Below are 144,179 nucleotides of genomic sequence, written 5' to 3'. Positions count from 1 at the left end.
TCTTGTTCAGCAGCGACCCAATCCTGACCATTTTGGGCCCCTTTTTGCCATTTTGGGGCCCAATTTCGGTCCTGAATGGCCAGGATTGGGTCCAAAACAGCCAGGATAGGTGATGTCAGGGGGTGTGGCACATGCAAATCAGTTATGCTAATGACACATTTCCGGTGATAGCAAGGGGTGTGGCATATGCTAATGAGTTACGCTGATGAGTTATGCTAATGAGTTCCTCCCGCTCTTTTTCTACGAAATGACCCCTGGTGAAAGGTACTTGGAGGCAAACAGGTTAACCTATAAACCCGGAAGCCCCACAGCTGTAATTCAGTAGGCAGCCATTAGATCTCAACCTCAGTTCCTCATCTGCAATATGAGCATAATCACACTGTGGTCATCTTCGGAGGCCCTGCTTTGGGCGCCCCTGCCTTCTGAGATTAAGGAGGTGGCAAACTAGGAGTGAGCCTTCTCGGTAGCGGCATGGCACCGAAACTTTAAACTTCTCCCCAAGGAGATTCACCTGTCCCCTTCTGTTTCCGTCTTCCATCAGTGGATGAAACCTTTTTTGTTTCACTTGTGACCCCTCCTCCCTCTGGGTTGCCAGCTTCAAGTTGAGAAATTCCTGGAGATTTTGGGGGTGGAGCCTGGGGAACAGCAGGGTTTGGAGATGAGAGGGGCTCCAGTGGGTATAATATCCACCCTCCAAAGCAGCCGTTGTCTCCAGGGGAACTGATCTTTGTGGCCTGAAGATCAGTTCTCATGCCGGAAGGGTGGCAACTCTACCTCTCTCCAATGTTGTTTTTACCTTTTGTTTTAAGACCTTTTTTTAAACTGTTTTAATGATGTATTTGTGTTTTGGATCCAGTGTTTTTTAAGATGAGATTTTAATGTGTGTGTTTTAATTTGTTGGCTTCCTTGGTGTTCCTATGAATGCAGAAAGGCGTGGGGGTGGGGTAAAAATCTTGTAAACAAACAAACAAACTGTTCAAAGCTTTGTGACCCGGCACTTGATTATCTAAAACCCTCAATTAGACTGGCATTGCCAAGAGGGCAAGCTTTTCCCTTTCAGCCACCATATACTGGCGGTTTCAACCACATACGTACCCCATTCCTGCCTCACTAGCCAGCCAGCTTAATGCCTCCAGCCATTGGTGGGCTTCCAACAGCTGGCACTGCCAACTGAACTCGCCCTTGGGTACCTCCTTCTATTTTAGCCTGCCTAAAGTTCTGTCAGAGGGTCCTGGACAGGTGCCCCCTTTGTCTGCTTGCTGTGTAGGATGGGAGGAGAAGGCTGGACAGAGGAAAAAGCACATTTATTTAACCAGCAACCTCCATTCCCCATCAGTGCCAGATAACAAAGCCTTGATTGTACTAAATTACTTTATAACGGCCAGAACCCCCTCCCCCTTCCATTGTGCTTGGATCTAAATTTGGCTGGGAGCTCCCTTCCTGAAGCTGCCACTGATGAATACATCAAGGTTAGGGTTGCTAGCTCCAGGTTAGGGTTGCTAGCTTCCTACTAGTTTATGGAGTCCCAGTTTTATGTGTTTTAATAGGTTCTGGGCCCAGCTTTAATAAAAGCATTGCCAGATCAGCACAACTATTGCACAGACAGGCAACAGAATGATTGTAGCCCCTCTTCGGATATTCGTTGCTAAATGTGCATACAAGGGAGAAGGAATGAACTCGCTGAACCCTTCCCTATGTTTGTGCATTCAGCTGAGTTTGCAGCGAGCCTCTACATGAGTAAATATGCAGGTCTTCCCTGTGATCTGGTAGTGGAGAGCGCTCTCAAGTCAGAGCTGACTTATGGCGACGCCTGGTGGGGTTTTCACGGCAAGAGACTAATAGAGGTCGTTTGCCATTGCCTACCTCTGCTGCCCTGGTCTTCATTGGAGGTCTCCCATCCAATTACTAACCCAGGCCGACCCTGCTTAGCTTCTGAGATCTGACAAGATCAGGCATACCTGGGCTATCCAGGTCAGGGTTGTGATGTACAATCTTTTTTTTTTTTACCCATTTGAACATTCACAGTTCAAACATGGGTGATTTGTCGAACATTTGACTGTGCTTATTGCAACCGAGGAACAGATCATGAGCCAAGCTAGGAGGTGATCAAGCATCCTCACATTGATCTAACGATGGTTCCCTATTTGTGATGGTGGGTGGGTGGGATATGTCTCATTTTAAAATATGAATCCCCTACTTTTCCAAATTCCGTGAGACTTGCATCAAGTAAAAGTATGACAAAATCCTGAAAAATAAAAATGGTGCTTGCTTCCATCTGGTGTCGGGAAAGAAGGGAACAAGGTAACTTCAGACGGAGGGGCCAAGATTTTAAAAGTTTGGAAAACACTGCCTGGGTGTGTATCATTTCATGACTGCAAAATCATGTGTGTCTTGCATGGGGTGGTGGCGCAGAAATTGTTCTGTTGTCACTGATCAAACGCCACAAACAAAACTTTCTTACAGGGTCAGTTCGCGCATTCAGCCGCGGAGCCAAGTGAGAAATCAGCGCATGCGTGAACCTGCCCCGAGGCAATCAGACCGGGGTTCATAGGGAAACTGTCAAACATTCCAAAGGCAAAATGGTCACTGGAGGCTTAAGCTGATGAAACTCATGTTCTCGTCATCAGAGTTCAAACTCCGTTTCTATGGCAACCATCCAGAAGTCAATAGACCACATCTTCAGCCCTCTGAGCTGTTTATACTCTGTGTATCTCCGTAGCTGGGCTCAGATCGAGTTTTCCGTTTAGTAAAATGCCACAAGAGTGAGGCATTTTGTGCTACGGAATCATTGGTAACAAGCAAGACCTGCCAGCAAAGTATTTAATAATGAGAGTGAGTTGTTGAAGTGTCTGGTCACCAAGGGATAATTCCCATCTGGCCCGGCGTGCCCCCGAAGCAGCAACATATTAATCAGAATCTTGTCTGGTCAAATGTATTTGCATTTCTTTCTCACTTGCAATTATTCCCCAAATTATGTTATGAAAGGAACTCGCCCGTAGGTAATTCGAGCGTGTGGTTTGCGGAGACAATATGACGTCCCTATTAGCACCGGAGAAGCAGGGATGTCACGAAATGACTGCTGAGTTTCAGTTGACCCCAGAATGCTGGCTTTGGCCCACAGAGAGATGATGACCCCAATATTCTATCTTTACCCCTAGTTTCCTGCACCTGCCAAAAGGATATGACATACAAATGCTGGCCTTAAGAAGACTGCACAATGTCACCTAGAAGCCGAGGCAGACATTCCCTGCTCGACTGAAACTGGGTGCACACATAAATGCATCTCTCAAGTGTACATCTCAAGCTTGGTGTGGTGGTTAAGAGCAGCAGGACTCTAATCTGGAGAACCGGGTTTGATTCCCCACTCCTCCACTTGAAGCCAGCTGGGTGACCTTGGGTCAGTCACAGCTCTCTCAGAGTTCTCTCAGCCCCACCCACCTCACAGGGTGTTTTGTTGTAGGGATATTTATTTATTTTATTTATTTAGGTCATTTATAGTCCACCTTTCTCACTGAGACTCAAGGTGGATTACATCGTGTGAGCTTAGTACAATCAATAGCAAGGACAAGGGCAGGCATTTCCGTACAGTGTCAAGGGCATTTCCATAAATAATGCCATAGGATTTTACAAAGATACAGCATTAGTAAGGATCCAATACAAAGTTGAAGAATTGCTGAAACAGAATATAATCCGTTCTAGGACTGACATTAGATAACATGAAGCACAAGTAGTATATAGGATTACATATTCAAAGCAAGATATAATATGCAGGTCAACATAGTGGTGAAGTCTACGGTCCCTAACTCACTAGCAAAGCATCTGAAACCCCCTCCCTACAATACTTCCCTCGTATCTGAGTAAAAAGCCTTTTTGAATAATTCGGTTTTGCATTGTTTGCAGAAAGCTAAAAGCGTGGGAGTTCTCCTGACCTCCTCAGGCAGGCTGTTCCACAGGGTAGGGGCCACCACAGAGAAAGCCCATGTGCGGCCTGCTGTTGATTTTGCCCATGTGCAGGCCGGCACCTGCAAGAGACCCTGTTCAGATGAGCGAAGCTGCCGTGGAGGGACATAAGGAGGATAACAACAACATACTTTGTAAACCGCTCTGAGTGGGTGTTATCTTGAAGGGCAATATATAAATCTAATATTATTATTATTATTATAAATGTTTGAGATTGATACTTTAAAACAGAATGTGTAACTGCAAGGAACACCCATTTTCGAATAAAAATGTCAGCGTGTTTGCTTGAGAGGGAGTCAGGGTGGACTGTGGCCCCTGCCAACTAAGTGTACATTTAGTGAGAAACGTGGGGCTATGAACTTAAGAACTTCAGAGGAGCTCAGCTCGGCTGGACCAAAAGTCCATGTAGCCCACCATTCTGTGTCCATCATAGCCAGCCTGGTGCCACCAGGAAGCTCATAGGCACAGTATGAAGATTGTCACTCTCTCCTATTGTTCCTGATTTGGGGGTTCGGACATATACTGTATCTGACCACTACATTTGAACTTGAACTGATATCTGCTTGACCTGGAGCTTGTGATAGGGATGAATTTGAAATTGAAGGGAAGGGGGAAAACCTCTCCCCATTACAAGCTGGGACCAGATCCCTCTGAATTTGAGCCTAAGCTTGTCATGGGGTCTATACCTTCTGCTAGCCTGTGTGATGGATGAAGGCAGATCGGGCAAGACATTTATGAGGACTGATCAGCTTTGAGGTGAAACCAAGGCTGGGGAAAACCTTATCTGGCCGGATAGGCTTAGTTTGACTGCCTAGCCAATCCAGAAAGAGAGAGAGAGAAAAGGAGTGAGCAGGAAGCATGTCAAAAGCTCAAAGTATAAGTGTCATAGGACTAGAGCTGGGATAAACTGGCAGTGCAAATTCAGAGAAGGGTCAATTGAGAGAGACAGAGACAGAGACAGAGACAGAGACAGAGACAGAGACAGAGACAGAGACAGATTCCAAGATAGAATCTGAGCTGGAGAGCCTTACTGAAGATAGCTGCTCACACCTAGGATTGATCAGAAAACATTGAACTAAGCTACAAGAGACAAATTACACAAGGAGGAGCACATGAAGAGAGTTGCAATGTTAGCTGGGAAGCTGAGTTTTAAAAGAGATCAGAAGGCTTTGTCAATTTCCCCTCTCTACAGAGCCAGGGAGATCTCTGCTCAGAGGGTTTGTTTATTTCCTCTTGGCCTCTTAGAAGGGGAGGTGAAATTGACAGAGCCTTCGGGTGGAGCCTTGTCGAAATCTAGGAGGTCCCCGAATCGATCTCCCTTGACCATTTAGGCCTACTACCTGCAGCCCAGAGGATTCCCAGTTCAGTTTCTGCGATCTGGATCAAGAGGTCATGAACCGCGATGTCTCATTGTGTGATATAACTGCTTATCTCAATTTTGTGTATCTAGGAAATCAAGTCATCGTTGCAGTTCTCTTAGGTGTAATGTAGGGTTGCCTAGCCTGGCAACTGGCAGAACGTGTGTGTGTGTGTGTGTGTGTGTGCACATGATGTTGCCGACATTGCTACATCACTTCCAGGTGCAACCCGGAAGTGGCAAAGGGTAGCTCTTGGAATTGCCACATTCTGATGACTCCTACAGCTACCCTTCGTCACTTCCAAGTTGTACCTGGAAGTGATGTAGTGGCATTGGCAACATCACTTTTTAAAAAAATAAATATCCAGCCACCATTCAGAGGAGCAGATGGCAACACAGCTAACCAGCAGGAGGCCTTCCACCATAGCGGGAGGCCTGGTAAGCTGAGCATAACAACCACTGCGGAGGTAGCCTCAGATGAAGGCAGGCGAGATAAAACTCTTCTGGAATGATACCATTTTGCCCTGTTTACTTGCTGTTAAACGCAGCAGGGTAGTAAAAGGATGAATTTGGGAAAGAGTGACCTTGGAGAAAGGACCAAAGGCTCAGCGATGCTGCTTTCATCTCTGTCTGCTTCCGTAAGAAGCCTCGCCGATGATTTCTGTGAAATCTTCAGAGGTACCTAATGGCTTTATTGATCACGCTGCTGGGAAAGATGCACTTTGGTGTTTCTGTCTGCATCGGCTAAGCTCAGTGCTCCGTTAATGAGACCAAGTTGGTGTTCGTCTGGCTGCAAGAATGTGGAGGAGGACATGCCAGAGGATGGATTTCAAGGGACCTGCAAGGACATCGCTTTCACGGGCTGAGTGGGTGTGACGTTCTCACCTCTGCCCTGAAAAGCAGCTCATTGTCTAGAGACAGAATTCTTCCTACCTTAACTACACATGGTAACTAGGGTTGCCAGGTCTAGGTTGGGAAATTCCTGGAGATTTGAGGGGTGGAGCCTGGAGAGGGCGGGTTTTGGGGAGGGGCCTCAGTGGAGTATAATACCATAGAATATACCCTCCAAAGCAGCTATTTTCTCCAGGGGGACAGATATCTGTCACCTGGAGAGCCATTGTAATTCTGGGAGATCTCCAGTCACCACCTGGAGGCTGGCAGCCCTGCTGGTGACTTATGATGGGCAGGGCCTTGGTGTACTGTGGGGCATAGACTTTCTTCTGTGATGGAGTGAATTGTTGTTCCTTTTTCATGGCTCTTGTACAAGAAAAAGGGCTGGGAGGGGAGTCAAGGTTGGCTGGCCGTCTGCCTCTGTTTTTGAAACTGGTTTCACAAATGAGCAGAGTAGGGCATGTATGCTTCTCTGTCTCTTTAGACTGTCGCTTTTAAAAAAAAATAGCCTGCCTTTCTCAGTGAGACAGGAGACGGATTACACGGTACAAGTTTGTATGAACAACCGATAGGACATTCAGTGAACACAATAGGGTATGAGTGGAAGAAATTTGAAAACAAGCATAAATCTCAACACAGAGATGAAACATTGCTGAAACAAAGCATACATGATTAAATGTGACTTCTTTAAAAACAAAGAAACTAGCCAGTAGGAGCATATCTATATCAACAGACAATAGCCAGTTGAATAGTCTACAGTCCCGGTCCCTTTACCAAGGCATCTCTCTGAGCCAATTTGTACAGCATAGCTCTATTACCTGGGTAAAAAAGCCCTCGTGGATAATTCAGTTTTGCATAGTTCGCAGAAAGCCAGGAGAGCAGGAGCTTTCCCGAATTCCTCAAGTAGGCCTTTCCATAAGGTGGGGGCCACTACAGAGAAAGTCTGTGTACAGGCAGCTGTTGATTTTGGCCAACTGCTGGGTGGTATCTGCAGAAGGCCCTGTTCAGATGAGTGAAACTGCTGTGGCAGAGCACTGGAGGAGAGGCAGATCTGCAGATATGATCTGAAACCAGTAACTGATGGGTAGCCAGTGGAGTGACTGCAGAATGGATATGTTCTGCACCTGCTGAGTCTCTGAGTTGGCTTTGAGGGGAGACCTATGTAGAGTGCTTTACAGTAGTCTAGTCTCAGTGTTACCATGGTATGGATCCAGGTGGCTCAATCAGCTGCGTTAAGTTCTTAGACAAATTTAGGAATACATTTTTTCCTTTTATGTTTTGAATTCTAAGTAGAGAAGTATAATCAGTGTGACTGTAGTTGTTAGAGGCTAAAAGCCAGTATGGCATAGGGCTTAGAGTGTCTAAGGACACTCTGGTTCAAACCCCACTCTTCCAAGGAAGCTCACTGGATGGCCTTGGGCCAGCTGCATACGCTTAGCCTAACCTACTTCACAAGGTTGTTGTGAAGATAAAATGGAGATAAAATGGAGAATACCGAATATGTTCACCAGGGGTTCCAAACTGGATGTCAAATATGGTTGCATAAGAACTGAAAGTCAATCCACAGTAAATGTTGAACACGCATCAGGATGAATGCCACTGACTGAAGAACGCCACCAATAGCGCAGGCACAAAAGCAGCCCGTAAACTTGAAATTTCGCTGATTTGAAATGACACGTGGTCCATCTCTTATGAGCCCAGGAGACATGCAATCCAATAAACTGTGAATGTGCACAAATAAGAACTGCCTAACCAGCAGCCCTGCTGAATGCTATGGAGATACAAAACCAGTCGACAGGGCTGTGTGCAGCCTTAGTATTTTAAGCAGTTCTGAGAGAAATATGACCTATGTGGAAACCTGAACTGTGTGTTTGTGAAAAAATGCTCAGTCAGGGAAAATCAGTCAGACTGTGTGCGCCTGAGAAAAGGTCTTACTTGTAACTGAGAGAGAAATTAATATCAAAAGCAGGCAAGCTGTGCGCAGCCTGAGCTTGTTTATGTTGTCTAAGAGAAATATAACCTGTGTGGAAACCTGAACTGTGTGTTTGTGAAAGAACATTCAGTCAGGGAAAAGCAGGCAAACTGTGTGTGTGCCTGAGAAAAAGTTTGTGTAATTGAGTGAGAAGTTGACATCTGAAGCAGGCAAACTGTGTGTGAAGCCCGAGAGAATATCTGTGTGGCTGTGTCTACGAAGGGAAACTTTAAGAACCAATAACACTCTTTGAAACCATCAAGCTTAAGAAATAATACGAAACCGATACTCTTCTTATAAAAATAAAAAAATCAGAACTACCTAACCAGCAGCCGTGCTGAATGCTATGAAGATACAAAACCAGTCGCTAGGGCTGGCCCAAGGTTTTTTGGAGCCCAAGACAAACTACGATACCCCTCCCCCCCATTAAATAGAGAGAAAAGTGAAATGCCTGAATGTTTTACTTACTGGGCATTCAAAATGAACAATGAAAAAATAAAATTAGACAAGCTCTTCAAAAGCTTTCATGTTCTGTCATGGCAGCTATTGTAGACCAAAGTCAAAGGATAAGGAGATCCTAGAAGACCGTGGATCCCAAGCCAGTTACTGCCAATGCTTAGCAGTTCAGGGCTGATTTCCTAAGAACTGACTATTATCATTCATGACTAATTCGCCTCTCTTTTTAAACTGTCTCTGCCAACCGTTCCACCTCAGGCAATTTTTTAAAAAAATGAATTTGACAGATAAATACATTAAATAAATGGAATGATGAATCCTTTTGTGCTACGTATTCTATTTTTCACCTTGCCAGTCAAAAAATATTTTAGTTGTGTAAGAGAATGCTAAATAGAAATGGTTGAAGATTTTCTGTTCTTTGGCTCAGTCATCAACCAAAAGGGAGACCGCAACCAAGAAATCAGGAGACTGAAACTTGCAGTCTCTCTACATGAGACATCTGACATGTGAAGAATGTGTGTTAGGAGACATGATGTTAGCGCAAAGGGTAGTTTAAAAAGAAAGAGCTGGTGGCAGGGCAAAGGCTTTGCCCATTTCCATTCCTCACTGTCTTTCTAGTTGCTATCCCACACAGTTTTAGACTGGAGAGGTGAAACTGACAGAGTCGAAGGAGAAGATGAAATTAACAAACCCTCTGAGGGGCAATCTCTGCCGGCTCTGTCTTTTTAAACTACACTTCCTGGCACAGTTGTGGACTGGAGAGATGAAATTGACAGAACCTTCAGGGAGGCAAAGAAAAAATTAACAAATCCTCTGAGGAGCTATCTCCTCCAGCTGTCTTTTAAAACTACGCTTCCTAGCTAACATTGTGTCTCCCTACACTTGATGAACATGTGCCAAGGATTCTCGTATAGAGAGACTCTTGGAAGAGAAGCCCTGAGGGAACTGGAAAAAGATCCTTAAAGATAAGGATGTGGCACTGGGGATCAAGATGAAGATCATAGAATCATAGAGTTGGAAGGGGCCATACAGACCATCTAGTCCAACCCCCTGCCCAGTGCAGCATCAGCCTAGAGCATCTCTGACAAATATTCATCCAGCCTCTTCTTGAAAACTGCCAGTGAGGGGGAGCTCACCACCTCCCTAGGCAGCTGATTCCACTTTTGAACTACTCTAGTTCAGATAATTCATACTATGATATTCCCCATTATTATGTATGGATGTGAAAGTTAGACAACGAAGAAAGCTGACAGGAAGAAAATTGATTCGTTTAAAATGTGGTGCTGGAGGAGAGTTTTATGGATACCACGGATGGCCAAAAAGACAAGTAAGTGGGTTCTAGATCAAATTAAGCCTGATTGCTTTTGGATGTTGATAATTCATAAAGTTGCCATAAGTCAGAAGCAATTTGACAGCACATAACACCGACAAACTATGACTCCCCCGTATTAAATAGAGAGAAAGGCGATAAGTCCAGAGGGAACATTCTTCTTATTGGGCCCTCAAAATGAACAATGTAAGAACAGATATCTTCAGAAGCTCTCCAGGTTCCATCGGGGCAGCTACAGAAGACCAAAGTCAACAGATACGGAGATTCAAGAAGCCAGTTAACCCCAAGCAGTTAATGCCAACGCTTAGCATTTCAAGGCTGATTTCCTAAGAATTATTATCAATCATGCTAATTCACCTCTCCTTTTAAAGTTTCTAGGCAAACTATTCCACCTCAGGAAAAAAATTTGGTATATAATAATAAATCTATATATACAAAGACAAGTGTCCTGACTGACTCATCAATGCCCAGCCCAAACCGCTGGACCTGGAAACATGAAATTTGGGGAGAACATTCCTTTCATGATGTAAACACCCACCAAGAAGGGATTTTAAGAAATGTGCCCCCTAAGGGGGTAAAAAGAGGTTGAATATGTTTTCCCAAAGGGATACAGCTTCCCTGAGGGGCTGGCAGGCTGCTGCCTGCTTGTGCCCCCGCCCACTGCCAGCTTGGCCACTCTTCCCTGATTGGGCCAGCCTTTCAAGGTCATTTGCATATGCAGGCTGATTGGGGCTCACAACATTCCACACTTCATTCCCCTGCCCCCCAGAGACGGTTGGAACAAAGAGGTCATTTGTGTATGTGGCCTGATCGGTCCTCACCCGCCACATTCTAAACAGTATGCAGTTGCTACTGGGAGTCATTGAATGTGTCCTGAGGTAAAATGCACCTCCCAGTTAAATACTGTAGCAAAGCACGGGTATCAAGCTAGTATATTAAATAAATGAAATAAATCATTTTGTGCTACACATCCCATTTTATACATTGCCAGTTAAGAAATACTAGTTTTGTAAGGAAATGCTAAAGAATCTGGTTAGGATGCTAAGGAACTTCCAGAAGACCAAGCAATTGTTAGTTTTTTTAAAAAAAGAAGGAACCACAGATTTGGCAAGTTAAGGAAGTTGGTGGAAAGCCCTGCTTGGTCTGGAGTTCCTCCAAGGGAAATTTCAAGATATTATAAGGGTAAAAAGCCTTGTTGGGTCAGATCTACATCTGTCTATTCACCCAGCAGCCAGATGCTTCTAGCCATGACCAGGCAAGGCATGGAAGCAACAGCCTCCGTTTCTTGTTTCTTTCCCCAACTGGTATCCTGATGTAAAATTAAGGTTGCCAGCCTCCTGATGGGGCCCAGAGTTCTCCTGGTTTTACAGCGGATCTTCAGACAACAGAGATCACTTTTGCTGGAGGAAATGGATCCTTCAGAGGACATCACATTCCTCCTGAGCCCCCTCCCTTCCTCAAATTTCACCCTTCCCAGGCACTGCCCCCAAATATCCAGGAATTTCCACAGCCAGATTTGGCAACCCTACGTAAACTATCTGCCTTCATGGAGACTTGGGCAGCTAACTATCCTAGATAGGACTGTTCTCTCTGGGGATACAGAAATATGTCCTCTTTCATTTCTTTTTGCTTTCATATGCTGATTTTCTGAGTCTTTTTTTTTGCCAAGTTTTTGTTGCTGGCGGGTAGTCCTCTGCACAAGGAATGTCTCTGTTGTTGCCCCCACCATGTGAACTAACTCTCAAAAAATTCTAGAGGTCTCCATTTTTATAGAAAACATGTAAAATTACTTGACCTGAAACCACTTTCTTGTGAGTCCAACAGACCAGGGTTAATTCCAGGTTTTATCATTACTCCAGAAAAGAGTAATGATAATAACATTTGATTTATATACCGCCATTCAGGACAACTTAATGCCACACTCAGAGCAGTTTACAAAATGTGTCATTATTATCCCCACAACAATCACCCTGTAAGATGGGTGGAGCAGAGAGAGCTCTGGAAGAGCTGTGACTGACTCAAGGTCACCCAGCTGGCTTCAAACGGAGGAGTGAGGAATCAAACCTGCCCCTGCTTAGCTTCTGAGATCTGATGCGATCAGGCCCGCTTGAGCTATCCACATCAGGGCACATAGATAGATAGATAGATAGATAGATAGATAGATAGATAGATAGATAGATAGATAGATAGATAGATAGATAGATAGATAGATAGATAGATAGATAGATAGATAGATAGATAGATAGATAGATAGATAGATAGATAGATAGATAGAGCGTTGATACCATTTTTTCACCATTGATGTACTCCTGATGCAACAATAAAAGGCATAAATTTAAAAGAAAGAATTCAGCATGAGAGAATCAAAACTGGAATGAAAATAATCACCAATAGGTTCCATTCAGAAGTGCTAATGGAACGGGGATTTTCGAGTTGAAAATCGGGGCTCAGAAATTCAATAGTGTCCACAGTCATCCTTGGATTTGATTGATCATATTAGATGAACTTAACAAAAATTGCAGATCTTTGCTGATACTTTCTGTGTTTCAGTTTCGTTCTGAAGAGATTACCAAGAGATTACCGAATGCTTGCAGCTTCCTCGTGCTATTTCTGACGTCACCTGGAGGCAGGCAGCGATGATTCCGTTTTCGTGGCACCATGAAAACGGAATCATCACTCCCTGCCTCTGGGTGACACCAGAAATAGCACGAGGAAGCTGCGAGCATTCGGTGTCGCACTATTTTAAAGATGTGGGGAAACAGCCTGTAAGTTTCCTGATCCAGTTTTTATATATGTGTCTGCTGAATGAAATTGTCTCAAACGGCAGGCCTATATTTGCAAGATGTTTGCACCAGCATCCGCATCAACAACGAAACCCAGCAGGCTTCCCTGTAACTCACCGCAGTTTACTTTCTTTCAACAGTGCTAACCGACCGTATCAGACACTTGATAGCACCCACTGGCAGCTTGCTCTTCCTACAGTACCATCTCTACCAGAAACGAGCCCAGTCCATGAAGACAACCCCCAGCAGCTTGCCTTCTGCTCTACCAGCCGCACACAGCAGATTAGACAAATTAAACCCACATGTTTCCAGTTCTTTTATGATTATGCACCCTTCATCTTCAGAAGATGGTTAATTACACTTTAAGCAGCAGAAGAACCCTTGCATATCTGTCTGTTAATAAAAATTCTCACCGGGGGTTTAAATCTAACATGCATTCACAGGTCTGGCTAATGACATTTAAAAAAAAAAAATTAAAGGAATCATGCAGAAAATTTGCCCAACAGTTAGCAGCATCTTCATACGGGAGACCGCCAGGAGTTTTTAATTTTCCTTGTAACGGCTAAAATGCTGAAGGCATGCTGGGGTGGTTAAACGGATGCACATCGTGATAAACGAATGTGCATCGTAATGTCACCGTGATGTAGCATTAGTCAGATCTTAATTTGGACCCGGAGACAGGGCCTAAGCATCATTCCCAAAAAATTGTAACAAACTTCCTTCTGGCCTCTTTGTTCCAAGTGCTTTTCTATACATACAAACTCATGAGCCATGGGGGAAAACTATTTTAGTTCTGAAATATTATTTTATTATTTCAATTTATAGTCTATAAGTAGACTATAAGCACAACTCTGCTTGGAAGTCACATGTTATTCAGTGGGGTTTACTCCCCGAATTGGGATTTTAGCCAATATTATAGTAATGGTTTTGCAGGCCTCTCTAATCAACCAGGTCCCATAAAAGTTTTTCCTAATCCCCCCAACTCCATGCTTTGACGGCTGGCTCATTGAAAAGTGTTCAGATATGCATGGGAGGGAGATAGCTGGGACTATGTATGTTCTGGGTCACCACCCAAAAAACCAAAAGGATTTTACCTTGATTTAGCTTCTCGATATTTGTGTTTCTTTATCCAGTTTCTATACCTTGCAGATGCAAAGACAGGTACAAGAGTGTCTTGTCAACCACTCGTGGATGTTCGTTACATTCAAACATTTCAGCTCATGCCCTAATTGTTATTCCTTTCTCTTCCATTTGAAGCCAGCTGGGTGACCTTGGGTCAGTCAGACTCTTTCAGAGCTCTCTCAGTCCTGCCTACCTCACAGGGTGATTGTTGTGGAGATAATAATAACACACTTTGTAAACTGCTCTGAGTATGGCATTAAGTTGTCCTGAACAGCGGTATATAAATTGCATGTTGTTGTTTATAGTGAGCTAGGAGCTGATTGGTGACCTGTTCAGATGTGTCCGAATGAATTTTGATCTATTTGCATAATTTATCATTGCTTTCACGAACAATTAGATTTACTTACCAGTATTGCCCCTTACCATCCACCTGCTACTGCTGCCACCACCATTAATTTTTAAACAGACACATAGTAAAGTCGGGGAGATTTTGAGTTGAGACTTACTACTTAGTTTCTTTGGGTGCCTTCAGTGTTTGCCCATGAAGCTAGCGAGTCTTGAAATCAGTTCTTGCTATCACTTCCCAACGTTTGCTTGCTGTATGGATGCAAAACACACCACATGTAATTTAATCAGTCCCAAATTATCAGTAAGAGATCAACGCTCTATTTTTTATATATCGTTCATCTAAATAGTCCTTTGTTAATAGCTGCTCGTCTGCTTAAATCAGCAGCCCTGTGCACACATGGAGTTTAAAAAAACAACAACTTGATGCACACCGGTTCAGCAAGTATTCTGCATGCTTGCTGCCAACTAATGGGGCTGTGTGATTGGCTCTTTGAAACATCGAACTCATTTGCCAAGAAATCCACAGCATCCCTAGTTTTACTTAGAATGGGAGATATTGGCAAAGTGGGCTGAAATTAACAACAAAAACAACATTCGATTTATATGCCGACCTTCAGGACAACTTAACACCCACTCAGAGCAGTTTATGAAGTATGTTATTATTATCTCCTGGAACAGCTTCTGGAATCTCTTCAGATTTTCTTTGGGGACCTTCAGAAAGACTCTGGGTTTCCCCAAGTATTCTCTGCAATGAGCTATGACTCATGAAAGCTCATATTGAAATAAACATTTTTATTATTTAAGGTGCCACTGAACTTTTATTTTATTATATATCACATGACATTGGACTTCTATAACCAGAATTCCTAATTTTTTTTAACGCTAAAAGAGGACTTTCTCTCTGTGTAGCAGGCGTTAATAGCCATAGAACTGAGGGAGGGTTAGTCGTTTTAACCCCAGTAGGGAAAAAAGACCGTTTCAATATGGATACCTGTCTTTTTGCTAAAAGTAGCCTAAGGGGCAGTTTTGACTGGAGAATTCACTTGGGGAAGCAGTAAAGCCAACCTTTCCAGTTCCTTGACTCTGATCCATATTGATCTCCCCTGGCCAAAAATCATGGCAGAAATGATGTATAGTTTGACCACGAGGAAGCTTAGTAAATCTGAGCTAATTATGAGCTGAACTGGACGGAAATCCCCCACTATTCATTTTCAGAAAGGATATGAACAGGGCTTTTTTTCAGCAGGAACGCGGTGGAACGGAGTTCTGGCACCTCTTGAAAATGGTCACAATGGCTGGTGGCCCCGCCCCTGAGCTCCAGACAGAGGGGAGTTGAGATTGCCCTCTGAGCCTGGCGTGGAGGGCAATCTAAACTCCCCTCTGTCTGGAGATTAGGGGGCAGGGCCACCAGCCATGTTACCATTTTTGCCAAGGGCAATTTAGATTTTAAAAAACTCCCCCCTTGTTCCAGCTGACTCAAAGTGACGTCACTGTGCGGTCCTGAGTTCCATCACTGAGTTCCACCACCTCTTTTCCCAGAAAAAAAGCCCTGGATATGAAAGAAGAGAAGGAAAGCTTTTCCTTAGGTAAGTATTTTGTAAGAGTTCCATACCTTTCCCCATCTCTTTCCTGGCACAAGAGGAAACATGTCTGAAAGGGCAGAACAATCAAGAGATTAAAGCCCTTTTGCAAATTAAAAGTGGTACATGAATAGTAATAATATCACACTGTGATAAATCTCTCTGTCCCCACATGTAAGAGACAATTTGAGGAAGCAAGGAGTAAATTAGAATCAGTCGATATTTTGCCAGCTTCGTCAAAACACTATGGGCCAAACTACAAGTGACGCGTGACACAGGTTGGACACTTGTCAGCTTCCCTCAAGTTTTGGCGGGAAATGTAGGCAGCTTGGCGGAATGTTGGACAAGTGACAGTTGAAAAGTCCATGGGACAGCAGTCGGAGAGCCAAGCTGCAAGACCAGGATGCCTACATTTCCTATCAAAACTTGAGGGAAGCTGACAAGTGTCCAACCTGTGTCAGGCGTCACTTGTAGCTTGGCCCTCACTCAAGGCTTTAATGGCGAGGAGGCATCCCTTAAATAGCAAACGTCTTTCACTTCCCTGCAGGCTGCCATTCCTTTTGTGGAAGGGGAAAAAAACCCTCCTCTAGATGAAGATAGCCAAGAGCTCGTCTGTTTCCTCTGTTGGAGAAACCAAAGGTGGCTCTTAGCAACCTTAGCTATCAACAGTCTTTGTGCAATGGCTTAGATCCAGTGATATGAAAGGGTAAACAGAAACAGACCTAGCGCAAGATCTTCTACAACACCTAGCACTTTCTTCCCAATATCTTATAGCGCCAAGAAACTGATTGCGCAATGTTTTGAGTAAGAGGTGAAAATGGTCCAGGACACGCTGTGAGTGCAAGGAGTCTAACATCAGTTTGTCATCACACTGCGGCTAGCACAGGGAGAAATTGTCAGGTGGATGCAAGACATGGTGCATACTATGTGACATGCACGCCTCTGTCTTGTTGTCAGATCATCCAGCTCATTAACTTCGAAAACCCTCAGAAGAAGAGCTGGATCCCGGGAGAGCCAGTTTGGTGTAGTGGTTAAGAGCGTGGGACTCTAATCTGGAGAGCCGGGTTTGAGTCCCCACTCCTCCGCTTGAAGCCAGCTGGGTGACCTTGGGTCAGTCACAGCTTCTAGGAGCTCTCTCAGCCCCACCCACCTCACAAGGTGTTTTGTTGTGGGCAGGGCTTTTTTTCTGGGAAAAGAGGTGGTGGAACTCAGGACTGCACAATGACGTCACTTTGGGTCAGCTGGAACAAGGGCGGGGGGTGGTTTAAAGTTTAAATTGCCCTCGGCGAAAATGGTCACATGGCCCGTGGTCCCATCCCCTGATCTCCAGGCAGAGGGGAGTTTAGATTGCCCTCCACGCCAGGCATGGAAGGCAATCTAAACTCCCCTCTGTCTGGAAATCAGGGGGCGGGGCCACTGGCCATGTGACCATTTTCAAGAGGTGCCAGAACTCCATTCCACCGCATCCCAGCTGAAAAAAAAACCCTGCTTGAAGGGATAATAATAACATACTTTGTAAACCGCTCTGAGTGGGCATTAAGTTGTCCTGAAGGGAGGTATATAAATCAAATGTTGTTGTTGTTGTTGTTATAGACTTGCTCTCTACAGCATTTCATTATTTAGTTGCTTTAAAACTGGAAAGCACTTTGCAAACAGGGTTTTATACATATAACAAGGAAATAGCTTACCTTGAGGCAAGCGGCACACACTGTCTGTAGCAGAATATTCAGACCCCCCCTAGATTTCTCTCTTGCAACCCTGTGCATCAAAATTTTGTAACTGTGCAGTGCCTAGAAGGGACACTAGGTGGCGACAAATCCCTAATATAGGCCAACAAGTAGGTTATGGCCAGAAGGGATGTCTATCTTGTTTCATTTCCTTCTGTGTTTTGTAAGTCTTTTTCATTTCATCCAGTTTTGTTGCTGGAATCTGAGATTAGTTTGATTCTCGCTTGCCATTTCTGTAACATGTTTACGCCATTTCACACCATTTTTATCTCTGGAAAAGAGCAAAAGTCTAGTAGCACCTATAAGATTAACAAAATTTATTTCATTATTGTTTATTGTATGTTGATTTTAGAATTGTTGTTTTCTTGTTTTTATTGATTTTAACCTGTTCACCACCCAGAGCCCCTGAGGATGGGCAGTTTATAAATTGAAATACAATAATATAATAATAATTAAAAAATTAGTGGTAGGTATGAGTTTTCGTGAGCCACAGCTTACTTCTTCAGATACAGCTAGAACGTGAGTCCATCTGTCCTTATATCTTGGAGAGTGGAGTGATTACAGAAGCCAAATGATAATAGCCTGTGAATGACAATGGCAGGTGTGATTGGATAGGGTGGGGTATGCTGAGGGGTGGTGGGTGTGGAGAAATCAGCATTGGGAATGAGACAGGAAGCCAAGGTCTCAATTCAGTCCAGGTGGATGCATTGTCTTGAGCCTCGTTATCAGTTGCAATTCAGCAGTCTCTCTTTCTAATCTCCCTTTGAAATTCCTCTCCAGGAGAACTGCTACTTTTAGGTCAGCAACTGAACGTCTTGGAAGGTTTTCTGTCACTGAAATCCCCGGTCCTATAGAATATCTTTGGGTGAAAGACTCATACCCTCTCAGCTTATTACACTGAGGATCAGAAATGCTTTGTGGTATAGTACTTACGAGTACTAGGCCAGGATTGGAAAGACCCTTGTTCAGATTTAGCACGCTGCCAAGAAGTTGACTTTTTGGTCAGTCCTTCCCTCTCAGCCTGAGCTACCTTGCAGGATTGTTGTGTGGGTAAAATGGTGAGGGAAAGAGATCCTTAGAGGAAGGCCAGTTTTAAAATAAGATAACTGAACAACAATGTTGCTTTATTTATCCATTTGGAGGAGAGGTCCATCAGTGGTCCAACAATTTATCCAATGGGAGGAGAGCCAGTTTGATGTAGTGGTTAAGAGCAACAAGACTCTAAACTGGAGAACCAGGTTGGATTCCCCACTCCTCTACTTGGGCCAGTCACAGTTCTCTGGAGCTCTCTCAGCCCCACCCACCTCACAGGGTTTGTTGTGGGAATAATAATGACATACTTTGTAAACCGCTCTGAGTGGGTGTTAAGTCATCCTGAAGGGTGGTATATACATCGAATGTTGTTGTTGTTGTTGTTCCCAGGAGATTTGGGAATTTTTCCTCCTGGAGCATACTCACCCATCATTTGATGTCAGCAGAAATCCTGCCTTAAAAGAGAAAAAACATATCAAAGCAACATGTATTGAATATCAACAGATGATCGATACTTACTTGAAAGGGACATTGTGGAAATTGACTCATAATACGATTTCTCCAAAGACTCTGGTTGTGATATGAACAAACCATTGTCCAATTGTAGTAGAAGGACACTACATTATTATATATGCTTTGACCAAAATATTGCTATACTCAGTTTGACCTATAAATTGTATTCATTGATACTGCGAAAGTCTTTATTATTGTATTAGTGGTCTCTTAGAAATTTCCTCCTTTGTTTAGCGTGTATTGGGGACCACTTTCCCTCATTGTAATTAAGTGGGGATAATAATAACACAGGTTGTTGTGGGTTTTCCGGGCTGTGTTGCCGTGGTCTTGGCATTGTAGTTCCTGACGTTTCGCCAGCAGCTGTGGCTGGCATCTTCAGAGGTGTAGCACCAAAAGACAGAGATCTCTCAGTGTCACAGTGTGACACAGTGTCTCAGATCTCTCAGTGTGACACTGAGAGATCTCTGTCTTTTGGTGCTACACCTCTGAAGATGCCAGCCACAGCTGCTGGCGAAACTTCAGGAACTACAATGCCAAGACCACGGCAATACAGCCCGGAAAACCCACAACAACCATCGTTCTCCGGCCATGAAAGCCTTCGACAATACATCAATAATAACATACTTTGTAAACTGCTCTGAGTGGGCGTTAAGTTGTCCTGGAGGGCGGTATACAAATTTAATGTTATTGTTGTTGTTATTAATGGCTGCTAGCCCTGGTGACTGAAGGACCCTTCCATCTACTGTGGTACCAAATCTCTGAAAATGTTCTCCGCCTTTATGCCCTGTTTGTTTGGCCCTCCAGGGCAACTAGTTGGCGGCTGTGTGAAACAGGATGCCGAACTAGATGGACTACGAGTCTGATCCAGCAGCGCTCTTCGGTTCTTATGCATTGCTAAATTCATCTGTATCCCAGATGTGCGAAGGCGTCCAGCTTCAACATCCCAGCTTGGGTTACTGCACTTGCCTTAATACAGCTGAGAGTATAATGTAGCCTGGTAGCTGAGCAGATATGGCAAGATAGCTGAGTAAATACGGCAGCAAAAGAGTTGATGAAGGACGAGTGGCAGATAAAGGCATCGGGAAAGCAGAAACCACATCAACAGGTGTGAGACATGGGTTGGCCCTGCCTGGCTTGTCTTAAAGTCAGGCGGACTTCCTTTTGTTCCACTCGGTGATGGATATTCCTTTTGATGCCCCTTCCAACGGCAGGCTTTGTTATGTGCAAACTTGCTTTTCTTAAGGCTTGTAACTGTCTTGCTGTTAACCACATAAAACAAGTCTCTTCATTGTCAGCATCTGGCGGTTCTTAAATGGATCCCTTCCAGCCGTAAACATGGGAGATATCTGCTGCCCCGTTGCATCAACCTGACTGCTGCGAATAGAGCTTAAACCCTCTGTGGATACCTGGCCATAGGACATCCTTAATAAAATGAAGGGCAGTATATAAATTGAACGTTGTTCTTGTTCTTGTTGATGTTGTTGTTGTTTTTGTTATTTTTATTACCTTCCCTCCAACGATCCCAGTGTAGGGTTACTAACTTCCATGCTGGGCCTGGGGATATCCTAGAACTGCAACTGATCTTCAGACTAAATAGATCAGTCCCCCTGGAGAAAATGGCTGCCTTGGAAGGTGTACTCTATAGCATTATATCCTGCTGAGGTCCCTCCCCTCCCCAAACCGTGCCTTATCCACTTTTCCTAGCATTATTGACATTTCCAGAGAACCTTGTCTTCTCATGATGTCACCAAAGTACAACAGCCTTAGTTTTGTCATTTTAGCTTCTAAGGAGAATTCAGGCTTGATTTAATCTAGTATCCACTTATTTGTCTTTTTGGCTGTCCATGATATCTGCAAAGCTCTCCTCCAGTACCACATTTCAAATGAATCAGTTTTCTTCCTGTCAGTTTTCTTCACTGTCCAACTTTCACATCCATACATACTAATGGGGAATATACCATAGCTTGGGTTATCTTGATCTTGGTTTCCAGAGAGTCATCTTTATCTTTAAGGATCTTCTCTAGCTCCCTCACAGCTTCTCTTCCGAGTCTCAGTCTTTTTTCTGAGTTCTTCATTGCAGTTGCCCTTTTGGTTGATGGTTGAGCCAAGGAATAAGAAAATCTTGAACAGTTTCAATTTCCTCATTGCATAATTTTACCAACCTCTATTATGTTCCTCATCTCTTGCCTAATGTATAAAATTCTAGACTCTTCAGGCTTTATATTGTTGAAGGCTTTCACGGCTGGAGAATGATGGTTGTTGTGGATTTTCCGGGCTGTATCACCGTGGTCTTGGCATTGTAGTTCCTAACGTTTCGCCAGCAGCTGTGACTGGCATCTTCAGAGGGGTAGCACCAAAAGACAGAGATCTCTCAGTGTCAAACTCAGTGTCAAACTGTACAACAACAACAACAACAACAACAACAACAACAACAACAAAGCCTTTATTGGCATGTCTCAAGTTATCAGTACAGGCAGTAAACAAATATAAAGGTAACAAGGGTAATTTGAGTATAAGCATTTAGACATTTTTCAATCGATCCTTGATAACCAGACTTAAAAATAGGGCTACCTTTTCAGTTATTTCGAATGATGAGTCATTCAAAAGATGGTACACTATCAAGGCCTCTGAATGACCCAGCATATTAAATAAAATTGGGAGATTCTAAGAGATTAGAACCTATATCAGTGTACGGGGAACAACAGAGTAGGATATGAGGAACCGACTCAACTGATTTGAATTACAAGCACAGAGTCTTGCAAAATATGTGATCTTATTATATCTGCCATACGTAACTGCAGAAGGGATAGCATTGCACCTAGCGAGTGTTTTGTAGCATGTGTTGTAGTTTATTTATGACATTTTAAGAAATAATTTTTCTTTCTTTCTTGACTCATGAAATCAGTGTGATCTTTGTGCACTACGGTTGCTAACTCGGGTTTAGAAAGAGATTTGTAGGTAGACCCAGAGAATGGGAAAGACCACAGCATATATAATGCCAGAAAGTCCATCCACCAAAGCAGCCATTTTCTCCAGAGGAACTGAACTCTGTGATCTGCAGATCAGGAGATCTTCAGGCCCCACCCGGATTCAGCAACCCTCGTGTGCATCCATATTACAAATTGGTACCAGGTTCAGAGTAATGCTATCTGGGCCCTTCTTCTTCCTTCAGGTTTCTTCAGATGGACAGCCACTTCCAGGTCTGGGGGGTTGGCCTCAGGGCTCATTTTGAGGGGGAACGCATAGGAACGCAGTTCTGGTAGTTCCCCAAAGAGGTCACATGTCAGGTGGCCCTGTCCACCTGACTCTTGGCCATTTTGGACCCGTTTCGGCCTGGATTGGGGCTGAAATGACCCAGATCATGCCTCTGATGGGTGGTGGATCACTCTCCCATTCAGCAGCAGCCGGATCCTGACCATTTTGGGCTCCTTTTTGGCCATTTTCAGCCCCTTTATGCCATTTTGGGCCCAATTGTGGCCCTGAATGGCCAGGATTGGGTCCAAAAAAGCCAGGATAGGTGATGTCAGGGGGTGTGGCATATGCAAATCAGTTATGCTAATGACACATTTCTGGTGATGTCAGGGGGTGTGGCATATGCTAATGAGTTATGCTAATGAGTTTCTCCAGCTCTTTTTCTACGAAATGACCCCTGGTTGGCCTTACTTGCTTAATAGATGGTAAACCCCCAGACTCCTCCATTAATGATACTACTGAATTTACCAAATGACTCTATAGGATCATATAATGTCACACTCACATTCTACCATCACAAAGAAGATTCAAAAACTAAATGGAACCTAGGTCAATGGGTCCAGATTTAAAGCTCCAGTTCTAAGCACATTTACTAGGGAGTAAACCCCATTCAGCTCGGTCGGCTTTATTTTTGAGTTGACATGCTTCATATTACATTGCGTGCTCTTGTTATGTTAAAGTAACAGAATGCAGCTCTCCAACAAAAGACAGGGAATTGAACTCCCGTCAGAAGAAGTGCTTCAGCAACAATTCTCCTCACAGACATTCGTGAATGCTGTAATTTATTGATTCAGTCAACAGTTTGTCCTGAATAGATAAGTTTCCTCTCTTATTATGCTGTGTTTTCATTCCCTCCAACCTGCCTAACTTCAAGCGTATTAGCCTTTGACAGCTTAAAAATGGCATGAGGTGGGCGGTCGTGGCTGCTCACCTTTCTGACATTAATTTCTCTCGAGACTTTCTGGTTTTTGAAGCTGCGATGGTTAGGAAGCTTCATCTTCTCAGCCAGTGGAATAAGGAAATATTGATCATTTCTCTAAGGTATTTCGATCTTCCATGTCTCTCTCAACTATTGAAGGCTTCATTTTTAAAAATATCTCTCCTGTAGTAGCCAAGTGAAATCCGATGATGTATCATTCAGCATGCTTGAAAAACTATCTGTCTGCTCCTTATTATGTAATCCACTCCCCTATATGCCAATAAATATGGCTCAAGCGTAGTTGACTGGAAGGAAATTAACTCAGGATATTGTGTCAATATACTTTAGAATGGTTTGAATGGCAGCTGTGCCCTCTTAGAAAGGAGGCAAGATTTCATCAGAGGAGAGACCCAGATTGTACAGAGATTAAAAAGCGGGTCTAGAGTCTAGGAAACCAGGTTTGATTCCCCACTCTGCTATGAAAGCTCGCCGGGTGATCTGAGGCCAGCCATCCCCTTTCTTTTTTTTTATTAAAAGTTTTATATAATTAAAAACAAACCTAAGAAAACTACAGTTACAACAAACATATCCTCCTGAAATTCCACCCTCCCCAGGCACCAACCCCCAAAACTAACAGCATTTGCCAGGGCAAGTCTGGGAATTAGAACTACCAACCTCCAGATCTGCCTGGAGATTTCCTAAAATTGCAACTGAACCTCCAGATGACAAGCATCAGTTCCTCTGGGGAAAATGGCTGCTTTGGGCAGTAGACTCTATGACATCACACCCTTGCTGAATTCTCCTCAAACCCTGCCCTTCCCAGGCCCCACCCCCAAACTCCAGGAATTTTTCAATCCAAAGCTGGCAACCGACGGGGAACTCTACGAGTGGAGGCATCTAATTGGGGAGTAGAGCAATCAAAGCAGATCTGGGGCTATAATTAGGTGCAGAAGGATAGTTCTGTGAATCTGCTGTGGCAAAATAAAACAAAAATCCAGTGGCACCTTAAAGACTAAAGATTAAGCTCTTCCTCTGACTGGATCTTCAGTCCTAGGAACTTATCTCTAGCAGAAGAATTTGCCTCGACTGAGCTCATTTTATTCATTGAGGTATTTTTAGCTTGTTTTTCTCCCCCAAGTGGACCCAAAATAGCTTACAAAACAATACTAAAATACAGTTTAAAGACATAATTTTAAAAAAATAAGATATAATTCTAGTAAGCAAGAAAAAAAGAGAATTCTCTAGACCACATTCTGGTGAGCTGATGCTGAAGCAACTGTGAGGCGTGGGCCAAGAACCCTTGTATCCATGCCTGAGGCCATGCCCAGGCTGAGGCACTTGCAACAGGGAGGAAATAGATGCCAAAGAGAAGTTCCCAAGATTTTCTCCCTTTTCCTCTCTGTACCTGCTGCTGCTGTAGACTCCCTGATGGGCCCAAATCTGTGCTGTGGCATGGAAACTTGATGGGCATCCTTGGGCCCTGCCAGCCTAACCTCCCTCACCGGGTTGTTGTGAGGTTAAAATGAAAGGGGTCCGACTCCTCACTGAGGAAAAAGGTCTGGGAATAAAGAAAAGAAGAAGAAAAAGAAATCATGCCTGCTTGTTTTCCTGTTTGGAGATGACTGCAGATGGCCAGAAGGGAAAGCTCTGCCCCTCCCTGCTTCATGGCTAGCTCCCGCCTCCCTATGGCTGCCAACCTCCAGGCACACTTTATATGGGGTGTGCAATAGCATATATATTTAATAGCACTTTAGCACTAGCACTTTATATAATGTAATTATTGAATATTTGAGGGTCTGTTGTCTTGTAACACTTGTAAGAATTATTACTTCAATAGTGGGTTTGAGTACTTGAAAGACGTTTTTTGGTATACTAAGAAGTTCTACTGTGGATTTAAAATGTTTTGTGAATTATGATTAAAATACCTTATATATGTACATAAATTGATATATTATTATCATTATTATCATCATCATTATTATTATCATTATTATTATCATTATTATCATTGTTATCATTGTTGTTGTTGTTGTTGTTGTTATAGTCTGCCCTCCCCACGAACAGGCTCAGGGCGGATGACAACATACAGATAAAAACACATTAATAAAACGGTACATCGAATAATAGTAAAAGCCAGATTTAGCAGCATAAAAACAAGCTCTGCACCGTGGTCTTAATATCCCAGGGCGGGATTCACTCCACTCTTCCCTGCCAACCATAAGGGGAAGAGAGGGGTGAAGACGTGAGTTGGGGCAGATGACTCATATAGCCCCCCACTAATAGGAGACAGGCAAGGAGGCCTCATATAGCCCCCCACTAATAGGGGACAGGCAGAAGGGTTTATAGTACTATTGATACAGTAGTCAAATTAGTAGGTTTACGTGGGATTTTTTGCTTTTGGAATCTCCAGGTGGGGCCCGGAGACCTCCCAGGATTACAACTGATCTCATAGAATCACAGAGTTGGAAGGGTCAATAGAGACCATCTAGTCCAACCCCCTGCCCAGTGCAGGATCAGCCTAAAGCATCCCTGACAAATATTCATCCAGCCTCTTCTTGAAAACTGCCAGTGAGGGGGAGCTCACCACCTCCCTAGGCAGCTGATTCCACCTTTGAACTACTCTGACCATGAAAAAGTTCTTCCTAATATCCAGCCGGTACCTTTGTGCATGTAATTTAAGCCCATTGCTTCGCGTCCTACTCTCTGCTACCAACTGGAACAGCTCCTTGCCCTCCTCCAAATGACAGCCTTTCAAATACTTAAAGAGATCCATTCTCCTGGAGGAAATAGCTGCACTGGAGAGTGCACTTTATGGCATTATCCCACCTCCCTTTCCTTCCCCAATCCCACCATCTCCAGGTTCCAACACCATTTCTTCAAGAGCAAAAAGAGTCCAGTAGCACCTTTAAGACTAACCAATTTTATTTTATTGTAGCATAAGCTTTCGAGAATCAAGTTCTCTTCATCAGATGCCTGATCCGAACAGTTCGGATCAGGCATCTGATGAAGAGAACTTGATTCTCGAAAGCTTATGCTACAATAAAATAAAATTGGTTAGTCTTAAAGGTGCTACTGGACTCTTTTTGATTTTGCTACTACAGACTAACACGGCTAACTCCTCTGGATCTATTTCTTCAAGAGTTTCCAAACCCAGAGATGGGAACTGTGCCCTCCCTGCCCTTTCTGACAAGTAGCATGATAGCAAACACAAAAACTCCCTCTACCCACCGGCATTCCTGGCTTCGCGCAATATTCGATCACTGTTAAAACAGGCGTTCCTTTGACAATATTCAACTAGTTTGATCGACAGGCAGACCAACCCAAGCGTGCTAACTCACATGCAGGTGGGGTCATCAATCCACAGGTAGGAGCTAGCATTTCCCCAGAATTACAAATGATCTCATTTACAGTTCCATTGGAGGACATGGCATCACAGACCTCCCGTCTGTTGGCAAGAGTAGCAAATAACACAGTGGTAGTTACACAGTACTGATTAAAGGAGAAAAGAGTTTATTTAGGAACTACGTATCAGATAGCAAAGGAGGAGAGATAGAGATCCTGTCTGACTACGTAGTAGAGAGAGTGTCTGAGAGAGGAGAGAGAAGAAGGAGGATATTGCCCTGTTTAGCCCAATAGGCAACAAGACAAAGAAATGACCTTTAGGAGACAAGAGAATTGCTGTTCTCACTAGAGATGGGCACGAACCAAAATACGGACCAAAATTAAGCATGAACCAAGCCAGTTCATGGTTCGTGAACTGTGGTTCATCAGATCCCATTTCTGACGAACCACCATGAACTTTAGGCTGGCTCATTTGGTTCGTTTTTGGTTCGTGACTGCAGACAGCCTGGTGCCAATCCATCAGTTTCCTAGGCAACAGGGGATCTACTTCCTGCAGACCTTCTGCTGACCCAGAAGTGACCTTCTTCTGACTTGGAAGTGACGGTTTTCTGACCTGGATGTGACGTTTCCACGAACCAAACGAACCAGTTTGCGAACCAGGGGCAGGTGCGTGAAAGTTTGTGGTTTGTGATTCGGGAAATTTGACGAACCACGAACCGCATGGTTCGGTTTTTTTCCGGTTCATGCCCATCTCTAGTCCTCACTGTCCTGTCTAACTGATCCTTGATGCCCTGTGTATGGAAGGATCTTCTCTTCTTCCTTCCTGTACACCAGACATTGCTCTTTCCAGCACCCTCTCCAAACTCGGCTGTTCCCAGGATCTACCCCAAAATCTCCAGGAATTTCCCATTCCTCTCTACTTCTTGATGCAGTAGTCACTGAGGTATGAACAAGCTTGTAAGAACCATTCTTTGACGCCTCTTTCTGCCGTGATGCTTCCATTTCACATCTCTGCAGAAACAGGACTGGGTTTAGAAAACCTTTCCAGGCATGAAGTAAGATATAAGTTTTACTCTTTTTTTAAGACAGATAAATGCTCCAGTTTGAACTTTCTAGTCTGTGGCCCACGTAAGGATGATATTAATCAAACTAATGATATCCAGTTATCTAGTAGAATCAATAATGGAAGGCGATATAGAATCCCACGATAAATGGATACTGTCGGTATCTCTCACCCACTGGGGCTGCAATATAAATGATCGCCCCGTCCCCCAGTCACATACTTCCCCCCCTTCAGCTACGAAGGGAAATGGTATAAATGGTTTCTCGCTGCCCTTCAAGGGTGAAGAAGCTTTTTATATGAACGTTACTAGGTTACCTGTTCTGTGTTACTGATTCGGTTTCGGCTAGCCCCCCCCCCCGAGATACCATGCTCATTAAATGTTTTTTAAAGGCCATTTCAATATTTGATGTTTTTAAAAAAGCTACTGGGAGAATTTTTATAAAAGCAGGTTCAAATGAAACAAAGTCATTTATACTGTCCAGTTGGATTTAATGCTAGTAGTTACAATTAATTATTTTTTTCTTTAATTGTTTTCTGTGCAGGAGATTCCCCCCCTCCTTGCATTAGTAGAAGGGTCTCTCACCTTTTACAATTAGTCAAACTATGTTAAAATTCAGAGGAAGAGACCAACAACAAGCCTATGAAATCTCATTTGCATTGCTGAATATATACAATTTATCATTATGCCCTAAACTGGATAGCACAGGAGAGCCTGATCTTGTCAGCTCTCAGAAGCTAAGCAGGGTCAGCCTTGGTTAGTAATTGGATGGGAGACCTCTAATGAAGACCAGAGTGGCAGAGGCAGGCAATGGCAAACCACCTCTGATAGACTCTTGCCATGAAAACCCCACCCCGGGTATGTGTGTGTGTGTCACCATAAGTCAACTATGACTTGAGGGCAGGATTTCATTCATTTCATCATTACTGATAACTGATATTTTGATTACTAATCTACAAAGTTTCTGCATCCCAAACACTGGCTATTGTGAGTTCTTTATTAGGCAGTGGCACACAAGAGGTTTTACACTCAGAAATAAAGAGCACACTGTGCAACTGTTTAAGTATACTGGCACAGATATGCACATGGTTCGGAATCTCCAGTTTATCCTCACAACAACTCTGTGAGGTAGGTTAGGCAGAGAGTGTGTTTGTGGTGCAAGGTCACCCAGCCAGCTTCCATGGAAAAATAAAGATTTTCTATGAGTAAATAAAGATTTGAACCTAGGCCTCTCATATCCTACTCTGACACTCTAACCATTACACTATGCTGCCTAAATGGCATATCAAGAAGCTTTGTTCACATTTAGAAGCCACTTCTGCAGGCTTTTCTTGAATAAATTGTTTCATAGAATACATGAGCATGTGAAGCCAGCCAATCAGGGTTATGATGACACAGGGCAAGATTATTGTGGTTGGCTAGGAAATGTTGAAAAAAACCACCACAATTGCTGTGAAGAGGTGTGAGAATACGCATGCATATACCTGAACTGAACTTCTCTTGCCTTTCCATTTATCTAAATATTGTGTCACACAGGTGTGATGAGGGTAAGAACACAAGCCATGAATCCACAAGACACCTCTTTTGTCAAGAGAACAAACCTTTTTGTCAAGAGAACAAACCTTTAACCGTAAGAATTTGGAGATTGCAGAGGAACTACAATTCCCATGAGGCAGTATGAGAATGAGAATGTATAAATTCCTCTACATCTGAACAGTTCAGATCCATTTCGCATTAATGCGTACTGAGTCAGGCTGCCCTAAGAGATACAAAAATACCTGATATCCGTAAGTTTCTATGAAAACTCTGTGATTTTCTTTTAACTTTTAGAATGCTGCGAACCGCGGTGGAGGAGAAAGCCTCCTGCTCCTAAAGCTTATGCGCCATTTTCTCCACCAGCCAAGCTGACTGACCTCTTCCCTTTGCTGCCCTTGGAGTAGGGTGGGAAAATCACACACATTCCAGAGGAGAAACTACTGGTTTTTAGCCGATTTTGATCTTGAAGAATAGTGTGGGGGGAAATGGGGCTGAGCTAATTGATAAAAGAGAGTGCTGGCTTCCTAAGAGCAAGGGAGCTTGGGGCATACAGGGCCGATATATCTGCTGAGGACTAGCTTGGAGCTAGGGTTGCCTGGTGTCCGGTTTTCACCCAGACAGTCCGGTATTTTCTTGGGCTGTTTGGGGAAAATGGAATAAAAATACTGGACATGTAAAAGTCCGGTATTTTTGTGCATGGGAGGAATGGCAGGTCCTTCTTCTGTTAGTCATCTGGCAACCCTATTGACCTGCCTTTCCCTCTGAAAGGCCAACTTCTTGTAGCATTTGGCTCACACCCTCACATCCATCCCAAAAACAGGGGGAGAAGGAGGAGGATTTAAAATCTTCCTGTCCCAGTCATGAAAGACTCTGCCTCACTGCTGCCTCCCATGCATGCACCACACGTGAGACAATGAGGCTCCTTTCTTAGGCTTCTACCTGGAGCCTTAGCAACTGTTCCTAAAATAAAAATGAGACATTCACTGGGAAAATCTTGCCCTGTGTTATAACCTTGATTGGCTGGCTTGACATGCTCACATGAGCTCCGCCTCCTTTTTATTCTTCGAACTCTTCAGTTGAAATTCTCCCAGAGGCGGCCTTTGGAACTACCTCTGCCTCGGGGCATTGTTCCGTCAGCACTAACCAACACGGTGATGAGCTACTGAATTTCTTGTGACCATTAATTTATTATAAGATGAAAGCCTGGGAAGATGTTGGATACGAAACGGGAATGTGACTTGAAAATATGCTGGCAAAACTCTTTTTTTTTTTTGAAAATTTTTTTATTGGGTTAGGATCAATTATTTTCACATTACAATCAATTCTCCCATTTCCCAATTTCTAACCCCCTCCCTTTCCCCCCCTTTTTGTTGACTTCCAACAGTTTTCCAACCCTTTGTCCCTTTTCCCTTACTCCTTTTATATTCCTCTATCTAACAGATATATATTCTCCCTTTATTCTAAGCAATAATTCTTTAACTATTTTTGATACTCTGTACCCTAACTTTGAGTCCCTTTTTCCATGTTGGATAAACAATTTATCCCCTTTTTCATAATTTCAAATATTTCTATAGATCATAAACCATATAAACCATACATTCATATAAGTCAACCAATTTAACTTATGGTCTATGTGTTACTCATTCTACATATCTTCTTCTTTCTGCTTTAGTTATATTTAATTACATTACTGTTTTTATTCCCCTTCAATTATAAATCTATATAACTATCATCATATAATATCAATCAATTTGACTCATATATATCTTCAGATAAACTTATTCAGTTTGGTACATTATACAAATTTTACCAAAAATAATATTAATTAGTCAGACCTTATGATTAACCCTTATAGTTAATTATTTTCTATCAATATTCTATATATTATTCTACATATAATCTAATGACATAACTGCTTAGAAATTTTCATTTACCTCTTCGCCCCCCCGGTAAAGTCACCCCCCTCTGCATTTTATTGTATTTCAATAGTTCTCAAACTGCCACAGTTCACCTCCCACCTCCCATTTCTTCACCAGATATTGTTTCAGCTTCTCCCAGTCTGTGTTGAACTGTCCTGGGTCAAGGTTTCTCAATTTTCTTGTCATTTTGTCCATTTCCGCCATATACAGCAATTTGTAAATCCAGTCTTCAATAGTTGGCACTTCTTGTACTTTCCATTTTTGCGCATACAAAAGTCTAGCTGCTGCTGTCATGTAAAATAACAATGTCCTGTGTTGAGCTGGAATGCCCTCCATTCCCAAGTTCAGTAGCAGGAGTTCTGGGTTCTTATTAATTTGAAATTGTAAAATCTCACTTATTACTCTTATTATTTCCCCCCAGTACTGCCTAGCTACCTCACACGTCCACCACATGTGATACAGGGAACCCTCATGTTTTTTACATTTCCAGCATTTGTTAGAGGTGTTCAAATTACCTAGCGCAATCTTCTTTGGTGTCATGTACCAACGATAAATCATTTTGTAAATGTTCTCTTTGATATTAATACACGTCGTAGTCTTCATTGTAGTCTTCCACAAGTATTCCCATGCCTCCATTGTTATTTCTTTATTGAAATTTATGGCCCACTTCACCATTTGTACTTTGACTGTTTCATCTTCAGTATACCATTTCAACAGTACTTGGTATACCTTAGAAATTTCCTTCTTGTCATCTTTTAAAAGTGTCTGCTCTAGTTCCGAATTCTCTGTTCTTATGCCTCCCTTTGCAGAGTCCGAATTGTAGAGATCTCTGATCTGTCTGTACTGAAACCAGTCATAATTTGGTGATAACTCGTCCTGTGTCTTTATTTTAAGTTTAGAAGATTCTATTCGGGTTATCTCCTTGTAAGTTAAACACTGTTGCTCAGTATCGACAGCTCTCGGATCTATTACCTCACACGGAACCACCCACAGGGGGGTTCCTTCTTGTAAGTAGTCTCTGTACTTCTTCCAGGTTGCATATAGGCTTCTCCGTATATAATGATGTAAGAACATCGAATTCGCTTTTACTTTGTCATACCATAGATATGCATGCCATCCAAATATTTTTTTATATCCCTCTAGGGCCAATAATTTCTTATTCTTCAGCATCATCCAATCTTTCAACCACACTAGGCAGATTGTGTCGTGGTAAAGTCTTAGATTGGGCAGTTGCATTCCGCCTCTTTCTTTTGCATCTTGTAGAACTTTCATTTTCACTCGAGGCTTCTTGCCTGCCCAGACAAAATCTGATATTTTCCTCTGCCATTTTTCAAACTGCTTAGAGTCCCGAATAATTGGTATTGTCTGTAGCAAAAACATTACTCTTGGTAACACATTCATCTTAACTGCTGCAATTCTTCCCAACCATGACAAATTCAATCTATTCCATTTAATCAGATCTCGCTCTATCTGAGTCCATAATTTTTCATAGTTATTTTTGAATAGATCTATGTTCTTAGCCGTCAGTTCAATTCCCAAATATTTCACCTTACTTGTTACTTCGCAATCTGTTATTTCCATTAGCAATTGTTGTTTTTGCTTAGTCATATTTTTACATAATATCTTTGACTTCTTTTTATTAATATAAAAACCTGCCAAATCTCCAAACTCCTTGATCTTGTCTATCACTTTTGGCATATTCTCCATTGGGTCCTCTACAATTAACATTATGTCGTCTGCAAATGCTCTGACCTTATAAGAAAAGTCCTTTATTTTTATTCCCCGAATTTCTTCGTCTTGTCGTATTTGTATCATCAGGATCTCCAATACCAAAATGAATAGCAGCGGAGACAACGGGCAACCTTGTCTTGTTCCTTTGCTTATAGTCAATTTCTTAGTCGTCTCGTCATTCACTACAATTGCTGCATTCTGGTCTCTGTAAATTTCCTTAATTGCTCTTATGAATCTTTCTCCCATTTGTAGCTTTTCCATAGTGGCAAACATAAAGTCCCAGTTTAAATTGTCAAACGCTTTTTCAGCATCAACAAAGAAGAAACCAACCTCTTTATCACAACGCTTGTCGTAGTATTCAATAGCGTTAATCACTGTCCTTAAATTGTCTCTAATTTGTCTATCTGGCAAAAAACCTGCTTGTTCCTCCTCAATAACTTCCGAAAGCCATCCCTTCACTCTCTCCGCCAGTATCTTCGCAAAAATTTTGTAGTCATTATTAAGTAACGATATAGGTCGGTAATTTTTCACATTAGTCAGATCTTGACCCTCTTTGGGGATCAATGATATGTTAGCTTCGTTCCAAGTATCTGGAGTCCGTTGATCCTTTAAAACTCCATTGATCACCTCTTTTAGGAATGGTGCCAGTTCATTGGCCATTACCTTATAGAATTTAGCTGTAAGTCCATCTGGCCCTGGCGCCTTTCCCAAATTTGTTGACTGTATTGCCTTTCTTATTTCCTCATCCGTTACTTCATTATTCAATCTATCTCTCCAAGCTTCCGAAATTACTGGGAGTTTCATTTTATCCAAGTATGTCGCTATTAATTCTTTGTTCACCTCTTTCTTGTTGTACAATTTAGCATAAAATTTGTAGAAGGCTCTACTAATGGCTGTCTGTTCCAGATATGTTTTATTATCTTCACATATTTTATTTATAGTTTTCTTTTCCTTTCTTTTTTTCAGTTGCCATGCCAGGTATTTCCCAGGTTTATTTGCACCTTCAAACGCTTTTTGATTCAGTCTTTTAAGATTCCACTCTAATTCTTTGTTATTCATTGCTGTCAGCTGTTCTTGAAGAATTTTAATGTCCTGATAAATTTTCTTTTTCCCTGGTCTCTTCTTTAACTGTGTTTCTTTGACTTTTATTTTTTCCACAATCTCCTGTCTCTTCTCTTCTTTCTTTTTTCTGGCTCTACCATTTAAGTCCATTAGTATGCCCCTAATTACCGCCTTGTAGGTATCCCAAACCTTGTTGGTTGGTACTTCTTTATTCATGTTATATTGTATGAAGAATTTTGTCTCTCTTCTCAACATTTCCAAGTTCTCTCCCTCTTGGAACAAATCCTCATTTATCCTCCATCCTTTCCTTTTTCTCCTTCTCCCCAATTTCCACATGATTGGATTATGATCTGAGCCTACCATCGGCATTATTTCCACCTCCTTAGTCCATAACGCTAAGTCTTTTGAGGCCCAGATCATATCGATTCTCGATAGTGTAGAATGCCTTGCAGAAAAGAACGTAAATTGTCTACTTTTAGGGTTTTGTCTTCTCCATACATCTTCTAAAGTCTCCTGTTGTATCAATTCAAAAAAGAGCTTTGGTAACAGCCCTCTTTTCTTTTGTGCCATTGATGATTTTTTGTCTAGTTCCAAATTTGTCACTCCATTGAAGTCTCCAGCAAGAATTATCTGGTCATATGAAAGTTCATCTAGTTGCCTCCTCAAATCCTCAAAGAAGCTTTCTTTTGTTCCGTTAGGTGCATAAACTCCGACTACCAGCACTCTCTTTAGATTCAATATACATTCCACTGCTATAAATCTGGCTTCCACATCTTTCATTACAAATTTTGGCTGCAGCTCCTCTTTTATATACAACACCACTCCTCTTTTTTTCTTATTAGAGGCTGCTGCAAAATCATTACCCAATTTTTTCAGTTTCAAATATTTTACATCTTGTTTTCTAATATGGGTCTCTTGCAAACATACAATATCACATTTTTGTTTTAATAGCCAGTGGAAAATGCTTTTTCTCTTGTTTGGTGAATTTAGTCCATTTACATTCCAAGATAAAACTTTGCATTCCATATTCATAGTCTTGTTGCTGGTAAGTCTTTTTCATTGTCCCTTAAGAATCGCTCCATCTCTCGCTCAGATCTGATACGCTTTTTAGCCCCTCCAAATTCAAAGGACACACCTTCTGGTAATTCCCATCTATACCTGATTTTCATGTCCTTCAGAATCTGAATTAGTGCTTTATATTTTTTCCGATCTAGTAACACCGATCTGGGTAGTTCCTTCATGATGATAATCGTCTTGCCATCAATCTCCAATGGATCTTGAAACTGTTTAGTCACAATCTTCTCTTTCATATTTCGAGTCGTGAACTGCACAATCACGTCTCTTGGTAATTTCCTCTGGGTCGCGATTCTTGAATTTACACGATATACCACATCAAGGATAGCCACAACTTCCTCCTCCTCCTTTCCCAGGTATTCAGCTAACACCTCAGTCATCTGTTCTTGCGCTGTCTTTCCTTCCACTTCCGGCAAGCCGCGAAATCTCAGCTGCTTCTCCATGTGTTTACTTTCCGCAACCGCCATTCTTCCCTTCATCAGTCTCATCTCTGTTTGTTGCGTGTCAGCTAAGTTCTCCACCGCACCTTCCACTACTTTGACTCTCTGCTGTGTCCCTTGCAATTCGTTTTGTATTATTTCCATACCTTTCTTCACTTCTGACAGCTCAGTTTTCACTGTCTGTTTAACCTCTTTAATCAGCTCCAGTTTCGTGTCCTTAAGTTCTTTAATCACTTCTAAAAGTTTTTTGTCCAAGTTTTCTATTGCCGATTGCCACTCTTTTTTTGACATCGTGGGGCTTGCTTTAGCTCGCTCCCACGAGTCCGCTCTCTTCCTTAACTCCGTGGCGTAAGATTTAATGTCTTTTTAAATTCAAATGTCCCGGTCTTCTTGCAAAAACTAATTTTTAAAGAGTCCAAAATGTCGGGCGTCTTTTCTCTATGGTTCCTCTATGATTTTTGTAATCCAAGATGGCATACTTCCTCTTCCGCTGAAGCCGCGACCCTTCCCCTTTCAAAGATGGCGATTCCCTTCTTCCTGCCCTCCGGCAAGGGCCGCTTCTCTCCAGCAACTCTATTGTTATTACGTACTTCCTGTCTCCCGACTTCCCACAGTAGGTCTTGCGATGGTATCTTTTTCTCACAGCTCCATAACCGCAAGTATTCAAAACAATAGTCCAATTTCTTTAATAACTTCTTTAAACTTAGTCTCTTTTCTCATACAACTCTTGCCGAGTCTCCCCCTCCTTGTTATTAGCCTGTTGCAGTTTGAAAATCTACTTTTACTCTTCTTTACTTTTAACAATCTGTCCCGTATCAGAAGATAGTGATCTTTACCTTCTCATTCACTTTTCTTGGGTTGTAATCGCTGTTTCGATTTAATTTCTCCTCTCCACTTCTTCCCCCGATCGAAGCTTGGGTATGTAGGTCTTATGCCAAGCAAGTTGGCCCCAGAACTGCCGCAGAGATCGTAGCCGACCTGTCGCAGGGTGGGACCTCAAGGATCGGGAGGGGACCCGTTGCGCAGAGCCCCCCCTCGTCCGAGATCAAACACACCCTAGGGTCTTGAGCGTCCTTTGCCTGCTCTCCACCTGAGAGCAGTCGGCCGCGGGCTATATTTCCCCCGCCGGCCACTTAAAACGGCAGTCCGGTCAGCTCCGCGAATGGAGCTGCTTCAGACCTCCATGAATCCCAAACCGGAAGTCGAAAATATGCTGGCAAAACTCGTTGGCTCTTTGATGTAGCATTTGGCTCTGGTGCTTTCCTATCTTGCAGTGGACGGAGGAGGTCACGTCAATGAACAGCTTACATCAGCACCAACAACCTTTAAAATATATGAGAGATTCAAGTTAAACAATGGATATTTACCAGTTCTATTTCATGATGATTCACCAGTTGGACTGTTATTTATTATTATAATATTTATTAATTAATTATTATCATGTTATTTATTAATACAGTAATTTTAACATCTATTTATAACTATTTCTTGTTGTATATAATTGAATGGTTTGATTATTAGATATATGCATTTATTGTATTTTGTATATATATTTATTGCCCACTGATAGCACTTTTGCACTTTAAATCACAATATATAAAAAATTAAAAATTTAAAGGATACATGGGACTTTATTTCTAACCTCCTGGTGAATCTTTGGTTTGGGTACCTTGTGCAAGATAAGCAGCTAGATCTGCGGCTTGTAACATTAGATATAAGTGGGGACTGCCTGGTTCTTTGATGATGGTAATCACCTGTCCTGTTTACGGTGTTGCCTTTCTTGTGTCCCTTGACTCCAGCTACCAAAGCTTCCCTGCAGGCTTCGCGGCCAAGCTGGGGAGGGAGGGGAAGGTGAGAGCTGGACTAGGATGGGCTGCTTCCAGTTTGGCAAGTGGGAGGGAAGGGAAGACTCTCCCAGGTCTTTCCTACCCTGACAGAGCCTAGGAGGAAGGGAAGGAAGGTGGGTGGGTGGGTGCATGGGTGGGTGGTGAGACAACGGCCAAGTCCACACTTAACTGGCATAACGCTAAACAGTTGGAATGATAGCGTCTTCCTGGCATTTTTTCTAACGTCATCGCGCCATGAGAGCGACATTGTGGTGTCATAAAATGCTCCACGAAGATGCTATCATTCCGACTGTTTAGCGCTATGCCGGTAAGTGTGGATTTGGCCAACGTCACTTCTGGAAGTGACAACATCACACTGGGGCCAGAAATGCCCAAGGCCTACCCGCTGTGTCCAGTATTTTGCCAAAAACCACCTGGCAACCTTACCTGGAGCTTGGTGGAAAATGCAGGACTGGGGATCTGAGCTCACTAGAGGAGAAAGGGCTGGTGGCACAGAATCCCCACCTGCAGTTATTTTCTCCCAGCTGGGAAGTGCATTCCCCCCAGAGAATTCTCCAGAGTTCTAAAAGAAAGGCCTAACTGCAGGGCTCATTTTGAGGGGGAACATGCAGGAACGCAGTTCCAGTAGTTCCCCAAAGAGGTCACATGTCAGGTGGCCCCGCCCACCTGATTTTTGGCCATTTGGGGCCCGTTTCGGCCTGGATTTGGCCCCAAATGTCCAAGATCGGGCCTCTGATGGGTGGTGGATCACTCTCCTGCTCAGCAGTGGCCCAATTCTGACCATTTTGGGCCCCTTTTCAGCCATTTTCAGCCCCTTTTTGCCATTTTGGGCCCAATTTTGGCCCTGAATGGCCAGGATTGGGTCCAAAACAGCCAGGATAGGTGATGTCAGGGGGTGTGGCATATGCAAATCAGTTATGCAAATAACACTTCTGGTGATGTCAAGGGGTGTGGCATATGTTAACGAGTTATGCTAATGAGTTATGCTAATGAGTTCCTGCAGCTCTTTTTCTACGAAATGACCCCTGCCTAACTGTAGCAGTCGCAAAGAAAAGCCCCTTTTAGGAAGAAGGTACTCCTCCTATAGTCCTGTCTCACTAGAGCTTGCTGTGCTGCCCCCTGCAGGAAATTCTTCTTCGTACACAAGACATTGCTATACAGCTCCCCTCACCCCTTTTCTAAAGTTTCATGGAGCCCCAGGGCCCAGCAATTGAGGCTCTGCGGAATGGCAACGAAGTCTTAAGGACGCTATTTACCCCTCTGTAAACTAAGAGTCAAATGCTGGAGAGCAAAGCCGCCCTCTTCCCTTTTCTTACTAGCCTGTACTGCCATTTCAAAGCTGAAGAGGGCCAGTTACACTTCTCCCTAATTGACAGGAATTTATTTTTATAGCTTGTCTGAATCTCTCAGTATAGCACCGGTGACTACCTGGCACCTCTGACAAAGTGGAAGACTCCAGAGGGGGCCGTGGTCGTGCTGGCAGGTTTATTTTTCTCGTGCATACCGACGGCATCACTAAACAGCAAAGGAAGGAGGAGGGAAGCGTGGCACACACATGCACACACACACAAAGGCTAACCATGAGCAGACAGCATCAATAATCCTGACATTTAATATTGTTCCTTTCCTTTAATAGGCAACGCACTGGCTCCTTTGGGGCTCTCTTCTCCAGACCGTTGGCCGGAGTCTCTGTAAATGTGTATCAGGCTAGCTTAACTGAGATTCATGAAGAATGATAGCCGTTCAGCATCCCACTTGGAATATGCCTAGAAGACCTAACATGCCAAACGGAATTATCTTTGTGCTACGCAAGCAGAAATATTTGTAAGGGAAACTTTTTTCCAAGGTATATTATGCAGACAGCATGTTCGCAAACGCACTTTGGACTTTTGCCCCCCCAGAGAGAGGAGTAAAAGGCGAATGCAATTCTGGTACTATATAGAAGGCGGGGAGAGGAGGGAGTATATTTTACCAGATCTGGGGCTGGGGGCAGCCTAGGCTGCAAACCTATCACCCTAATAAGGCCTCCTATGTCTTTTCAGACAACACAATGGAAGCATTTTCTTCATGACTTCAGCCCCGTTCACTCATTCCAGTGAATGCACATGCAATCTGTGTACAGTATAAACTTGATTGTTCTTTGTATATGTGCTGAGTAATTTTTATATTACAGTGAAAACTTGCACAACTGAAGACGTGATACAAAACCTACATTTATCCAGGGACTGGTACTCTGTTTCATTTGTAAAGTGAGTGAGTGAGTGAGTGAGTGAGTGAGTGAGTGAGTGAGTGAGTGAGTGTGCATTAACTCTTCCAAACAGATGTAACATTACAGGCAGGATTTATGTGTACACTGTAGCATGTGATCAAGGATAGAGTGTACGGTGTGCTCTTGATTTTTCTTTACATGTGTGTTGAGTAATTTACATGTTATTTTCAGTGCATGTACAGCTCAACATGTGATTGAAACCCCACATTTTGCCAGGGACTGGTCCTTGGTTTCAGTTGCAAAGGGAACAAGGAGCCAGTTTGGTGTAGTGGTTAAGAGCGCAGGACTTTAATCTGGAGAACTGGGTTTGATTCTGCCACTTGAAGCCAGCTGGGTGAGCTTGGGTCAGTCGCAGCTCTCTCAGAGCTCTCTCAGCATCACCCACCTCACAGGGTGTTTGTTGTTGTGGGGATAATAATGACATACTTTGTAAACCACTCTGAGTGGGTATTAAATCATCCTGAAGGGCGGTATATACATTGGATGTTGTTGTTATTGTTATTATTATAACACAGATTGTTTTTTTCTTATAAACGGGTGTAGTGCTTAAGAGCGGCTGGACTTTAATCTAGAGAGCCAGGTTTGATTCTCCACTCTTCCACTTGAAGCCAGCATTCTCCAGGAGAATGCCACCTGGAGATCAGTTGTAAACCCAGGAATTAGAGGGGCATATGTGATTTATCCTCACTACAACCCTGTGAGGTGGGTTAGATAGAAAGATATTGACTGGTCAAGATCACCCCATGGATTCCATGGATGAGTAGAAATCTGTCTATTCTGGAGGCCTTTTCCAGTCCTTAGTTTGACAACTAACATTAGGAAGAGCTTCTTGACAGTTAGAGTGAGCCCTCAGTGGAACAGGCTTCCTCGGAAGGTGGTGGGCTCGCCTTCTTTGGAGGTTGTTAAGCAGAGGCTAGATGGCCGTCTGACAGCAATGCTTATTCTGTGAACCTGGGCAGATCATGAGAGGGAGGGCAGGAAGGGTTACAGAGTGCTTAGTTCTCGTGGCCCCTTCTTACATGCCCAGGGTAATGCCAATCGCCACCTTGGAGTCAGGAAGCAATTTTCCCTAGGTCTGTATGTCTGGGGATCCTCACGGTGTTTTGCCATCTTCTGGGCATGGAGCAGAAGTCTCTGGGTGTGTGTGTGGTGGTGGGGGGGGAGGTAGTTGTGAATTTCCTGCATTGTGCATTGGGCTGGACTAGATGACCCTGGAGGTCCCTTACAACCCGATAATTCTGATTCTATGAACTAATAAGTTCCAGCAACAGAATACAGTCTTTTAGGGTCTATCGGCTGTTGAGGAAAAACTTTGGCCAGTTCTTTGAATCTACAGGTTAGATCCTTTCTTACCTGTTAGCATTCAGCAGTCACAGAAAAGACCTTAGGGATGCAAACTCACCCCCAGAGGGCTATGTTGATTGTCGGATGAGAATGGAAAGCAGAAAAGTGTGGGCGTTGTTTTCTAAAACTAACCTGCCATTGGCTTTTCATATCAAAGCTGGCCGTTCTTTCTCTCATGAACTGACCTCGTCTCCTGAATTCATGCCACATTGTTCCAGAATAGCACATTTTTGTCCTCAGCTATTCCGGAGGCTCAAATATGTACCAAGGAACATATATCTGATTGAGCACTGTTTAAAAAAAAAGCAAAATGCTCCAGGGAATGCCTCATTGATATACATTGCATTAAGTGAGGTTCGTTTTATGCAACCCGTTGCAGGGTTTGCCTGCCAGATCTGCTGAGTTTGGGTCTGTCTGCCTCCTTTTCGCTATTGCTTAGAATTGAATCAAAGGCTGAAATCCCTCAAAAAGCAAAAAGGGTTAAGAGCGGGGTGGGGAATTAATCAGTTCAGAATCAATACTGCAGCCTGCAAAGTGTATTTCTGTTTTTTAATCATAGTATGGGTTATATTGTCATAAAACACCGACTGGTAAAGAGAGAGGAAATTGGCTTTGCTACGCTGATGCCTTTCAGGTGTTGACCGTGTGGGTCATCACCAATATCTAAGGCAGTGTTATCTACAATTCTGATACTATCTCCCCACGCCCTTCCACCACCCTCAAAGTTCAGACACAGAGCCTGGAGCTCAGAATGATTGCAGCCCTTAGTGATTTCAGCCAAAACAAGGTTCTTTATTGCAAGCCAGAACAGACAGATGACAGCAGACACTACTCACTAGATGACACTACACAGAACAAGCTGAACAGAAGCCCTCAATATATACAGATAAACCCCGCCCTGAAAATAGCCAGCTACCAATAAGAACGTGTACTTGACAATACCATTATTTGCATGAACTGTATACAATATATAAGATAGGTGGGCCACTAATTGGTCTTTATTGGAGAGGACCGATTGGCTGCTGCCCCCAGAAAGCACCCAATGAATGTGCAGACAAATGTAACCAATGATAGTGAAGTGCAGGCAAATGTAACCAATGGGAATTGCAGGCATATGGAACCCTGGCATAACCTGAAGCTCAGTGTGTAACAGTAAATACATTCAATATAGCAATTACCTTCGAGGCCTTGTTTGGCCTAGCTCATCCCAATACACAATAACTTTCTTACACTGTCTTCTTCCACATTTTCCTGCCTGCCCGATGAGATCCTCATCAGAGGCCATGTACCACCTGCCTCCTTTATCAGTGGTGAAGAAAGCAGTATCTAGGAGCAGGGTCTTTTCAGTCATGGCACCCCATGCTTTGAAATGTTCTCCCTGAGTGCTGGCTCTGTTATCCTCCGAGCATTGGGCACAGACTTATTTCTTCTCCCTGTCGAGACTTAAAATATAGCTTTATCTGTTAATAAGTCCTGGTTTTACTCCGCTTATTCAGTGTTGCTGACCTGCTAGTTTTAATAAATACGTCTGATCACTCTTGTAAGTTTGTTTGGTGCTCAAAATTGGTTGTACAGTTTCTAACCCTTGAAAAGTTTTTTTTTTTATCCATGTGCTCTTTTATTTTGTTTTATTTTTAGGAAAATATGTATTAGCTGCCTTTCCTCCAAAGGTGTTCGAGGCGGCCTACAATGGAAAATCATGGCTTATGCATAGATATTATTAATATTGTTGTTTTCATTATTGTTCTTAGCTCTTCTATTAACCCATTTCTGGCTCAGGGGAGGAATATCAATTTTTAAAATAAATCACTGTGGGGTTTTTAGAGCAATGAATAATGCATGTTCAGAGGAACATAAGAACAGAACTGCTCAGCTGAATCAAATGCGCTCTTAGTTCCTCATCCTGTTTTCAATGGGAGCCAGTTGTTCCTCCTAGGAAGTGATAGCCTTCCCCTGTTGGCCTTCTAGGGATAGCATTCCCCTGCCTGGGGCAAGGGATCCCCTGCTCCCACCCTCCCCCCAGCCCGCTTACCTGGCTAGTGGGGGGACACGTGCTTCCCGGTGTGCCCCCCCGGGTGGTGTGGCACACCCCCAGGCAGGACAGTGCACTCCCGTGCCCATAGTGACCCAAATCAGGTTGAATCATACTCTGCAGTGGGCCTGATTCGGGCCAAGTCATGCCCTGCAGCGGGCCAATTCTGCCCCCTGGTGAGTGTGGGAGCACAGGCCACCCCTTGACCTGCATGATGATGTCACTTCCTGGAAGTGACATCATAATGCAAGCCAGAAGTGCATGCACGTGTTGTGCACACATGTGAGCAAGAACACAGGAACGAAGCAATGTAAGTGCCAGGACCCGTCCCTGATCTCCCGCCGGGGGAGTTGGGGGACCGGGCAATCCTATCAGCACCTGGTGTTCAGAGGTACACTGCATTTGGACTTGGAAGTTCTGTTTAGCCCTCAGTGATAGACCTCTCCTCTACAAATTAGCCAAGTTCCATCTTAAAACCATCTAAATTGTTAGCCATCATATATTATGGTAATGGATTTTATAAAGGGATGATATATTGTGTGAACAAATACTTCCTTAATTAAGAAAGTAAGAATCCTCCCCTGTGTTTCTGCATGATTCACAGTTCTGGGCACGCCTGCTAACTGGAAAAAGTTGAGCCCAGAGGATCAACTCATGCAGACGCACAATAGTAAGATTCCTCTGGGAGTAATACATTTGCAGTGCCTCTGCACTGAACTACCTGCTGGGAGAGCATTTATAGAAAGAAGGCAGAGCCAGAGCAGTGAATCATGTAGAGATGCATCTGGGAGCCTCACTCGTGGGTTGGAGATTTGGGAGCACAGTTCATGGTCTGCAGTGATCTGATGCAAGAATCATCCAGCCATTTAAAGAAACAGCCAATTTTGCAGGCTGATAACTCAACCCACAACAGGGAGGTTTGGAGTAGGATCCAAAAGTTGCAAGTTCTACTGCTACGGGGACTCAGTTGGACCCGGCTGGTGGTAGCACAGGTGGAAGCTATGACTGTACCTTGCTTGGACCAACAAATGTCCTGACTCCAGGTGCTAAGGCGAGGCAGGTCTTTCTTGGTAGTCTGAAGCAGAGGGGCTGGAGCCTTGCGAGTTGATTGATCTGAGAGAATTCCCTTCCTAGCTCAAGGATTGAGGGGGAATAGACCTATTTGTTCTGAAGGCAGCCCCTAAGACTCACCTTGGCAGGGCTTAATTGCAGCCAGAAATCCTGCAAAGGATTAAATCCACTGGAGCAATGGTTTGTTTTAAGATAAGGAACCTGAGCGTCAAGCCTGATATTGCATCTCCTCTGGGCTGCCTCTGCACAGGCCTGCTGCCTCCGCTGCTCCGGGTGGGTAGCGGCAAAGCCACTTTTCGTCATGGCTCAAGGCAATTTACAATCATAGTCAAACCATTATAATTTAAAACGAATAGAGTAAGACCCCAGATACCATCCTCCCCTGCCCTGAATGCCCCATTAAAAGCTCCGGTGAACGAAATGGACTTGCAATGCCTCCTGAAGATTTTCTTGATATTTTATCTTCCTCTGTGGTACCTTTATTGGTGTGTTTGTTAATTGCTGGTCACTGACCATGAAAATAAACTACTACTACTACTGGAGACACTCCAGTAGTACTACTACTACGGGGACACTCAAGTGACTTCCTTTCTGTGTGGTCTTATATTCAAGTGAACTCTGAGCCAAACTACAAGTGATGCCTTACACAGGTTGGGCACTTGTCAGCTTACCTCAAGTTTTGATGGGAAATGTAGGCGTCCTGGTTTTACAGCTTGGCTCTCCATTACAGCTGCAAGACCAGGATACATGTGTATCCACAATGGGAGAACAAGTGTAAGATTTTTCACGTGATCCTACTGGTGTAAGAGGTCTTGTGTAGAGAGACTCTGAGAGAGTGCTCAAAGCAAAAGATGGAAGTCCCAGTTTGGTCACTTTCTTCCTGGTTTCTCTGTACTGGCTCATGCTAGCTTACTTCCATCCCTGGATGTAAAGATATTCTCTTCAAACTAGTTTTCCAGTCTTTTTGAACTGAAACCATCGCTGTTTTTCCAAGGGTAAAAGTGAGCGGAACGTACACACCATAATCGACGAACCCCCTTCCAACCCTTTGCCTCAGCTCTCTGAAATCAACACCACCGTCTGTTTCCAGCTTTATATGAAACCCCATTTCAAAGCTCTGTTCTGTTTTTGAGGAAGAGTTAAAACAAACTCAGGAGCGGGAGAGCAGACACCCACGCCACCTTCCCTTAATTCCTAATGTGTGTTTTGCATCTAGCGGTAGAATTGGACCACGATGCTGATAGCTTCTGGCTCTCAGATACCTGTAGATAAATTATTGTACACAGACAACCCCAACGACTGCTTTCCCAGATACAATAAAGAGAGTGCTTAAAATTACACAACCAGTTAGTATCCAGCAGAGCAACCTTTTCAGAGCGGAATGAATTTTTGGACCGTTTTGGTCAAAGCGGCTTTTAACCAAACAGGGTGGATTCTAATAAAGAACCAGCGTTGATTGTGGGGCATTATCCTGCTCCTCGGGAAGTTTTGCTGAATGAAGCTCCAGAGGCAGGGGAGCTTCAAAGCAAAATGGGCCTGCAGTTTGATCAAAAGGAATGTTCAACGTGACTTGCTTTCTTCCCCAAGAGGAAAGATTGTTCCCCGCCCCTATTTTTAGTTTTGTAATTTCTTTCTTTTAGAGGACTGAGATCTGCTTATTGCTGAGTAAATCTGCTTATTTTCCATCATGGAACCCAATACAGTTCATATGGTTCCCTAGAAGTCTTCCTTTCAGCCACTAACAGGCTTGCTAGGGCTCCCACCCACTGGCAAGCTCTTTTACCTGCTGCCGCTTGGACTGGTGGCAGTGAGGGGGGGGGGGACCCAGCAACGGTGCCAATGTTGCTACATCACTTCCAGGTACAATCTGGAAGTGAATTAAAAACATAGCTCTAGGAATCATTGGATACTCGATGGTAAAACCAGTAATTGCTAGAGCTACCCTTTATCACTCCTGGGTCATACCCAGAGGTGATATAGCGGCATTGGTGACATCACTAACAATGCCCCTCCTGCCAATTGTCAAGTTCGGCTTGGCAACCCTAGTCACTGCCCAACTCCATCCTTGATTGTGGTGGAGAGTGCCCTCAAGTCTCTGTTGACTTATGGCGACCACTGGTGGGGATTTCCTGGCAAGAGACAAACAGAGGTGGTTTCCCATTGCCTGCCTCTGCAACCCTGGTCTTCATTGGAGGTCTCCCATCCAATTACTAACCAGGGCTGACCCTGCTTAGCTTCTGAGATCTGATGAGATCAGGCTCAAGTGGGCTATCCAGGTCAGGGCTTGATTAGCTTCTGCAAAATTGCTGTACCTTGTGCTTTCCAGCCGTAACTTGAGACTAGGCTAGAGGAGTGGAAATGGAGAATGGAGAAGTGATGACCCAAGTTCCCAAACTTTTGTTTAAAATGGCATCCTTCTTTGTGCTATTGTGCTGTTTTTATTGTGTGGTTCTCCAGTTCTGCAGTCTAGTTTTATACCATGGTTTACTGTATTTAATATACTGTTTCACTGCATTATTCTCCAAAATGTGTAATCTGGCTTTATTGTCTGTGTTGTATGGTGTTCTTAAAGCGTTGTACTCTAATTCTGTAATCCAGTTTTGTTGCATTGTTGCTTGTACCCATTAAGAGCCCCATGGCACAGAGTGGTAAGCTGCAGTACTGCAGCCCAAGCTCTGCTCACAACCTGAGTTCGATCCTGGCAGAAGCCGGGTTCAGGTAGCTGGCTCAAGGTTGACTCTGCCTTCCATCCTTCCGAGGTCAGTAAAATGAGTACCCAGTTTCCTGGGGCTAAAGTGTAGATGACTGGGGAAGGCACTGGCAAACCACCCCGTAAAAAGTCTGCCAAGAAAATGTCATGATGCGACGTCCCCCCATGGGTCAGGAATGCCTAGGTGCTTGCACAGGGGACTACCTTTACCTTTACCTGTACCCATTATATTGTTCTTACTGCATTGTATTTTAATTATGTAATCTGCCTTGAGGCTCAGCAAGAAAGGTGAACTATGAATCAAGTAAATACATGGGTGAAATACATTGCATCTGAATATTCTCATACCACTCCTGGAGAATCTGTGGTTCATCCTCAGAAGACATTGTCGGGTATGTTTACCCAATGGGGCAAGCAGGACCTCACTAGTTCATTTCAGGACAGGAAAATCGGAGGTGGTGGTGGTTGATCCACTGACCCACCCATGTTGACCCCAATGTGAATCAAGATCCTGTGCACTTAAAAAAGATAAGGGATAATGGGAGTACTGTACATTCAACTCCCAGGAATGTGTCAGTTTGGGCTCTCCGTCACCCTATAGAGTGACGGAATGTTGGCTTGTACATGAAGAGAGAGGCCATTCATCAAAGAAGCTTTCATAGCTTAGCCTGTATTGATTAAACCCACCTCAAAAGCTCTTACTAGTTTGACATCAGGAAAAAGACTTCATACGCATGGCCACACAAGCCAGGGCCGAGGCAGTTCGGAAGCCCTACCTACGGAAAAATAAATTGCAAGTCAAGATTTTTGAGTTCAAAAGGATGGAAATCTGTGGCATTATGGATTAAAAATCAAAGCCCTCGGCCTAGGCCTCCTTTTTTTTTTTGCTCAGTCACCCGTACATAACTGACTCTCCATCATCTCCTATGGATGGGGTTTTTTTTACATGTTTTCTTCCTGACTAATTGAATTAGCAATTGATTTGTATAATGCGACCCTTTTTAAAGAGGAAGCTGTCATCAGCTACCCACTGGGGATTCAGATCACGCAAACTCACGGAGCCCTGGAAATCGCATGAAGGCAGGCAGAAAATGGCAGGTGTTCTGGGTACACACATATACACCAAATAGATGTGGCAAACAATGATACTGAACAGAAGCCTGTGTAGGGGTAGTATGTCTCATTAGGACTGAGGAGACCAGAGTTCAAATCTTGGCTTAATTAAAAAATTGCCTGGGTGACCTTAAGCTTGTGTCTCTTAGGGTTGTTAGCCCCCAGAGAGTATCAAGGAATCAGAGTAGCAAAGAAAATAAAGTAACTGCACACTCTAACATCTAGGCTGACCCGGAACAATTTAAATATCAAAAGTACAAAATCATATTTATTGCATTTAACAATCATTCGTAACAATATTCCATATATTTGTCCAAGCTACAAGAAGGTCAAACAGACGATATTCAAAATCATATATGAAGTGGCCACAATTGGAAAGATTTACCTCAAAAGAAATTGTGAACCAGCTTGGACTCTTTAGGATACAAACCTTTGTTTATGGATATTTATGAATTTGCTGGAGTATATTTCAAGTACACTTGTCTGAAAATGGATCGTTTATAATCGATTGTATCTGATTATTTATCACACCTTTTGTGAAAGATTAACAAGCACCAGCACTTTATTGAGCAGAGATTCTTTAAATATACAGAGAAATTTTGAATGATTGGATTTCTGCACTTTATATATGATTTTGAATATTGTTTGTTTTACCTTGTTATAATTTGGACAAATATACAGAATATTGTTACAACTGATTGGTAAATGCAATAAACATGATTTTGTACTTTTGATATTTAAATTGTTCTGGGCCAGCCTAGATATTAGAGTGTGCAGATTACCGTAGACCATTTTTGATTGATTTCTTCATTAGTTTTCAGTTACTATATTTTCTTTGCTACAGGCTCCCGGTAGTGGCTGGAGATCTCCCGGAATTACAACTGATCTCCGGATGACAGAGATCAGTTCCCTTGGAGACAATGGCTGCTCTGGAAGGTGGACTCTATGGTATTCAGGGCTTTTTTTAGTGGGAACACAGTGAAACGGAGTTCTGGCACCTCTTGAAAATACTTGGCAATAACATGTGAAAATAACATTATTTCAAAGAATCCTGTGTTTCTTCCTCATTTCCCTCTTGAGAGTTTCACCACCTCTTTTTCCAGAAAAAAAAACCTGATGGTATTATATTATGCTGAAGCCCCTCCCTTCCCCAAACCCAACCCTCTCCAGGCTCCACCTCTAAAAGCTCCAGGAATTTCCCAACCTGGAGCTGGCAACCCTAGTCTCTCTCTGGGCCAAACTACAAGTGACGAATGACACAGGTTGGACACTAGTCAGCTTCCCTCAAGTTTTGATGGGAAATGTAGGCAGCTTGGTGGAATGTTGGACATATAACAGTTGAAAACTGTTGAAAACAGTTGAAAACAGCAGTCAGAGAACCAAGCTGCAAGACCAGGACGCCTACATTTCCCACCAAAACTTGAGGGAAGCTGACAAGTGCCCAACCTGTGTCACTCGTCACGTGTAGCTTGGCCCTCTGTTTCTCTTTTTCTCTGTCTCTTGTCCTAACCAACCACACAAGGTTGACATGAGGAGAAAATGCAGGAAGGGAGAAGTGTGTGTGTCACTCTGAGCTCTTTGGAAGAAGGATGGGATAAAAATGTAGTAGAGCTCTGAAAAATATTGACATAGCCTCTAAGTATTTGTCAGGAGAATCACTCCACCCCACCCAAATTGCTAGTTTCGACCCAGGCATTGAAAGTAAAGAATATTCAGCACAGCCGTAGTTACAGGTGAGCACGTTCAATCACTGTGATCTAGCTGCAACAATGGCAATTTGTGAGTGGAAGCAGGTTTCTGCTCTTGGATATCTCCTACCGAGAATACAAAGGAGCTCCTAAACACAAGAAATTGAAGTGGAATCCTCATCCTTATAAAAGAGACTATCCGCAGCGCTGTGACACTACTTGCACAACCCAGAAGATTGATTTAAAAATGGATATAATGGGAATCAAACCCGCCCATGCACCCGTGCTTTAAAAACAACTTTTCTAAATAAATGAGGCACATTCAAGCCAATGTGATGAACATAAACCCAATTAGCAGGTTGTAGTTCAAGAACTGAAGGCTAGGGGGCAGTAGCATCTTAGGCAGGTAAGCAATCGAGTTGGCACCTTTAGGAAGGCCCTTATTTATCAGTGTGCCTGAGCTGATTGACTGCTGGTGATGTCAGTCACAGCTTCCAAATGGCTACTGGACGCCAATTCAAGATAGAATGTTATGGACTGCGTAGGGCTGTCCTAGGACAAGGAAAGTTTTCTCCCCCCCCCCCACATATATGATGGACCAAGATAACTGCTGTGTCCAATCCAGATATGTGAGGCTTTCTTCTCACCCTCCCTGCAAGCAACGTGTGCAGACTGCAGCAGGCATTGGAATAGGGGAGTAACTGATCATGCAGTCTGGCACAGCAATTTGTGCTCTGGTCACATCCAACTTAGATGACTGTAACATGTTCTATGTTTGGGCTTTGGAAACTTCAATTGGTCCAAAATGTGGCAGCCAAGCTACTGTCAGGGATTAGTTACAAGGATCATATCACCGCCCTACTGAAAAATCTGCTCAGGTCACCCATTTATTTCCAGGCACGATGCAAAACGCTGACTCTTACCTGTAAGGCCCTAAAGGATCTGGGGCCACAGTAAATGAATGACCACCTCCTCCCGTACTGTCCAACCCACCAGTTAATATCTGCTTCTCAAGCCCTGCTCTCTGTGCCCCTGCCTTCAGAGAAGAGGGTGGCAACGAGAGACAGGGCATTTTCCGTAGTGGCACCTTGGCTTCGGAAAGCCTTCCCTTTTGATACTTGTCTGGTGCCAACTTTACTTTCTGTTAGGTGCAGAACACATCTTTGTACACAGGCTTAAGCGGGGCTTTTATCACTTTTTAAAAATGGTCCACTTCTGTTTTAGGGATAGTTTTTAAGCTGCTTATGTCCAATCGCTTGTTTTGAATGGCTTGGGTATTTTTAGGTGTGATTTTAATTGTAAGATACCTTAAGCAGGATTCTGAGGGGGGCAGCATAGAATATCCTTAAATAAATAAATAAATAAATAAAAGGATGAGGGATAGTGTACTTTACCTAGATGAGTAGCCATGTTAGTCTGTCTGTAGCAATGGAAAATAGCAAGAGTCCAGTAGTACCTAAAAGACTAATAAAATTTGTGGGAGTATATGAGCTTTCATGAGTCACAGCTCACTTCTTCAGATACAGCTAGAATGTGAGTCTATCTGTCCTTATATCTTGGAGAGCAGAGTGTTTCCAGATGCCGAATGGCAATAGCCGGTGAATGAATGACAACAGCAGGCGTGATTGGATAGGGTGGGGTACACAGAGGGTTGGTGGGTGTGGAGAAATCAGCATTGGAAATGAGACAGGAAGCCTAGGTCTCGATTCAGTCCAGGTGGATGCATTGTCTTGAGCCTCGTTATCAGTTGTAATTCAGCAGTCTCTCTTTCTAATCTCCCTTTGAAATTCCTCTGCAGGAGAACTGCTACTGTTAGGTCAGCAACTGAATATCCTGGAAGGCTGAAATGTTCCCCCACTAGTTTTGGAATGTTTTGGGTTCAGTGCTTTACCGTAAGCTTAACTTTGTGTGTGTATCTGCATGTCTGTATGCATGTCTGTGTCTCTGTATGTGTGCATGGAATACTTTTTGTGTAGTGTGGCCAAGGTAAGTCCCTTCTGGTCATAACATTTACAGGTGGTTTGAATTATATAAGCTCTGAACGCAAATAAGGAAATATACCTCTTACAAACAATCATTGTCCATGTTTTCTGGGAAGATAGAATTGCGTGTTCGAACACACTCCAGGAATTTCTGGCTTCCAGATGAAAAATATTTGCTTGGAACAAACAAAGAAATTCTAGGGGCAAAAGAGAAAAACAGCAGATATGATTTTTAAAAAAATGATGATTAAATCTGAGTAAAATGTTCTGGAGAAATAATGGCTTTGTCATTTCCACTCTGAAAACTGAGATTGCTTTATGAGATAATAAGGGCCCATAATGGACCAGTTTTCCATAGAGCTGTTTAATAATTAAACATTTGGCAAATCAAAATAAAATACTTCCAATATCTACTTTGGCAAGTCTTAATTCAACAGTCACTAAAACCTTTGATGATTAAGTTGCCCAATTATGCCTCACTCACGGCAGCCCATGAGAGAGTCGCAGGGAGATATGGATGTCTCTGGAGAACAAGAGAATGGGAAGGCTAGATGATAGAGGGAAAGGAAATGAAAGATAATGCAAGGAGGATACATGAGGATCTGAGAGGGAGGGAGATACTGGGGACCTGGACAAATGGGGGGCCTGACAGGAGCTAAAGAACCTCAACTAGGGTATTGTGTTCAGTTTTGGGCACCACAGTTTCAGAAGGAGATAAACAAGCTGGGATGTGTCCAGAGGAGGGAAATGAAGATGGTGAGGGGTCTGGACTGGAGACCAAGTCCTATGAGGAAAGGCTGAAGGAGCTCGGAATGTTTAGCCTGAAGGGATGACTGTGTGGTACTTGAAGGGCTGTCATATAGAGGATGGTGCAGAGTTGTTTTCCACTGCCCCAGAAGGTTGGATGAGAACCAACGGGTTGAAATTAAATCAAACGAATTTTCGGCTAAACATTAGGAAGAACTTCCTGATAGTTAAAGCAGTTCCTCAGTGGAACAGGCTTCCTCGGGAGGTGGTGGGCTCTCTTCCTTTGGCGGTTTTTAAGCAGAGGCTAGATAGCCGTCTGACAACGATGCTGCTTCTGTGAACTCAGGCAGATCATGAGAGGGAGGGCAGGAAGGCTTAGTGCTTAGTTCTCACAGCCCCTTCTTACATGCCCAGGATAATGTCGATCGCCACCTTGAGGTCAGCTAGCAGTTTTCCCCAGGACAGTTTGGCTAGGGATGCTGGCAGTGTTTTGCTGTCTTCTGGGCATGGAGCACGGGTCACTGGGTGTGTGTGAGGGGGTACGGTAAATTTCCTGCATTGTGATTGTGGAGTCAAATTAAATTATCTCATTTGCTAGTTTCAGGATAGAGGAAATGCATTTCCTTGGCTTATATTTGTTTTGGACAAAGCTAATTGTGGCCTGAGATTGTGCTGATATCCTGATTAACTGAAAAACAATGGTTGAGTATTTGCTTACAAAAATGTTGGGGATCAAGTCCAGGAGATCAGTTTGCTCTCTTTGAGATGCTAGCCATTGTCTTAAAAGTCCCTAAGACTTCTGTAATATTTGTCTTCTGTTGTAACAAACACTGACCATTGTTTGTGGCTGGAATCTGAAATTATTTTAGCAAGTCTGGATTATCTGGTTTTAGGATGAGCTTTCCTGAAAATGGTACCCGGAAATCTTGCTTTAAATTGTAACTGTTCTGGGCAATTATTTCTTGAGTCTGATCAGGATTCGTTTTGGCATCTCTTCTTGGGTATGAAAACTTTTAGCAGACACTTTTCCTATTTCTGAGGAGGCCTAAAAGACTATCGGCATGCCAGTGTGACATTAGGAAAAGCAGCCTGCCTGGCCAGCTAGCCAGGCACCTCTTTCCATATGCTGGGCAGGTTCAGTGCCACTTTCCCCATGCCACGTGGGGCTGGGCCAGTCCAGCGGCAGTCTTTCTGCCACCAAGCTGGCCCATCCCTGGTCAAGGGAAGCCTGTTGGTCGCCATAGGAGAGGTCCCAGTGGCCTTAATGGCCAATTCTCCTAGGGCTGCCAACTCTGGCTTAGGAAATTCCTGGAGATTTGAGGTTGATGCCTGGGGAGGGTGGAGTTTGGGTAGGGGAGGGAGTTCAGAAGGATATAATGCCATAGAATCCACCCTCCAAAGCAGCCATTTTCTCCAGTGGAACTCCTCCACTTGAGGCCAGCTGGGTGACCTTGGCTAGTCACAGCTCTCTGGAGCTCTCTCAGTCCCACCCACCAAACAGAGTGTTTATTGTGGGGATAATAATGACATACTTTGTAAACCACTCTGAGTGGGCATTAAGTTATCCTGAAGGGTGGTATATAAATTGAATGTTGTTGTTGTTGTCTTTGTTGTTGTTATCTCTATAGTCTGGAGATCAGTTGCAATTCCTGGATTTCTCCAGACCTGACCTGGAGGTTGGCACCCTAAATCCACCCCAGAATGGAAGCAGCAGAAAGCAAAAACTTGTAGGTATCACCCTTCACGCTCAATTTGCCATTGCAGCTGGCAACCTGGCAGGAGAATTTGGATGACGTCTCTTCTGGCAGGAAGCCAGAACTGACATCATTGTGTCAGGGCAATGCTCTATGATTCACCCCAAACTCTATGGTTAAACCATGAATCCTGGAGTGTTATGATCCCAGAATGATGCCAGTTCTGGCTTAGTGCTGGAAGCAATATCTGATGCCACCACATCCCTAGGCAGCTGATTCCACTGCTGAATTACTCTTAAAGTGAAGAAGTTTTTCCTGACGTCCAGCCAGTACCTTCTCTCCTGCAGTTTAAACTTATTGTTTCGAGTCCTATCCTCTGTTGCCAACAGGAATATCTCCCTTCCCTCCCATAAGTTACAACCTTTTAAATACTTAAAGAGAGCAATTATATCTCCCCTCGACCTCCTCTTCTCCAAACTGAACGTTCCCAGGTCCCTCAGTCTTTCCTCATAAGGCTTCGTCTCCAGGCCCCTGATCATCCCAGTTGCTCTCCTCTGCACCTGTTACAATTTGTCCACAGCCTTTTTGAAGTGAGGCCTCCAGAACTGCACACAATATTCCAGGTGGGGTTTGATCAACATGGTATATAGTGGGATAATGACATCCTGTGATTTGGATGTTATGCCTTTATTGATACACTCCAAGATTGCATTCACCTTTGTTGCTGCTGTATCACAGTGACTGCTCATATTTAGCTTCCCATCCACCCATATCCCAAGATCTTGTTCCCAAACACTACTAACCAGAAGAGCATCCTTCATCCAGTATTAAGGTTGCCAGGTCCCCTTAACCTCCTGGTGGGAGAGGGAAGAACCTGGTACTCACCGTATCATTCCACTCATGAGCACTTTTTGTGTGTGTACACTCTCAGGAGGTGTGATGATGTCACTTCAGGAAGTGATGTCATCGTGCCTGCCGCACACTGGCCAGGGAGGTTTCTTGCCTCTCTGGCCCGTTCCCAGGAGCTTTTCCCCTCCACTGGCTAGATTAGTGACGGGGAGGCAGAGGCTGGGAGAGGGGGATCCCTCACTCACCCCCATCGAGGGACCTGGCAGCCCTATCCAGTATGCCTGCTTTGCTTTTTTGTTACGCAGGTGGAGAACCCAGCACATCCGTGTTAAATCACTTCTTATTCAAATCTGCCGACTTTTCCATCGTGTTCAGCTCCTGTTGAATTCTATCCTTATCTTCAGGGGTGTTTGCTACTCCTCCCAGTTTGGTGTCATCTGCAAATGTAATAATTAATCCCTGCACACCCTCATCCAGATCATTTATAAAAATATTGAAAAGCACTGGGCCCAGGAACGAGCCCTCCGGCACTCGAACAGACATCTCCCTCTCTGATTGTAAGAAAGAGTCAACATGCATTCAGGTTACAAAGGAAACTGGAGCCTGGAACTGGGATAAATGTGAGGTTCCTATCGAGGGCTTTTTTTCTGGGAAAATAGGTGGTGGAACTCAGTGGGTTTCCCTTGGAGAAAATGGTCACATGACTGGTGGCCCCGCCCCCTGATCTCCAGACAGAGGGGACTTTAGATTGCCCGTGCAATCTAAACTCCCCTCTGTCTGGAGATCAGGGGGTGGGGCCACCAGCCATGTGACCATTTTAAAGAGGTTCCGGAACTCCGTTCCACTGTGTTCCAGCTGGAAAAAAGCCCTGTTCCTATCACATGTTCAGCTGCACATGTGTTGACTGTCTCAGTGTATATATACACTGACTCAATGTACATGTACAGAAAAATCAAATGTACCCTCTCCCCAGATTGTACACTGTAACTTGGTGATCTGGGCAAGTAAAATTGATAATGAAACACCATCTTGCACTCCTAGAGGAAGGGTGGATAGAATAAATGGGACAATGCAGGTTTTTCTCATTCATATTATAAACCAATCAAAATGGAAGCGTGATTGTACTGACTTATGTTATGGCAATCCTCCTTGAGTGAGAAAGGTGGACTACAAATAACATTCTAAAATTAAAAAAATTAAACCTCATGAGTGACAACTTTTAGACATGCAGAATCCCGGACATTCTCTTGTTACTTAAATGCTGCAAGATTTTTTGTTATTATTGCAGTGTCATTATGCAAACTGCTTTTATTAATTGGGCGGGCGGTGGGGGGTGTGTGTGGAATATTTCAAAGCAGCTTGTAAAATGACACTGTCAAGAACCAGACTGTCATATGGGAAACGAAAGTCGAAAATCTTACTGACAAATGGGTCTTCTCCATAGGCTTTGAATCTGGGCTGCTGTAGCACTCTGTTGCATCCTATCGGACAAGCTGATTTCTCAGAAGTAAAGACTATTAACAATGAAGAGTTGTCTCCCCCTCTCCCCGCAAGAAGATTCAGTAGCCATAATATCCCAACCGCTCTGACATCCAGGTTCCCATGGCATAAATTTTGACAAAGTGTTTGCCTCCCTTCACCTCCCACACTGGAAATAAATACGGTGCTTAAAACCTGATTAATTTTAGCCGAGGGACAAATAGATTTTTATCAACTGTAGCTTTGGAACAATTAACGTGACAGGCGGCAGAAGATTAGCTGTACTGTGTCGGAACACCGTAGTGTCATTTATAGAAGCAGGTGTTTCTCTCTCTCTCTCTCTCTGTTCCACCCCCCCACCCCTCCCCATTAAAGAAATAGTTATTGTATCACGGTGAAAAGAGCAGCTGCTGTTGCCGATTTCCTTGTCAGTCAGTGTTTCTAGCATTGGTGTGGAACTAAGGGTACAATGTTGAGCCTTAATTATCCCAAAGTATCACATCAGAGTTGCAACATTTGGGTATTCTTCGAGGAAACATGTTTTGAATGCATATTTGTCATCCTGGCTTCTGTTCCTCGGGATTCCGTCTTAGAAGGGGTGGGGGAGAGTTGCCTTTGTAAACCTTCCAAGGAATCCAGCGGCTTGAATGTTCCGTTGCCAAATTCAATATAATATCTTAGCTGGCCTTCTGGTGGCTGTTCAAGAATGCTCAATCTGTCAAGACCTCCCAAACTTCCAAAAGTAAACAGACACTTATTGCCAAAAAAACCCCACAAAAAACGAGGGCTTTTTTTCTAGGAAAAGAGGTGGTGGAACTCTCAAGAGGGAAATGAGGGAGAAACGCACAGGGTCCCTTACAAAACGGCCATTTTCTCCAGGGGAACTGATCTCTATCTGCAGATCGGGAGGCAGGGCTACCGGACACAAGAGGTGCTGGAACTCCGTTCCACTGTGTTCCTACCGAAAAAAAGCCCTGCAAACCACCCCTCCCCCCAATGCTTTAGGAGAAACAATTCTTGTCAGGATACAGTCCTACACACAACTTTGATTCAAGTTGGGTATGGGAGTTTTAGGCAACCCCCCCCCCTCTCGTTCAGATGGCTGCAGAGTATTCTTAGAAGAATTTTGGACAAGCCAAGCAGTTTCTAGGTGATCTGTGATTATAAATTTCTCCTCATTATCTACTACATTGGATTGTGTAGCCGGAGTCTAAAATCATTTTTATTGTGGTGTAAGAGCAGAGCAAACAATCTTTTATACTTCTGCGGTTAACTGGAAAGTATTGCTTGACAAGAAGTATTAGAAGATGCAGGACAGACTGGGGTCCTCGGCTCTTTTGAGAGGAGGGAGTGTAGGTCTGTAGTGGAGCATCAACTTTGCATACAAAAGATTTTCTGTACCACCTTTGCCATCTCCAGTTAAGGTTTCTCAGGGGCTGAGAAGACCTCTGTCAGAGATCTTGGAAGACTTTCTGCCGATCAGAGTAGAAAATAATGAGCTAAAATGGCCCTTACTCTGTATAAGGCAGGAAGTCCTGTATAGATATGATCCTGGGAAATCTGTGAATAGATCTTCCTCCAGGGCAGAAAAAACACAGAAGTTGGTCAGCTTTGATTAGGAAAATGGAACATAAAGTACAAAATAGGTTCGAGCTGCTCGTGAACAGACAAACTGCTCAACTAAAGAATTGCTTTCTGCTTGCAACTGTGGAGCAGGATGTGAGATGAACTGGCAGGTGTTTGAGCATCTCTGATTACTAATGAAATTAATAATAGTAATATTAGTATTCCTGGAGATTTGGGGGTGGGGCTGGGGAAGAGTGGGGTTTGGGAAGGGGAAAGGCCTAAGCAGGATATAATGTCTACCCTCCAAAGCAGCCATTTTCTCTAGAGAAACTAATCTCTGTAGCCTGGCGATCAATTGTAATTCTGGGAGATCTCCAGCCACCCCCTAGAAACTGAAGAGCAAGAATCAGGTCCAGTGGCACCTTAAAGACCAACTAGACCCGATTCTTGCTCTTCTATTTTTGTATGACGTTTTTAAATGTTTTAATATGGAATGTTTTAAATGTTCTTAATGTTGTTATCTGCCCTGAGCCTGCTCGCCGGGAGGGCAGAATACAAATATGATATAAATAAATAAATACTACAGATCAACAAAGCTACCCACCTGAAACCACTTGGAAGTTGGCAATCCTATTCATTGTTCACCCCATGCTGCCAGGATTTGCAAATTCTCTATTACTTTCCCCCTTAGTAATACTTGTATGCAAAGTATAAACAGCCAGCTTTCCCATTCCTAATGTGCCTGAAAGATGACTATTTGGTGTTCCCTTATAGTAAGCTATGCTACTATTTCAATATGATAAAATGTATCTTTTCTGAGTATCAGTTCCCGACCTCCATCTACCACACAAAGAATCCCAACACCACAATCATATTTTTGGACTCTCTAATAATACTTTTATACTATAAATAATTTAAAGTATTTTCAAGCAAACACAGAAAAGACCTTCCTAAGAATAGGACTACTATCCCTCGCTTTATGATTATTAGGTGTTGCTATTTAAAGTCTCCCCAGTTGCACAAAGAAATATCACCATCACTGGATCAGCGCCATTCTAGTTTGTTTCATTCACCACATTTGTAGTCTGACAGGGCTGTGTGTTCATTTGGTTACCCTCTCAGAGTCCTTCAGATGGGTCCAGTTAGAAGCAAACAAAATAATACATAAGTAATCAGGAGCGAAAATATAAAGAACGTTTAAGAAGGGGGAAGGGACTCAAAAATCTGGGAGATTGCTGAGTGCAGAGATGAACGCTGATTTAGCAAAACATTTGAACACTAAATTGTCCTCTAGGTTTTCAGTCCTTGTTCAGTGGTATTAAACATGAACTTACTTGCCGGGCTAAATTAAAGCAAGGCATATAGAAAATTCACACTGTATTTTACAGATAATGTCTATGGAAAGATGCAGATAAAAGAGACAGCATTTCAAAGGAAGGCACAGCAGGTGGGAGGAAATAATGTGCAATCACCCAGCATGCCTGTAAAATCCCACATTTGCATATGCAAACAGGGCCATTGCATAAGCAAATCGGAACATAGAATTGTTTGTTCTCTCTCTCCGTCTCTCTCTTGCTCAGATGGCTGGTTTGATGGATTCCATGACCACACGTTTCACTTTGCCAGTCCAACTGTCTTGGGCCTGATATTTACTGAAATTCGTAAGCACCACCTGGCAGGCAACAATTGTCAAGTATTATGTTGCAGGTTGGTTGTTTTTACTCATCGTTAAGGCACGATCTAGCCAAAGCGATGCACATTTAAATCACATTGTATCAATGAGAGAATTAAACTCTCATTGATACCACCCTCCCAGTGAAACGAATGGGGCTTAAAAGTGAGTATCTTTGACTTAATAATGCCTTTAGTTTTTCTGTCTAGGCACTTCACATGCATTTGTACAGTAGTTCTTAGAACGATTCTGTAAGGTTGACAGGGACTCTCTGTGGTTGAGCAGGCCTGATCCGCACGAATTCCAGATTCCCCACTTCCTACTAGAGCTTTGACAGGGGAGGGGCTTTGGTCAGAATTTGCAGGTACTCCTCAGAGAGAAGACTTTCTTTGAATCTTTATTTCTCCCAAAGAGTAGTGGTAAATACGAAACTGTTAAGAGTTCACAATACAAACAGATCTCTCTGCCATAAGGTTAGAGACAGTGTTGTAAAGTGGTTAAAGTGCTGGACTAGGATCTGGGGGACCCACGTTCAAATCCCTACTCTGTCATGGAAGTTTGCTGAGTGGATTGAATCTGGGGCCTTCGGCATGCCAAGCAGATGCTCTGTTACTGAGCCACAGTGAATATGCACAAAGTCTCCACGACAAGGCACAGATTGGACACTACCAGACCAGTTTGGTGTAGTGGTTAATAGCGCGGGACTCTAATCTGGAGAGCCGGGTTTGATTCCCCACTCCTCCACTCGAAGCCAGCTGGGTGACCTTGAGCTAGTCACTGCTCTCTGGAGCTCTCTCAGCCCCACCCACCTCACTGGGTGTTTGTTGTAGGGATAATAATGACATACTTTGTAAACCATTCTGAGTGGGTGTTAAGTCATCCTGAAGGGCGGTGTATAAATTGAATGTTATTATTATTAATGTTATTATTCTGCTTGCACAGAAGGAAGAAGGGGTGGTCTCCAAGGAGGCCTGATTATCTTCTCTGGTACAAGGCCACCGTATTTGGCTTTTTCGCCACAGCAATTCCACAACCCCTAGCATAGCCTTTTGGGGATGATGAATGAGACCCCTGCTTCCTCATGTAGCAACACTAATGGTGAAATCCTAAGCAGAGTTACTCCAGTCTAAGGCCATTGCTTTCAATGGACTTAGACTGGAGAGACTCTGCTTAGGATTTCACTGTGGGTTTTCTTTGTAATGCAATAGAGTCCATATTGAGCAATCAGGAAAGTTGATTATACCTGATTAATGTACGTCTTCATTCTTCTGTAGTCACTCATTCAGAATGCAGAGTTCTCTTTTGTGGAAGCATTCTCTCTGTACTATCCCCTTTTCTCCTCATTTTGCATCCTAAAGCTGAGTTGTAATACTTGTTTCCCATCACTAGATGACACTGTAGCACTGTTTGCACAACTAACGATATGAAAAGGAAATCCTTAAAAACAGACAATCCTGCACTCAATTTCTATAGTTCAGGGATGAATGAATTTGCTCTATTTTGCTTTTATTTCCTGTAGTTTCGTTCAGTGCTCTGTTTCACTCCTCCTTCACTGGCTATTTAATCAAAGGAATTTTGAAAGTGACTTACAGAATTGGAGAATGCACAGTTTGTTGCAAGTTTCAATGTCTTCAGCTCACTTGCATCACTCTCCTTTTGACTGATGGATATGCATTCATTGCTAAAAACTGCAAAAAAGGCAGTCTTGATAAGATCATATGTGTGATTAGATCAGCATTCTTTTTGTGCAGTATTCTACTTATGAGCACATTCTTTTACAAAGCAAAGTTTTATTTTTCATTGTATTCTACTAATGCCCAGGGCCCTCCAGAACAAGAGCTCTATTATACTGAACACTGTGCTGAAAAAAATGAAACGATCAAGAAAAACTGTGACCATGAGCTGTAAGGAATGAGTTAAGAATCCTAGACAATGCCAGATTAACAGCTTCTTTTACGCAGAAGTCAGCACTAAGGTACGACTTAAAGGAAAGGTACTGCTTATTTAAGTCCAACTCACCCTGAAGAAAAATCATTGGAAAGAATAACGTTGCACTGCTTCGGTGTGGGTGGGGGGGATCAGAATGACCAGGTTCAGAAAAACACCAAAATATGAATTTGTGCAATGTGAATGAGCATGGAACATGTCTTGAAATCACTTGCACGATTGCTTTGCCTCCCTAGTCTCATTTAGGGTTGCCAACCTCCAGGTGGTGGGACAAATGCAGACCGGGTAAAACAATAAATGCTCAAGGCAATAATTTACACTTTTTATATATATTAAAGTGCCAGAGTGCAATAGTGTTAATAAATAATGTGCTAATAAATACAGAATAAATATTCAAATTTTACAAATATCCGCAAGCCACACAATACAAAGTCATCCAATACAGTTTGTAATTTTCATGAACTAATTTTGTAAACAGAGTCCATCACTAGAGCATGAGGAGCGTAGAGTTGTGACCTCCGATATAGACAAACACCAGTCCTCGGAAGAGGGGTTCTAATGCTTTTGAGCCATTTGCCGACGGGATGGTGATGCAGAGCAACTTTATCAAATTCCCGTTTCGAAAATCTTCATCTCCGGGCAAATATCTGGTGGTCTGAGTGGGTACACATATGTTTACATAACTGTTTACATAATTCATACATATTATGTACTACATAATCATCTCCCAAATAATCATATATCATTGTTCCTGCGCTTCATAGATGATGTTCTGGTTATTCTGGAGAATGGACAGATAGCGGAATTTGGAACAAAGTTGGAATGTTTCCAACTTTGGACTGTGGACCACTAACTATTACATCCATCTCCTGACGCGCCTCCTAGTACTCCGTTCCTTATACATTGGACATTGCCCATTGGAGCCCATTGAATTTTGTAATATTAGGATGACAGACTTTGTACACAGTATTTATTGCATGTATTTATTTATTTATTGATGTATTCACTGCACAATTTTGCACTTAGCACTTTGCATAGCATTAAATAGTAAAGGTTATTCATAACTTAACATTGATTCCCCGGTTGTGTGTTAGCGAGCCTCCAGGTGGTGGCTGGAGATCTCCCAGAATTACAATTGATCTCCAGACCACAGAAACCAGTTTCCCTGGAAAAAATGGCTGCTTTGGAGGATGGACTTTATGGGATTATGCCATGCTGAGATTGTTTTCCTCCCAAAATCCTGCCTTCTCCAGGTTTAGGGTGACCAGGGACCCGGACAGAAGATTCCCAGGTCCTCGGACTCTCCCAGCTCACGTGATGATGCCACTTCCAGGAGTGATGTCATCACGTGGGGTCAAAGGGCACCATGGGTCAAAGGGGGCCCTTGTCCTCACCATCACCACCTGCTCTCACTGCCACTGTGGCCCGCTTTTTTTGGTGCAAAGGGGCCGCAGCGGCAAGAGTAAGCAGTGGCAGCAGCGGCAAGAGAGGGCAGCAGCAAGAGCAGGCAGTGGTGGCAAGAGTGGGTGGCAGTGGCAAGAGCTGGCAGTGGCAGCGAAAGCATCCTGTTCTTGCCACCACTGCTTCTTCTTGCAGCATGGGAGTGCCCTCCCCTGTGGTCAAGGTAAGTGGGTGCAGGAGGGAAACATGGGATTGGGGGATCCCCTGCCCCAGGCAGGGGAATGGCAACCCTATTCCTATCCAAGCTGCCAATCCCCAGAAATTTCCCATCTTAGAGCTGGCAACCCTATTCTTGCACCATCTTACAAAAAAAAACCCTTGATAAAATCATAAACCATGAAAATCATTGAAAACTCGGCCATTAAAAAACCTAGCTATAGCCTAAAAGCAACTTTAAAATTTAGCAGCCTAAACTGATTCTCATAAAGCATTTCTCAGACTAGAAGTAGACTGTAAAAACAATTTTTAAAGATCAACACTCTAATTAAAAGCCTTGGGGCAGAGAAATGTTTTGGCCTGGTGCCTGAAAGAGAGTAAGTTAGGTGTCAGACAAGCTTCGGGGGGGGGGGCATTCCTCAGACAATTTTAGCCAACCAATGCAAATCCACAAATTGAAAAGGCCCTGCCCTGTGTCCCAACCATGACCAAAGTCTTCAAATCTTAAAAGAAGTGTGGGTTGGTATGGAGAACCACTAGGGCTACCAAGTCCCCTGTCGGGTATAAGAATACCCCACCCCAAGTTTCTGTTTCCCACCATTCCTTTGAGTGACAGTGGGAGAAGAACAAACAGACAAAAACCCGTTGGCCCTATGGCATGACATCACTTCTGTATGTGCTGCCTCTTCAGATAACCCAGACGTGGAAAACCCAGACAACCCAGGAATTATGTCAGTCTCCTCTAGGAATCACTGGAAACCCTATGGTTTTACCATAGAGTTTCTGACAATTCCTAGAGAGGCATGACATTATTTCTGTGTTTTCCACTAAGTGATGTCACAATGCCATTGATGGTGGTTCTCTAATGTTCTGTCCATCTCCTGTTGGCTGTCAGGCCAGGCCTGGCAACTCTAAGAACCACACCTTAAGATATGAACCCAGACAGCCGCAAAGTCTTAATCCATCAAAGCCAGTCCCTTGAATCAGGACCTGGTGATAGTATTATGATCTTAAAGCTCTAGGAAATCATTTTAGCAGCAGTTGTTGGGGCTGTATAGACCTTTCCTCCCTAGCAGTCCATTTCAAAGACTCCATTTCTGACACCACCTGCAGAATATAGTTCACCTTTGCGAGACTCTGTACATATGTTATTTTCAAAGTGAATTAGTAAATCCTTTGGGTCTAATTTATCAAACAAATTAATATCTGATGTCATATGAGTAGAGGCTCGACTATCAATCAACATGGGCTTTAGGCTATCATTGGATGTGAGATACAATTTGATGGTGTGATAATTAATGGTGCTGCAAGGAGGAGGGGATAAGGTATGTAAGGAGAGGTGGATCAGGCCATCAGCCACTGCTTGTGCAGTGTAGGTCCATGATCAATGGGTAGCTGTTGCTGTTTTGTGCTAATGTTGCATGAGTATTGGCTCACTTTAAACCTATTCTGTGAGAGCGAGTGATTGGCCCCGGGTCATTCAATGAGTATCAGGACAGAGTGGTGATTTGAACCCAGACCTTCCTGACCACAGCCTGACACTCTAACCACCGCACAGCTATGGCCACATACAAAATCTCTCCCTGCCTGCCACCATTGTGTTTAAATCAGAGCAGCAATGGAAACATTCCACTTCTTGCCTGCCATATGAGCCAGTTACGAACAGGTGTCCCAAGATCAGCGCAAAAATGTCGGGCTTGCTACGGAATGCCAAATGGCGCTCCATTTAGCGTCCCTAAATTCACCAAAACGTCTTGGACATCCTCTCTGTTTCAAATTCAAATGCGGTGTTGTTGCGGGACCCATAAAGCATGCCGGCAGGGCTGCAGGCCTCTGCTCCGATTGTCTCTTTGTTGAAGTTTGTCTTCCAGGCACCATAGATCTTCCCTTTAATACTATGTGACTGGGGCCATGTTCCATTTAAGCCATCCCTCCCCTCCGAACAGTGGGCAGGTCAAACATCTGCTCCGAGCAGCTGACTCCCCCATTAAAATGATTATTTGCAGCCAGGCACTCAACTTAGTTAAGTTTCAATTGTCTCTCGTACAGCAATTGAATCATTAATGTGGCTTAGCGGGAGGTGCGAGCTACTCAGCCAAGGGGATCAGATTAGCTTGCGACTGTGCCGTGTTCCCTAACAAAACCAGCCATTTCAAAATCACACACACTTTTTTATTTAAAAAATTGCGAATACAATTATCATTTGGAGGAAATTCTGGAGGAAAAATGTGGATCGCCGATTTCTGGGAATTTTATTTTTTTTTAGACGAGGGGACAAGACTTACAAGGGTTTTGCCATCTTCTGGGCATGGAGCAGGGGTCACTGGGTGTGTGTGAGGGGGGAAGTAGTTGTGAATTTTCTGCATTTTGCAAGGGGTTGGACTAGATGACCCTGGAGTCCCTTCCCAACCTTATGATTCTATGATTCTATGAAGTACGGTATGTTTCCTGTTGGACTTGCGGAGTCCAAAACATCGTTTTCAAAACTAGTTTTCACCCTGCTTGTTGATAGGTGCCCAAACTACTTTCCATATTGCAAATTAAATCTTTGTACAGGGGTTCAGCTTTAGTGTTTGGGCTGTGAGCTCTGGGATGCCTCCAGAGACACCAGCATCAAAATCTGCTTCATGAATACTACCGATCCCAAACTGTATCTGAGATGTAGTGGCAGTGACAGGGTTAAGTAGCTAAGATATTTGAAACTAAACCAAGGTATGACATAGATGAAAATAACAACAACAACAACAACAACAACAACAACAACAACAATAATAATAACAACATTTGATAAAAACCAGAATGTGGCATATTTGACCACGATTTCACCCCATATACTTCTATATGTATATCATATTTGTATCCCAATTTTATATCAAGAAACTCAGACAGGGATATAGGATTCTCCCTCCCTCTTTTTTATCTTCACAGCAATCCTGCGAGGTAGGTTAAAGTGAGTATCCCAAGATCACCCAGTGAGCTTCATGACCAATTGGGGATTCAAAACTGGGCCTCTCTTTTCCTAATCCAGTGCTGTAACCACTATACCAGGATAGCTTTCTCCTTCACTGCTGCCAAAGATGGAGCTGCCCATCAAAGAGAACAAGTGAGCTGCCAAGACTGAGAGCCAAGCTACAAGTGACGCCTGACACAGGTTGGACACTTGTCAGCTTCCCTCAAGTTTTGATGGGAAATGTAGGTGTCCTGGTCTTGCAGCTTGGCTCTCCGACTGCTGTCCAATGGACTTTTCAACTGTCACTTGTCCAACATTCCACCAAGCTGCCTACATTTCCCATCAAAACTTGAGGGAAGCTGACAAGTGTCCTACCTGTGTTAGGCGTCACTTGTAGCTTGGCTCTCAGAAAAGCAGCTCTGTTGTCTGGGTAGTAGAACTGTGGATCTAGGAGAGGCAACCCCAAGAAGTTCCACAAAGAGGCAGAAGGGATGTTTTTGGAATAAATGTAGAAAATGCTGGCCGGTACTTAAAGCCTACTGACTCTGGGCAAAGGATTCCTCAATGAGTACAGAGAATGAAATTATATATCACACCCCTTTTCTTTTGCTGCTTCAAGAAGCACCGCTGTTCCTGCCCATGGATCCCAACTCAAGCAGGGCACCACGGGTTACTCTAGTATTTCTGTCTCTACACTCATTCTCACATGGCCCATCCTGAACCTCAAAACCATTTATCGTTGGTGGTAGCCAGGTTTGTAGGCATGGACACTGGCACTGCCTCCTTGGGAAAGATACGGACCATTTTGTTGTTTTGCTTTTGAGCCGCAGTCAGGGACAGACTGGCCATTTAACTCCCAGGGAAAATTGCAGGCTGTTGCTTTAGAAAGAAGCTGGTGGCCAGCGGTAAAGAACGCCAAACCCCACTCTGCCAATACTTCAGGGGCCCCTTAGCTTGGATGCTTTTGTACAACAGCAAAAAACCACGTGACGTGTCTGATAACAATGGAACCAGCATATTTAATACATAAAACACATTACACAGTAAAACACATAATTCTAAAATAGCAATATATAAAACAAATACTACACTCCACATATACAATAGCATTAATAAAGTTGCTAAACTACAGGTACCATCAATTGATTAAGTGCTGGTGCTACAAACTGCTACAAAAATTCATTGCACATGCATATTGTTAAAGTGCAAGTGCATTGTAACAACGCAGCATATTCTTTTTTCACAGGTCCTTGTATGCAGCAGTCCAACAACGAGCGGAGAGTTCCAGCAAAATAAAATCAATCTCCTGTTGTATATTGTTTCTTGTTATTATTTCATATTGGCTGGAAAAAATCCAAAGGTAGTCCTCCAACGGGTTATCCAGATCCTAATGTGCCCCGTTTCCTACAATCTTTGTCAAGGAGTAAACAAGGGATTGATTAATATTTCACCTAGAACTCCGGTCCTATACTTATTACCGAAGATACATAAAGGGGGTTTTCCACCCCCGGGACGCCAGATTGTATCAGGGAAGTAACTATATTAGAGCCCATATCTAGATATATTGATTACCATCTACAAACTTTTGTCCAAAAACTACCTACTTTTTTAGGTATACAATATACAACAAGAGATTGATTTTAGTTTGCTGGAACTCTCCGCTCGTTGTTGGACTGCTGCATACAAGGACCTGTGAAAAAAGAATATGCTGAGTTGTTACAATGCACTTGCACTTTAACAATATACATGTGCAATGAATTTTTGTAGCAGTTTGTAGCACCAGCACTTTATCAATTTATGGTACCTGGTTTTAGCAACTTTATTAATGGTATTGTATATGTGGAGTGTAGTATTTGTTTTATATATTGCTATTTTAGAATTATGTGTTTTACTGTGTAAAGCTTGCCATTTGCTTGCCTGAAATGAGTAAAGCCCATCCTTGGAGCCTAATCCACACCACCCCCGAGAAGTCCATCCTTGGAGCCTAATCCACACCACCCCTGAGAAGTTGAAGAGTGGGAGGGGGGAAAAGCCATAAAATGGCCTCCATGGTGATGTCCTAGGAATTTCCTCATGTCTCTATGGTCTTTACCATAGAGATTGGGGGGAGACCTACAGCATTACTCAGAAGTGATGTCACTTCCTCCCCAAACCCTGCCTTCCCAAACATTTCCCTCAAAATCTCCCAGCATTTCATGAGGCCTCCTTCTGCACCACTGCCAGTTTATGGGAGGAGACAACGGAAGAGGCCACGGCCATTGCTGATTGGGGCTGAGCTGAGCAGCCCTTGTAGCGTTTACTTGTAGCTAGCAGGGGTCACTCAGCTTGTTTTGTTCCAGGACCAGTTTAATAACTTCCCTCTTCACCCCGGGCAACAATACAGCAGAAAGGTTTCTGGTGTAACACTAATGTAGGGCACAGGGCACAGTTGCCCTGTGCCCGGGTCAAGTAATGAGCGTGCACGTGCAAAGGCTGAACTCAGACCACCCGATGGAGCTCACGATTGAGTCGGGGTATGAACACGAGATTGCCCAGTCCAACTAATTCTCTACCACACCATGCTGGCTTTCGATTAGATCAGCGAAGAGGCTTCTTTCCCCAATTTTGTTCTTTCATCTCCCTTTGATCCCCCAGTACCTTCGAGACTCAAATCTAATTTATTCTTATACTCTTTTACTTGCTTCGTCTTTCATTTTGAGTTGAGTTCATCTTCAAACTGAGAACTCTATCGCGAGCCGGGCAAGTGTGGCAGTTCTGGAATGGGATTCTATTGTTCACCGTATGACCCTCGCCGGCCTAGGCCGTTTGCCAATCTCAGGGTGCTTTGCGTTTGCGAGAGCAGTGACTGCAACAACGCTGCCTTTGAGGCTGTGGTTTTGTTTTGTATGAAAAGCTGCACACGAAAGACTGCAGCAGCATTTGAAGATCCCAGAGGAGGTGCTCTCGAAACATACTCCCCCATATATATATATATATATATATTTTAAAAAATCCTTCAAAACCTGTGCATCCAAGAAGTGTGTAGTGACCTGAATTTGCAGGATAAAATAAGTGGGGGTGGGGGAGCCGAAACACCACGGGAATCCAGAGAATGTGGTTTATTCTACAAAGAGTACACTTTGGGAATTTCTCAGTAAACCTGGGGCTTAATGCTAGTGAATAACAATGCCATCCTAAGCAGAGTTAAGCTCTGTAACTTCTTTGCTCTTGGAAGGGCGTAACTCTGCTTAAGGTTGCACTGCAAAATGTTAAACTGTAAACTGGGGAAAGTGGTATAATAGGATATCAGTCTAGGACGAGAGGCCCAGGTTCAAAATCGCAGCTAATTTCCCTTGATCCTTCTTCCTTGCATGCTCGACTTCACTCTCCTCTACTTTTCTCTGCCTGTCAGCGAAAGAACCTTCTGAATTCTCAATAAGTAGAGCTCTTCTGTTCGTCTCATGCCTGCTAGGTGGATGTAGGCACGTCGCTGCCTGTCCCACCCCATCTGCAATATGAGCTTAGTAATACTATCCTATATTACAAGATACATGTAGGAATTGCCAAGATGATGCAGGTGCACGGCACTGAACTCTCTAAATATTAAGCATTATCAGAAAATAATAATAATAATAATAATATCATCATTAGTGTTTGCTTTTGGGTAGCTGTTTGGAGCTACACTGGAGCAGTTTAGGGATACAGCCTGGGAGGGGAAAGTGTTGCTGATGCATTGATGTCATTTCTGGGTGAAGACCAGGAAGTGACATCACTATTCCCCTACAATGCTCTAGGCACTGCCTGGAAACTAGTAGGAGGGGGTGCGAGCAAGAATATGGTGGCCACAAGGCTGGCTGCGACATTATGTCACTAACAGTAAAAAAACATGGAAGTGACATAGGTAGCTCAAGGGATCATCAGAAACTCTGGAAGATCTATGGTTTTACCTTAGAGTTTTCTGCAATTCCTGGAGCTACATTACATCACTTCTGTTTTTTTTACCGGAAGTGACATGAAGCTTCACACAATGTTGTCGTTTTTTTATTATTTTCCCGCCACTGCTTTGAGCAGCAGCAGGCAATAGGAGTGAGGGGAATCCCCTCTCTCATTGGAGGAATGGGATCACTACGCTCTAGGAATCCCTGGAATTTCTCTGGCAAATGCCATAGAGATTGGGTTATTTCATAGAGTATTGTGGAAGGGGCAACAGCAACATTGTTCCCCCCTCCCGTTTTTCTCCTGTTGTTCACTGGAGTGAAGGCAGGCAATGATTACTTGTGATTTCAATGTTCACTGAAGGCAGGAATGATTACTTTATTGCATATTTCCAACCACTGGCTTTAACCACTACTAGTTTGGGTGAGTCAGGGCTATTGCAGGGAACACCGCCACACACATGCACTCACACACAGAGGTGAATGCCATTTGCAAGGATTGCAGACACAGCAACTCAGTGCGTACAGGGGTGGACTGGATGTCTAATTTACAGGATAAGATCCTGGTGGGCCACTGCTCTGAAGGGCTGCCAGCAGTCAGGTGCAAGCAGAGCCAAGACCTTGGAGCATGGCCAGTGCTGCTGAGATTACTCAGCCTATATCCGGCCAGTGCTGATATCTCACCCATTGCCTCTTCTCCTGCACTGCAGGCTGGTAATGCTTCGGGGGGCTGTTCAGACTGGCTTGCTTCTAGGCCTTTTTTAACTTCCCAGGCTGTCCCTGCCAGCAGGAAGCCCCCAAATTCACGGACGGAATTTTAACAGACGATGTTTCGTGAAAGAGGGCTGTTGGTCATGATGTGCTGATCTCCCACAACAAACGTAACAGGCAGATGTGTTCAGTGAGGATGGAAACAGCTGCAGTGTATCAGCCAGTGAGATTCGAGTGGAGTTCCATGTGCACCCCTCTTGCGGGACTAGGAGCCTCAAGGAGTATAGCGCCTGGGGATTCTGAGGTCACGGGATTTCACTCTGCATTTTGGGATCACACCGTGGCCATGCAATAAGTCGCTGTACTCACAGGAGCTGCTGAATGTAACACTTCGTTTTATTCTCAACCGACAACAAACAAACTAAAAAAAAAATGAAACTAAGTAAGAAAATAATCTTGGGGTGGAGTTTCCCTTCATCCCATAATAAGGTTCTAGTAGGGTTGCAGGCCCCTGCTTGCCTGGCTGGTGGGGGAGGCACAGGCCTCTCAGGGGCACACTCTCAGGTGGTGCAGCATGCTCCCCGAAGGCCCAATTTGGTCCCCATGGAATGCAGGAGTGCTCCCGGGGAGTGGCTGTGGGCCACGTGATGACATCACTTCCCAGAAGTGACATCATCACATGAGCCTGGGAGTGTGCGCGTGACAGACAATGGGTAAGGTAGGTACTGGGTCCCCCACCTCCCACTGGGAGGACAGGGGGACCTGTCAACCCTAGGTTCTAGTTAACGCTTTACTATCCATTTTACTATACTGCATGTTCCAGGGCACACATGGTTGGGCACTGGTCTGATAGATGTGTCTTTGGGCTGCATGGAAGGGCTCTGGTAGTTACCAATATCAGCTCATTCTATGTAGATACTTCTTTCCCCCCTGTATAACCTTTGCCTGGTGGCTGCATTTGGAAGATAAGGAGTACAGAAGCATCTAATAGGGATATGACCAGAATATGCTGTGCTGGATCTCTTGGGAAACCACCTCCCCTTTCAAAATGTATTGGTAACAATAATAATTGCATATATCCCGCTTTTGCTCCAAGGAGCTGAGAACAGTTTACATATGGTTCCCAGTCAGCCCCTCCCCACTCCAGCAAAGTCAGACCTGCTTAACTCCTGCTATAGAATTATATTATGTTCACCCACCCATTATGTTCTGAATCTGTCACAAATGTTTTCTCCCTGGCTAAATCCTGAGCAGTTCTGGGATGATCTGATCATGCCTAGAGGAATATTATTGTCTCTGCTCATGAACCTGATGCAGTGGCTTCCTTTCTTTGTGCACTGTTATTTATTTCATTACAGAATCCCAGAATCCCAGAGTTGGAAGGGGCCGTACAGACCTTCCAGTCCAACCCTTTGCCCAATGCAGGATGAGCCTAAAGCATCCCTGACAAATATTCATCCAGCCTCTTCTTGAAAACTGTCAGTGAAGGGGAGCTCACCACCTCCCTAGGCAGCTGGTTCCACCTTCTTTACATCCCATCTCTCCTTCTTTCAATAATCGCAGGGTATCATATCTAGGAAGTATGCCCTTTTTTATCCTTGCAGCAAGCCCGAGAGGTAGGTTAAGCTGATAAGATAAGACTAAGCAGAACAGCATTTGAAGCGAGGTCCAACTACAACACTCTGATCACTATACCACAGTGGCTGTCATATGGCATTAAAAGATTGACAGCAAAAATAAGAAGCTGCTCAGGTAGAATGCTGTGTGTTGTATTGTCTCATAATTTGCAAAATGGGAGTAATGTGCATGCTCCATCTAACTCCTGACAAAACTCAAGCTGAAGCGTTCTGCACCAGCTGGAGTTTCTGAGTTGACTTTGAAAGGAGACCTACGTAGAGTGTGTTACAGTAGTCTAATCTTGATATCACCATGGTGTGAATCCGGGTGGCCAAATCAACCAGGTCAAGGTAAATGTATCTAAATTAATGCAGCAATGAAGCCACTTTTTTTTTAAAAAAGTGCATTTTAATTTTATTAGTAGATTTATGAAAAATCAAGCTGGGATAACAGCTCAGAGATAGAGTACCTACTTTGCATGTAGAAAAACTCAGACATCTCCAGCTTTTAAAGGATACTAGGTAGCAGCCCTAAGAAAGGTTTGTACCGGTGACTTTGGAAAGCCACGGAGAGCTGATGTGGTATATTGGTTAGTGTGTGAACTTAGAATCTGAGAGCCAAGCTACAAGAAATGAATTACACGAGGAGGAGCACGTGAAGGGAGTCACGATGTTAGCCAGGAAGCTGAGTTTTAAAAGAGATCGGAAGGCTTTGTCAATTTCCCCTCTCTACAAAGTCAGGGAGATTGCTCCTCTGAGGGTTTGTTAATTTCCTCTTTGCCTCCTGAAAGCTCTGTCAGTTTCACCTCCCCTGCTCAGGGGCAAAGAGGAAATAAGCAAACCTTCTGAGCAGAATCTCCCTGGCTCTGTAGAGAGGGTAAATTGACAAAGCCTTCCGATCTCTTTTAAAACTCAGCTTCCCGGCTAACATTGCACATGCTCCTCCTCATGGAATTCGTCTCTTGTAGCTTAGCTCTGAGTAATGTTGCGCCATTCATCTTCTCTAAGGCTTGTGGTATGGATGGATGGGAGAAGTGTGTCTACCTTTTTGATGAACACCTTGGAGAAAAGATAAGAGTCAAATATTCTAAATAGAGTAGACAATCGAGGGCAAGATAGACCAATGGTCTACTCTTGAGCAGAGCAGTTTTGTGTGTTAATGAGTGAAGAGGGGGAAACTCTCCCTGTTACCTTTTACCTGTCCGGAAGCGATTATAGGCGCTGGGCTTCTCTCTCTTATTGAGCAAACGAGGAAAACTGTGGAAGATCAAACGCCTGTTCAAGCATCAATTGGATTTTTAGGCCCAGCCATAAATCCAACAGCCTGTTTTCTCCCGTTCCCACATGGCCGATCTGCAAGCGGTTCAGATCAGAGCAGGGGACCCGAAGAAGGATCTTTGTGAAGCGGAGGCCCTTTTTCAAAGAGGCACCCTGGTCATTGGCAGAGCTTTCCAACATGCTCAAAAGCTACACTCCAAAGCCAGTGAAGCGTTGTCAAACAAACCTACTGCGGACACCAGGGCACAATGGCCCTCGTAAATAACCCCCACTTTCTTTTGTGGCTTCTTGCCTAGCCGTGGACGGCAGGCAGGCATGAAGACACAAACACAGCGGCGCCTTCCATTGCCCGCTCGCCCAGCTCAGCAGCCCCTGTTTACCCTGTTTAACCTCCCCTGCCACTTCCATTCAAGTTCAGTTGAATGCCTAAGCCGTCGAAACAGGCTGTGTGTGACTCAGGGGCCAGCTTGTTAAGTGGCTCGGCGGTTTAGTCTCCCACTAATATTTGTAGGCATGTTTTACATCAAGCTACGTGATCGAGTCAAAGCCTTTATTGCCATGTACAAAGGCAGAGGTAATCCCTGGCACAGCTGCCTAGATAGGTCTGGTTGATGCTGGGGGGTGGCCTTCGTATAATTTTGTACTTTGGCACTTTACAGTGAGTAGGTGGATTACTTTGAGTATGTTGTATATTTTGTGACCTCCGTTGCTGTTCTTCGTTGATTGAATGCACCGTGACCGCCTCAGTGGCACTATTTGCGATTCTAGGTTGGTGACTCAACATTTTTTTCAATGAATATTCCACAAATGGTTGACTTACATTCATAATTTATTGTGCATAAATGTATTCTCATAGTTAGTTTGTCACAGTGCTGTTGCTTTCTTTTCTGGAGTTATTTACTGCGACTCCCTCTTATTACTTGCCTCTGGAGAAAATGACATCTTCAGAGGGCACATTTGAAGGCATCACATCTAGACCAGGAAGGGCATCACTTCTGTCATGAAGCAGAAGTGACATCATCATGTTGCTGCAAAACTCTAGGACTCATCTAAAACTCTTTAGTCAAACCACTGAGTTTTGAGAGAATCCTAGAGGGTTGCACCAACACAATGATATCATTTCTAGATTACATCAGAAATGACATCGTGGCATCTGTGTGACACCAATCAAGTTGGTCCCTACCTCCTGCAATCTCCCACTGGGTGCCTGCTCAAATGTGATTTCTTGCAATCTGGGATCTTTCACAAAACCTGTTCAAGAAGTCAGCAGAGAGGACGGTGTTGTAGACCAATCATTATAAATGAGTGAGAATCTAGGAAAAGGTACAGCATCTGTCCAATGGAGGCAGAGAAAAGCTTTAAGACAGACCAACAGCACCTATAACATACAGTGGCCAGAGAGGCTTTCTTGGTGGCATTTCTACAGCTATAGAGTTTTGCTTTTCATTTTGATTGTCTTTTGATAGCTAGGACCAGGGCTTTTTTTCAGCGGGAATGCGGTGGAATGGAGTTCCGGCACCTCTTAAAAATGGTCACATGGCCAGTGGCCCCGTCCCCTGATCTCCAGACAGAGGGGAGTTTAGATTGCCTTCTGCGCTGCCGAGCGGCTCAGAGGGCAATCTAAACTCCCCTCTGTCTGGAGATCAGGGGGCGGGGCCACCGGCCATGTGACCATTTTCACCGAGGGCAATTTAAACTTTAAAAAACTCTCCCCTTGTTCCAGCTGACCCAAAGTGACATCATTGTGAGGTCTTGAGTTCCACCACCTCTTTTCCCAGGAAAAAAAACGTGGCTAGGACAAATGCTTATTTATTTAATAAATGAATGCTTATTTATTTAAAGCGACAGTGCCTCTACCAGTTTGTGAAAGCAGATTTCCAACCCCGCCCCCCCATCAGATGTGACAAGATACATAAACAGTTTATTTGGTGACGTGTTTTTCAACTACCCATATAAGTGGGGGTCAGTGTGTTCCAGATCCCCCATTCCACCCTAAATCTATCACACTCCCTAGGGTGGGGGACAATATTTTTTTTAAATCCAAGATCGCAGTTCTGTGGAACCCCCCTGGGAATTCTCTGGAATTCTGTGGCGTGCAGACATGATAGCCGTCCCAACATTCATGAATCTCTTCCCCAGACCCAGGAATCCTTGTTCCATTTCCACCTGGAGCTGCTGCTGTCGCTTGCTGCCATAGACTGTGTGCTCTGCAATAAATATCCTCGAAACGGTGACAGAAGGAGAACAGCTTGATCACAGCCTGCTCCTGCCCCCTAATCTGCCTGCTGCGGCTTCTGCTGTTGCTATTTTGGCTGCTTCTTCCTCGTGTGACTGCTTCAAGACAGCCAGCTGATGTGTTTGTTACTGGGGAGGAACGAATAGGAGCCTGCCTCAAAGATCATAAAACTTATGTGTATGAAAGACACAAGAAAGCAACGGCAAGGAGAGCAGATAAATGGATATAGCACCAGCCGAAGAGGAAAGTGTAACAATGGTGATTTGAGCAAGATTTGGGGCCAGTAGCACGAAGGGAGCTTTGATTCTTGAAAGTTTACACCCTGGAAATCTTGTGGGTGGTCAAGGTGCTACTGGACCTGAATCTTGCTCTTCTACGACCAACCAACACGGCTACTCACTTGAAACAGTTATTTGTAGCTGATTAACTACCTGCCTTTTAACTGATTAATAAACTAATTAATATATAACATTTAAGTCACTTTGGAACATACCAAAACTTTCATACAAGTGCTCATTAGGGAAATAGAATAAAGAGAGTCAGTTTGGTGGAGTGGTTAAAAGCGGCAGGACTCTAATCTGGGGAACCAGGTTTGATTCCCTGCTTCTCCACTTGAAGCCGGCTGGGTGACCTTGGGTCAGTCACAGCTTCTCGGAGCTCTCTCAGCCCCACCCACCTCACAAGATGATTGTCGTGTGGATAATGATAATACACTTTGTAAACTGCTCTGAGTGTGGCATTAAGTTGTCCTAAACGGTGGTATATAAATCGAATGTTATTAATCTGAGTGAGCTTGTGTATGTAATTGCTGTCAAGGCAAACTGTTGCATCTGATGAAGAGAGCTGTGGCTCTTGAAAGCTTATGCTACAATAAATTTGGTTAGTCTTAAAGGTGCTACTGGACTCTGCTATTTTGTCAAGGCACAGGCTTCTTAGGGCAACCCCAAAGGATTTTCAAGGCAAGAGATGAACAGAGGTGGTTTGCCAATTGCATCCCTCTACATAGTGATCTGGACTTCCTTGATGGTCTCCCATTCAAGTGCTCATCAGGGCCAACCCTGCTTAGCTTCTAAAAGCTGGTGAGGCTAGCCAGGGCCTTCCAGTTATTACAGCTTTATAAACAAAATCTACTATTCATTGTTCAGAGCAATCACCATGTTTGACATTTCCTTCTTCATTCCACAGAGCAGAACACACAAAGACTGAAAGGACCACAAAAATAAACATAAACACCCTTAACTTTCATCTCCCCTGAATAAAAGTTCTCTTCACTAGTTAAAATGGGCTACGTGGTGACTCTAAAACTTCCTTGAATGCTCACCTATATAAAACAAACAAAATCCTGGGGGGGGGGGAACCCTCCCTACAAGAGGAAAAGCAAGATTTGGGTTCAGTAGCACCTTAAAGACCAACTAGATTTCCAAGATATGAGCTTTTGAGAGTTAAAGTTCCCTTAATCAGATAAAGGGAGCTCTGATTCTTGAAATGATTCTGAAAATCTAGTTGGTCTTTAAGGTGCTGCTTGACCCAAATCTCGCTCTTCTGCTACAGACCAACAGGGATACCCACCTGAAACTACAAGTGGAAAAGTAACTATGGGCGAGAACTTTTCAGCTTCATGTGCTGAGTTTCCTTATGCATGGACTGACTCTACACAAGACAGCATTCAGAGTTAATATCCCGCTTGTCTAGTCTGAAGAGCTGCTGTCCATTTGACTGTCTCAGGGGAGCTTCAAGGGTTGGAGACATTGGATCGCTGCTGGGGCATGAGCGTCTTGATTGGTCCTACTGCCGGCCACCTGCTCCAACACAATACCGCTTCTGTCCCTTCTCTCTTCAGTTTATGGCAACAACAGGATCAGGCCCTCAAGTGATTGGGACCCCTTTGAGTCTACTTCAGCTTGGTGCTGTGCCATGAAGCTGTGTCACTTGCGCCCACCTGCCTGGGGGAACACATGAAGAATCCTCCATTGCTACAAGCAGCTGCCGCGGCTCCCCACAGCTGCTCCTTGCCTGAGGATGTCAGCTCCAGCTTTGGAAATTCTTGGAGATTTGAGGAGCAGTGCCTGGGGAGGGTGGAGTTTGGGGGGGGCGAGGGACCTCAGAAGAAATGTTATGCCATTGAGTCTACCCCCTGAAGCTGCCATTTCCTCCAGGGGAACTAATCTCTGTTGTCTAGACAGGTGTAAATCCAGGAGAGCTCCAGGCCCTATGCGGAGGCTGGTATCCTTGCCCACGCCATGATTCATCTTCCTTGGAGACACCGGGCTCCCTCCCATCTCACCCAAGTGCTGCTTCAGTCTTACTTGTAATAACTAGAGATGGGCACGATACAAAAAATTTTAACGATCCAGTGGATTGTGGATCGGCGCTGCCACCGATCCCAAAATAACAATCCGTGCTGATCATCTCCCGTTCCCGAGCCGTGGATCGTGGATCGTGGAGGCCAAAGCAGGGTGTGCCACTATTCCCAGCTATGTGGGAAGGTGGGTGGCGGCAGCAGCGGCCAGGCCTGACGGGCACAGGGAGGCGGCGACAAGCCGCCTCCCCTCAGAGGGCGGGGAGTCTGGCCTTTTGTCTGTGTTTGGCCATCAGAGCTGCCTATCAGGGTTTGCAGGGATGAGATTGGAGTGCCCATGGCTACAGAACACCCCTTTCCCCCTCCCTCCCCTGGGTGTCTTCTTCCAACTTGTGACTGCTTTGCTGCTCCATGGTTGGAAGGAAGCCCTGCTGATCAAGGAAAGCTGGGCTTCCATTTGGGTTTCCAGGGCGAAGGAGGGCAAACAGAGCTCAGGCATTCCCCTGGCTCCGTTGCCAGGGGAATAGATTGCTGGCGCCTGAGTGTCTGGATTCCCGATCCGAGCCTGATCGCCCCGATCCAGGCCTCTCCTGACCGCTGGATCGTTGGCCATGGACGATCATGATCCACTGGTTCACGATCGCGTGATCACTATTATCGTGGGTTTTTTTCCGATCGTAATGTGGATCGTGCCCATCTCTAGTGATAACTCCTCCTATTCCCCAAGACATTGAAAAGGCTTGGACTCCACACAACAGGTGTGTATACAAGGGCTTGGCTCCCTGTCCTTCCTCCATTCCTGCTGTGTGGCCTCCACTGCAGATGCACAGCTCCCTCGCAACGCATGCTCTGCAAGTTCTACGCACTGTCTGCTCAGCTTCTTTCAATGAGCAAAAGTGCTTAAAGTTGGAGAAATATGTTGTGTGTTGAAGAACACTAGTGGAAGGGTTAGGAATCCAAGCCAAGGCTTACGAGAACATAACTGTACCTGGTGTAGGTGCTAGTGATGACATCACTTGCCAGTGCTGGATTATGCTGCTCACTCGAGCCCTGGAATCAGCTGCTTAGGATGTGGTGGGTTCCCCCTCAGTGGTAGTCTTCAAGGAGTGGCTGGACAAATATTTGTTGGGGATGCTTTAGGCTGTTCCTGAATTGGGCAGGGGGTTGGACTAGATGGTCTGTAAGGCTCCTTCCAGCTGATTCTATGATTCTTCTGGTGTTACCCCTGTGCAAAATGGCAGACCATCAACAGTACGTATTGGGAATGTGCAGTCCCCTGATGTGCAATAACCGTGATTGGCAAGTTCCCAATCCACATGGATGTCATGTCTGAAAAGACCTTCGGGAGCTGTATGTAGGGGTTGCCAAGAGTGTCTCAGCCAATGCTGGGAGGGCAGTGTCTGGCAAGGATGGGATTTGGTGAAGATGTTATATCACTTCTGGGTGAGGCTCTAGGAATTTCCTTGATCTCTATGGTAAAAACTATAGAGATAAGAGGAAACTCCTAGAATGTCATTATGGAGGCCATTTTTTCTCCTCATTTTCTTGAGGGCAAGGGATTTGAGGCAAGGGCCTAGCTGGGTGCATTCACAGTGCCGCACCAGACACTTTGGTGCCTGCATCACCTTCTCCTGGCACCCTCCAGAAACAGCATCACATCCCTTCCCCCTTCAGCATCACTCAGTGGTCATAGCTATGGTTCGCCCAATAAACCACAGCATGAGCTGCCCTTGGCCCTATCACAAATAATCCCCTTGCATTCCTCTTTCCTTGTTACAATGAGGAAACAAACGGAAAGGGGAAAAACAGGATGACAATGGAAGTCTTCTTTCTCAGTGTCCTTCCAAAATCTGGAACTGGACTTCTATCAATTTATTTTGCTGCATGTGTACATCCAGCCAGGGTAATGCCTCAAACTCTAAAAGTTTGTTCTGTGCTGTGTGGCAGGCTCCACAGCACACAGGTGGCTGCTCAGAGATCTTCTCCTCTTCAAACACTTTTATACCTTGGCAGGCATGCTGTTCCCCTGGACAAAGTCCACAATAGCGCAAGACCGGCAGGTAGCGGCAGGCTTCTGCCCCAAACTACCAAAACAGAAGCGACGAAAGTCACAAGAGAGAGGCTGAATGGAATTAATTCTTGCACACAATACCTCGCCAAATTAAGCTTCTGTACTAAAGGGTTATTGACTGAGAAACAATGACTCTTTAATCCTTCGGATGAGAGGAGGCCCAAAGCTGCTGCTGCTACGTTCTTGCTGATAATTACTTTGGGGGTAGCTGGCCTCTGTTTCCCACTTGGCCCCCACCTGTAAAGGAGCCTCAAAATGCTATCCAAGTGACAGTCATAAGAGTGGCCTAGAAATCTCATTTAGAAGTTTTTGGTAGAGGTCACCTTTGTTTCTCACAGAGTTGAAAATTGGGCTTGTGACATTTACAGGTAGGTCTCTTTCCTTGTAAGAAATGGGCACTTCATTCCATATAGTCTCTAGATTATAAGAGGTATCCTTTAACAGGAGATAAGAGCCCAGTAGCAGCTATAAAATCAACAAAGTTTATGACAGGGTATGAACTTTCATGAGTTATAGCTCACTTCTTCAGCTGTGGCTCACGAATGCTCATATCTCCACCGCAAATTTTGTTAGTCTTATAGGTGCGACTGGACTCTTGCTCTTTTCTACCGCACAGAGAGACTAATATGGCTACCCATCTTGAGGTATCCCTTTTAAGGTAGTGATTTGCATCCCACATAAGAGTTCTGCTTTTGGAAAAGGGGGGAGTGATTTCTGCCCCTTCAGATACAGACCTCCCCTCATATGCTGTTTCTGGCATTTCTCTGTTTGGGAATCATTTGGGGCATTGGCAGGAGGGGAGAGGCAAGGAAATCTTGCTCTGCTGAGGGAAATCCCTTCAATCAGCAGAGATTTACGACAGGATCGTAACCATTATGTAGCCTGCCTTTTGGAAGCAAATTCCTTCTGCCTTTTGGAAGCAAGCATCCTTCTTATCTCACTTTCTTTCTCCAACATTCCCCAGAGGGATGCCTTGAGCAGATCAAAAAAAGGATGGTGATGTATGCCCTCAGCGTCTGATATTAGAGGAACAATGCCGATGAACGTAGGAGTGTTTTTAGCAATTTTAGGATGTATCAACAAGAAGCTGCCTGTCAGCAGACAGGCAATGTGGTGTGGTTAGAATGACAGACTACAAGGGGAAAATTCCAGTTTCAAATACATGCTTTTGTTGTGGCACTGGGAGACTGGGGGGGGGGTGAGGTCATGGGGGCATCGGTGATGGCATGACAGCTTCCAGGAAAACCTGGAAGACACATCATGCCTCTCTTTATATGTTGGTGATCCCCAACATGGGGCCCACCAATACCTTTTCTGACACCCACCAAGTACTAGATGGCACTTTTTCCCAGCAGGACTTCTGATTGGCCACTGGATATCTGATTGGCTGTGCAGATTTTTAAAAAGTCGCTTCAGCAGCAGCTGCCACCATAGCACAGGGATTGTCAGAGACCCGCCCCAGCAGGGCGCTCTGCCTGCAGATGATTCCTCCTCCTCTGAGAAGGGGCTGGAAGAGCCAGTGCGAGATGCACCTGCAGCCCCTGAAGCTCCAGATGGCAACCAGCAACCCGACCCCTCAGCGCAGGATAGTGGAGGTGAGGGGGTGCGCGGAGAGGAGGTGGAACCAGCACCTCGGAAGACCAAGCCTGGTGAGCCAGCAGCAAGGTGGAAGGCTTGTGCACGTGAGGCAGTGTGGGAATGGAGGAGGAGCACACGGCTACAGGCACAATGGTGGGTGGGGCTGACCGCCGAAGACGAGGCACAGCAATCAGGCAAAGGTGAGACACCTGGCCCTCTTATGCCGCCCTGACCTTATAAGCAGAATGCTGGGCAGAGCCTAGCGTGGGAGCAACTTCATTCACACTCCTTGCGCCCGGCGGCTCGCCTCATATCCTGCCTTGCTCGGAAGGATTTCCTGCGACCTGACCTTGGCTCCATCCCCGACCACCCCTTGCCTGTCTCCGTTTGTAACTGACTCTATGGCTCTCAGACCTCAGTAGGTATCCTTGACTCCTCGCTACTCGCGCCCCTGATGGACAGACTCCCAGGCTCTTAGACCTCGGTGCGGCTCCTTGACTCTCCCCTACTCACGCCCCTGATGGACAGACTCCCCGGCTCGTGACCTTGGCGTGTTCTGGACTCCCGCTCATAGCCTGATGCTCAGCTCAGCCCTCGCCTCACCAGGAGCCCTTGCCCTGACCGTGACAGGGATCTTAACTGTGTGCCTGAAGCTGTGTGTATGCAAGAAAATATTTTAAAATAGTAAGATAATTTTAGAAGGTGTCTGGTTAAGCAGAGTTTTTGCCTCAAATGTGGAAGAGTTACAGTTAGAGTTGCACATGAACACATTCTCTTGACATTTTGTGGTTCACTCCACTTCCTGTGGCAGCCATTTTGGGGCTGGCTGTGCCTGATAGTAGGGTTACACTGGCAACCAACTTGCAACCTCCCTGCCTGCTGCCACTGTGTTGGTTGGCAGGAGAAAAATGAAGAAAAAAATCACTGTTGGCATGATCGAGTTACATCAGGGTTTCCCCAGAAGTGACATCATACTTCTCTGGGAATTGCCAGAAGCTACATGGCTTTACCTCAGATGTGATATAAAGCCATTGCACCAACAGTGCTTCCCCATGTCTGTACCCCACCAGCCTCCTTCTGGTTTCCAGTCACCACATGATTCCGCACACGTTGGATAATGCACTTCCAATCCTCTTTATAGATCTTTTAGAACGGATATTTTTGTGTGTGGAACAAAAAATCCACCTCAAACGATTGATAAAGTGCATTGAAAGTGCATTATCTAATGTGTGTGGAATCAGCCACTGGTTGGCAACCCAATATAGTAGTCATGTTGTGGTTGCATCCACCGGACTGTGTCAGAATTCCAATGGTGCCTGAAGACTCATAAAGATTGGAAGCCCATGTGTTAGACAATGTGATTTGGCCATATGCCAGTGATGTCACCTGATAAGCCAATCAGATATGGCAGTGGGATGAGGTAATGAAGCCAATTCAGATGCAGGCAGAACGCATTGTCCTCCTTCTGAATGGGCAAGCAATTGCTTTTGCCTCAGTTCACAGGCACTTCTACAAAACAATCGTTCAAAGGGCACATTTTTTACTGTTTGTAATTGGACTGTGAAATCACAGCTGCTGACACTCAGCCACATTTTAAAGTCACCTAAGCTTAGTGACCATTGGCACTTCTTGTGATGGCAATTATATCATTATATTTGGAGGAAGGAAGGAAAGAAGTTTCTGTAAAGTAAAGTTGTCCGAAGACTTATAGAAAAAAAAATCATTGTCTTTACAAAATCATTTTAACTTGAATATCCTGCAATTGTTGCTTCTCCGCAGAAGTTGCAGAACTTGCTTCTGATTTCATTTTAGGCAAAATGTGTCGATAAAATGGAGATGTGCAAAACTCAGGTGTCACAAGCCCCCCCCCCCCACAACTCTAACTCAATGTGCACATAATATTAAAAAGAAATCACCTCACTTCCCTGCCTCCATAGGCCCCAAGGGTCTTCCAGGAATCCCTCTCAAAGAATCTTGTGTTCTTAGTTCCACCTCCAGCAAAACCCATGAGCCAATTAATTTCATCAAAATTCTTCCCCCAGTATTCCTACACAAGTTTTGTTTGTGTAAGACCCTTAAAATTTACCTCAGATTTCCACAAATTTGGTGGTAACTCTAGTAAAGAGTGAACTTTTTGTTGTCTCTCCTGAACTTGGCTGCCACTCAGCCATTCTTATCCACAAAAAGTTCTGCCAATTTTGTAGCATTCTCTCTCATTTGGAGACAGCTGTCAACTTTTCTCCCACTGTGTATGTCACTAGTGTTGCTTTGTATAGATGGGGACCTTCTCCTGGCCTTCTTGTCACTCACTCCTCAGGTATGGCACAGTCAAGCGTCAAAGTTCACAGTCGGAGGCAGAGATAACCTGCTTTTCCTTTCAGCCAGCAGGGATGCAATTGCCACCCCAGGGTGTTTCCTTTGAGTGGCACTCACCAGCAGTCTTTTCGCTTGAATTCCCTGCCTTTCCTCATAAGGGTTTTGTGTATAACTTGCTTGTTCCGAGGGGTCCACTGATGCTGAAAGAGCAGGTTGATTGACACATGTCCTGCCCATGGGTATCTTATCTGAGGGACTGAAGGCTCCCCCCCGCCCACTGCACTCCGCCCCCTCCTGCTCAGAAGCAATTCTAGGTATCAAAGTGTGACAAATGTTTGCACAGAGCACAGCTAGTGGGGAAGTCTTGAAAATATCATCCTGTAAGATGCAATAAGCATGTGAAATTGACTGTGCCGTTTTCTGACTTGTGAAGATATATCACTGCTATGTCCAGCATATAAGCATGTGTGCATTTCTGTGTCTCTATATAGACACACATATACACACACACAAAGGAAAGGTATGTGGGCTATGAGTACATTTTAGCACGCCAGTCCACACATGAATCACTAGGTGATGGCAACAACAAGTGACAGTTGGCACATATGCCCCGTGGCACAGAGTGGTAAGCTGCAGTACTGCAGCCCAAGCTCTGCTCACAACCTGAGTTCGATTCCGGCGGAAGCTGGGTTCAGGTAGCTGGTTCAAGGATGACTCAGGCTTCCATCCTTCCGAGGTCAAGAAAATGAGTACCCAGTTTCCTGGGGGTAAAGTGTAGATGACTGGGGAAGGCAATGGCAACCCCCCCCCCAAGAAAATGTCATGATGCGACATCCCCCCATGGGTCAGTAATGATTCGGTGCTTGCACCTTTACCTTTACCTATGAATGTTCCATCACAGATATAACACTGCAGACTGAATTATTTTGCTTCATATTTCAGCCCTTTTCAGACATTATAGTCCTGGCATGCACAGTTGCCGTATTGTCTGAAAAGGACAGCATATGGACTTCAGTACGCATGAACCACTACCTTAAAAAATTAGTTTGCTGAAGCATCTGTAGAGACAATATGTGTGGGCAAAATCTGTCTTTTACCTTTTCAGACAACATGGCAACTTCATGTATTGGGAGGATCGTGGACTGTGTGCGCTCTCGATACATGCAGTTAGCAGGCTCTCGGTAAATGTGAGCGATTCCAATTTGAGCAAAAGAGAATCTCCATCATATTTCTACCAGCTGTTTTTTCCATTGCCTGTGTTCCTATTTTTGTCTCTTTTAAAGAAACGTTTCCTCACTGTCTTGGTATATTTCCTTAGTGACTTGGGATGTCATTACGGTAGCATTGCAGGTGTTTTCACACAGGCCTCATACAAAAGGTCTCATTGTGATGTGCATTGCTGCAAACTTTGGCTGACTGTTCCTTCATTTGGTTAATGTTTCAGAGTAGTTGACTAATGTTTTATCATTACAGCAAATCAGTGTGGTATAGTGCTTAAAGTGCTGAACTAAGAGCTCAAATCCTCACTCTGCCATGAAGTTCAGTGGGTGGCCTTGGGCCAGTCGCTCTTCCTCAGCTTCATCTACCTCAGAGGGGTGTTGTGAGGGGAAAAAATAGAGAATGAAGTTGCCGCAAACCCACGTCCAACTCAGGCTTGGGCTGATCTTCCCCTACCCTGAGGGAAAACTTCTTCTCTTTAAGCCTATGAAGCTGTATACAGGGCTGGGCAGCCTCTGGTAGCATGGTTGATGTGTAGCTTCAGCTTTCTTTCTTGTCCCACCCTTATGGAATATTAAAAATGGTTATCCAGCCAAGTCTTAGAAGGGGACAGATCAGGGGTTTGTGCTTTCCTTTAGCAGAAACTGGCACGCAAGGCTTGGGGAGGTTCAAAATGTAACTGAAGGTTTATTTACGGTAGGTAAAGTCAGAAGGCAGGTAGGCAGGTGTTTAAACTTAAGTAACAGAAAGGTTTTTATACAGCAACTTCACTGGTGTGAGGCACAAAACACTTGGTTTCTTTGAGAGGTTGGCACTGCTTCACAAATGTTTCACGTTTAAAGCACAGACACAGCACGACTTTCCATCCTCTCCAGTCTCTCCACTGAGACAAACCCTTACTAGATACTGGGCAGGCGTTATAGTTATAAGCTATAACCCTTTTCCTGGCACTGAAGGGGAGACTTCTTTCTACCACCTTCCTTGGTCCACTATAATTCCCAGATCTCTCAAGTCTAAGTAGGAGTTAGTGCTGATTTTTCCCACTTTAGTCCAAAGACTAAAAGTGTTTCACAAACATTACTTCCTCTCACAGAGGATTCTCTGGCTGACCCTCTCTGGTCAAAAGCCAGGCTCCAACTCTCTTTGACTCTCTTGTTTACTCTCCAACTCCAACTGACAGCCCCCTTAACATTCCATCCCCAACTGCCATTTTAGGCTAGCCACATGGGACGGCAGGGGGGGGGGGAGACACATGTCAAGCATACTCTTACTGTCTGGAAATCTCAGCATCTGAGACTGAGTCTGTCACAGATGTATACCATGCTTAGTCTCTTGGAGGAAAGGTAAGATAAAAACGTATTAAATAAATCATTTTATCAATGCTAATTATCCAGAGATAGACTCTTTTTGGTTTTGGTAAACATAGGACCTAGGGTTGCTGGGCCTTCTGCTATGGCATGAGGCCTCTCACTGATTAGTATTGTTGCCCACTACTACCACCACTCTGAACAATGGCAGGAGAAGAATAAAAACGCGGCTGGCCTCTGTGCCAGTATGTGGGTTATACTCAGAAATGACAATGGGTAGCTCTAAGAGTCAGTCGAAACTCTATGGTAAAACCATAGAATTTCTGGTGATTTCTAGAGCCACCCATTGTCTCTTCCAGGTTGTACCTGAAAGTGTCCTAGTCAGCAACATTGCCAACATCACACACACACACTGTGTCCCTGCCCCTGTTGGTTGGCAGGCTCAGCTTGGAAACCCTACTAGGCACCTCAAGGGTATGATCTCTCTCAGCTTGTACCTCTGTGAACAGAGAACAATGGGTCTAACTTCTGATGAAACAAATTTAATAAGGTAGCACTGATTATTTTTCCAGCATAAAAAGCAGTGGGATGATTTCTAAAAAAAAAAAAAAGGAAAGAGAAAATCATGTAATCTTGCATTCTGAGCTAGCAAGATAAACCTAGTTTGCAAAAATATATCCACCAGCACCAAGAGGACAGAAAAGGAAGGATCCATTTATTTCTAATTGCAGTGCCATTATAAGGAGAGTTACACTCTACTGAAACCATTGACTTCAATGGACTGTGTGTAACTCCGCTCAGGATTGCACCGTAACATTCTGGTTTCTGGTTTACCTTAGGGAGGGAAACCATAACAATAGAAAGTAATGTCAGTTTATTCACATGTCCGGGAAGCAAAAAGGTACTTCACATATAGGGGCACAATTTAATATTTTTAAAAAATATATATTTGAATCAGAGTGCTAAAAATTGACATTCAAGAACAAATAACACAAATGATATACATGTAAAAGAATAATCTAAATTCAAATATTTGGAAGAAGATTTCAGGATCCGGTTGCCAACTTCCAGATGAGGCCTGAATATCTCCCTTAATTACAACTGATCTCCAGGCTACAGAAATCAGTTCCCCTGGAAAAAATGGCAATTTCGGGGCGGGGGGGACTAATGTAAACTGTAACCACACAAAAGGGAAAAACCTAATACCCACAAATAATGAAAAATAATTGTGAAATCTATTTGAAAATATACAAACATACACCAAAATATAAATGAGGTCAATTACTCAACCACCCCCCTCTAGAAATTTTCCTATCTAGAGTTGACAACTCTACTTCAGTGACAATGCTCCTTGAACATAAAAAAACCACCCCAAACGATAAAAATGTGCAGGTTTGTACATCTCTTTACCGTATGTCTACCCCCCCCCCCAACACACACATGATATGACAGTAAGTTATGAGATACTGGACTTGGAGTAAGAAACATCAGAAAATGGATTGAAGTATTAACAAAGTAACAAGATTTGAATTTGTAAAATATCCAAGGCTTTTTTATTTCCTTCTCTCTCTACTCCTTTGGTGGGTTGAGGAGAAAGTATGCACCCCATAGGCTCTATGATACTCTTCAAGACTGGAGTAAACCAATTTCTTACCAACACCCTCTTTTCTTTTTTACTTCGATGCTCAGTCATCTTCAGTGCTCTTCTATGATATCAAGTATGCTCTCTTTTTAAATCGTACAAACTAATCTTTTCACTCTATATAACCCCCTGCTGTGCGTGTGTGTGGGTGTCCCCATTTTTGCTGCCTTACTGATAGCACCACCAAGATTGCTTTCCGAAGGAGTGATGAGACACTGTGATTGACATATGTGAGGAAATTCAGAGACTGGTGGAGGACTGGGCTTGTCAGTAACGTTCATCATCTGTCTGGTTGAACTGCAAAGCTGTTTTTTTCAGGGATGTCTTCAATTTTTACTTGTTACAGTAATTGCTAACATGGGGTACACATTCGGTGCTTGCTGGCATCTTTACCCATTCCTTAACTAGGTGTAAGGATCTGCCAAGTAGCTTTCCAAAAGACTCCACTGGGCTAACAGAGCTTTATTGAAAAGTTGCTAGTTTCACGATCCTTTTCATGATCCCATTGTCAGGAATGAGGCACAACCAAATATCAAGGACATGTATCATTCACAGGCTAACACACACACACCCTTCCTAGAGGCTGGCTAATTCTGCTGGGAACTATCTGTACAGGGGAGGACACAGGATTCAAGGTTATGTGGGCTCCTTTCCCAGCAGCTAGGAACAAGCATAGTCTACGAGAGAAGAATTCACATCCTGGGAGAGTGAAGAAACACAGCTGCAACAGATAATCATAACCATAACTAGAGATGGGCATGCACCAGTACTAGGTATAGAACCAAAACAAGATATAGTTTTATCTAGTCAGTAGTCTTCATATTTACATTCAAAATGACAATGCAACGAATGTGACAACATGAAATGCAATCAGTATGTCTAACAATCAATATCACAAATGGTCTATTAACTTTGAAAGGAAAAAATGAATCCTCCAATGAAAGGAAAGAAACTGTCCTTTCTTGTACAAAGATGCTTTCTTTTTTCTTTTTCTCTTACAGGTGGAATAAAAAATTGAAGCTCCCGAGGGGACCTTTGTGAAAGTTCACGGTTCATGGTTTGTGAAATGCAACGAACCATGAACCACATGGTTCATTTTTTCCCGGTTCGTGCCCATCTCATAATGTCCACCCCCACCCCCACCCCCCAGTATGGGTATGACAGGTGCTGCCAGCATCTTGACACTAGGTCCTGTTGAATAACAGCAGCATTACAGGTTTGAAAGGACAAGATCTTTGGCATACAACCTAATTGTACAGCCTGTGGCAGATCAGCACCACTTACCTATGAACATTGCCTGTTCTTGTCCTCTCTGGTGTCTGAGGTTCACCAGTGTCAGTCCAAGTCTTCACCTGGCCCATGCCCTCCAGCTGTCACCCCTTCAACCCTCAGAGGGTCTTTCATTCTTTCTCTCTCTTGCACCCACTGCCACCACTTGGCTTTTGTGGGAACTGCCCACAGGGAGGGTCAAGGCTGACCACTTCCCTGTGCAAGTTTGCCATTCTGAACCCTGCCTTGTGCCCAGTCTCCTACTACCTAGCGCCTGGCTACCGCAGGGTCTGCTTGCTGCACTTGTGCACCACTGTGGGATCAGCCGATTGCCAACAGGCCACAATACCGTGGTTGAGCAGTTGAAGTCTATGTGGTACAGAGAACAGCTACTAGCCATTTGGAATTTTAAAAGCATTTATTAAAGAAAAGGTGGAAAATGTTCACGCTCTCACGTTTAAACACAGCACCAAAGCAAGCAAGGGATCTCAAAAGAAACAAATGGACCAAATCAGCCTGATGCAAAGTGCAGGACTGTTTCTGGGGCTTGCACGATGACATCACTCCTGGAAGTGACATCATTGTGCCATGTATGGGAAGATTTGGAAGGTTTGTGCTGGTACTAGACATGGGCACGAATCACATTACGAACTTCAAAAACCCACAAAATTGGCATTTGCGATCCGGCAGTTCATGATTGTCCATGGCAAACAAACCAGCGTTTGGAAGAAGCCTGGTTTGGTGCGTTTGACCACGGTTTGGGAAGCCAGACAGTCAGGCACCAGCAATCAATTCCCCTGGAAATGGAGCCGGGGGAAAGCCTGAACTCTGTCTGTGCTCCTTCTGTCACCCTGGAAACCCGAATCGAAGTCCAGCTTACGTTGATCGGCAGGTCTTCCTTCCAACCATGGAGCTGCAAAGCGGTTACAAGTTGGGAGAAGACACCCGGGGAGGGGATGTTCTGTAGCCACGGGCATTCCAATTTCATCCCTGCAAACCCTGATAGGCAGCTCTGATGGCCAAACATAGACCTCCTGCGTTGCTCTATGGGGCCTCAGCTTATAAAAAGCACAGTGCTCCTAGGCTGGCTTTCACTTTCAGCGAGCAGTGGAGTGTGAGAGCTGTTGCTTGCTACTTGCTGGACTTTGGGGAGAGACAGAGCGAGTATAATTCAGTTTGGATTTTTGTGGGAGTTTCCTGGGGGCCTCGGATTGGAGAGGGTATAACTCCAAGATCCCTATTGCAATCTTGACCAAACTTGGATGCTGGCTGGGGGAGAGCCTGCTACACACTCTCTGTGAATATGGGCTCTCTAAGTGCAACGGGGGCTGTTCTGAGCACCACAAACCGGTTCGGCAACAGGAAATGTCGTTTGCAGTTCGCGACTTCGGGATCGTCATCAGCACTGAACCACGAACCACGGATTCGTTAATTTTTTTTTGGTTCATGCCCATGTCTACTGGGTACTCCGCCCTCCCACCAGGAGGGGAAGGGGACTTGGCAACCTTAGCCAGATGTTTGTGCTCCTTCAGCTTCCAACTCAGATTAGCCAAAAAGACCCTCTTCCCTATGTCAGAAGGGTTTTTTTTTAATCTCCCTTTGCCCACATACTGGGCAGGTCAAAGGGGCATGTCAGAGTTCCTGAAGACTCCAGAAAGGCCCCTTTCTGGCAATTTAGTCCTCCAAATCTCTGTTTCCCCTAGGGTTGCCAGCCTCCAGGTGATGTCTGAAGATCTCCCAGAATTACAACTGATCTGCACCACAGAGATCACTTCCCCTGGAGAAAATGGCTGCTTAGGAGGGTGGGCTCTATGGCATCATATCATGGTGAGGTCCCTCTCCCCCCCAAACCCTGCCCTGTCCAGTCTCCATCCCCAAAATCTCCAGGAATTTCCCAAGCTGAAGCTAGCAACCCAAGTTCCCCTGCACACCTGGTAGGGTCAGCTGTTAGCTGAAAGTCTTAACAGGCCACATTTGTATGACTAAAGCCCAAGGCAGGGTCTGGCTTAGAAAGCACTTGCTTTCTACTCCTTCCTTCTACCTGTCCAAACCCACAACTAAAAGCATTTCTCCTCAAGCTCAATTGCATCTCCTCCATGTTTATCTCTCTATGTAAGTGCTTCTCCGCTTGCTTCAGTTGTCTTCCTTACATTTATGACACCTAAAAGAGAACACATTAAAGTGTGACTTATGTTCATGGTATTTCATTGCACTTAGACTGGAGTAACTCTGGATTTTACTTTACAGTCCCCATTCTGCAAAAAGAAAATGTCCAACATGCCTTGTATAAGTCAACAGCTTTAATTTGGCACAGGGTGAGAGGTTCATATCAAAAATGGCTAATATGTGCACTTACGTACACGTTTCAGTGCCCGTATTTGCATTTTTGTGTCATATAAGTCATTCGTTTCTGAAATATATGCATGATCACAGAAAAGAACATAGTGCCAGTCCTCAAGAAAACCTGTATAGCAAAGCTAACAACAAAAGGACCCAAAAGGAATGCAGTGGATAGCAATTATATAGAGTGTATCGGAAAATCTACCATAAAACAAAATTGTATGGTATATGATAACATAGGTCGACATGTGCATGTCAGAATAATCAAAGTACATCTAAGAGTTCCCTGTACAGTCTCTAACACTGTCTCGACAAATGTTGGGAGATTTGGGAAGGACATAGTTTGGGGAGGATGTGATGTCACTTTTGGGTGACCTAGAATACTGTCTCCTCTAGGCTCTATGGTCTTTACCACAGAGACTACCAGAAATTCCTAGAACTATATGGAGGTCATTTTTCTCCTGCTCCTCACTTCCTCAAGGGCGGGGAAACTGAAGTTGGGGTGGGTAAATGGAAGGTCTAATGGAAGTCCAGTTCTGGGTTCAAAAAGTTGTTTTTGAGACAGTCATCACATCCATTGGCATAGTACCCCGATTATGATGATGATGATAGTAACAACAACAACAGCAACAACATTCGACAACTTAATGGACACTCAGAGTGGTTTACAAAGTATGTTATTATTATCCCCACAACAATAATCACCCTGTGAAGTGGGTGGGGCTGAGAGAGGTCCTAGGAGCTGTGACTGACCCAAGGTCACCCAGCTGGCTTCAAGCGAAGGAATGGGGAATCAAACCCAGTTCTCCCAATTAGAGTCTCACTGCTCTTAACCACTACACCAAACAGGCTCCTGATATTTATTCTATGGTTCAGGACCCATGTGTGGCTGTCTGACCTGTCCGCTGTGGTTCTTCTGAGTACTGTTTCCCAATGTGGTGGCTCTCCTATGAAAGTGGGTAAGACCTTTGCCTGGTAGGGCTTGTGGTTGGCAGATGGTTCCTACCTTAAAATGGCTGCCACCAGAGGAAGTAGAAAGCTGACAGTTTCCTTGAGGGGAAGCCTCTTTTCAGGAGGGCAAGCAGTGGGGGCTATTCTGGTTGATGACAATTGCAAATGCAGCTCTCCGTGAGCCACGGAGCAAATATCACTGGTATAATCATTAAATACCTGTCATTGTGGACAAATTAAAAAGCCAATTGCTTGTGCAATAATCCTGATGCTAGAATAAATGTACAGAGAACAGATTTCTCAGAGCCAGACTACAAGTGATGCCTGACACAGGTTGGACACTTGTCAGAAAAAAAGCATCCTGGCCATGCCTTAGTTCCTTTCCTCTGCATCATGGCTCCACCTTCTTTTGGAGTAGATTCAATAACTTCTTTCAGGAGAGCGAATACCTTTTCTGTGGTGGTTCATATTTTGTGCAACTTCGTCTAAGAGAGTCTTCCCCAGTGCACTCCACTGACATTTTTAAGAGACCGTTGAATCTTCTGCCAGAGGCATCTCTGCCTTCAGAATGTTATTTGGGGAGGATGCTTTTGTATTGTATGCATGGTTTTGTTGTTGTTATTATTGTTTGTATTTTGTTGCAAGCTGCTTTGAGGGTCTTGTAAAGGACAACAAGGCCTATAGATTTCAATAAAAAATAGATATAAGTGGGGCATTTTTTTAAAAAATGGAAAATGTGAAGAAATCATTTCTATCACACTTTAAAGAGTTCTCTTCTTCTCTGTTTTGCCTTCTCAATAACCCTTGTGAGGTGGGTTAGGCTTTAGGAAAGTACAGTCATATGTGTGCATGTTTTACTTTGTTTTTACATCAGCTTATTGGCATCCACTTTGAAAGTGATAGTTGGGAAGGTGGAATAGAAAAGTTTCAAATAAATAAATGACCTCCACACTGCCTCTCTTGTTATGGCCATATATACACCTTTGGGAAGTCCAGAGCAGGGCATAGTCATAGCCTTCTTCCAATCCTCTTGATTTTGGAAGTATCCGTTCATTCGCGAGCCAATGTGCGGGTTTATAGTGCAATCTGTTGACTTCAATGGACTTAGAAGGGTATAATTCTAGTTAGGATTGCATTTGGTTCACTAAATTAATCAATGACTTGACTGAAAAGAACTTGACTAACCTTGTTTTTCGAACCAAGCAATTGTCCTACCCAGAGTTTTCCCTTTTCAAAACCATCTCCTTTTTCAAAACAAGCTCACTCTCACATCGCATTCTCTCTTCAATTATTTAGCATAAAAATCTCTGCTCCATTAAAGCCAGACTTAATGGGGCTTGTTCGTAAATTACGGAAAACATTCCGTGTTTTTAATTGCTGTCTGGGAGGAAAAAAACCCACGCTTCTTTCCTCGTCTTTTCAACTTTGAAGCAGAGCTTAATAAGAAGGCAAAGGGGAGGGGTGCAGACTGAACCTGACAGCAGGGAAACATTCCCACAGCCCCTTGAGAGTGGAAGAGGTGAAGGTAGGAACCTCGCAAACCAACTTTCAAGACTCAGTCAGTGGCCATACTTGGCAGATATATATAAGGCCTTACAGTGTTTAAAACATTTGACATATTCTTTATTTTAAATACTTTGACCAAAGCTTGCCAAGACTCCCACTGCGGCAGGAGGCCTTCCGCCAGCAAGTCTTATTGTCTGCTGCTGCTACAAATGGTAGCAGGAGAAATATAATTTTAAAAACAGCAGTGTTAGCAATGTCACCATGTCACTTCCAGGTAAAACCCAGAAATGACATAGGGTAGCTCTAGGAATCGCCAGAAAATCTGTGGTTTTACCACAGAGTTAACATATTATTCCTAGAGTTACCCTTTGTCACTTCCAGTTTACCCAGAAGTAACTATTGACATCAGTGATGTTGCTGACATTCCATGCACTCCTCAAATCCCCACCCCCAGCCCTCCAGCCAGTTGCCTGGTGTGGCCTTGCAATTCTACTTTGACTCCACCTTCCTTCTTATACCAAGGACCCCTTGTGATGTAAAAAAATTAAAACTGTAACAATGAAGACAGAAATAAAAAGCAACTTTTCAAATATTAAACAAATCACCTCTTTAAAACAGTAAAATTTACTCAACTAAAATGGCTGCCATTTCAAAGTGCCTTGAAATGACCTCCTGAATGAGTTGGCTTTATGCTTCTTCCTGAACACATTTTTCTCTCACATTTTTATCCTACCTTTCCCACAGTACATAGTTCTCCCCCCTTTTTTCCCGTACAACAATCTGAGAAGGTATGTCAGGTTAGAACGGATAAAAGGAAGTACTTCTTCACCCAAAAGGTGATTAACACATGGAATTCACTGCCTCAGGAGGTGGTGGCATCTTCAAGGATAGACAGCTTCAAGAGGGGATTGGATAAACATATGGAGCAGAGGTCCATCATTGGCTGTTAGCCACAAGGTATAGATGGAACGCTCTGTCTAGGGCAGTGATGCTCTGTATTCTTGGTGTTTGGGGGGGCAATCAGTGGGAGGGCTTCTAGTGCCCCTTCCCCACTGGCAGACCTCCTAAGGACACCTGGTTTTTGGCCACTGTGTGACACAGAATTTTGGACTGGATGGGCCATTGACCTGATCCAACATGGCTTCACTTATGTTCTTATGTTATGGTAAGAGGGAGTAATGGTCCAAGTTCGATCAATGAAATTCATGGCTTAGAGGGAATTTGGATCCAGCTTTCCCAAGTCCAATTCTGATGTCCTAATTGCTAGATTTTGTAATGCCATCACTGGCCTGTCCAGGGAGCCACTGGCTTCTGTGAAAATGTGGTATAGATCCAGCTCTTCCCCTCCTCAATCACATGGAACTACTGATAAATACAGGCATGTGGTCTCCCCATAGGGTTGCCAGGTGTCACACTATGGCAGAAAATCTCCTGCCAGCAACCCCTGTCCTGATATCGCTCTGTTAGCAGATGAGAGAAAAATTAATCACCATTGGTGTGATGGCATGATGTAACTACCAGGGGAAACCCAGAAGTGATGTCACATCACTGTAGGAATCGCTAGAAATTTTCTGCTTTACCATAGAGTTTCTGGTGATTCCTAGAGCGATGTGATATTACTTCCCCCAGAAATGATACCACAATGTCATGCTGATGGCTCCCTGCCTCATGTTCCAGCCCCATGACTCCCACTGGGTGTTAACCATTGCCTGGCAACCCTCACCTGGTACAGATGTAGTTCAAAGGTGGTGGGATGAATATTGTAATTACAGGGAACTATTGCATTAAATTCACTAAAAGATTTGTGCAAGTACAAGGCTACATTTACACTTCAGGCTGTGTGAGCTAAAAGAAATTTAAATCCCAGACAACCCAAAGTGATCACATCTAAAAAATTATCAAAAAGATGCAAGCACTCCAATCAGTCTAGTGGCCGTAAAGGCAGGAGAGCAAATTTCTGCACACATGTCCTATATTTCACAGGTTTGCAACCTTTTATAATTAAAATCCGAACTATGTCAAAATTCAGAGCAAGAGATCAACAAAGAGCCAGTGTAAGAAAGACCACTTCTATAATGGAAATTATACAACTTGACATTGCTGATAATTGACAGGTTGATTAATAAACCATAAAGTTTCTGCAGTGTAAACCCTGGTGGTTGTGTGAGTCCTTTATTAGGAAATGGCATGACTGAGACCTTGCAATAATAATAACATTATAATAATAACATTCAATTTATCTACCGCCCTTCACGACAACACCCACTCAGAGCGGTTTACAAATTATGTTATTATTATCCCCACAACAAAACACCCTGTGAGGTGGGTGGGGTTGAGAGAGCTCCTAGAAGCTGTGACTGACCCAAGGTCCACCCAGCTGGCTTCAAGGGGAGGAGTGGGGAATCAAACCTGGCTCTCCAGATTAGAGTCCTGCCGCTCTTAACCACTACACCAAACTGTGTTATAAATATGCACAGGAGCACCCTCTTTTAGCGCATTAGCATAAATCCGTGTATGGTTCAAACTCAGATTCCTGGCAACTGTTCACCTCCATCATTTCCCTTTCTGCAAACCATCCCAAAGATGCCCTTTTAGTCCCATAGAAAGTGTTCCCTGCCATTCCCTTCTTTCCTTTTATTCTCTGCTCTTATGACTACAGTCTTCTTGAGCATCAACAATTCAACAACAGAACAACAAAAATGGTAATGGTAATAATAATAGCAAATAGCTCTAACCAGAACCCTAACCCTTCCAATACTGGTTATTCTAGCATCCTGCCTACTCCTCCAATATACTTTAACAAAAAGATTTCATTTCCTTTATAAAAAGAGCAGTATTTGGTTCTGTACTGAGCCACATCTGGCTCTGGAGCCATAGGTTGCAGGCCCTTGCCTTATTAGATGGGGAGATGCACATACACGTGAACACATGAGCCAGACATTTGCACAGGATTGGCCATATTGGTTAGCATTCGTTCTCCAAGGTCTCAGGAGGAGGTCTTTCACATTACCTACTGCCTGGTCATTTTAACTGGAGATGTCGGGGATTGAACCTGGGACCTTCTACATGAAAAGCAGATGCTCTACTACTGAGCCACAGGAACTGTGCTGCATTCCCCACTGCAGCTAGCAGCCACAGTCAGCATTCCCAAGGATGCTCGCCTGGCCTTGACCAGGGCCAGGGCCTTTTTGGTCCTGGTACCCACCTGGTGGAACTCTCTGTGCATAGAAACCAGGGCCTGGCAGGATTTATTACCTTTCTACCAAGCCTGTAAGAGATGTTCCACCAGGCACATGGTTGAAGTTGGGGCTGAGTGAGCTCCTTTCTGCTGGTCTCCTGCTGAGTGGGAATTGTAGCCCTCCCGGTTGTCTGCCGACCCACCTTAATGTGTCTGCCACCACCCATCCCAGGGGACGTACTAGGTTGGGTTTGGTATATGGGTTGTTGTGAAGAACTGCTGCCTTCTTGCACTGATTTTTATGTTTTAATATATTTAAATGTGCTTAATGTATTTAAAGTATTTTACTGTGATTTTATTGATTGATGGTACCTGCTCTGAGCCCACTTGCGGGGAGAGTGGGTAATAAATTTAATAGAAAATTGGGGTTGGGTAGCAATTTTCCTCAGGCCAGTTTGGCTAGGGATCCTGATGGTATTTTCCACCTTCTGGGTATGGAGCAGGGGTCACTGGGGTGTGGGAGGGGAGGTAGTTGTGAATTTCCTGCATTGTGCAGGGGGTTGGACTAGATGACCCTAGAGGTACCTTCCAACCCTATGATTCTATAATAAACAAATAAATAAATTCATGACCCAGAAAACTGAACTGTGATCCCCCCCCCCAGCAGATATCTGGGAGAAATAAAGGGAGTGGATTTTGAAGGTGATGTTCACATAGCTCTGGTTGCTGCACAATAGCCCAATTATGAGCCAAGCTACAAGTGACGCCTGACACAGGTTGGACACTTGTCAGCTTCCCGCAAGTTTTGATGGGAAATGTAGGCATCCTGGTCTTGCAGCTGTGATGGAGAGCCAAGCTGTAAAACCAGGATGCCTACATTTCCCATCAAAACTTGAGGGAAGCCGACAAGTATCCAACCTGTGTAAGGTGTCACTTGTAGCTTGGCTCTGAATTAGAACCGTGAGTGTGCATCTTTAAGAGCATCCGAACATTCAGTGTCATCAGTGGTATTTCAAAATGTAGTCTCAGATCCAGATTCTGAAATAGGTTCATGTTTCCGTCCTGTCTCTCCATTCATTGTTTACATTTAGAACATGGAATAGAGTACTGAATCATTCCATAGAAACTGACAATGTCCAGATAGGATCCCATTAATTCCCCCACCCTCTCCACCAACATCATGTCCCAGAACTAAGCAATTATAACATTCTGCAGCCTGCAGCCTTGCAAAGCTTCCTGGCACTGGTGACACAGCACTAATGGTGTCCTTAGTGCAACGCGAGGACTAAATCAGTGTCGATTGGGGAACTCCTTGGAGAGCTGCGTGCAAAGCGGAGCATTTCAAAGAGCGCTGAACCGAGTGACGTGCAATCATCTCGAAACAACCGTCAGAAGGAAGAGACCGTCTTCTTCTCCCACAGCCCCCTTTTAAATAGCAGTTTATGTGCAGCCAATGGCAGCTTTGACATTTCAGAGACGAACAACAGAAGTTGTTTTTAACCTTATACAAATGGCAAAGCCTTTGGGGAAATGGATTATCAATCGTGCTAATTACGCTGTATAGCAGGATCCTGGCTGGACCTTTCCCTTGGGCCTTTATCTGTAGCGATGACTGTGCTCTTAATGCAGCACCACTATCTCCTGGTATAGACAACAGCCCCATGTGTTCGCTGAATGCGCAGGGAGAGAAAGCATGCTGGCCTCCTCGTCCCTTGCCTCTGTGTGATCACCTGGTTGCCGACAGGGGTGACCTTGTAGAGGAAGGGGTCGCATGAACTCTCCCTCCCTGGGGTCAGCAACATTCTGAAAGCAGTCTTGCAGCTCTCGCCATCCTAGCTAAGAGCCAAGCTACAAGTGACGCCTTACACAGGTTGGACACTTGTCAGCTTCCCTCAAGTTTTGATGGGAAATGTAGGCATCCTGTCTTGCAGCTGTAATGGAGAGTCAAGCTGTAAAACCAGGACGCCTACATTTCCCATCAAAACTTGAGGGAAGCTGACAAGTGTCCAACCTGTGTAAGGCATCACTTGTCGCTTGGCTCTTAGTCAGATAAATTAGAATGTGATCTCTCCGCTTTCCTATTCTGAGTTCCTTGCTCATATTAACTTACTAACGATAAAGGAGCCCCTGTTTAAGCTTCTTTTCCTCAACAGCATGGACATGCCTTGCTGCGCCTACTAGGCACTCTGTTCTCCCTGGACTCTAGGGCATTATATTCTGCTGTGGTCCTTCCCCAGGCTCCATGCCCAGCCTGGATTTTGTCAACTGTACCTTGGAGCATGCCCTGATCTGGATAGCCTCATCTTGTCAGATCTCAAAGTTAAGGAGGGTCAGCCTTGGTAAGTAATTGGATGGGAGACCTCCAAGGAAGACCAGGGTTGCAGAGGCAGGCAATGGCAAACCACCTCTGTTAGTCTCTTGCCAGGAAAACCTCACCAGGGGTCATCATAAATCAGCTATGACTTGATGGCACTCTCCACCATCACCTCAGAGCATAATCCTAGCATTACAGCATTTCTGGATCACACACCATTTTCCCCTTTTTCTCCTGCCACAAACATCAGCAGTGATTTGGATATGAGAAGGCAATGGATGATTGCCTGCTAGAAGCAGGCAGGAGGTAAACCTACTTCTAATCCTATTGTCTTCAATGGATTTAGAAGGGTGCAAATCTGTTTAGGATTGTGCTGCTAAACACACATGCACACGGAACCCTCTCTCCACCCGACCAGACTGGATCTGCCTAAGATCTCTCTGTGTTATTGTTGGCTGTCCGCCTAAGATGCTACAGTCCATTCACGGATGCAGCCACTCAAAGCAGATACAGATCAGGAAAGCGAGCAAGGAGGTGGGCGGGCCAGCGAGACCAGAGAGCAAGCAGCTGGGAGGTCGAACCGCATCAGGCAAGGATGGACTGGGCTAAGCAGGCTGGAAGACTGGCTTCATGCCTAGCTCTAGGTCACCTTGCCTGCTGCTGCTCAGAGTAGTAGCATGAGAAAAATAAAATAAACAATGACGTCATTAACATCAGTACATCACTTCCAAGTACAACCTGGAATTGACAACAGGTAGCTCTAGGAATTACCAGGAACTCTATGGTTTTACCTGGAAGTCAGCAACATCACTGATGTCACACACATGTCTCATTGCCCCTGCCCCCAGCCCTCCTGCTGTTTGCCAGGTGCAGCCTAGAGCCAGACTAGAAAACATTTCCTGTCTTCCAGTCTGGAACAGGGGTGTCATTTGCCTGCAATCAGCTGATAATCCCCTGCAGCCCCATTGCCTGCTGGCACTCAATGGACTGGTGAGAGAAAATCGTCTTTTCAGGCTGAGTTACCATAGAGTTTGAGAGGGAAAGCTAGAGCATCCCTCATTGTGCTGAATGACATTACTACAACATGGGATGCTGTTCAGGAGAGTCTTCACTTCCATGAAGTCTCCTGGGGAATGCTGGCTGAGGGTGTACAACCCTAACTGGGAAACTCTGCCATGCTGCCGCTGCTCTTAACTGCCCCATCAAGTGACCCAGCCAGGCTGCTAACCATGCTATTCCTTGGTCTCAGCAATAGTTAACTGTTCCTAGGCTGGCCGGGCCTCCCATTATGGTGGGAGGCCTCCTGCCTGTAAGCCTTTTTGCCCTCGGCCACTCCCAGCAGCTGTGGGAATTTTTTTTTAAAAGCCAGCAATGCCACCAACACTGCAACTTCACTTCCAGGTATAACCCAGAAGTGACAACGTGTCACTCTAGGAATCACAATAAACTCTATGATAGTGCCATCAGCGATGTCGTACCCCCTAGCTCTCCCACCAGCTGCCCAGCTGCAGTCTCAGTCTTGAAACCTTAGCTGCTCCACATAATGATGATGATGATATTTATAATGACAATAACGACAATTACAATAATAACATTCGATTTATATACCACCCTTTAGGATGACTTAACACCCACTCAGAGCGGTTTACAAAGTATGTCATTATTATCCCCACAGCAAACACCCCGCGAGGTGGGTGGGGCTGAGAGAGCTCTGAGAGAGCTGTGACTGACCCAAGGTCACCCAGCTGGCTTCAAGAGGAGGAGTGGGGAATCAAACCCAGTTCTCCAGATTAGAGTCCCGTACTCTTAACCACTACACCAAACTGGCTCTCCTGAGCGTGGCGTGCCATTATATTCTATACTCTGAAACTTACCCCTGCCCAATATAAATGAGCATGCAATGATTACAAATGCAAAAAAAAAAAGCCACACAGTTAAAAATGAAAAAGAAATGGGGTCTGGAACCCTGGACAGAAGAAGAAAAACTCCTTCCTTTTCTGGTAATGGGACAGCTGCACAGCAGGCACCCTGAACTGGAGACTGCACCACTCTAGACATGGTCTGGCCCCGGACTGGCACTGCCAAGCAAAGCACTAATCAGATTTCAAAGAAATACTTCCCTGCGGCTGGGGCCGGGGGGCGGGAAGCATGTTCTTTGAAACGGCTTCTGCGATGTATCGCTTAGGAAGAAGCTGAATGTTCTGTATCCCGGCAAGGTGGGGGTGGGGGGAGATGAAGTCCTAATGACTTTTGGAGTTTGTGCTGAAATTACATTTTTGGCGCCGTTAAATCCCAGTGCGCACTGCGAAGGATATATAATGCAATCTCCGTCAGAGGCAGGCAAGCAAGGCAGCTTCCTGGCACTTGGAATCAATAGGACCTGAATCAAACGGCTCCAAGTGATTTAGGATCAGGCGTGCCTCTCCTTTTCATAAGCCCCAATCCATTTGGAACGGCATTAATTCATTAAAGGGCTCTTGGAGGAGGCTATCAGCCCATTTGGTCTTAGCCTGGAAGCATCCAGCAAGCAGAGACCAGAACGTTTCAGAGCAGGGAGGTACAAAGAGATCAATCATTCTTCCTTCAGTCAGACAGGTGTCAGAGTCGCTGGCACACAGGAGAAACATGAAAACAAAATTGGCTGTGTTCTTGCCCAGCCTTTCATGTGCTCTGTTGAGCTCCAGGCATTCTGGGTAATATCAAATGTAGGTTTTGTCATGGCAGATCCTACAACACCAACAACATTCAATTTATATACTGCCCTTAGGACAACTCAGACCGGTTTATAAAGTGTGTTGTTATTATCCTCGTGATAATCAACTTGTGAGGTGGGTGGGGAAGAGAGAGCTCTGAGAGAGCTGTGACTGATCCATAAATTACGTCTAACCAAGCAGGTGTGCAACTTGAAGCAAGTTGTCTATTAGTTGTAGATTTTCCGGGCTGTATGACCGTGGTCTTGGCATTGTAGTTCCTGACGTTTCGCCAGCAGCTGTGGCTGGCATCTTCAGAGGTGTAGCACCAAAAGACAGAAATCTCTCAGTGTCAATATGTGGAGAAAATGTTAGCAGGTAATTTATATCTACTCAGGAAGGTGGGTTTGGGCTGAGTCATCCTGTAAGAGCTCTGAAGATGCCAGTCACAGCTGCTGGCAAAACGTCAGGAACTACAATGTCAAAACCATGGCCATACAGCCTGGAAAATCTACAACTAACGTTCTCCGGCCATGAAAGCCTTTGACAATATATCAAGTTGTCTATGTTTGGGGTGCTCCCACATTTTGCTAGCTTGCTGGTTCCTTTTGAATAATACGTCCTGTACAACAGTAGTATGGTGGTATAGTCCATAGCACCTTCCTGAACGATTCTGTTATAGTATAGCCCTATTACCTTTATGTTCTATTATGTTTTGCTGAGTGTGCAATGATATGTTATGCTTTAATGTGTTATGTTGTGTTAATAAGTACTGTACTGTATTGTATTGTATTACTAGAATCATAGAGAATCATAGAAGCGTAGGGTTGGAAGGGACCTCCATGGTCGTCTAGTCCAACCTCCTGCACAATGCAGGAAATTCACAACTACCTCTCTCCCACATCCCCAGTGACCCGTGCTCCATGCCCAGAAAATGGCAAAACACCGTCAGGATCTCTAGCCAAACTGGCCTGGGGAAAACTGCTAGCTGACACCACGTTGGCAATCAGTCTTGCTCTGGGCAAGTAAGAAGGGTCCATGAGAACTAAGCACTGATGCAACCCTTCCTGCCCTCCCTCTCATGACCTGCCCGGGTTCACAGAATCAGCATTGCTATCAGATGGCCATCTAGCCTCTGCTCAAAAACCTCCAAAGAAAGAGAGCCCACCACCTCCTGAGGAAGCCTATTCCACTGAGGGACCACTCTGTCAGGAAGTTATTCCTAATGTTTAGCCTCAAACACTTTTGATTTAATTTCAATCCATTGGTTCTAGTCTGACCTTCTGGGGCAGCGGAAAACAACTCTATACCATCCTTTAGATGACAGCCCTTCAAGATGGCTATCATATCACCTCTCAGTCATCTTCTCTCCAGGCTAAACATGCCGAACTCCTTCAACCTTTCCTCATAGGACTTGGTCTCTGTCCAGACCCCTCGCCATCTTCATTGTATTGTATTGTGTTGCGTTGCGTTGCGTTGCGTTGCGTTGCGTTGCGTTGCGTTGCGTTGCGTTGCGTTGCGTGTTGTGTTGTGTTGTGTTGTGTTGTGTTGTGTTGTGTTGTGTTGTGTTGTGTTGTGTTGTGTTGTGTTCTGATCTGTTAATTATTTTACAAAGATCCTATATAGCATTTCTACAGTGGAAGGATTTCCACTTGTGGAGCATGAATTTTTCACCTTCCCCCCTTCCTGCTACAGTGTCAAAGAAATCCCAAAATACTGTTCCAAGAGCAGAACTGGGAAGGGGGATTGCTTTCAGATTGCAGAGTAAGGGCAAGGTAAGAAAATCATGCTGTGTGAGTGGAAATCTTTCTGCTCACGGAAATGCTGGATTCAAATCTGTGTATACCTACTATACGTATAAACGATGTTTATTGTACATAGAAATGGGATAAAAGAAATACATGAATAATCAATGCAACGAAAGTGCACAGCCTAAAATTATTCATGAGATCAAATGGGGGAAGAGAAAGAATTCTGAAACGGGCGTGTTTGCCCCCCCCCAAAGGAAAATGTGCAGAAGGCAGAGCTGCAATGAATTTGCACTTCCAAATCTTCCCCAGATAATTTTATTATATGTTCTTTGAATATTCAAATATCCAGCTAATATTCAGTGCACATTTTGCATCTGACAGCATAATTTTGTAAGCCAGTGATATGGAATACTTTGATTTCAGTTGCTGAGAGCTGATATTTGATGTGGCATTTGAGTGGCTGGTATAGATGAAGGTGCAATGGTATTTGATAGTGTTTGGTGGCTGACGTGCAATGGCATTTGATAGAAAGCATGCAATGGTATTTATTTACTTGGACTCCGTCTTGTGGCTCAGCCTGCTCGAGGAAGTCAGAAAGGGTCCCATACCAGCCATTCTGCAAATTATGTAAAACAGATTAGTTCAGAAGGCAATAAGTAGCGATGGGCACGAACCAAAATTCGTGATGAACCAGACCAGTTTGTGGTTTGCGAACAAGTGGTTCGTCAGATCCCATTTATGATGAATTGCCACAAACTTTAGGCGGGTTCGTTTGGTTCGTTTTTTGGTTCATCACTGCAGACACCCTGATGCCGATCAATCAGTTTCCTAGACAACAGGGGATGGACTTCCTGCAGACCTTCTGCTGACCCAGAAGTGACTGTCTGCTGACCCAGAAGTGACGATTTTCTGACCTGGATATGATGTTTTCATGAACCAAATGAACAGGTTTGCGAACCCGGGGCAGGTTCGTGAAAGTTCGTGGTTTGTGAAATTTGACAAACCACGAACCACATGGTGTGTTTTTTTCCTGGTTTGTTCCCATCTCTAGCAATAAGCTATAGTATAACAGAATTATCCAGGAAGTTGCTTTAATAAAGGGAACATAACTGTAGTCTATGCCACTGTGTACTCTTACAGCATGCTTTTCTTTTTTTGTAGTTCCATTTTCTGCATTGCTTGAGATATTGTTTCTTATTTTTGTAATCCTAAGCCCATTACATTGCTGATTCAATGTATCATGCTATTGGACTGCATTGTTTGACACCATGTAATCAAAGCTAGAATACAAAATAAAAGTCACATAAGCATGTTGGGCTGTCACTCATAGGCATATTTTATTAACTTTTTTAATGGATTGCAAATTAACCCAATTTAACATTTTGTTTCCACCTCAGTTACACCCTCCTTTACAACCATGTTTTATAAGCTGTTATTCATTTGTTTCTGCATTTTAAAAACTTCTAATGTGCATTCATCCTCAAAAGGACTGGATAGAGGTTGAGTCTCTTCTGTATTATAGGAAACTAAACACATCACTGCCATTTTCAGCAGCAGCTGCAGTGTTATTTAGAAAAATGTCTAATTTAGGCTGTACTGCTGCCACCATGGCATCTTCATAGGTAAACTCTCTTCCAGTTTCCAGTGAAACTGTGTAAAGGATGGGCAAAATAAAACACACATTACAGTGGCATTGGGAAAAAACTAATGAAATTCTCCCTCTCCATGCAGGATTTAAAAGTTCTGGGACCTCCATTTGTGCTGGCAGTTGGCAAATCAATAGACATACAGAGATCAGTTCCCTATGTCTGCTGCAGCAACCAATAATAGAAGAGGAGTTTTATGGCAGGAATGCTGGCAGGGGGAGATTAAAAATGGAGATATCAATATGGAGAAGCAATAAAGAAGGGGGTTACTACAGCTCCCTGCTGTCGTAACTACTTCTTCCTCTGCTTTTTGTAAGATCCTTGCTAGCAAAGTTCGGGAGTCCCACCAATGAGTGCAGCACAGAGACGGATAATCTGCAAACTATTGTTATGGTTAACAATTATACCGATGCCACCCTGTCATTGCACATGGCAATTTACAAAAATTAAATCAAGTGCCCCCCCCCCTGCTGAAATGTGCTTCCTGAAATCCAAACAAAGAGGAAAACACAGGGAAGGGAAGGAGACAAAGAATAAAACATGAACGCGAGCCAATGCAAATAGGCTCCGAAAAACTTCCTAATAACTATGATCATCCCAAATTAGAATATGGGACAACATCCAACGAGCTGGAAACATAAACAATCCAAGACACGGAGGCAGGAATACGGCCACCCATCAGTGTAGTGTTTTTGTTTTCAGTTTGTGGAGGTAGGGTTTTTTTTTTAAACGCAAGTGTATATTTTCTTCCTGTCAGACTGCGGGCAAATTCAATTTCTGTGGCTGGACCATTCAAGTACTAATTCACAGATCTTGCAATCTGGCCCTCTGCCCATCTTCGTTGGTGGAGAAAGGTGTGTGCTGGATGGTGCCTTTAACGACAGCTGAAGAATCTTCTCCTGTGGAGTAGAGCGTAGAGTGTTGGACCAGAATGGAAGAGATCTGTGTTCAACTCCCCACCCAACTGCAAACATCACAGGTGCTTGTGGGCCAGTCACGCTCTCTCTCGGTAGCCTGTCTCATGAGGCTGTTGAGAGGATGAAATGGGGGGGGGGGCACATGTGCTGCTCTCCTTGGAGGAAGGCTTGGGATAAAAATGTGATAGATTTAAGCATCTATTTTTTCTATTTAACCAGTTTTGGTATTTCTCAGAAACTGCACTCCAGCACTTAAAGTACATGTCTCATATATATAATTAATATCAGGTATCCTGGTGGCATGGAGGAAAGACAGCCTGATCTTATATCAGATCTCAGAAGCTAATCCAAGTTGGTCTTGGTTAGTAATTGGATGAGAGATCTCCTAAGAAAACCGGGGTTGCTACGCAGAGGCAGCCAATGACAAACCATCTCTGAACATCTCTCACCTTGAAAACTCCCTTGACGGAGTCAGTCGCAACAATGACATTACAAACCTATATGTTTTCTCATTGCCGGCAAAAAGCATTCGCTGCCTGTAAGGCTTGTCCTTCCATAATGAGGGAACGAGGATTACGATGAAGATAGAATGCATTCACATACTGTAAGCCATTGTGCTGCAGTGGTTAGCTATCATATGAAGCTGACGTTAGGGAAACCTGAGTTCAAATTCCTACTTGCCCATAAAGCTAATCAAGTGATCCTGATCCTGAGATATCATTAACCCACCTTGCTGGCTTTCTGACACTCAAAGGTGTGTGTGTGTGTGTGTGTGTGTGTGTGTGTGTGTGAGAGAGAGAGAGAGAGAGAGAGAGAGAGAGAGAGAGAGAGAGAGAGAGAGAGAGAGAGAGAGTGAGTGAGTGAGTGAGTGAGTGAGTGAATGAATGAGTGAGTGAGTGAGTGAGTGAGTGACCGACCGACCATGTGTGATCACCTTGGAAGAAGGGTGGTTTAAAAGAATATATTAAATCTGGAAACAACCCTTGTCGGAAAAGAAAACCACTGCTAGCTGAAAGGCTCCTAAAGCTGATATTAAAACTGTCTGAGTTCTATAAGTAATCTGACAGCAAGGCAGCAAGGGTGATGGGCATGTGGAAAGTGGCTTCATATGGACTGCAGATGCAGGCTCGCAGGAGACCAAAAAGATTTCTTACCATTGCAGAGACATGTGTTGCTGCTTTACATGGATAGCGAGTAAGGTTGCCAACATTCAGGTGTGGCCTGAAGATCTCCTGGAATTATCACTACTCTCTAGAATACAGTGATCAATTCACCTGGAGGAAATGGCCACTTAGGAAGGTAGACTGTATGGCACTATATCTTGCTGAAGTCCACCCCCTTCACAAACGCTGCCCTTTCCAGGATCCACCCCCAAGTCGCAGGGAATTTCACGACCTGGAGCTGGCATCCCTATCTAGCAAGTCCACTTTCAAATGGACTCTGTTAGGGTTGCCAATTCCAGTGTAGAAATTCCTGGAGATTTAGGAGTGGAGCCTGGAGAAGGCAGGATTTGGAGAGAGGATGGACCTCAGCAATGAAGTGATGCATTCACCCTCCAAAGATATCATTTCCTCCAGGGCAATTGATCTCTGTCATCTAGAAATTAGTTGTAATCCTGAGAGATCTGCAAGCCCCACCTGGAGGTTGGCAGCTCTAGACAGTCCCACAGAAGAAACTTTGGCCCTGATGGTAGCGTACTTAAACCAGGCCTTAGGGCTATAGGACAGGAAGAGAAATGAAATCGTTCCGCTCACTTTCGTAACTTTGATTTAGAATTTGTAGAGAGGCAGGACAGGTGGAGGGGGAGGGAGAGAAAGCAGCCTTTAGGAACGCGAAGGGTCGTTTTAAAGCACTGCATCTCCCTTTTGTCTCCTGTGTCAGTGACAACCGGACCACAAAAGCTTTGTGGAGGAATGACAGTGGACGTGTGTGCAGGGACACAATGGGGCCGTTGAAGGCCGCTGTCGGGCTCAACCCCAGGGCTCCTTCCTTAGAAAGTGTCCATCAGTCTCACAGGGTCTTGAAAGCAAAGACTTGCTGGAGACCAGCTTGTGAATAGAGTCTGTCAAGTGTGCAATGATTGAGGTATAGGCTATGGGAGGGAGGGGAGACAGAGGTGGTATAGCAAACAGGGGTCGGCCTGAAGGAGCATCTGTTGAGGCACAAGCCATATGGAGCCTTTATTCTTTCCTGGGGAGGCACGAGCTTCTCTTTACCTTCTGCCTTCCTCTCATTGTGTGGGGAGAATGTGGCAGTCCCAACAAGGGACAGCTGCCATCTCGAAGGCTCACTACTGACGGGAATGCATAAAAGGGTATTATGTCCACTCCCCCTCCTACGAGATCTGCCCAAATCAATGGATAATCATTGAGCTACTCACACGGGGACGGACTGGGCTTGCTAACTGCATCCTAAACTGACCCTCAAGCATGGCACTCAGGTCCAGAAGGGAATGGTGCTGACGGTCAGATCGATATAGGATTCTTCTCATTCTTATGTCATAGGAAGCAGCTTGGAATACCTTGATGGTCATAGCAACTCTGTGTCATGCTGTCTGCAATATTATCACCTCACGTATATACCAGAACCGAGCCTTAACAAACCTGTGAAATTTCCAAAACACTCTACTCTGCTAATATCTAAAACTTTGGGCAATCAGGATGCAGGGGAAATCAATTTTTCTGTTTCAATCCTCAGTCGTTCTGGAATTTTCTCTGTGCCTTTTTTTCTTTTTCTCTCTCACCTGCCAGTTTGGTATAGCGGTTAAGAGTAGCAGGATTCTTAATCTAGAGAGCCGGGTTCGATTCCCCACTCCTCCTCCTGAAGCCAGTTGAGTGACCTTGGGTCAGTCACAGCTCCCTCAGAGCTCTCTCAGCCCCACCCACCTCACAGGGCAATTGCTGTGGGGATAATAATAACATACTTTGTAAACTGCTCTGAGTGGGCGTTAAGTTGTCCTGAAGGGCGGTATATAAATTGAATGTTGTTCCTGTTATTGTTGATGTTGTTGTTGTTGTTATTGTTATTACCTTCCCTCCAAGGATCCCAGTATAGGGTTACTAACTTCCATGTTGGGCCTGGGGATATCCCAGAACTACAACTGATCTTCATACTAAATAGATCAGTCCCCCTGGAGAAAATGGCTGCCTTGGAAGTTGTACTCTATAGCATTATATCCTGCTGAGGTCCCTCCCCTCCCCGAACCCTGCCTTATCCAGGCTCCACTTCCAAATCCACTCCCAAATCTCCAGAAATTTCCCAATCCAGGGTTTGCAATCCTAGTGGTCCTCCCCTCAGGCATTTAATGTTCATACAGACCTTAAGTTAGCTGAGAGAACAAAACAACAAGGGGAGGGGGGACCCTAAGGCATAACATACCATAATGCAGAAAGTATAGAAGACAATGTAGTAAAAGCAAGCGGATACAGGTAATCGGGGCTTTTTTTCTGGGAAAAGAGGTGGTGGAACTCAGTGGGTTGCCCTTGGAGAAAATGGTCACATGGCTGGTGGCCCCGCCCCCTGATCTCCAGACAGAGAGGAGTTTAGATTGCCCTCCGCGCCGCTTGGCAGCGCGGAGGGCAATCTAAACTCCCCTCTGTCTGGAGATCAGGAGGCGGGGCCACCAGCCATGTGACCATTTTCAAGAGGTTCCGGAACTCCGTTCCCCCCCCCGTTCCCCCTGAAAAAAAGCCCTGCAGGTAATAAACATTACCACAGGCTACAGTTCTGTTCCCTTATAAAAATCGCCTTCCTGGAGTGTGCCATTATACTGTAGTTCTCTGACCCCTTTATAAAAATGCCCTGCTGAACATTTTGGTGTGCACATTTTGTGAAATGATAAAAGTGCGGAGGCTTTCCCGACGTCCTCAGGCAGGTCAATAATACACAAAGTGGAAACCAGCACAGAGAATGTACACGAACAGGCAGTTGCTTGTCTTATCTATTTGTAGGGTGGCTCCTTCTGAAGGTTTTGTTCAGATGAGCCGGATTGTTGCAGTAGAGCATAGCAGGCCAAAGGGCAGGTAATTCTCTGGGACTCGATGTGACACTTCATGACAATTCTGTGAATAACACTGCGTCGGAATTTCCCCCCTTACTTCCTGGGGCTGGTAACACTTTCCCCCCTCACTTAGCTCCAAAGCTTTTGACAGTGGCATGTGAGAAATTCAACAAGCAACCACATTTTCTGTCTTTCACACCATCTTGTGCAAAAGAAGTTACTTATTCGCTTCACTTATATGCTGCCTTTCTTGCAAAGACTCGAGGCAGATGACAACAATTAAAAACAATACAATAAGTACACTGGAAAAAAAAGTCAATACAATAAAAAGCCATCAAAAATGTCCATGAGCATTAAAAACTACACAAAATTCCCTTCATAAAAACATCCTCGGAATAGTTGTGTCACACATTCTGTGCAATGATAAAAATGTGGGAGCCTTCCTAAACGCATTAAGCAAGCCATTCTGCCATGTGGAAGCCACAATAGAGAATCCTCAAGTATGGGAAACTGTTGATTTTACCGGCTTTCAGGGAAAGACATATTTTATTCATTTATTTATCTGTAGTCTGCCTTTCTCACTGAGACTCAAGGTGGATTATACAGTGTAAGTCAATATGCTCAACATCTGGGATGTTCAATAAACCATACAATAGGGTATGCAATAAAGAAATTTGAAAACAAGCAGAAATCCAAATACAGAGCTAAAACGAAACTTGAGCAATCTGACATGACATATTAAATGATGCAGAAACTACTCAGTAGGGGCATACTTACAGCAACAGACAGTACACAGTAGTATAGTCTACAGTTCCTATCCCTTTACCAAAGCATTTCTCTGAACCATTTCCTTGCAGCGCAGTCTTGTTACCAGTATTTAAAAAGCCCTCCTGAATAATTCAGTTTTCCATAGTTGGGGGAAAGCCAGGAACTACATGAATCATCCTCCCTGGAGGAAATAGCAGCTTTGGTGGGTGGATGGTATGGCACCACATCCCAGCTGAGCTCCCTGCCCTCCCCAAACTCCAGGAATTTTGCAGTTCAAAGTTGATGGCCCTATGAAATACTCCTTTGTGTTATAAATTCCTTACAAATAGAAAACTAGTCCAGCAAGCAACGATAGGGAGGAAGGTTTTTCTTAGGCTTGCCTGGCCTCCCACTATGGCAGGAGGCCTTCTGCTGGACAACTTTGTTGCCACTGCCTCTTGAAGCAGCGGTGGGAGAAAAATAAAATTTAAAAATATTGATGTCTCTGACATTACTATATCACTTCTGGGTACAACCAGGAAGTGACAAAGGGTGGTTCTAGGAATTGCTAGAAAGTCTATGGTTTTACCATAGAGACTATTCCTATACCTACCTTTTGTCACATCCAAGATATACCCAGAAAGTGATGTAGTGATGTTGCTGATGTCACACCTATGCCCTCTTGTCCCTGTCCCCAGCCAGTCAACCCTAGCCTTTCTCCCTGCTGTACTGGAGGGCTTTTGAATGCAAACCAGTATTCAAAACTGGAATCCACCACTTGCTGCCCATTCTACCAACTCATTTGCCAGCATGCCTCTCCCAGGCCTTATTGGAGGCTGGCCACTGATATGGTGGAAGATTCTGTTCATATTTATTAAAATCACTTCTACCTGCATTCTCTGATGAAAGACTTGTGTACTGATGATTATTTGGAGGGGGGGGGGTCAGGGTTCTGGGAAGTCCTTCAATTTTCTCAAATATCTGCAATAGGTGTGCCGTGATGGGGCACTACAGTTCCCACAGTGCCCAACTACTTCACTTGCCCTGCACAGCAACGAGAGTGTCCAAAGCCTCCCTAAAGTCAATGTTCTCCGGATGTGGATGGTGCCATATGTTCAGCTGCCTTTGTTGAATAAGGTGCCCCCATATTGGCTATTTTATGCCATTCTAATGCTTTTCTATTATTTGTATTTTGTTACTTGGCTGTTTAACCTACCTTGGGTCTTGATTTGTCAAGGACGAAAGTGAACTTATAAATACTCTAAATAAATAAATGCTGAGCTTACCAGGTAGCTCCAAGCACAGATCAGCCCCCCCCTCTACATGGGATTACTCAGGTGTAGGAGTGACAAGGCTGATCTGTGATGCCAGGGTCAAATGCCTCTAGGCTTTGATGTGCCTCCGATAGCATCATTGTCACAGAGAGCTGCTGTAATATAATGGTTAAGTGGTCAGGCTGCAAATCAGCACTCTGCTGGTTTGGATCCCACTGCTGCCATGAGCTCTGCAGGTGACCTTGGGTGAGCCACTCTTCTCAGCCCCAGTGTGTGTGCTATGTGCCGTCAAGTCACTTCTGTTCTATGGCAACCCTATGAATGAAAGACCTCCAAAATGTCTATCACTAACAGTCTTTGGGGGATAATAATAATAATTGTGGGGATAATATTGACTTCGTTCACTGCTCTGAGTGGGCACTAATCTGTCCAGAATGACGGTATATATGCAGATTGTTATTATTACTATGTGGGAAGACTAGCGCCACAATATGTCCAAAAAAATTATAACTCGCTTTTCTGCCCATGGACTTACAACATCATTTGCTCATCCTCTATTTCATCCTCACAACATCCCCATGGACTTATAATTGTTCTCTCTTCCTCATTGTAAAAACATCCATGCCAGGTAGGTTAGACAACATCCATGCCAGGTAGGTTAGACAGAGAGAGATTGGCATATGGTCAATTATTATTATTATATTTCAATTTATAAACCACCCGTCCTCAGGGGCTCTGGGCGGTGAACAAGTTAAATCAATAAAAACAAGAAAACAACAATTCTAAAATCAACATACAATAAACAATAATGAAATAAATTAACCAGGTGCAATGGTGGGGAGAACCCCCCCACCCCAAAGGTGGGAGGCCAACAATCTCCATGAGCTTCCACGGCAGAGTGAGGAATTTGCAGCTGGATCTTAAAGACCCTAGTCTGATTCTCTAACCACAACAACATGTTGGTTCTTCTTGAGGGAAGTCCTAGACTGTGAAACGGTGCCAAAAATTGGACCCTCTCAACTGGATGGCCAGATCCCAGTTGGCACCCTCTTTAAAGTTTTATGTTCTGAGTGGAAAGAAAGGAGGGTCGAAATCTCATGCCAGTAGCATGGATCGGTCTGACAAGAATCATACGTCATTGTTCGATGAACATGCCCACGTTTGGAAGTCTTAGAGACCAACCTCCCATGGCTCTTGGTGAAGATTAATCAGATAAAAGAAAGCACTTCTGCATATGAAAGTGAGAGGTACATAATAAAGAATAATGAAGATAATATTTTACCAGCTTTCTGGGACGGAGGGATTAACGATAACGAGCGGAACGAGACAAACTCCCCCCCCCCCCGAATATATGCAAGTTTTTGAAATATGGTTATTTAAAGATGTGGTGGAGAGAAGTAGTAATCCAGAACTAATTACACAGCTGTTGAAAAGCCCAGTAAATATGTGTTACTCAGGGACATATAATACCTTTGATGTAGTTGTAATCCGACAGAAGTTATTATAGGTTTCCACAGCTGCAAAGCATTCCAGCTTACTGAGGATTTCTCTCTCTCTCTCTTTTGAGGCAAGCGGCAAAAGCAGAAATAAAAATTGTGCTACCAAAGCAAAAGAAAAAATCCTCCTTGTAACACACTGCTGGGGGGTTGGAGGGGGAATGCAGATATAGAAGAGAGAAAAGATATAGATACAGACGGGTATTAACCTGTCAAAAGGCTTAAGAGGGGCTTAGGAGATCACCAAATCATCTCCACAAAATCAGGCCAGGCTCCACTTCAACTGGGCTTTGCCATCAAGACAATGCAAAGCTTGAAACAAAGCCTGCAACTTTGAAATGGAGGATTCTCAAGATCCTTCCATCCAGAAAGGAACAAACACATCGGTATAAAAAATAAATCACTGGTCACGAAAAGAGAAGGAATTTTAAGTGAGATAGAGCAAGGACAAGAATTGTATATGAAAATAGTCAACCAGTTATCATTTGAAATGGTCAACAAAGCTGGAAGATCTTAGGGATTTGCGAATGGAGAGGGGAGAAGAGGATGGTGGAGGGGGGAGTAACAGCTGGAACTTACGGCTGTTTTCGGTCCCCAGAGCCTCCAGAATTGCAGCTGAGGGATAAAGAGATTTCACACAAGCCCATTAAATGGATCATTTGCTGCATCTACTGGGCACTTAATAACACTCTGCTGTTATGCCCTGGGCAGACTGCTTGCCTAAGGCTTGCAAAGTCTTGGCAGGGAAAAACTATACCAAGGGGGAACTGACCTTGCTGCTGGAGTACTGCTTTGCCAGTTAAAGCCCATCCAATTCGTTTTTGTTTTACCTCTCGGCTGAGTTTGTAGATGGATGTATATTCTTAACCTTTGCCTTGGTGCTTCTCAGAAAGCGTCTTAGACAGTTGTTCCGATCCAGCGATCCCCTTCTGTGCATGGGCATAATGAAAATGAAGTTCCCATTCGGCATGTGTTGTGGCCCCACCTTATGGAATGGCCTGATGAGTTTAGGGCTTCCACTTTCTTGGCTTTCCTCAAACCATGCAAAACTGAGTACAGGAGGGCTTTTTTACACAGGTAAGAAATGTACTGCAAGAAGATGGTTCAGAAAGATGCTTTGTTAAAAGGACAGGGACTTAGACTGTACTACTGAGTATTGTTTGTTGCCGTAAGTATGTTTCTGCTAGGAAATTTCTACATTATTCAATACACCGTTAAATTACTTATGCTTTGTTTCAGCATTATCTTAGCTCTGTATCAAATTTCTGCTTATTTTTCAATTTTTTTCTGCAGTTCAAAACCCTATTGCATAATGGTTAAGTGGTTGGGCTGCAAATTAGCACTCTGCTAGTATGAATTCCACTAAGCTATGAGCTCAGTAGGTGGCCTTGGGTAAGCCACCGTCTCAGCCCCGACTCCCCAGCCCGATTATAGGGATAATAACAACGTTAACTTTGTTCACTGCTCTGAGTGGGGCACTAATCTATCTAGAAGAGCAGTATATAAGCACAGTTATTATTTATTAGATATCCCAGCCATATGTTATTCGCCTTAAGTCTCAATGATAAATGTGGACTATAAATAATGTATAAATAATGTATAAATAAAAGTCCTGTATAATTTTTCTTTGAATGTAGCTATCAGCAGCCTGAATAGCTCCAAGTATCCCAAGTATTTCTAGATCTTGGAAGATAAGCAGGGTTGACCGTGGTTGGCAATGCCTGCAATGGCAGCAGGTCTCTGGGATACTGAACAGAAGTCTTTGACATGTCGATGGGACCCATTTCCTTGTACGGGAGTGTTGTGATAGCGGGCCCATAACAGTTATTAGAGGTATGCAAATGAAATAAAAAAGACTTCACCAGCTGGCCGAAGACAGCAATAGCAGGGGAGAGATGAATCTCACAGGAGATGGAGTTTGGCGCCATGACTGAGAAGGCTGTTTCTTGAGTTGCCATTAGAGATGGGCATGAACCAGGAAAATACTGAACCATGCAGTTCGTGGTTCGTCACATTTCATGAACCATGAACTTTCACGAACTTGCCCTGGTTCGTGAACTGGTTCGCTTGGTCTGTGAAAATGTCACTTCCAGGGCAACAGAAGGTCTGCAAAAAGCCCATCCTCCATTGTAGCATCAATCAGTGACAAACCAAACAATCTGGCCTAAAGTTCATGGTGGTTCGTCAGAAATGGGCTCTGACGAACTGCCAGTTCGCAAACAATGAACCAGCCCAGTTCATGATGAACTTTAGTTCGTATTTCAGTTCATGCCCATCTCTAGTTGCCATCCATCTAGCCTCAGATAGCTGGGACACTCAAAGCAGGATCTCTGAAGATGACCAGAGTCAATGTTCATATGGGAGAAGGTGGTACATAAGATATGCTGGCCTCCAAACCACATAGGGATTTGAATGTCAATACCAGCTCCTTGAATTGGGCCAGAAGCAGATTGGGAGCCAGTGTAGATGGAACAAGACTGGAGAGATATGGTCGCTGGGACCAATTCCAATCAGCATTCTAGCCACAGCATTCCATAGCAAGGGTAGCTTCCAGACGGTCTTCAAGAGCAGCCACTCGTAGAGTACATTGCAGTAATCTAATCTAGATATTACTGGGGCAGATTACTGGGGCATGCACCCCAGTAGCAAAAATCTTCCCTGTCCAGGAAGGCTGCAGCGGGCTCATCAGATGAAGCTGGTGACAGGCACCCCTTTCCACCACTGTCACCTTTTTATCCAACAGGAGGCCCAGGTTCAGCAACACCCCCAAGCTACAAACCTGCTCCTTTAAGAGGAGTGCAATCCCATACAGAATAGGAGATTTCCTAATTTCTGGGTCAGACATTCTTCTCACCAATAGCACCTCAATTTTGTCAGGATTAAGTTTCAGCGTGTTAGCCCTCACCCATCCCAAAACTGCTTCCAGATACTTGTTCATGGTTTCCACAGACTTCCTGGGATCTGCTGGAAGCACACATAGAGCTGAGTGTCATAGGCATATTGGTAGCAACTCAGCCCATATCTTCCAGATTTAAGAGTGGAAATACATGTTGCGAATTACCTGGGGATGCTCAAGGGCAGGATTGTATGTGTGGTCCTCAATTCATGTGCAGGCTGTTCTTGCTCGGCGCATGTTAATGCCACTTTCATGGGAGCTCCCTTTGTGCATGATTGCATCTGCGAGTGAGTCCTTTGCTGTAAGAACAAGTACTGTAGGCTCCTTTGACTTGCCAATTTGCATTTCTTTAAGGTGTGAGCAAGTGTCAAGACCTGCGTTTCAATGAATGAATGTGGAGGAAACAGATACTTTTTGCACTTGAGGAGGAACTGATATCAAATATGTGAATGTATTCGTGCGGAACAAATTGAAGTGTGACTGTGTGAGAGACCGCATGGAAAGCAGGAGGGGGAACATGTGAAATGAGGTTCACTTGAGCGTCCCTAGGTGCTTCGTAACGTGTATTTCCATCCTAAGTTCCTTGGTTAGAATGACCCTAAGTTCCTTGGTGAGAAAAAAGTGGAACTGGGGAATTAACTTAACAAAACTATGGCACTCCACAGCTCAGCAGAGAATCAAGCCCTGGTGATTCATGGTTAGAAATGTTTGAAAACACAATACCAAAGAAAGAACAGCATGTGACCTTTTAGCTCACTGACCTCACATCAGTGCTCAACAAAGGTGGGGGAGGGGGACCTGGAGGAGGAGCTATGCATTCTGCACATTAACTTTGCAAAAACAATTCTTCACAATGCTTAAAAGCATATTGCCGGCTTATTTCCAGAACGAGAGTCGCTTGCATCATAAAAAAATGGCCATCCGACACACTTCTCAGTAAGCTGGGGGATCCTTTTATAGGTTAGTCATGAGAAATGGCTGGAGTCTGAAAACACATTAGCTTTTTGGATGAGAAACAATTAAAAAATGTGTAACAGTTCGGGCCTGGCAGCCGTGTGCGGCTGCTGAACGGCTTTCAAAAGCACATTTTCCCATACGTCTCTCTCTCTCCCCACTACGAAATACAGAAGGATCTGCGGCCAACGAGACAGCCAAATGTATATTGAACCCCTTTTTCTATAATGTGCTTAAAATCCCAGTGAATTTCCAAAGAACACTTAACTTCAGTCGGCTGGGACTCGATGTCAAACGAATTAGGTGGTTGTGAGTTTTGAAAAGATGGTACTTAAGCGCAGGGAGCAGAACATGCCCCCCCACCAAAGCCATCATTATTAACACTGCAGAATTTAAAAATGGCCCCCTGTAGAATAAAACAGGGGCTGTTGTCATAATGGTGGGCTTTCCTTTTGTTTTTGTTTTACAAAAGATGATAACACACAGCTGTTGCCAAAGGGAACGCAGTATACCAATACACCAGCACATAAAATGTTCATGTACAGGTGCTAAATCATAAATATTTCAGAGAGGAGTCGATTTAAAATTTTTTATAGTGCGTGTAAAACTGAAGAGACAGTACTTAGGTGCTGGCTTACACCACTCAATCCTCCATACTAGAGCTCTGTGGGAGCAGATCGTGGTATTCTACAGCACTAAGAACACAGTGTTCAAAAGAGGCTTGTGGCTCTTTTATGGCCTCCACCAGCACTCAGAACTGGGAAGTGGGCCACCAGAACACCTGAGTTTTAGGTACCATTACCTACCTCAAGGTGGGGTCTGGAGTTTCCCCAGAATTCCAATTAATTTCCAGGCACTGATCAACCCTCCATACTATGATCTGCAGAACTGGCAGCATAGGATGGTGGACTCTCTGGTATACCATAGCATCTAAGAGAAACAGAAGTCCTAGAGTGGCATCGAAGAGAAATGGAAGTCCTAAAGAGTCAAGACCCCACTAAGGTCTTGCCTTGCCCCAAACTCCACTCTCCCCAAGCACCACCCCCAAATCTCCAGGAATTCCCCGACCTGAAGTTGGAAATCCAAGGTCTAAGAAATTAATGAGTTGACTGCTGCATATCAGTTGCCTCTACTGTGTTCAGACATTGCAAAAGCCATGGTTAGGTTGATAGTCTGAATGTAGGCCACTCCATTCACAATGATTAGTTAGAATTAAGTCAGAATCTGAAGTTGGTTTATTAACTACTGTTAAGTCTTAACTATAGTTTCAGATGAAGTCTGAATGCGGGCATCCTAGTTTAATACTGGCTTGTTTTCAGATGTCTCCCTCCCAAGCAATAGAGACCCGAAAATGAAACAAATAATGATTTGAGCTACTGTCTGTCAGCTGGAACCGAATTTCACACACTAACCATTGTTGAAATAACCCATGGTTTTGAGCAGAGTTGCCAGGAGTTATGTTATTGCACAGACGCAGGGGTGTGTGCGTCCTTCGCAGTGGGCCTAATTGGTGTGGGAGTGCTCTCAGGGCACTCGCAGGTGGCATGATGATGTCACTCCCAGGAAGTGATGTCATGTCACCCCGGGAGGGCTCCCTGGAGGCCCGTTTCTGCAAAAAAAAAAAACCCCGCCAGCCAAGTAAGTGGCGAGGGGGATGGAGGGCGGAAATAGGGGTCCCCTGTCCCCACCGGGGAAATGGGATCCCTAGGCACAGTGCTGCATGCCCCAGCACAGTGCTGGTTGGGCACTACATCACATCCCTCAGCACTGACTGGGAAGCACTGGTTGGGCACCTCTCTATGATCCGGACCTGGCCACAGGCATGACATGTGGTGCTTGGTGTGGGGTGCTGTGTGCGGGACCTGGGATGGGGCCCAGCCTGGGGTGTGGTACATGCTCACAACCACTGTGGCTAGGGTCTGCAGGGCTGTGCAGACATGCTAGCTGGGCCTTCGGTGGTCAGAGGGCCAATGGCCAGAATGGGCCTTGCTCCTCTGACAGCAGTGGTATGCCCCATTTGAATGGCCTTCTTTTAGATCAGCAGGAAAACATCTACTGGTGGTCCCTGGTCCTAGGGAGGCTCGACTGGCCTCAACCAGGGCCAGGCCGTTTTCGGTCCTGGCCCCAACCTGGTGGAACTCTCTGTCTGAGGATACCCGGGTCTGCCAAGTTCTTGTCTCCTTCAGGCAGACCTGTAAGATGGAGATGTTCCGCCAGGCATTTGTTTGAGGCCAGTATTCAGATCCATCAACTGGCCTCCCTGCCTGTCTCCTATTAGTGGGGGGCTACATGAGTAATCTGCCCCATGTAGGAATGGTGGCAAATCGCACACCAGCTCACGCCTCCACCCCTCTCTTCCCCTTATGGTTGACTGGGAAGGGTGAAGTGAATCCTGCCCTGGGATATTAGGAACATGGTACAGAGTTTGTTTTTATGCCCCTAAATCTGGCTTTTATCATTATACTGTTTTATCAATGTGTTTTTATCTATATGTTGTGATCCACTCTGAGCCCGTTTGTGGGGAGGGCGGACTATAAATATAAATATAAATATAAATATAAATATAAATATAAATATAAATATAAATATAAATATAAATATAAATATAAATATAAATATAAATATAAATATAAATATAAATAGTAGTAGTAGTAGTAGTAGTAGTAGTAGTAGTAGTAATATCATCAGCTAGTTCTTTGTGATGCCTAGCAGCCATGCGGTTCCTGTGGGCCTGTATGCACATTTCTTGTGGGTCCGCCTGGCAGCTTATTGGAGGAGTGTGTGGGCTCAAGGAGCAGGTAAGTATGTGTGTGGGGGTTTAAAAAACACGCACAGCACATTTGTGTGTGTGTTTTTAGATTTTTCTGCAACCTTGGAGGGTTCCCCAAGGTTGCAGAAGCCTGAGTTGTTCTGAGTTGGCCGCAGTCCTGGGATATAAGCATCCACATGGGTCAGGGACACTCATTAGATTTATATTTCATATATGTTTGGTGTAGTGGTTAGGAGCGGCAGGACTCCAATCTGGAGAACTGGGTTTGATTCCCTACTCCTCTGCTTGAAGCCAGCTGGGTGACCTTGGGTTAGTTACAGCTTCTCAGAGCTCTCTCAGCCCCATCTACCTCACAGGTTGATTGTCGTGAGGATAATAACAACACACTTTGTAAACTGCTCTGAGTGGGCATTAAGTTGTCCTGAAGGGCAGGATATAAACTGAATGTTGTTGTTCTTGTTATTGTTGTTATATCTGTCATCTGCTTTGGGTGATCTTTTGAACAGAAAGGTAAGATACAAATAAATATATACAATTAAAAATTAGCAACCCTACTACCACAACTAAGGGACAGATTCTTGTCCTGAGGGGCTCCTAAACTAAATGTCAACAGAGAGACACAACACAGGGATGGGAGGGGTGACAGTCTCAGGGTTACAGAATGTACATGTGTGAATGCTATTGTGCCCATTTAGGTTTTGTTTCAGTTGAGGCAAAAGCCTCACAGAAGTGGTGGGTTTGAAAAGGGATTGGAACAGAGAGGCAGAACTGTATAATTGTTCTAAGGGCCAAGCTAGAAGTGATGAATGACACAGGCTGGACACTTGTCAGCTTCCCTCAAGTTTTGATGGGAAATGTAGGCATCCTGGTCTTGCAGCTTGACTCTCCAACTGCTGTCCAATGGACTTTTCAACTGTCACTTGTCCAGCATTCCGCCAAGCTGCCTACATTTCCCATCAAAACTTGAGGGAAGCTGACAAGTGTCCAACCTGTGTCATTTGTCACTTATAGTTTGGCCCTAAGAGACAGTCCTGGATATAAGGGCAGCAAGGCAGTGGGTACAGCTTTAATGGCTCATGAGGGAAGTGATGGAGGAGAAAAGATTATTTTGTTAGGGTACAGCTAGGGGCTTATAATGTAGCAACCTTGGGGATGCTAAGCTGATATGTCTGGTCAGTTCCTGGATTGAAGCCTTCCTGTGTATCCCCCACATATCCTGCTCTGAGAGCCATAATAGATGGAAATCTATTTGTCTATCAAAATATCTCATCCCTACCTGTTCAACTCCAAAATCTGATTTTTACTCAGATTCTCTCTTGCGTGAATTGAGCCCACAAGCCTTCATTTTTGTACTGCTTTTGGACATAGAATCATAGGGTCGGACGGGACCTCTAGGGTACTCTAGTCCAACCCCCTGCACAGTGCAGGAAATTCCGAAATACCTCCCCACCTGCCCACACACCCCTAGTGACCCCTGTTCCATACCCAGAAGTTGGCAAAACACCCTCAGGATCCCTAACCAAACTGGCCTGGGGAAAATTGCTTCCTGACCCCATGGTGGCAATCAACATTACCCTGGTTGTTTAAGAAGGGGCCACGAGAACGAAGCACTGATGTAACCCTTTCTGCCCTCCCACTCATGATCTGCCCAGGCTCACAGAATCAGCATTGCTGTCAGATGGCCATCTAACCTCTGCTGAAAGAAGGAGACCCCACCACCTCCCGAGGAAGCCTGTTCCACTGAGACTCTAACTTTGTGTTTCATTTTTGTATGTTTCCCAGCGTTAATCTTCACAATTGCACATCAACTGCCCGAGAGAAACAAACAAATCAGGAAGAGCAGCACCGAAATGGGTGGAACGAATACTCTCTCAATGACAACCACAGAAATGAAAGGTGCAGTCATAAATTTGTAGCTAACTATAACTATAACTATAATCATTCTATTACAGTGGGCTGAAATATAATGTCCGTAATGGTGACAATGATACTTTTCTATCCCTTCGCGTCCAACAATTAATGGCACATTTGGGTTTTTAAAGAGAGGTGCAAAAAAAAATCTGGAGCGCTATGAAATTGTCTTGAAATTCCACAGTTGCTCTGCTTCGAAGAACAACAGATTGAAGCTTAAATAGACTTGCCTTATTCAGACTGTTTTCTTAAGGGTGAATGTTTGCTTTGTGAAGATTGCACAGCTTCTGAGCTTAGGAGACTCTGGAAGAAAATGAGAGATGCGCCTTGGGAGATTACCCTACGGAGCGGCATTTTAAAACAAACAATCGGCCCCTTCAAAGCCCTTTCTCTTTCCACCCCAATCTACCTCCTCCCCCAAACCGTAAAGTTTAAACAAAGGCAGGAAGACATGGGAGACTGAAGGAGGAAGTGGCGAGGGCTTGATAAACGGCTCCCCAAACGCCCTCTGACAACTTGAGGATTGCAGATGTTGGGTGAAGACCTGTTGAATCATCCAGTCCACTTCCCAAGTGTAGCTTCCCGACGGAGGCCACATCCTTCAGCCTGCTCACCAGATGTCCCGTGTTTTAACAGCTATCCTTTATTTGTTAGGGGCTCTTCATCCGTAGCGCCGTAAAAAACAGAATCCCAAATTTGCAGTGCAATCCTAAGCAAATCCAGGCAAGTCAATGGTCTTCAATGGGTGTCACTCTGCTTAGAATTGTACTGCATGACCCAGAATGCCGTAAGGAGCCAGATGAAAGTACCGAGGGTAGACACAAGCTGATGGCAACTGCCCCACAGTTTCCGATGACATTTCTCAGAAAGGTCCCCTTCCAGCATACAGGTAGGACTTGCAAAACAAAATCCTGATTCTGATACGCAACACATTCTACTAGTAGAGTGCCTTATGAGAAATTCTGTTAAAAGGATCCAGTAGTAGGTAATGTAAAAGACCTTCACCTAAGATCATCATCATAGCAATAGCAATAGCAATAGCCAGGGGTCATTTCGTAGAAAAATAGCTGGAGGAACTCATTAGCATAACTCATTAGCATATGCCATGCTCCTTGACATCACTGGGAGTGTGTCATTAGCATATCTGATTTGCATATGCCACACCCCCTGACATCACCTATCCTGGCTGTTTTGGACCCAATCCTGGCCATTCAGGGTTGAAATGTGGCCCAAAATGGCAAAAAGGGGATGAAAATGGCCAAAAAGGGGCCCAAAATGGTCAGGATCGGGCCGCTGCTGAGCAGAAGAGTGATCCATCACCCATCAGAGGCCTGATCCGGGCCATTTCGACCCCAATCCAGGCCAAAATGGGCCCAAAATGGCAGGTGGGCGGGGCCACCTGACATGTGACCTCTTTGGGGAACTGCCGGAACTGCATTCCTGTGTGTTTCCCCTCAAAATGAGCCCTGGCAATAGGAATAACCATAGCAATAGCAATAACAAACAGTGTGCTTATATATCTGCCTTCTGGACAGATTATTGACCTACTCAGAGCAGTGAATAAAATCAATGTATTATTATCCCCACAATACAGCTGGGGAGCTGGGGCTGATTGGAGTGGCTTACCCAAGGCCACCTGCTGAGCAGGAGTGGGATTTGAACCAGCAGAGTGCTGATTCACAGTCCAACTACTTAACCACTATGCTACAGCTTCTCTCAGTGAGGAGCTGCTGCCAGTCAGAATAGACAAGATTGACCTTGAAAGACAAGTGTTCTCCTTCTGCATAAAGTGTGTTGATGTGTTCAACAGGTCAGTGAACATGTGGCTTCCTGGCTGTGACCAGCAAGCAGAACATAAGATGAACCAGCAGGTGATAAAAGAATCCTTTACCTTTGGTCTGACTCAGTATAAAGCAGCTCCATACGTCCATAAATCTCCAATGGAGACCAACCTGGTAAAAGCTGTTCCGGACTTCCAACCACTTCAGAAAGCGCATCAAACAGATAAACATATATTTGGGTGTTTCCCTTCTAGAACCATGTTAATGATATGGGCTCAAAGCTTCATAAGTTCTTAAGAAATATATTTCTGCCGCTGGGAAACAAAGCAAGGTCTTCTGTCCCCTATTTGACTTCAATCATTACCAGCTCAGAGAGACTTCGCTTTCCCCTAAATTGGAGGCCTCAAGTCGATACGGAGTTACTACTTCATAGAGAAAATAGAAATCATTAAAATTTGCACACCGTATCGCTCAGATGGCTCCGGCGACCTGTGGGACTGGCCCACTTTTCAGGCAATTGAAGCATTAAGGCATAATTTATGTACTGGATGAGATATTTCCATATCACAGAGATCAGCTTCTTTCCTTCTGATGACTTATGAAGGATGCTGCTGGTAAATGAAACCACTGAGATGTCTATTACATAACAACTTGTTTTGACATGTATAGTGCATCTTATTTATGATGATAGTCCAAATGTGTGGTTTTAATGTGGCTGAGTGTTATTTCGAGGCTGCTTCCACGAAACCAAAAGAGAATCAGAGAAGAGGGGATTTCACAATGAATCAACGTCCCAGCCTGCCCTGTCACTTTGGACAGGCAGCCTTTGACGTATGGAGTTTAATTTTTTTTGTTTGCTTGTTTTAATTATGATTTATACATGAGAAAGGTCTGCTCTGCATCCATTAGGGGGAGGGAGAAGAACATTAAAGGAGAAAAGGAGGGTGCACAGCACAGGAGCTTGCTAATGAAACTAATAGATGCCGTCTGTAGTACATGCAGGGGCCCGAATCCAGAAAATGATTATATTGTATGCACAAATGAGTGGTATATTTGCAACTGATGGATTAACAAGAAGAACAACAAAAATATCAGTTGCTTATAAGGGCAAAGGGAGGGCTCGATTCAGCTGATTCCATGTGCAGTCTTAACTGCTCCGTGCATGCGCTTATGGGTCAGAGCTTGGATTGATATACTTTATCTCACACTTTATCTATACCGTTGTGTGCCATTCACATAGTCATGGAATCTCCCAAAGAACCCCACGAACTGTATTTTGAGGGAGGCACTGAGAGCCAAACTAAAAGTGACGTCTTACACAGGTTGGACACTAGTCGGCTTCCCTCAAGTTTTGATGGGAAATGTAGGCATCCTGGTCTTGCAGCTGTAATGGAGAGCCAAGCTGTAAAACCAGGGCACCTACATTTCCCATCAAAACTTGAGGGAAGCCGACTAGTGTCCAACCTGTGTAAGACGTCACTTGTAGTTTGGCTCTGAGAATTCTCTGCTGGAGAATCCCTGTCCTTTCACTTTCACAGCAGTACAGTTCTCACAAATTCCTTAGGAAGAGGCATCAGCTGTGAAACAAGTTTAAGGTCGTTTCCGCACATCCTAAGATCGTGCAACACTCACGTAACGAGGGCATCTTCGTGGCTCCATTTCTGACATCGTCACGCCACAATCCCGTTTGTGTGGCGTGATGACGTCAGAAATCGTGCCATGAGGACATTCTCGTTACGTGAGGGTTGTGCGATCTTAGGATGTGCAGAAACAAGTCTGAAATGCACATGTGCTTTCAGAAAGGAACTGCTGCGAGATTTCACTCAAGAGGTATGCAGTAGTCTGAATTTAGAGCACGAATGCCCAGAGTGAGCGTGCCAGATGCAAACGCAGAGTTCTCAGCTTTAGAAGCACCTTTGTAAGGAGGAATTCTCTTAATTCCTCTTTATCCAATTCCTCCCTCAACAATCTGCTTCTTTTCCTCTTTTTAATAATTTGCAGTCTGTTTCTAATCAATTCTGTTTTGATAGAACGAAAAAAATTCAAAGTGAGGAGGGACAGGAAGGGAAGCTCTACAAAATTTCACAATTTCACTCTGCAGAAAGCTCAGAGGCAGGCAATGTCTTCCCAAACCTACTGCTGGAGTACCCTGTGGTGAGTCACCAAAAAAAAAAAAAAACCCACGAGGGCTGAAGTTATAAAAAGGCACATAGAGGTGTAACAGAAAACAGGTAAGAGAAATCAGAAATTCTTCCTTCAAAAGAGAAGAAGAAAATAAATGGAATCAGTGGCTAGATCTTCAAGAAAGTGAATTTTGGAAAAAGAAGTTTCCCATCCCATAACAACACTGTGAGCAACTTTAGAGGGAAGCATGAATTGGGGTGACTTTGAATTTCTCACCCCTGTTGTTGTTTTACCAGTGTGAGAACTGAAGCCATGAATATTCATTTTCATGCTATTTTTGTCTCCTCATGCTGAATTTTTGCTGTTAAAATATACATATTTTTCAATGTTACCTTTGCCTGTATAAATCAGCATTGTACATTATACATTATATGTACATCATTCAGACAAATTACACTAGTTGTATATATAAATATCATATACGTTGCTTACAAAAACCATATGACGTGCACAATACTGATCAGTTTTCTAAAAAGGGAAAAACCAAATACTGAAACCATTAATGAAGAAATAAAATATAAAAAGAAACATTTTTATTTATGTTATGTTATTTACAGTGAAATCCTAAACAGAGTTACTCCAGTCTAAGCCCAGTGATTTCAATGGGCTTAGACTGAAGTAACTCTTGTTTAGGATTTTACTGTTAGAGTCCTTACACACTGCCTCTCCAAATCATGCATGAAGCAACTCGCAAGTACAAACAGCTCCATGAATTCATTTTTAAAAACATCATAAATCTTCAAGCTGATCAAGCCATTAAAAACAAACCACAGGCACAAAAGCAGTATAAAACAACATTCAGCAGCCTAAAATGCTATCGATAAAACCGGCCTCAGGCTAGAAGCAGACCGTTTAAAACTCTGAACTCAGTGAGATGCTGTGATAGGGGCAGGAACTAGATGCTGCACTATTGGGTACTGTTTGCTGATGTAGATATGCACCTACTAGAGCGTTTCCATGCTGCTAAACATGCCATGGAAATTAGTTATGCTTTGTTTCAGATAGATTTCATCTTTGTGCTTGGCGTTATGCTTGTTTAAAAAAATTTCTGTTATCATTCCCATTTCTTGGAATGTCCTCTTGTTCATTATTGTACCTTCATTAATGTCCTAGCTGTCGATTAAATTATATTTTCACTCGCACTGTGTAATCTGTCTTGGATTTCAGTGAGAAAGGCAGACTTTACTATTACTATTACTATTACTATTACTATTACTATTACTATTACTATTACTATTACTATTACTATTACTATTACTATTACTATTACTATTACTATTAGCATTCTCTAATCACCAGAAACTGCAGGAAAAATCATGGAACTATCCAGGATTAAGTCAGGATGTCAACATTCATATTTAACAGGAAACAATGGTTTGTTTCTTTATTAAAACATGTCCGAAGTCTGAGGCTCAGCTCCCGGACTTACAAGGAAGAGGGGATGGGAGACAGTTGGGAGACAAATACCCCAATGGACACCCAGGGCCAGTGTGGACCAACAATAGAAGGGGGGAAAGAGGCACCCCAGCCACAGGAGGGCGGAGCAGCTCCCAAGCCCCAGAGGGTCAGGTGGGGCAGGTGGAACCCAGCTAGCCCCACCCTCCAGTGGGAGACCAGGGGGCCAGGCAGGGAGAGTGAGGAGGACCATCAGGAGGGAAATAGACCTGATAGAGAAGGCACATGGACCAGGGGCAGCCAGGTGTGGCTGCCTGAGACATCGAGGGCTGTGGCTAGAGTGCAGAGGGGGGCATGGCAGGCAGGTAGAGCTGGGAATAGGGAAAAAGATATAAGGAGAATGCACCCACAGGGCATGGTGGGTTGTGTAGGGGGGGAAGAGAGAGAGGGAGCAGGAGTGGGAGTGGGAGCAGGAGAGGAAGAGGGAGGGGCAGAAAGGTGGAGGAAAGAAGAGGAAGAGAAGGAGTAAGACCAACAACTGGATGGAGACCGCCGGGACTATGTCAGGTTGAAGGGACTGAGAGGGTGTGAGGGTGAAGTACACCCCCCTCCTTCCACAGAGCGGGATCGCGCATATTCCCTGAAGGTCCTTTAAGGCTGAAGTCAGGCATGTCGGCGTCTCACAGGGCGGCGCCTATGGCAGAACCTGACAACTTATTTATTTTATTTACTTGTTTGTTTATAGTCTGCCTTCTTCATTGAAACCCAAGGCAGATTACATAGTGCAAGTGAAATACAATATAATCTACAGCTAGGACATTCACTGCGCAAAGTACAGTAATGAACAGCAGTTAGGACATTCAGTGAGCCTATACAATAGGGAATGGTAGCAGAAAATGTGAAACAATCATAAAGTCAAGGACAGAGATGACACATTTCTGAAACAAAGTGTAACTAGTTAACACATGTTTAGCAACATGGAAATTTCCTAGTAGGAGCATATCTATATCAACAGACAATACTCAGTGTCATGGTGTAGATTACCTGTCCCTCCCTACCAAGGCATATCTCTGAGCTATTTCTTATGATACAGCCCTATTATTTATACCTTGCCTTTCCCTTCTTGGCTTCAGGCACTTTGCAATTCCAAAAATTACATGTATACAAAATATAGTAAAACTTCATCATGCCCTGCCTTGTGCAAATACTGTAAAGCATGGATGACAATCCATCAGTTCTACTGTAGCCGAGACTGTGGTTAATAAATGAATCCCAAATCCCAGGGTTAGATCCTGGTTTGTTTGATAGACCCTAACTAACCTTAGTTGGTGGGATGGTTCATAATAGAATCATCACATGAAGTACAGTTTTAATTAAACCATAGTTTTGCATGACATCTGAACTGATTCACTGTCTCTATTTCCCCCCATTTTTTCTTTCAGGAAGATTAGAGAACCACTTTTAAAATAGAAACAAATAGCATTTTGTTTATTAGCTTCCATTCCATCCATACTTTATTTGTACATAGGAAAGGTGCTTATATGTTTTCAATGTATTTGATATGCTTTTAATATTTTAACATTATTGTTTTTGCTGTAATTTGTTTATGTTCCCTTTTATATGTTCCCTAATTGTAATGGCCGTTGACCCCTACAAAAACACTACCTACCTACCCGCCCCGTGGTGCAGAGTGGTAAGCTGCAGTACTGCCGTCCAAGCTCTGCTCACGACCTGAGTTCGATCCTGGCGGAAGCCAGGTTCAAATAGCCGGCTCAAATTTGACTCAGCCTTCCATCCTTCTGAGGTCGGTAAAATGAGCACCCAGTTTCCTGGGGGTAAAGTGTAGATGACTGGGGAAGGCAATGGCTAACCACCCCATAACAAAAAGTCTGCCAAGAAAACGTCAGGATGCGACATTCCCCCATGGGTCAATAATGACTCGGTGCTTGCACAGGGAACTACCTTTACCTTTTTAACCTACCACCATCCATCTGTTTAGACAGTAAATAAGGTGTTTTGTGCATTTGTGTCCGCGTGTGCACGTGTGTTCATGTCCTTCTACACTTCCATAATCGATACTTAAAGATTCACTGTGCCATAAAAACATTCTTTACTTATAAAATAAATAAAAGACATTCCTTCATTCACTTCAAACACTTCTATCCCATATTCATTATCATCACTCCCAAAATGGGCCCCAGCTATAAGCTAAAAACAATATATTAATCACTAATCAGTAATGGGATCAACAATAAAACTGTGAACCAACTGAGGCAACTGAAGAACAGCAGGTCTGGGAGAAGAGAACCCTCCAGAAGCTTAAATCAACAATAACAACAAAAGCTTGGAAAGCTAAAAATATTTTCACCTGGTATTTGGAAAGCTTAGACAGAAGGTGGCATGGTACAGCCTGATCTTGTCAGATCTTGGAAGCTAAGCAGGGTTGATACTTGGATAGAGGACCACCAAGAAAGACTCTGCAGAGAAAGGCAATGGCAAACCACCTTTGCTTCTCACTTCCCTTGTAAGCCCCAAGCTGGGGTCACCATAAGTTGATTGTGACTTGACAGCACATGCATTCATACATAATTTGCAAGCTTCATACCCAATGGATTGCTATAGAAAGGGAGTTTCACAGGCAACAGATTATTTTTAAGGCAGCCTTGTGTACTTACCATAAGAGACATGGGGTAACTCTAGGAATTGCTGGAAAAATTGATGGTTAAACCATAGAGTTTCTGGCAATTCCTTTATCACTTCTTGTAAGAACTTCAGGTAAGTACACAAGGATGCTTTTTAAAAAAATTCTCTCACTGCCACTCTGAACCTTGGCAATAGGACCTGGGGGGTTAGAAATTCCCCACTTTCACTGGGGGCTTGACAGACTTACTTGATGCACATGGGAGTAATTGTTGGGCTACTGTCCTTTAGGGGTGCACACAATTTGGGGCGGGGATGGGTAATAATGATAACGGTAATGTAAACGATAGTTTGATTAGTTACTTATTTGATTAGTTAATACCCCCCATGTCTATTCAAATTACATTCCTCGTGAGAAACTTGATTTTATGTCCACAGCATAGTTCTCCCCTCCTCCGGTTTCCCACAGGAATATGCTAAAATGGCACGGTATTTATTTGCAATACTCCCAATTAGTAAACAGAAAAAGGTGAAATATACATAGCTTTTTTCAGCGCATGAATAATATTACTGACAATTAAAGACATTTCCAACTTACCATATCAATGGAAGCTGCTGTTCTGGGACGAAGCTGTCCTTGAAAATTGGCCTGGAAAACATAAAGAAGAATATGGAAAGGAGCTTTAAATAGGACAAAATGTTTACTTCCTGCGGAATCGATGAGCTAAATAATACAACCATTGAAAAGCTGTTATTATGATTTTTATTTTATAGGACAATACCAGATATATCCAGGGATGAATTTGACATTTGGAATGAATGAGGAATGGAATTCTGAAGAAAATATCCAGATCAGCTTTCAGAACCTCGAATTTATATTTTCAATTTCCCCCCCTAATATACAGAAAAATACATTTCCTCCATATATTTGTATGATGCTGATGACCCAGTTATCTCATGGAGGTGGGAGACACAGCCAGCATGCTCTTGCCCACCTTCCCTCCACACGTGTCAATCCACAGAGGGGTCATATGTAGAGGAATACGGAGTCACAGGTATGCTCCATCCCACCTTTTAAGGACACTGTCTTCCGAACATTGCTGATTGCGGGGAAGAACCATATGCACAGACGCTTACTTAACATAGAAGTGCCATGCTCAGGAACAGGGATGCCAATTCTGACTTGGGAATTTCCTGGAGGCTTGGAAGTGGTGACAGAGAAAGGTGGAGAGACTACAGAGGAAATGGGAGATGCAATGCCATCTGCCCTTTGTCATTTTATCCAGGGGAACTGATCCTGTAGTGTGGAGATCATGTGTAACTCCAGGAGAACTCCAGACCTCACCTGGAGGTTGGTCACCTACTCATGAGTAGACATGGGCACGAACCAAAAAAAATTACAGAACCAGAGGATCGTGGTTCGGTGCAGACCATGATCCCAAATTCCCGAACAGCAATGACCATCTCCTGTTCCCGAACCTGGATCGTGGATCGTGGAAGCAAAAGCAGAGGGGGCGCCCCGCCGTTCCCAGCGATACGGGAACGGTGGGTGATGCCGGCGGCATCTGTGTTTGTGTTTGGCCGTCTGTGTTTGGCCGTCAGAGCTGCCTATCAGGGTTTGCAGGGATTGGAGATGAGATTGGAGTGCCCATGGCTACAGAAACCCCCTTCCCCCTCCCTCCCCTGGGTGTCTTCTCCCAACTTGTGACTGCTTTGCTGCTCCGTGGTTGGAAGGAAGACCTACTGATCAAGGAAAGCTGGGCTTCCATTCAGGTTTCTAGGGCGACAGAAGGAGGGCAAACATAGCTTAGGCATTCCCCTGGCTCTGTTGCCAGGGGAATAGATTGCTGGCGCCTGAGTGTCTGGATTCCCAATTCGAGCCCGAACACCACAATCCAGGCCTCTCTCAACCGCTGGATCATTGGCCGTGGACGATCACAATCTGCCAGGTCACAATCGCGCGATCGCCATTTTCGTGGGGTTTTGACATTCGTAATGCGGATCGTGCCCATCTCTACTCACGAGCCATAGAGATGAGGACGGGGCCACCATGTCCATATCCCCTTTCCCTCTTTGCATGTTCAGTCAATACGAGCACTGGTCTCGTCTAAGGCATCTTCCTGTGTCCTTGGGAAAGGAAAGGAAGTGGCTCAAAGGGATGCCGGAAGACTAGTTCTACAAGATTCTTGCTGGGGGAAAGCAGTGCGATTTGTAGCTTTGTGGCTTCCTATTAAGCTGTGGAAGGCAATTTTTTAACTGTACTTGATCCATCAGCGTGATGATGATGATAACGACGATGACGATGATGATGATTGCCATTACCACATATTTGTAACAAAGTGGGATTTTCTGCAACATTGTTCAGATTCTAGTCATAAGTGCCAAGCAACTTAACCAGCAGACTCATATGAGGAGAGGACTGCATAGCAATTCTTTTGTTTTTTAAAAAAGCTACAGGTACCCCAGCACAGAAAGCCCAAGCTGCACTGGTCAAAAGAGGTGCCAGTACGCTAAAGCCTACCCTACCTTGCAGGGTTGTTGCAAGGTGAACATGAAGGAAGAACTATGTCCTGACTGAGTAATCTCGGGCACACACACACTCTTAGCTTGGCCTACCTTGCAGGGTTTCTTGTAAGGTTGAAGTGGAAGAAGGACAGTTCTAGTCACACATGCTCTTTTCCTAGTCTACCTCACAGGATTGTTGTAAAGACAATTTCCCAGATAATCTCAGGCCATACATTCTTGTAGCCTAGCCTACCTTGCCGAGCTGTTGCAAGGACAAAACGGGCAGAAGGGGAGCTGCTTTAAGCTCCTTAGAGGAAGGCAAGGCAGGGGATCTTTTTAATGTGCTAAATCAATTGGAAGTGGGAGGCGGAACTTTTGATGCTGCTCTGTAAGGAAAATGAGCTCCTGTGTGGAGGACAAGCTCAACATAGTCCAAGGCACTTTCCTGCCCCAGCCAGCAATGCCACCGCTACTGCTTCTTTCCAGCTTGCTCACTCGGTGCACACACCTGCCCGCCTACATCACTCTCTCTTCACCTGCCCCTTTACTGAGCCAGTTTAGTGTAGTGGTTAAGAGCAGCAGGACTCCAATCTGGAGAACCGGGTTTGATTCCCCACTCCTCCGCTTGAAGCCAGCTGGGTGACCCGGGGTCAATCACAGCTCTTTCAGAACTCTCTCAGCCCCACCCACCTCACAAGGTGTTTTGTTGGGGGGATAATAATAACATACTTTTGTAAACCACTCTGAGTGGGTATTAAGTTGTCCTGAAGGGTGGTATATAAATTGAATGTCATTATTGTTGTTGTTGTTATTACTGTAAGGCTGTGAGTAATTTCGCTGCCTCTTTTTGAACACTATCCTATATATATAAAAAAAACTAGCAACAGAAAAGCATGTTTGGGAATCTGTTTCTAATCCATCTTGCTCCTCAACATGCTAATTTACAATGTGCATGTAGATTTTTTATATGGGGGAAACATTTAAACATGTGTTTCCACTGTCAGTAATAGGGTGGTAATCTCAGGCCATACATTCTTGTAGCCTAGCCTACCTCGCAGGGCTGTTGCGAGGATAAAACGGGCAGTATAGTCCAGCAACAGCTGTGATTTGGGGAGGGGCTATGTCTCAGTGACAGCCCCATGTGACATGCAGAAGGCCCCAGGTTCAATTCGCATCTCCCCAGTTAAAAAAGATAAGCTCATGTGAAAGACCTCTAGTCTAACCAGAGACCTTGGAGAGCCACTGCCAGTCTGAGGCCTCTTCCGCACGGTGAACTTTACATTGGACTTTCTGTGTATTCAGCCCATGAGGACTGTATCCACTTTATTCATCAGTTCTGGTCCCGTACTGCTTTGATTCTTTAATTCTACACTTTGAGGGAGCTGAACAGAAGCGGTGTCTGTTTTTCATTTCTGCGCTAGAGAAATGCCCCAGTTCTGCTGCAGGCTTTTAGGACTCCTCCATTTCCTCAGTTGGTTGCAAAAGTTTTTTTTTTGTCTTTTTGAAAGGCACCAAGGTTGCAAAATTGCCATCTAATTAAAAAACATGCAAGAAAAAACTGGATTGGTTGCTGTTCAACCAATCAGGATGCAGGAGACTGAAGGAGCGGGTGAAAGGCAGGGCCGGGACCAGGCCTTACACAGAAGAAAGCATTCTGCGCTTCAAAAAAGCCCCGGTTTGTCTTTGCTGGGGGGAAAAAGCGTTGGGTATGTGTTCAGGGAGAAAAACTGCAGAAAAGCTGGGGAAAGATTGATTCTGCAACAGTTGCTGTCTTTCCCCTTTCGGAATGCAAAAAAAATCTGAGAAGCAGTTTGGAGACCGAATTGAGGTATTTTGATTATGCTTGCAGAAGTCTGGAGAGAGATGGATACAGTATAGGGCCTGAACTAATGAAAAAGCCCCATGCAGAAAAGGCCTGAATAGACACTACTAGCCTTGATAAACCAATGGCAACTGGGAGAAGGTTCAGAGGATGGAGACATGGGGAATGTGATGCCACAACTTCATTGCTGGCCAAGAAACCCAGAAGTGATGTCACCACATCATATGATACTCTAGGAATCATTCCAATCTCTATGGTTTTTCCTATAGAGTTGTGGAAGATTCATAGAGTGTCACATGACATGATCCAATGACATTACTTCTCTCTCTCTCTTTTTTTGACAGAAATGACATCATGACTAGAGGTGGGCATGATCCCCAAAAAATTACCAATCAAGCTGATCGGAGATAGGTGCTGGCAACGACCCCAAATCACCGATCCACACCGATCATCTCCTGTTTCCGATCCGTGGATCAGATCGGGAAGGCCAAAGTGGAGGGGCGCCCTGCTAATCCCAGCTATGTGGGAAGGTGGGTGGTGGCGGCAACCGCTGGGCCCGGTGGGCACAGGGAGGGGACGTTCACACACACACTTAGAGCAGAGGGGGAAAAAAGTTTTTAATCCAGCGACGAGCCTCCTCCCCTCAGGGAGGGGACATTCACACACACTTAGAGCAGGGGGGGGGAGTTTTTAACTCGGTGACAAGCCGCCTCCCCTCAGGGAGGGGACATTCACACACACACACACACACACACACACACACACACACACACACACACACACACACACACACACTTAGAGCGGGGGGGGGAGTTTTTAACCTGGCAACGAGCTGCCTCCCCTCAGGGAGGGGACGTTCACACACACACACACACACACACACACACACACACACACACACACACACTTAGAGCAGGGGGGGAAGTTTTTAACCCATCCCTGCCTCTCCAAATAGAGAGAGAGAGACACCCCGTCAACATGTTTCAGCCAGCTTTTTTAAAAAAGCGGGGACAGAATCCTCCATTCCTCCCCACCCGATTTTAAAAGCAAGCAGCCAGTCTTCCAAAAGCATATTTTAAACACACACACAGAGCCGTGAATGAGGTTTTGCCACAAAATACAGTGTTTTAAAAGCAGGTTAAAAACAGAGAGTGACAGACAGAAAAACAGCCATTCCTCCTACAAAGCCCCATTTTTTTAAAAAGCAAAAAACGTTTGGAGTGCCCATGGCTACAGAACACCCCCCTCCCTCCCCTGGGAGTCTTCTCCCAAATGATGAGTGCGTTGCTGCTCCGTGGTTGGAAGGAAGCCCTGCTAATCAAGGAAAGCTGGGCTTCCATTCAGGTTTCCAGGGCGACAGAAGGAGGGCAAACACAGCTCAGGCATTCCCCTGGCTCCGTTGCCCCGGGAATAGATTACTGGCACCTGATTGTCTGCATCCCCGATCAGATCCTGATGGCCCGAATCAAGCCCTGATGAAGGCCCCCCCCAAACGCTGGATTGGTCGCCATGGACAGCACCGATCCACCGGGTCCCGATCGCGCGAATGCCATTATCGTGAGTATTTTTCTATCGTAACGCCAATCGTGTCCATCTCTAATCATGACTTCGTGCAACTCTGTTTCCTCCCACCATCTCCCCACCACCACCCTACTGAGAGCTATCAGGAGACACGTGAAAGCTGGGGTTCCTCCATCCATGGTAGGAAAATGATAACGCTACTGGCGGTGGTCATAATAAATGAAAGGCCACAATATTTTAGGACTAAAAAGCAAAATGTGGGCATTTCGTTAACTATTTTAAACTATTTCTATTTTGCCTATTTCCAAAGAGCTTAGGGCAGCTAACAATAAAAATCAACAATTGCTCAAAATGACTGAAACGAAAGAAATAAAAATCCCAGCCTGCCAAAGCAATAGTTTATTTTTTTAAAATGCCACCAAGATCACCACAGCAAATACAAATAAATTATGGCCAATATGAACACAAAGCCCTTGGGGGGGGGAAGCAATTTCTTGCAAGATGTATTGTCGAAGGCTTTCACAGCTGGAGAACGATGGCTGTTGTGGGTTTTCCGGGCTGTATTGCCGTGGTCTTGGCATTGTAGTTCCTGACGTTTCGCCAGCAGCTGTGGCTGGCATCTTCAGAGGTGTAGCACCAAAAGACAGAGATCTCTGTCTTTTGGACACAGAGATCTCTGTCATTTGGTGCTACACCTCTGAAGATGCCAGCCACAGCTGCTGGCGAAACGTCAGGAACTACAATGCCAAGACCACGGCAATACAGCCCAGAAAACCCACAACAGCCAAATTTCTTGCAAGCTTTCCTAAAGGCCTCAGGTAGGCTATTCCAGAGGGCTAGCACTGTCCTCCAAAAAAGCGTTATGCCTGGGGGAGGCCAGGTGAGCAAAGCAGGAAGAATGAACCAACAGCCAGGGATTCCAGCCCATTCTCAGGCTGGCTGCTCACAGGTTCATACTTGTATTCAGTAGGCACAAAACATTTGGAACTCACCTGTCTGGCTGGTCACCATTGGTTCCGTTGAGCTGCTGGTTTTTGTGAATGTAATCAAAACTGTGCAGTGTCTCTCTGGTGACCGCACGCTGGGAACTTGGAGTGAAAGGGGGTCCTGCATCAATATCTTATCATCTTTCCTTGCTGTCAATTCTGAAAGTGTCTCTCAAATGAAAAGGTGTTGTTTACCATCAACCAAGGCAGGCGTTGCTGTTTTAGAGATCATTTATATTTCACAACACTGTCAAATCCTGACAAGAAGCAGATTGCAAGAGGAATGTTCTTGCCTTCTGATGAAATGGCGGGGCCCTCGGTGCTTGCGTTGGAAGGGGAGTTCTTTCTGATACCTTGTCAAGAGGAAAGGAGAGAAAGTTCCAATAAAACTCCAGTTAGGCTAACACATCTCCATTTCACGTCAGTTGAGCATTCAACAGGATAAGCCCCTTTGAAACTGGGAAGGGGTGTTGACAATGGAACTGATGCTCAGATTTTCTTTTATCTCTTGCACCCAGCGTGCGCCTGAAACAAGTCCCTCGCTCTTCATTAGTTTCTTCACAAATGTTGAAGCTGACTTTGGGAGGTGCGTTTCTAGGTCTTCACTATGTTAAGAAAGTTAATGTTGAATATAAGAAAAAAAGACTAAATAGTCAAAAAGCTAGCCCAAGCCACTGAAGGAAGATCTCCTCCTGTAAGAACCTGACTGATATTTAACATCTGCTTCAAAGGCAAGAAGAGGGAACGCCAAAGACAGGGACTTTTCAGTTTTGGTGCCTCCCACCTAGGGTTGCCTGCTCTAAATTGGGAGATTCTGGGAGACTTTGGGGGTGGAACTTGAAAAGGGCAGGGTTTGGTGAGGGGAGGGACCTCAACAAGGTATAATACCATATAGTCCACCCTCCAAAACAGCCATTTTCTCCAGGGGAACTGATCTCTATGGCCTGGAGATCAGTTGTAATTCCAGGAGATCTCCAGCCACCACCTGGAGCTTGGCAGCCCTACTCCCACCCCATACACCTTTACTTTGAGTCAAGCTTGATGGGTTTTAGGAAATATTTAGGGTTGTCAGATCTGGGTTGGGAAATTAATGGAGGTTTGGGGTGGAGTCTGGAAAAGGCAGTTCAGGAAGAGAGCTCAGCTGGGATATGATGCCATATGGTCCACCTTCCAAAGCAGCCGTTTTCTCCATGGGAACTGATTTCTGTAGTTTGGAGATCAGTTGTAATTCTGAGAGATCTCTAGGCCCCACCTGGATGTTGGCCACCCTACCAGCTGAAAGGGTTTAGATATTCTTTAGTACATTTTTATCCCTTCCTTCCTCCAGGAAGTTCAAGGCTGAGTACATGGTGCTCATCTCCTACTCCAGAGATACACAGTTCACTTACGGCAGCACTGGTTGGAGCAGGCACAGGGATTAGACAGAGACTATATTCACCCTGTATCATTGACCCTAAGGGCTGAATCGGTGGCGACTGAACAGAGTGGAGATAGTACAGTGGCACAAAGCTGTTCAGCAACTCAATCAAGTCCGGAGAACTCTATTTCTCCTAGCAGAGCAGAGGCTGTTGTCAGTGCTGAGCCACCCGTCTGAGGACCATCTATTTCAAAAGAGTTGCATAGGTCTCAATGGGCTTGCCATCCCCCAGCTTAATTTAGCGACTTCGTCTGCGATGGGGTAGCCTGAACTTAGTGGGGAGGGGTGTTATGTATTACTTGAGTAGAACAAAGGCTCCTGAGGCCTACAAAGCTATTGGTATTTTGGGGGCAGCGCTGCCTATCAGAACTGTTGCTTTGTAGTCCAATCGCTGTGCTCAAAAGTAGATACTTGTATATAGTTCATGGAAACAAAGGATTCTAGCTGCTGACATTGTATTGGTTGCTGTAAAAGTGGGTGTGGTTTCTACAAGTATAAATTGGTTACTGTTGAGCCTGAGGATTCAGTCTGACTGCTTCTAGTCTCCAATAAAGATGGTTTATTATAATAAGGAACTGTTAATCTCAATACTATACTGGTGACGAGAATGGGATGCAAAGGTGAGTAGGCAGCCTCACAACGCCGAGAGCTAAATGGTATCTGTAGGACAGCACCTAGGACAGCACATCTGTAGGACAGCACAAACACAGCACCTCTGTGATAAAACTCAATGGTTTTACCACAGAGTTCTCAGTGATTCCTAGAGCTACCACTCTCACTTCTAAGTATAATGCCAGCAACTAGGCTGGAGCCTTTTTTTGTCTGCAGAGAATCTCCAAGTTTGCTTGCCATAAGAGGGAAAACTAAGTTTATTCTAAGGCAGCATGGCAGGGAGGAGTGAGTTGTAGGGTGGTCAAGGGCCCCCTCCACCCTATATCTGATCACCCCCCCCCCCCCGCAAATCTCAGGCAGCAAGGAGGGATCAGTGGTAACTCCACAGCAGTGGGAGCTTCAGGCAGTAGCTGGGGCAGCTGACTACAGGGCAGTGGGAGCTCCCAGCACACACCCCAGCGCTGTGCCCAGGGCAGCTGTCCGGATGCCCCATGGCTAAGATCACCTCTGCTTAAAGGCCTCTAAAAGACACCCCCGTCCGTTGAAAAAGGAGGAGATTCAGAATCCTTCTGTGAAAAGTGAAGGCGATTCAGCATTCCACCCTCAGCAGAAGCCCTTGCAAGTACTGCCGATAAACAAGCTGGAAAATGTTGGCTTGCACCCTGTCAGAGAATGATTTGCCAAATAGGCAGAAGCTCTCCCGTCTATCAAACGCATTGATTTAAATAATTACATGTCACATTTAAAGTAGCAACAGAAAAACACAGCTTAGACTTAAGCAACTGCTCTTGTGTTTGGAATATTGATTGAGATCAGGGATCCTTGGACTGACTTTGTTGATTTTGATTTGTAAGCCAGAGGCCCGCAGACGGCCTCAATAAGGTTGCCAGATCCCCATACCCTCCTGGTGGGGGGGGGCTTAGAACTTACCTGGAGGTAATCTCCTCCTGTGCAAAGTGTGCATGCTCCTTGCAGTCATGATGATGTCATTTCCAGAAGTGATGTCATCACGCCTATTGACAGACATGCTCTTGCCCTTCACAGAGGCGTGGCTGCATGATGACATCACTTAAGAAAGTAACAAGCGCACCCTCTGTGTGCTGGCCCAGGAGGTTTTTTGCCTCCCAAGCCTGTTCCCTGGGCCTTTTTCCTCCGGCGGCCAGGTGGGTGGCAGCGAGGGGCAGAGGCTGGGAGTGGGGGGTTCCCCCCCAACACACACCGGGGGGACCTGGCAGCCCTAGGCCTCAAAGGTGCTAACAGATAGTGTGATCCACCTCTGGTAGGTCTGGAAAGGGGACGTGCAACTTGTCTTAATAAGTCAACTTTAGGGAATATCACGCAAAGTGATGGTATGGCTCTACTCTGCTCTGGTTAGATCTCACTTAAAGAGCCAAGCTACATGTGACGCCTGACACAGGTTGGACACTTGTCAGCTTCCCTCAAGTTTTGTTGGGAAATGTAGGCACCCTGGTTTTACAGCTTGGCTCTCCATTACAGCTGCAAGACCAGGATGCCTACATTTCCCATCAAAACTTGAGGGAAGCCGACTAGTGTCCAACCTGTGTCAGGTGTCACTTGTAGCTTGGCTCTTAGAGTATTGTGTTTAGTTTGGGGCACTACAACTTAAGAAGGATATAACAAGCTGGAGTGAGTCCAGAGGAAGGCGATGAAGATGGTGAGATGCCTGGAGACCAAGTCCTATGAGGAAAGCTTGATATGTTTAGCCTGGAGAGGAGATGACTGAGAGGTGATATGATAATCATCTTTAAGTACTTGAAGGGCTGCCATATAGAGGAAGGTACAGAGTTGTTTTCCATTGCCCCAGAAAGTCAAACCAGAAACAATGGGTTGAAATTAAATCAAAAGTGTTTTCGGCTAAACATCGAGAAGAACTTCCTGACAGTTAGAGCAGTCCCTCAGTGGAACAGTCTTCCTCAGGAGGTGGTGGGTTCTCCTTTGAAGGTTTTTAAGCAGAGGCTAGATGGCCACCTGACAGCAATGCTGATTCTGTGAACCTAGGCAGATCATGAGAGGGAGGGCAGGATGGGTTACATTAGTGCTTAGTTCCTGTGGCCCTTTCTTACACGCCCAGGGTAATACCAATCACCACCTTGGGGTCAGGCAGCAATTTTCCCCAGGACATTTCAGCTGGGGATCCTGACAAGGTTTTGTCATCTTCTGGGCATGGAGCAGGGGTCACTGGGTGTGTGTGGGGGGGGAAGGGGAGGTAGTTGTGAATTTCTTGCATTGTGCAGGGGGTTGGACTAGATGACCCTAGAGGTCCCTTCCAACCCTATGATTCTATGATTTTCTGATTTTATTCCACCTGAATCACCTCACCAATTATAATCTAATGGAAAGAGTCTACCCTTTGTTCTCTGTGTTACAGAAATAACTTCTTGGAGGAGACAGGGCCTCATCAGTCATGGCCCCTTCATAATGGAACTCCTCTCTTAAAGAGACTCAGTAGGTTCCATTGTAGTGAGCTATAGAAAACAGGTCAAAAGGTTCTTTTTTGAACAAACCTTTGGACAGGTTAGTGTTAAGTTGTGCAAACGACAGGAACTTCTATAGTAACTAAAGTAATCATCTATAGTAACCATCTATAAGACTGAAGGCCCAACTTAAGATGTACGGCAAAGTAACAAATCCTTCTCTATTTCTAGCTTTGCTGGAGGGAAGTGCTAGTTCCCATCTAGCCATTCATAAGATCATAGCTGTCAGCTTGTGGCTAGATAAGGCTCTTCCTACAGGTTCCCTTTCAAAAGCAAACAAGAGTCCATTGATTGAATAAGGAAACTTTACTGCAGAAAAGGTCCATTATAGTCCACTGTCCTGAATAGAAGACTCAGGATGGTACACAGTCATTGTTACCAATGAAGGGCAAAGCATGAGGTACAGAGTAACAGTTCCCATCTGCATCAGCCTCCCCCCACAGTTCTCAAAACAACATCTTTCAGTCTTGGGAAGCTGCTCTCCTTCAAGGCCAATGCTTGGTGGAACGGTGTTAGACAAAACAGTCTCCTCCGGTGGGAATGCTGCCTGGGAACTGGTGCACCTGCGGGGAAAGCACTTAGACACTAGAAGCGTTAGAAAATGGAGTCAGTACAGTTTAAACACACACTGGACCTGACAATAGCAAACTGGCAGAAGAAAGCAGTGTTACTGACATCCTGTTGCAAACTGCTGCAAAATTGTCATTAATCAATGGTGGAAATGCATTAAGACTTAACAGGTAGGATATTATTATTGAGTAACTGCCGTGCTGTTTTTAAAATAGTTTGAAGCTAGGTGTGTGCGTGTTTTTAAAATCCCTGCTGGCTTCTCTCAAGCACTTGGAACAGAAATCCTGTGTAAACAGATTTTTCTAGGTTTTTTAATGCTGCAGGCAAATGCTGGAAGACTTGGGGGGAGGAGCAGTGCCTGAGGAGGATGGTGTTTGGGGAAAATGTGATGTCACTTCCAGGTGATGCTTTAGACTTTCCCCTGATCTCTATGGTAGAAAAAAAACATAGAGACTTGGGGGGAATTACTAAAACATCTCTATGGATACCATTTTTTCTCCTATTCCTAAATTTCTCAAGAGCAGAGGATTGGGGCCGGGGCCAGGGAATTCTCTGCCAGACCGGGGCAGCTGGAAAGCTTAGAGCCAAGCTACAAGTGATGCCTTACACAGGTTGGACACTTGTCAGCTTCCCTCAAGTTTTGATGGGAAATGTGGGCATCCTGGTTTTACAGCTTGACTCTCCATTACAGCTGCAAGACCAGGATGCCTACATTTCCCATCAAAACTTGCAGGAAGCTGACAAGTGCCCAACCTGTGTCAGGCATCACTTGTAGCTTGGCTCTGAGAGATACATCACTCTCTCTAGAGATACTCTTTGAGGCCCTATTGGGATTAGGGTTCCCAGATCCCTATACCATACTAGTGGGAAGGAGGACTGTAACTCATCTGTTGAGATCTCCCAGTGAAACGTGGAAGCAGGCTGCGGCCAGTGCAACAAGGTCACTTCGGTAAATGTTGTTATGCCCTTATGGACAACAAATTGGAAAAAAAGTATGGTATTTTAATTTTATACGTGGTAACAGCGGCACAGCTCTTACATGCTCAAAAATGGAAGTGCAAGGAGCGACTTTCATTGGAAGACTGGACTGGAAAGGTGATGGACTTAGCTGAGATGGCCAAACATACAGCATTAATTAGAGCTAAAACACTCTCTATATTAAGGGCAAATTGGAAACCCTTTATGGACTAACTGAGAGAGACGAAGAAAAACAAATTAATGATTTGTGGTTTTGATTTTTAAGAATAAGGTCCTGAGATATCAAGAAGATGAGACCACAAGCTGATTGATAGTAAAGGAGGATGTGTTGTAGGTGAAAAACTGGTGGAATTATTAAATTATTAAACTTTTTTTTACTGTTTTGTAGGTTGATTTGTAGGCCATTCCTGACTCTTTGTAGTTGTTATGTTTTACTTTTTTTTTCTTTTGCCCTATCTTTTAACTTTCCGGCAATAAAAAGAAAATGTTGCCA

This window comes from Eublepharis macularius, chromosome 2 (genome assembly GCF_028583425.1).
Source record: "Eublepharis macularius isolate TG4126 chromosome 2, MPM_Emac_v1.0, whole genome shotgun sequence".
NCBI lineage: Eukaryota > Metazoa > Chordata > Lepidosauria > Squamata > Eublepharidae > Eublepharis > Eublepharis macularius.
Note: the sequence above shows the minus strand (reverse complement) of the source record.